The sequence below is a fragment of the Lutjanus erythropterus genome, chromosome 16 (genome assembly GCF_056507025.1).
Source record: "Lutjanus erythropterus isolate fLutEry1 chromosome 16, fLutEry1.hap2, whole genome shotgun sequence".
NCBI lineage: Eukaryota > Metazoa > Chordata > Actinopteri > Lutjaniformes > Lutjanidae > Lutjanus > Lutjanus erythropterus.
This window is the reverse complement of record NC_139332.1, coordinates 17,190,679-17,334,857: the sequence shown is the minus strand read 5'-3', so window position 1 is coordinate 17,334,857 and position 144,179 is coordinate 17,190,679. Positions and strand designations below refer to the sequence as shown.

At 40.1% G+C, this 144,179-nt stretch overlaps 5 protein-coding genes and 2 pseudogenes across 8 annotated transcripts in view; 5 read left to right on the top strand and 2 right to left on the bottom strand.

Moving 5' to 3' along the window:
• The window catches only part of LOC146312919 (lactose-binding lectin l-2 pseudogene), a 27,569-nt pseudogene extending 14,182 nt beyond the window's left edge, over positions 1–13,387 (top strand). The window contains exon 2 of the transcript XR_014772030.1: positions 12,703–13,387. The product of XR_014772030.1 is annotated as a lactose-binding lectin l-2 pseudogene (transcript). The remainder of the gene's footprint in view (positions 1–12,702) is intronic.
• Positions 1,613–2,418, top strand: LOC146312921 (C-type lectin domain family 19 member A-like). Its single transcript, XM_084739017.1, has one exon. It carries the CDS (start codon positions 1,670–1,672, stop codon positions 2,156–2,158), a length of 489 nt encoding a protein of 162 aa, XP_084595143.1. The 5' UTR covers positions 1,613–1,669; the 3' UTR covers positions 2,159–2,418.
• Positions 6,652–7,451, top strand: LOC146312920 (ladderlectin pseudogene; annotated as a pseudogene).
• Positions 13,388–15,162: 1,775 nt separating the features above from the next.
• cdca7b (cell division cycle associated 7b) lies at positions 15,163–24,295 on the top strand. Its single transcript, XM_084739803.1, has 10 exons — positions 15,163–15,414; positions 18,027–18,170; positions 18,266–18,366; positions 19,373–19,607; positions 19,732–19,794; positions 20,010–20,192; positions 20,857–21,012; positions 21,121–21,270; positions 21,880–22,016; positions 23,823–24,295. The coding sequence occupies exons 1-10, from the start codon at positions 15,397–15,399 to the stop codon at positions 23,842–23,844; spliced, it is 1,209 nt and encodes a 402-aa protein (XP_084595929.1). The 5' UTR covers positions 15,163–15,396; the 3' UTR covers positions 23,845–24,295.
• Positions 24,296–31,357: 7,062 nt separating this feature from the next.
• On the bottom strand, positions 31,358–42,640 carry sp4 (sp4 transcription factor). The gene is made up of 7 exons (XM_084739031.1): positions 41,687–42,640; positions 41,369–41,439; positions 40,065–40,418; positions 37,746–38,949; positions 37,039–37,237; positions 35,543–35,742; positions 31,358–33,085 (listed from the first exon to the last, which is right to left on the bottom strand). Exons 1-7 carry the CDS (start codon positions 41,691–41,693, stop codon positions 32,814–32,816), a joined length of 2,307 nt encoding a protein of 768 aa, XP_084595157.1. The 5' UTR covers positions 41,694–42,640; the 3' UTR covers positions 31,358–32,813.
• A 36,369-nt stretch (positions 42,641–79,009) lies between these two features.
• On the top strand, positions 79,010–82,714 carry LOC146312916 (transcription factor Sp8-like). The gene is made up of 3 exons (XM_084739862.1): positions 79,010–79,167; positions 79,720–80,361; positions 81,924–82,714. The coding sequence occupies exons 1-3, from the start codon at positions 79,147–79,149 to the stop codon at positions 82,512–82,514; spliced, it is 1,254 nt and encodes a 417-aa protein (XP_084595988.1). The 5' UTR covers positions 79,010–79,146; the 3' UTR covers positions 82,515–82,714.
• A 4,546-nt stretch (positions 82,715–87,260) lies between these two features.
• Positions 87,261–135,222, bottom strand: itgb8 (integrin, beta 8). Of its 3 annotated transcripts, none has more exons than XM_084739055.1 (17): positions 134,988–135,222; positions 122,243–122,298; positions 106,893–106,978; positions 104,336–104,507; positions 104,084–104,190; positions 103,127–103,266; positions 102,573–102,738; positions 101,077–101,235; positions 100,037–100,132; positions 99,323–99,415; positions 98,113–98,253; positions 94,247–94,667; positions 93,917–94,139; positions 93,702–93,805; positions 92,039–92,155; positions 89,729–89,892; positions 87,261–88,401 (listed from the first exon to the last, which is right to left on the bottom strand). In XM_084739055.1, exons 4-17 carry the CDS (start codon positions 104,433–104,435, stop codon positions 88,282–88,284), a joined length of 2,151 nt encoding a protein of 716 aa, XP_084595181.1. In that variant the 5' UTR covers positions 104,436–104,507; positions 106,893–106,978; positions 122,243–122,298; positions 134,988–135,222; the 3' UTR covers positions 87,261–88,281. The 3 variants fall into 3 exon arrangements, with proteins under 3 accessions (XP_084595181.1, XP_084595180.1, XP_084595179.1); XM_084739054.1 differs by lacking the exon at positions 134,988–135,222 and adding an exon at positions 128,275–128,396; XM_084739053.1 differs by lacking the exons at positions 122,243–122,298; positions 134,988–135,222 and adding an exon at positions 109,613–111,642.
• Positions 135,223–144,179: the final 8,957 nt, after the last annotated feature.

Here is a 144,179-nt window from a genome sequence, read left to right as displayed (position 1 = left end):
AACCCTACTAATGTACTTAAGCTGATTGTAATGCTATCAAGAAGTATTATGGAGGTTTTCCAATAAGGAGCTCAGTGCCAAAATGAAAAGAAACCGTCAACATCTTTATGGATCTATTGCAGCCTCTGGTAGAACATTGCCCTGTGATCTTTGTAACTCACTGCAAAGGGTGAAGGACATGTTAGTTTGGAAGGTTCCTGGCAAGAGATATCAGATATGCCTGTGCCATATACTCATTATTGATAGTGTATGAGTATTGAAATGAAAAGGTGCTACATGCCCACTTACAGGGGTTACTTCCACAAACAAATCAAGTGAAGCTGCAGTTTGGTGACTGTCCCGCAAGTACGTCTCCACACGTTTGACCTGGGCTGATGCAGAGCTCTACTGTGTGTCACAGGGCGCCAGCCTGGTGTCTATTCTCAATCTGGAGGAACAGAACTTCGTTAAACTGTCAACATCTTTATGGATCTATTGCAGCCTCTGTTAGAACATTGCCCTGTGATCTTTGTAACTCACTGCAAAGGGTGAAGGACATATTAGTTTGGAAGGTTCCTGGCATTAGATATCATATACGCCTGTGCCATATACTCATTATTGATAGTGTATAAGTATGACATAATTCCACAACTGTTAATGAATAGCGAACATTTGTTGCTTGTCCTTTATTTCGTGTTTGATGTTTGTCCAAGCACTGTCCAAAATAGGTGGGTCTAAATTAGTGGAAGAACAATTAACATTAGCCACCACCACAAGCTAGGACATACGGTTCACACCAGACCAAGCCCAGTTGGTAGAGCGTGCGTCCCATGGACTGAAGCTGAGTCCTCTGCAGCAATCTCTCATCACTGTGTTCAAAGAGCAGAATAATTGTGACATACTAGTTATTTATTGTAAATATATTGTTTTTTTTATGCATTTTTTAGGTGACAGAAGTTCATGTGCCACATTCATAGGTTAACAATGTGGAAGTTTTTGAGAATAAATTATGTTTGTGGTTTGAAGCTGCAGTGCTAGAATGTAAAAATACTTTGTTTTGTGGCCACTCAAGGGTAGCAGAAGAGGAAGTCAGTGTAGTGATGCTTTTCTTTTTCCTCTGGTATCAAATGCTGTAATGGACAGGAAACCTACAGGAAGGTGTATTTAGTGTTTTATCAGCCATTGTCATGACTGTGTAAAGTTGTTTTTTTAACCGAAGTTGTTTATCCTGTTTGCCTGTTAAAAACAGAAAGTTCCCAATATAAGAGAAGACACTTTGAAGGCTTTGTACTATTGTAATATAGCTGATGTGAAAATATATGCCCATGTTTGGAATGTTGTTATTTAGCAAATGAAAATAAAAAAAATTGTCAACCACAAAGCAATACACCTCTCCTCATGTCCCCTCGACCATCTGACAGCTGATACCTCTTCTAAAGCTGTGTTTTAACTGTTAAAATACATTGGAATTAATAAATTATAGGTTTGTTGTTCAGAAACACTGTAGTTGTTTACAGCTGAAAGTGTTTGCCAAGTGTATGGACCAATGACATCACAGCAGCCGCACAAACACCCTCTCTGAAGCATATAAAAGAAGGTGGCCTCTCAACTGTGTCTGCATGATTCTCCATAACATCCAACTGCACGGCTCACATACTCCAAAGACTGAGACAGAAACTCTGACACCAACATGCTCTTGTTCCTCTTCTTGTTTGGTCTGGCTCTGGGTGCTGCGTCTCCTCCAGCTGCCCGTCCAGTGAAGCTGCAGCGTGGAAACTGTCCCATGTTCTGGTACAGCTTCAACGGACGCTGCTACAAGTACATCTCCACACGTCTGACCTGGGCTGATGCAGAGCTCTACTGTGTGTCACAGAGAGCCAACCTGGTGTCTATCCACAGTCTGGAAGAGCAGATTTTTGTCAAAGACCTGATCCAGAACTTTGACCATGGTCAGGGACTTAACTGGATTGGACTCAGTGACATCCTGAAGGAAGGAGCATGGATGTGGTCTGATGGGTCTGCAGTTGGCTTTACCTACTGGAACACTGGAGAGCCAAATAATGCTGTGGGACTTGAACACTGTGCACAAGGATATAGTGGCAGCAACATGAGGTGGAATGACAATCACTGTTCTCAGGCATTCCCTTTTGTTTGTGCATCTCGTACAGTTTGTCCTTAACAACTATGAAGATTGAATCTGATTCACTTTTCAATCAGTTGCTGTTTAATAATGCATTACAATACGATACGTCTGTATGATAAAGATACAAGTGTGAAATTCTATGTGCAGAAATTGTTTCATTTACCCTCATTTTCATGAATGTTGAATCTTTTAAAGTTTTCATTTTTTCTTCATGATCCACGAAAAATGTAGAAATTTATAAGCAAACTAATTGAACTGTTGATAATATGTATAGAAAAGATGTTTTTCTTTTGCAACTGAATAAAACAGTTTGATGATAATATTGTTATGTCTTTTAAGTTCAAACTCACTAACTATAGCTCTTGTTGGACCTATTGAGATATTTAAAGTTAATTTCACATCAAACATAATATTGAAAAATATATGAAACGATGAGAAAAAGACCTTTGTAATATGGATAGATCAAACTTGCATTGTTTTTGAAGCAGTGGTGAATGTATTGCTCACCGGATAGCGCAATAGTTGTAACAGTCCTATATTCTGGGAGTTTCTCTAATGGAAAGTTTAATGCAAAAATAAAAGGAACTGACATAATCTTTATGTATCTGTGGCAGCCTCTGATAAATCACTTGCTGTGTGATCGTAGTGACTATAATAGATATCAGAAAATTTAACTTTGCAGCTGAAGGTTTTTCTTATCCAGAATTGGACTCCTTTTCTTATTCAAAAGTTTGAAATTACCATTAAATAATTCTGATTATTTTTTCTAAAGTGATCAGAACTAATAAAACAGAGCAATGGGATTTAAATTATTGTTAATTTACGTAAAAACCAGAATTTACCTTAAATCTCATCATTTGTACGATTAGTCTTGTGTGTTTTTCAGAGTTGTGACTAAAGGCTTGTGGGCTGTGGCAGTCTGTATTTGAGAATGGCTGCCCTAATAGATTTGTTGAATGTTTTAATGACTCCGGTTTATGTTGGGTGGTTCTTCACCTCCATGTTACGCCTTAATTGTTGTGCCTACTTAATTCATCATTGAAATGAAAAGGTGCTACATGCCCACTTAAAGGGGTTACTTCCACAAATAAAGCAAGTGAAGCTGCAGTTTGGTGACTGTCCCGCAAGTACGTCTCCACACGTTTGACCTGAGCTGATGCAGAGCTCTACTGTGTGTCACAGGGCGCCAGCCTGGTGTCTATTCTCAATCTGGAGGAACAGAATTTTGTCAAAGATCTGATGCAGAAATTTGAACATTCTCAGGGACCTACCTGGATCGGACTCAGTGAAACCTAGTAGGGATGAGGATGAATGTGGTCTGATGGTTGTGCAGTGACCTTTGTCTTTTGGCATGCAAGCACCAATATAATCAAGTACAGGATCCCAACAGGTACTGCAAAACCCATCAAAGAGAGGTATAGGCCTCTAACCCAAATCCTAAAGATATCTGCAGCTTTTTGCAAGATATGCTGAAGGGTGGGGTTATTAGGGAGAGCAGTAGTCCCTGAGGGGCCCCCATTGTGCTAGTCCAAAAAAAGTGTGGAACCTGGTGATTTTGGTAGATTACCGTAAACTCAATAATGTCACACACAAAGACGCTTCCCCCCTTCCCCGGCTTGAAGACTCCCTAACCAGCCTCACACAAGCTGAATGGTACTCTACCCTCGACTAAGCAAGTGGGTACTGGCAGATTGAGGTGGAGGACAGTGATATGGAGAAAACAGCATTTACCACCCCGTTCAGCTTGTTTGAGTTGGAGAGGATGCCATTTGGCCTTGGTAATTCCCCTGCAACCTTCCAGAGACTAATGCAGCAATGTTTTCAGCCCACCTGGACCATCTTGAAAAGGTTTTCCAGGCCCTTAGTCGTTACGGCCTCAAGCTTCACCCTGACAAGTGGAGCCTGTTCCAGAAACAAATGAAGTTTCTGGGGCACAAAGTCAGCAGCCAGGGAGCTGTGCCTGACCCAGAGACAGTAAATGCTGTCCAGAGCTGGGACACCGCCACCACAGTCAGACAGGTGAGATCCTTTTTCAGATTTATGGAATATTACTGTTTATGAAAGACTTTTCAAAAATTGCTAAACTTTTGAATGAACTCCTGAGGGGCATAAGCTGGAGCTGGGGAAGACATTCTCAGACCATCCAGTGGACTAAAGAGTGTGAGACGGCCTTCAAATAGCTGAAGCAAAACATAGTTCAAGCTCCCATTTTACCCTATACAGATTATACACAGCCTTTCATTGTTTACACAGACACATGTAACTGTGGCTTAGGAGCTATTTTGGCCCAAGAACAGGATGGTTTGGAACAAGTCATTGCATATGTTAGTAGAAACCTTCACCCATCTGAGCGTAATGATGCCAGTTACAGTTCCTTTAAACTTGAACTGCTAGCTATGAAATGGGCAGTTGTGGGCAAAATTTGAAAACTATCTGTGGGGTGCAAAACCCACCAGCCCATCTGCAAACTGTAAAGCTAGGAACTGTAGAGCAAAGGTGGGTTGCCCAACTTCCCAGTTTTGATTGTACCATCAAATATCGCCCCAGAAGGGACCACACTAATGCTGATGTTCTGCCCAGGCTCCCGCCTATCCCCGCAGATTCAACATCAGCCTACCAAAGAGCACAAGGAAGACCTGCCCGTGAGAACAGTGGAAGTCCCAGACACTGGAGGGGACTGGTACACCCCCTGGAGAGACCGTGACTGCTGGATGACCCCAGCTTCTGCAAATTCAAAGATATTTGGAGCAAGGTGGATTACCTGATTCTGCTCATAGACTGTTGCTTCCACAATCAGTAAAGAGACTGTGAAACCAATGGAGAAGATTGGAGCTCAGAGATGGGGTTGTGTGTAGAAAAATACAAGATTCACTGACTCTTGAAACTCTAAAGCAGGTAGTAGTCCCTGAATCTAAAATGGTGGGGGTTTTCCAATAAGGAGCTCAGTGCCAAAATGAAACGAAACTGTCAACATCTTTATGGATCTATTGCAGCCTCTGGTAGAACATTGCCCTGTGATCTTTGTAACTCACTGCAAAGGGTGAAGGACATATTAGTTTGGAAGGTTCCTGGCATTAGATATCATATATGCCTGTGCCATATACTCATTATTGATAGTGTATAAGTATGACAATTCAACAATTGTTAATGAATAGTGAACATTTATTGCTTGTCCTTTATTTCGTGGTTGATATTTATCTAAACACTGTCCAAAATAGGTGGGTCTAAATTAGTGGAAGAACAATTAACATTAGCCACCACTCCTTTTCTTATTCAAAAGTTTGAAATTACCATTAAATAATTCTGATTATTTTTTCTAAAGTGATCAGAACTAATAAAACAGAGCAATGGGATTTAAATTATTGTTCATTTACGTAAAAACCAGAATTTACCTGGTGGGGGTTTTCCAATAAAAAGCTCAGTGCCAAAATGAAACGAAACTGTCAACATCTTTATGGATCTATTGCAGCCTCTGGTAGAACATTGCCCTGTGATCTTTGTAACTCACTGCAAAGGGTGAAGGACATATTAGTTTGGAAGGTTCCTGGCATTAGATATCATATACGCCTGTGCCATATACTCATTATTGATAGTGTATAAGTATGACATAATTCCACAACTGTTAATGAATAGCGAACATTTGTTGCTTGTCCTTTATTTCGTGTTTGATGTTTGTCCAAGCACTGTCCAAAATAGGTGGGTCTAAATTAGTGGAAGAACAATTAACATTAGCCACCACCACGAGCTATGACGATCTCTCATCACTGTGTTCAAAGAGCAGAATAATTGTGACATACTAGTTATTTATTGCAAATATATTGTTTTTTTTATGCATTTTTTAGGTGACAGAAGTTCATGTGCCACATTCATAGGTTAACAATGTGGAAGTTTTTGAGAATAAATTATGTTTGTGGTTTGAAGCTGCAGTGCTAGAATGTAAAAATACTTTGTTTTGTGGCCACTCAAGGGTAGCAGAAGAGGAAGTCAGTGTGCTGATGCTATTCTTTTTCCTCTGGTATCAAATGCTGTAATGGACAGGAAACCTACAGGAAGGTGTATTTAGTGTTTTATCAGCCATTGTCATGACTGTGTAAAGTTGTTTTTTTAACCGAAGTTGTTTATCCTGTTTGCCTGTTAAAAACAGAAAGTTCCCAATATAAGAGAAGACACTTTGAAGGCTTTGTACTATTGTAATATAGCTGATGTGAAAATATATGCCCATGTTTGGAATGTTGTTATTTAGCAAATGAAAATAAAAAAAATTGTCAACCACAAAGCAATACACCTCTCCTCATGTCCCCTCGACCATCTGACAGCTGATACCTCTTCTAAAGCTGTGTTTTAACTGTTAAAATACATTGGAATTAATAAATTATAGGTTTGATGTTCAGAAGCACTGTAGTTGTTTACAGCTGAAAGTGTTTGCCAAGTGTATGGACCAATGACATCACAGCAGCCGCACAAACACCCTCTCTGAAGCATATAAAAGAAGGTGGCCTCTCAACTGTGTCTGCATGATTCTCCATAACATCCAACTGCACGGCTCACATACTCCAAAGACTGAGACAGAAACTCTGACACCAACATGCTCTTGTTCCTCTTCTTGTTTGGTCTGGCTCTGGGTGCTGCGTCTCCTCCAGCTGCCCATCCAGTGAAGCTGCAGCGTGGAAACTGTCCCATGTTCTGGTACAGCTTCAACGGACGCTGCTACAAGTACATCTCCACACATTTGACCTGGCCTGATGCAGAGCTCTACTGTGTGTCACAGAGAGCCAACCTGGTGTCTATCCACAGTCTGGAGGAGCAGACTTTTGTCAAAGACCTGATCCAGAACTTTGACCATGGTCAGGGACTTACCTGGATTGGACTCAGTGACATCCTGAAGGAAGGAGCATGGATGTGGTCTGATGGGTCTGCAGTTGGCTTTACCTACTGGAACGCTGGAGAGCCAAATAATGCTGTGGGACTTGAACACTGTGCACAAGGATATAGTGGCAGCAACATGAGGTGGAACGACAATCACTGTTATCGGGCATTCCCTTTTGTTTGTGCATCTCGTACAGTTTGTCCTTAACAACTATGAAGATTGAATCTGATTCACTTTTCAATCAGTTGCTGTTTAATAATGCATTATAATACGATACGTCTGTATGATAAAGATACAAGTGTGAAATTCTATGTGCAGAAATTGTTTCATTTACCCTCATTTTCATGATTGTTGAATCTTTCAAAGTTTTCATTTTTTCTTCATGATCCACGAAAAATGTAGAAATTTATAAGCAAACTAATTGAACTGTTGATAATATGTATAGAAAAGATGTTTTTCTTATGCAACTAAATAAAACAGTTTGATGATAATATTGTTATGTCTTTTAAGTTCAAACTCACTAACTATAGCTCTTGTTGGACCTATTGAGATATTTAAAGTTAATTTCACATCAAACATAATATCGAAAAATATATGAAACAATGAGAAAAAGACCTTTGTAATATGGATAGATCAAACTTGCATTGTTTTTGAAGCAGTGATGAATGTATTGCTCACCGGATAGCGCAATAGTTGTAACAGTCCTATATTCTGGGAGTTTCTCTAATGGAAAGTTTAATGCAAAAATAAAAGGAACTGACATAATCTTTATGTATCTGTGGCAGCCTCTGATAAATCACTTGCTGTGTGATCGTAGTGACTATAATAGATATCAGAACTAGAAATTGCTTTGTCATTGACGGGTAGACCAAAGACTTTTACCAAAATACAGGCAAAGGGCAGGGTCTCTGCAGACAGTCTTGCTGTCTTGACCCCTGTTGCAAGACAGCAAAGGTGGATTTTGACACACCTTGAATACATTAAAACCATTGTGCTTTGCGCTTTGAACTTTCGGTTTAGATCAGCATAACATAGGGCCCTAGATCTCATGTGAATGTGCCACAGTTCACCAACTGTTGATGAATAATTAACAGTTCCTGCTTGTCTTTTTATTTCCTTGCTTTCATTTTAGAGCCTTGTTTAATGTTTTTGCAAATAAATCCTCATGTAATTGACATTTCTGCTTTCCTTCCAACAGAAAACTTTTGAACAAATAAGGTGGCCTTATTTATTTAGTGTCATTAGAAGTTTGGTCTTGGGGAGAGTTTATTAACCTGATTAACTTGATAAATTATTAACCCATGGCCAGTGTACTAGTTAATGCATAAACAGATTTAGGGCAAAATCCTCCTTAATATTTATAACAGGTGCATCCTCCCTTTTAGCAAACTGCTACCATGCAACTCACAGGCAACAATGCTTTTGATAAAGTTGGTGGTGGCAGAATGCAACCTCAAAAGCAATGGTTGCAATCCGTCACAAAATAGTAAGAAGAAACATCTAAGCACAACTGATAACCATGGAGGGGAAAGGAGAAGGAAGAGGAGGAAAAGATCCAATATCATGATTTTTTGTCAAAAACTCTAAAAACACAAAACACAGTTGTGCAGAGCATTGATCTACCTTCAGAAGCACAAGAATAAAACAGTCAATATGGGACCTGTAAGAGTAATAATTTATGTTAAAGATATGATTTCTTGTGAATTTGACTGTCATAAATAATATGTAAAATTTAACTTTGGAGCTGAAGTCACTACAAAGGGTGAAGGACATATTAGTTTGGAAGGTTCCTGGCATTAGATATCAGATATGCCTGTGCCATATACTCATTATTGATAGTGTATAAGTATTGAAATAAAAAGGTGCTACATGCCCACTTAAAGGGGTTACTTCCACAAACAAATCAAGTGAAGCTGCAGTTTGGTGACTGTCCCGCAAGTACGTCTCCACACGTTTGACCTGGGCTGATGCAGAGCTCTACTGTGTGTCACAGGGCGCCAGGCTGGTGTCTATTCTCAATCTGGAGGAACAGAACTTTGTTAAAGTTTGTTAATTCTCAGAGACCTACTGGGATCGGATTCAGTGAAACCCAGAAGGAATGAGGATGGATGTGGTCTGATGGTTGTGTAGTGACCTTTGTCTTTTGGCATGCAAGCACCAATATAATCAAGTACAGGATCCCAACAGGTACTGCAAAACCCATCAAAGAGGTATAGGCCTGTAACCCAAATCCTAAAGATATCCGCAGCTTTTTGCAAGGTATGCTGAAGGGTGGGGTTATTAGGGAGAGCAGTAGTCCCTGAGTGGCCCCCATTGTGCTAGTCCAAAAAAAGTGTGGAACCTGGTGATTTTGGTAGACTACCGTAAACTCAATAATGCCACACACAAAGATGCTTCCCCCTTCCCCGGCTTGAAGACTCCCTAACCAGCCTCACACAAGCTGAATGGTACTCTACCCTCGACTAAGCAAGTGGGTACTGGCAGATTGAGGTGGAGGACAGTGATATGGAGAAAACAGCATTTATCACCCCTTTCAGCTTGTTTGAGTTGGAGAGGATGCCGTTTGTCCTTGGTAATGCCCCTGCAACCTTCCAGAGACTAATGCAGCAATGTTTTCAGCCCACCTGGACCATCTTGAAAAGGTTTTCCAGGCCCTTAGTCGTTACGGCCTCAAGCTTCACCCTGACAAGTGTCGCCTGTTCCAGAAACAAATGTATGTATGTAAGTATGCATGTAACTGTGGCTTAGGAGCTATTTTGGCCCAAGAACAGGATGGTTTGGAACAAGTCATTGCATATGTTAGTAGAAACCTTCACCCATCTGAGCGTAATGATGCCAGTTACAGTTCCTTTAAACTTGAACTGCTAGCTATGAAATGGGCAGTTGTGGGCAAAATTTGAAGACTATCTGTGGGGTGCAAAACCCACCAGTCCATCTGCAAACTGTAAAGCTAGGAACTGTAGAGCAAAGGTGGGTTGCCCAACTTCCCAGTTTTGATTGTACCATCAAATATCGCCCCAGAAGGGACCACACTAATGCTGATGTTCTGCCCAGGCTCCCGCCTACCCCCGCAGATTGGACATCAGCCTTCCAAAGAGCAGAAGGAAGACCTGCCCGTGAGAACAGTGGAAGTCCCAGACACTGGAGGGGACTGGTACACCAGCTGGAGAGACCGTGACTGCTGGATGACCCCAGCTTCTGCCAAATTCAAAGATATTTGGAGCAAGGTGGATTACCTGATTCTGCTCATAGACTGTTGCTTCCACAATCAGTAAAGAGACTGTGAAACCAATGGAGAAGATTGGAGCTCAGAGATGGGGTTGTGTGTAGAAAAATACAAGATTCACTGACTCTTGAAACTCTAAAGCAGGTAGTAGTCCCTGAATCTAAAATGGTGGGGGTTTTCCAATAAGGAGCTCAGTGCCAAAATGAAACGAAACTGTCAACATCTTTATGGATCTATTGCAGCCTCTGGTAGAACATTGCCCTGTGATCTTTGTAGGTAACTGCAAAGGGTGAAGGACATATTACTTTGGAAGGTTCCTGGCATTAGATGTCAGATATGCCTGTGCCATATACTCATTATTGATAGTGTATAAGTATGACATAATTCCACAACTGTTAATGAATAGTGAACATTTATTGCTTGTCTTTTATTTCGTGGTTGATGTTTGTCCAAGCACTGTCCAAAATAGGTGGGTCTAAATTAGTGGCAGAACAATTAACATTAGCCACCACCATGAGCTAGTTTCACACCAGACCAAGTGAGGCTTTAGGAGCAAAACTCCTAAATGTGTGTTGAATTGAGTACTTTGTGTTTTATTGGATTATAGTTCAGCTTTTCATTTGTAAGAGAAACCAAGTCAGTCATTCTTTGACTGCTGGAGCTGATAAATTAGAGATCTGTTCATATTCAAAGTGATCAGAAATCATGCTGGTAGCCCAGTTGGTGTCCCCTCACTCCATCTCCACCTTTCCTGTCCTAACTAAAATGTGTCCTATCAACTGAAGGCAACTTTGCCATGTTGAGCTTCAGATGGTTCTGCTCTCACCATGTGACAAAGTTGTCCACAGCAGCCCTGTACTCATCCTCATCACCCTTGCTGATGCATCCAGCTATGGCAGAATCATCAGAAAACGGTAGAAGGTCTCTGTGCAATAGCTGAGGTCTGTGGTGTAGGGGGTGAATGAGGAAGGGAGAGAGGACAGTCCCCTTTGGGGCCCTGGTGTTGCTGGCCACTCTGTCTGACACACACTGTTGCAGGCCTTTACCGGTTATTTATTGTCATATATTGTTTATTTATGCATTTTTGAGGTGACAGAAGTTTGTGTGCCACAATCAGAGGTTCAGCAATGTGGAAGTTTATTCTTGAGAAGAAAAGATGTTTTGCAGCCACTTGAGGGCAGCAGAAGAGCAAGTCAGTGTGATGATGCTTGTCTTTTTCCTCTGGAGTCCAATGCTGTAATGCAGTGTTTCCCTGACTTTTTTCTGGGGAGCCACTTGTTAAAAACGACAAACCATTGTGACCCAATTCAAAATGTTCTTGCTGCCATTTGCTCGTCACCTTATATTATCTTGACTTATGTTATTAAAATGATCAAATGATTAAAATGCTTCATGAATGAGAAACAAACTCATTTAGCCTGAGTTAAGAGAGCATCTCATTGTTTTCATTTCATCCCATCAAGAAGACAAAAAAGAACATTTTAATCTACTTCATAAATAAAATAAAATAAGTGTATTTAGGTGGAAAACATATATTGTTTATTCCCATCAAACAGTAAAACAATATACACGTGCTAAATGCTTTGTAAAAGATGTACTGCAGATAAAAATGTTGAATTTGTTGAATTTCTTCCATTGTCTTTTATTTTTTTGGCGACGCAAATAAAACCTATTTAGTGTTTTATTGGCCACTGTCATGACTGTTTAAATATTACTTTTTTTAAAGTATCGTTGTTTAAAACCTATTTGCATGCATACAAAAAACACAAAGTTCTCAGTGCGAGAGAGAACACACTGAAGACTTTGTACTATACTGTAACATGGGAATATGGGAACAACACAGGTGTCACATCTGTTTTGATCACAGGTACAAAATTCAGCCTTGACTACGCCTTTATAATAATGAAATGTTATAAGTTCAAACAGCATAAAGTTCAGATGTTTGTGACAGGGCCAGCAACCAAGACTGAAGCAGTAAACTCTCAAACAAGTATATGTGCACTTAAAAATATTTTCTCACTGAATCTGTGTGTGTGTGTGTGTGTGTGTGTGTGTGTGTGTGTGTGTGTGTGTGTGTGTGTGTGTATGTGTGTGTGTGTGTGTGTGTGTGTGTGTGTGTTTGGGGGGGTGGGGGGGTGAAGAAGAAGAAAGTAGAAATATTTGTCACACAAGTTTTTTGTCCACATTTGACCAATCTAAAAGCAAAATGAATTGAGGGGACTGGGGAGAACTCTGATTTCCCAAACTATACAAAACAAAGTCACAGTGAAAACTCACTTTAAAACAAAACTTTAGTGTTAGGAGCAGCTTAGTTCTTGTCTGTGTATTAAAAACTCATCTCACCAATGATTACATTTATAAATTATTTGACTAAATTTATGTGACTCCATGTGAGCTGGTGGTTTATTTTCATCATGTTCAGATACTGTATGTTTGTTCACAACAAGAAGTGCCACATGTGACTGACCAATAATATCACACTAACAGTGCAGACACCCTCTCTGAAGCATATAAAAGAAAGCAGCCTGTCACTCAACGGTGCAGATCACCTCCAACCAACACATCAGCCCCTCGTCCTCCACCTGTGACAGAGACTCTGACACCAACATGCTCTTGTTCCTGTTCTTGTTTGGTCTGGCTCTGGGTGCTGCGTCTCCTCCAGATGATCACCCAGTGAAACTGCAGCGTGGAAACTGTCCCATGTTCTGGTTCAGCTTCAACGGACGTTGCTACAAGTACGTCTCCACACGTCTGACCTGGGCTGATGCAGAGCTCTACTGTGTGTCAGAGGAAGCCAACCTGGTGTCTATCCACAGTCTGGAGGAGGAGAATTTCATCAAAGACCTGATCAAGAACTTTGATCACTCTGAGGGGCATACTTGGATTGGACTCAGTGATGTCCACAAAGAAGGCAGCTGGATGTGGTCTGATGGCTGCGCAGTCAACTTTGTCTTTTGGAGTGAGTCAGAACCAAACAACGGAGGCGGAAATGAAAACTGCGGACACAACAACAATGGCATAGATTTTAAATGGAATGACTTAGGATGTTCTTCAACTCTTTCCTCTGTTTGTGCAACACGTATAACTTGTCCTTAGCAACTGAGATAGTTCCATATGTCTGATTTAACCTGATCATGTTGCTCAGTGGATGTGCATTAAGCCTGCACAATAAAGAGACAAGTGCAAATTTTTACGTGTACAGAAATCATTTCACTAACCTTCATTTTCATGCATGCTGGACACTAACACAGCTAACTCCAGTGGTCGATCAAGGGAACATTTTGAACACTATTTTAAAATAATCTCAAAATGACCTCACTTCATTGTGCAAGTTAAACATGTACCACTAAGAAAATTATTGTAGAATTAAAGCAAAATACAGTAAACAAGATGGCATTTCCATCCACAGATGTCTACGTCCTGCACGTTTGTGTAGATTTACACTATTTTTGTGTGTGTTTCTGTTGTCGATCATTTAATGTGTGAGTGTGTGTGTTAAATTTGTAAGAAGTACTTTCTTTTCTCATAGAAAGAAAGTACTTCTTACATGCAACTGTTCACAGCAAGGTCTGTGGATTATCACGAGTGAGCGGGTCATGTTTTCTGGAACGAGACATTACTGTGGAGTTTTCAAATGTATTTTTTGGGTGCTTTGAGCATCACAAGTTGAGTGCCATCTAGTTACATCATATTTAAGGGAAGGCAGGCGTCTCTGTGGATGAGATCTCCGAAACTCTGCAGCTCACACCAGAACTATCTACATGGATAAATAGCACTACAGAATGAAAGATATGTATTTTTGATTTTGGGGGTGAACCGTCCCTTCAACACCCTGAACAAATAATGTGACAGGGTTACAGAGAGTGGCAGAAAGAGAGGAGAGCGTTTTATATAGAATATTTTTTTCAGTGCCTGAACAGCTGCCTCTGTCTCATCTCATCCGAGTCCAGCTGGCACGAATTGTAAGAAGTGGCAAGCCCTCCCTGCCATGTCCTGTGTGTGTGAGTGTGTGTGTGTGTGGAGGGGGTGGTCAGTAGTGGTTAAGACCCAGGGTGCAGCCCTATGGTTTCCTGATGCTGCTAACTCCTATCATTTTGCAGTCATCCTGGCAAGTCTTTAACCCAGCAGGCTTCTGACAACTAAACAACAGTGGAGGACGAAATGAGGGAAGTGAGATAAACAGAACACACAGGCTCGGTGTGGTGTGGCGTGGCGTGGCGTGGCGTGGCGAGGCGCAGGTGCTCCGTCATTGTCAGTCTGGCAGAGTGCACTTGGTAATTGTACAGAAATGGAGAGTCCATCAAAGTCTCCTGCAGATCTAGGAAGCCACTCCCTGTTTGGATCATAACACATTAAATTTCACTGCAGAAATTACTTTAAATCAGAGGTGCAGGTTTTTCATGTCCCCCCTCCCCCCGTAAAAAATAAATAATTAAAAAAATAAACAAGCAGATAAGCAAACAAAAAATCTAAATACATTTCTTTACTTTTATTAATGCAATAATAACATTTTAATGATACCTTTACTAAAAATTATATTTTATAATATGCATGATAATTATATATACATACATTTTGAAAAGTGCTTTATACATAAAGATGTTGCTGTTATTATTATTACAGTAGTAGTAGCAACAATGTTGTTGTTGTTATAATAATATTATGATTAGTATTAATATAGTCACATTAAATCACTGCTTCACCTCTGTTTATAATACACAAACATTTGTATCTAAACGGTCAAACAACAGACCTTAAAATTCACAACTGTAATACGCTAGGGGAAAGTGTAGGACGTCGCCTTTACAGAGGCAGGTTCTATCCGGGGCTGCCACGCCCACATACAATTTTCGCGCGAAAGGGCGGACTGCACCATTGTGAATATGTGGGGGTGTACTCAGGGGAAAGACTACTCGTAAACATACAAGGAAAACACTTTTGTCAAGAACTGCAAAGGAATGAAGGATTTATCTTGCAAACGTCATTAGCGGGATCTCAAAAGTACAAGTATAGGACTTCACTACAAACGTTGGTGTAAGGCGAGCAACACGAAAACCCCTGCTTTTGCGATCACCGGACTTCTCTAGCGGTTGATTTTTAAATCCACCTCTACCCATTGGTGTTCGTGTTAAAAGACAAAACTCTCTGTTGGACGGAAATTTGTCGCAAAACGGAGACAAAATGACCCTCACGTCAAAGGTAAGCGGTAGACGAGTCCGGGTAAACGTAGCTCTCTTTTCCACATTTTGGTTTGTGGTGAAGAAAAGTCCTAATGAGTCAAAATGAACACCATTGTCAGCAGCTAACTAGTGCTATTGGCTTGGCCTGAATGTATTCTACTGTAAAGTCGAACTGATATCTTTTTCTTCTGAATAAGTTAGCATTTCTTTGTATTTAGTTCATCCTATCGCAGTTTTATGTGTTGGGAATCTTTTGCAAAAGTTGCCTTTCGTCTTTATTTTGACCTGGATAACCAGCTAGCTGACATGTGATCGTTAAAATTTCTTGGCTGAATGCCCACACAGTAAGCTAATGCTCAAAGTAAAGGAGGGCAGGTTCAGTGTTTTGTCATGTAGCTAGCTAACTGAGTTCAATCTGTGCCGTCCTCCCCTGGAAGGTCAGGTCAACAACACCCGTTTTGCTGGAGGGGATGTTTAAGCAGATATCAGCAAGTGGTACCAAGGATATCAACTACAGGCAGGGCACAACATGAGTACCAGCCACCAGCCAAATGGTGGTAGAATTGGCAACTGGCTCCACTGTGATGTATGGATCAGAAACAACTTGACTCCTTGTTGAAGGGCCTAAAAATTAAGTCTTGTCTCTGCATAAAGGTGTACACTGTTGTCATACATGGTCATGAAAGAAAAACACGTTAACAACACTTTAAGTGAAAAGAAAATTCTGTCTTTATCTACTCACCCTCATGCAGTTGAAGCTTGGTTTAGGTTTTTAGTCCACAAAACATTGCTGGAGTTTGACAGGAAAACAGCGTTGCAGAATCTCCCAAACAATTGACGTGACTGGTGAAAAAAACAATGAATATACCCCCATACTGCTCATGTGGAGTAATGTTCTGTCAGCTGGAATACTTCATGACTTTTCTTGAATTAACAACTGTTCACAAGAATGATTCTGAACTGATGATGTGCTTACAAAAATGATAGATTAGGCTTTTTAGGGATGCACTTTTTTTTTTTTCAGCTGATATCGATAACTGATTATATCTGCTTCTCATAGCATATACTGATAATTGGCGCTGACTGAACCAAATTTAACTGACATCACTATTGCAATAAAAATAAATTAGTGCATAGTGCATTTTGCCTAATAATTCAAATTAAATGATTTGACCTAATCTGTTAAATCAGATATTATCATTGACAAAATATGGCATTGCCAAAACAGTGGCTCTTTATTTTGTCTGTCTCTGCAACCATGTGGCTAGTACCGCCTCCAAAGTGAAGACCCCACCCAAATCCTGAATAAATATGTATTAGGCCTAATATGTAGCCCACATATGATTTTCATCAGATGTGCATGCTTTAAGTGCACCAGCACGTCAGGGGAGAAGAAAACAATAAGTTGAAGCTACTAAAAAGAACTTTCATATTTTGTTAATTTTGGGGGCCCCTGTGGATATGCATCAAAAATAAAATTATCTAAAGAAAAATGTCCTGCCCCTTTGTAACTGGCTGATGTACTACTCACTAAAACATTTTCCTGGGAAAATGTAAACACAGGCTCATTTGACCTGGCAGACAAAGAACAACTCATTGTCTCATTAATTTATGCAGGCCACATAGAGGTATTGGCAATAAATTGAGACACTTTTAAAACCAGTTAAAACTTGTAGTATCCTTTATCAAAAATGTTTAAAATAATTTTTTTATTTATTCCACATACAGCACTGGGGTCTGTGGGACCCCAAACTATGAGGAAGTAAAGCCAATGAATCCAATGAAACACGAGGCTTAAGTGCCTGTTCCTTTTCCACTTCACTCTTTGTCATTGGTCTTGCCCTGCCATGGCTGAGACATTGCACAGGCCTGTAGTGATAAGGACAGCTGGCCTTATTACTGGTGATCCTGGCAAGCTGTGCAATGATAAAGCTGACACCAAATTCATTATTCCCATAGATTTCATGTAGTGACTAATGGTATTTACTGGTGGAATGGTGCTCCCTCTAGTGTAAAGTGTGAATATTGATCTAAGAAATTGTCCCTAGAATGTGCCCTATTGAGTTCTCCTGTACAGAAACTGAAGTTCTGCTGCATTTGTTGTGAGTCTCCACACTGCGTTCTGTGTATCCTAGTAGTCTAGCAAACATGTTGAGTTCATTTCCTTCCTCACAAAACATTTGCAAAGCTGTTTTTTTATCCCAAATTGCTTACAACCATGTTAACTTGCTTGCAGTCTTCCTCTTACAGGTCTCTGTTGGTGCATTACAGCACATCTAGGCATGTTACCGTCACCTGTTGATCAGTGGAATTGTGTCACAATATCGGTAGCGCTGTGTGTCAGCCAGATGCACGTGCATTGCACAATATAAACAAAATAGGGACCCCCTCATAACACTATTAGAGGTTAAAAAATCCTAAAAGTAGCTACCATCTGACAAGTGAATGAGACAAAAAAGGTCCGTCACTAATATCTTGCTGTAATTTACACATGCCCAGGAAAGTGTCATATTCACACAGTCTTGTGTACAGGAAGTGCACCATTGTCAAAGCCAGTAATATTTATAGTTGAAATCCAGACTTGTAGTTTTGAGTCTAGTTTAAAATGATGCTGGATATGTCTGCTTACAGGCTCCATGCTTCAAATCCAAGTTCATCACTGCGGAGCTGGCTCATCTGTTCAGCCAGTCGGACAGCGAGGAGGAGTTTGAAGGTTTCAGCGAGGATGAGGAAGAAGAGGACAGAGGATGTTTTAACAAACGGCTAAAGTCTAAGGTATTTTGACTGTGGCTGTGGTATTTGATGAAAATGTTTGTGTTGCCACTGCCAAAGCACCAGACTAAAGGCTTTTTCTCTCTGGTTTTCCCCAGATGGTAGATTCAGAGGAAGACAGTGATGTAGACACAGGCTTCTACTCTGATGGCGAGGAGGCCCCTGCATCAAAGAGGAAGAGTCTTTTGGTAGCCTTGAGGTGTGTGCTTGTGTTTCACAGTTAGTAAATAAGCAGAAATAGTTTCTGCTCCTTTTATTTAAAGCTAAAGAGATCAAATCTAATCAGCTGTATCTCTCTATCTTGGAACATCCAGATCTCTGTGCAGAAGTCTGCTCTGTCTGTAGCAATACAAATGCATCATGCACTAATAACATCTTTGAGCAGCAAATTTTGTCTACCATTTACGACTAATATCCTTTACTGCTACTAGTATAAGTAAAGCATCTGCTGTATTTACATGAGGGGTGGGCTTGGTGTCCTATCTACATATCTGTATAAAGTGGATTACAAAACTTTTATGTGCAGCATTAACCCACATGGTGTGTCTTGAACAGGCAAAAACTATGTGGGAATGACGTCTCTTATTGCTGGTACTACTGCAGCTACTCATGAGGTTCATTATTTGTGTCACATTTGATACTTTGGATCCTGATCAGACAGAAATTACGGCCCAAGAATAAAGGTTGCCTGGGGTATGTAAAATGCCATGTTCAGCAAGTAAATCTGGCAACTCACTTGCCATACTATTTCCACCCTCTCAGAATTGGAGATTTGGAGTTTTTGACTGGCAAGACATTTAAAGACATCACCTTGGGCATCAAGAAGTTAGGTTAGACAGTTTTCACTATTTGTAAAAATTGTTGCAACCTTGTTTATACATGACAGTTACCACTAGTCTTTGTTATTTAAAGCCATTAAAAAAATAATTTGTACAGGGGCAAGTAAAAATTGACTTTGGAGAAACACATTTCTGACACACTTGCCCAACCAGGCAAATGAAAAAAAAAACATTAACATTGAACTCTGGAAATACAAAGGTACTAATATTTGTAATTGGTCAAAAAAGTTAATTGGGCATTTATTCAGCTTGCTGTTATGTGCTGAATTCACCATATTACTCAGCCTTACAAGGGACTGTAGGAAACACATTTGTGTAGATTCTTAAGTGATTGAACAGTTGTCTTCTTTTAATCTTGCTTCTCAGGTTTCCAGTCAAAAGACTGTCGACCCCCAAACAGGAACTGCAAGAGAAAAATGTCAAAAAGCCTGTCAAAGAAACTCGTCCTTCACAGAGAGCCAGAGGAAGGCCGAGGAAGAAGAAGCAGCAGCAGTCAGAAGAGGAGGAGGAGAAGGAAGAGGAAGATGAAGATGACAAAGAGGAGGTCCTGTCTCAGAGCCTACGGAAACGAGACCATAACATCAAAGAAAACAAGGCCATGGTAAAGAACCCCTACAATCCCTAGTTTTCTCTATATTCTGACAGTGTGATCTGTGTACTACAATTATGAGTCCATCCTATATCAGATGTCCTTTTTGACTCTGGTCCTCTCTGTTGTCTTTCAGCTGGCTAAACTGTTTGCTGATCTGAGCACCATGGCTGACTTGACTCCGCCCACCACCCCTCAAGTGGGTATACGAGCCAGCAGTAGTTTTTCACAACCATGTAACATAAAGATGAACATGAAGTAAAACATCGATTTAAATATTATTGAACACCAGAAACATGATGTTACATTAATTTGTCTGTGAACATGGGTCAGATAATGATGCATGGTACAACATTTTTTCCTTTCTTTTTTGCTGGTCTGATTTGTAAAGACTCGTTTGTTTAATTTTTGCAGAAGAAGAAGCGGGCATCAGAGAAAGCAATGCCACGGAAACGCAAGTTTGAACCAGAGATGGGATCAGAGAGGAGGAACCCATCCCGTAAGGCTCGTCCTCCAGAGAACTTTGCGGTGGAGGAAAAGAGCGAGCCCCTCACCCACAGAACCCAGAGGACTGTAGACATCAGGAGACTAGTGGAGGTACAATGTGCAACACACACTTTACACTGTTTGCTGATGTCTAGTGTATACGAGTAGCAGAAATGTTTTACATGCCTGACAGCCAAACTTACTTGTACAAAATGGAGGATTTAGAACAATTATCAACTTTTGCTTAAGTAATGGACCTGAATGCTTCCATCTCTGGTTAGCACACCCACAGTCTTAACTGTATCTGTGTCACAGCAAAAAGCAATATGTAGCTGCTAACTAGATAGCTTTGAGCTCAGTGGAGCAGACAGTTCCACAGAGTTATGTAATTGCGACTTCATGAAGCACCAGCGGCAATAGATGTTCAGTTACGTGGCCAGTTTTAGGTGGCTGGCGGAACCTTGTTTGAAAACCAGACGGTCGCTTATTATTCTATTGCACAGTGTGTTTGGGAATCGAGCTGCCACACAGGGAAAGTGTTAATGTTGAGCTTGATGCAAGAGGTTATTATTTAGAATTTCATTCAGGGTTAAAACAGAATGTACTGTAGTAGCGTCGGGAAGTGCTTTGATTGTATATTAATTAGCTGGCAATCAAATACGGATGTTAAAGAACAATCATTATTTTATGTATAGAATTTCTTATTGGCTTCATAGCTATGACCTGTTTTCGACCTCTTGGTTTTAACTGCAAACTCTTGGTTGGGATTGGACAGGTGGACAAGGACTGTGCCAGTGAGGGACGGAAAAAGAGGAGGAGCCAAAGTTCCAGGAGGAGCCAGTATGACGTGAGGTCGGTCGAGGAGATCACTGAAGAGGATCTGGACAACATAGCGTATCGCAGCAAAGACAAAATCTGGGACAAGGAGAATGTGAGTCACATCAGGTCTTTACCCTGCTAGTTCTGTCGGTGCTGTGGTAAACTGTCAGTATTCCTGGGTTAGTGTGGTTCTTCACTGTGTGTGTGTGTTTCTCTTCAGGGTAGCTCGTGTCATCAGTGCAGACAGAAGACTCTGGACACCAAGACAGTGTGTCGCAGTGGTTTCTGTGTGGGGGCCAAAGGTCAGTTCTGTGGGCCATGCCTGAAGAATCGCTATGGAGAGGATGTCCGCACTGTGCTGCTTGACCCGGTCAGTGCAAATACACACCTGTTAAACATTTCATTTTACATTTTTTTGCACTTTGGATTTGGTAAACAAGAAGAAACAAAGATGTAATGTGAAAAAGTAATGCAGCTTTTATTTATTTATTTATTAATTTGTTGTTTGATCTTGTTATTTTATCAAAACAGTTGTTGCAAAAACCTACTAAAGTGACAATTAAAAGCTAGTGGATAGTTTTATTTTTTTTCTACCCTGCTCTCTATGCTCTCTATTAATTTTGATTTTACTTTTGATATAAGATTATATAATGAGTGTGGGTTGTTTTTGTTTTCCATGACTTTTCAAATCTTAAATTAACATTTTTTCCAGAGATAATTAGAGGGGCTTTGAGATTAATATTTATTCTGTTGTGCTGACTGATATTTAGCTAATGAAAACATTAATATATTCTTTTCAGACACCCATCATCTGGTCTGTCCTTGTCTTTTTGCAGTTGCTGACTTGTCTTTCTCATTTCCAGAAACAGCAAAGATTTGGAAATGCTTAAGGGAGTTAAAGAAACATAAAACATCAGCATGAATTCACTTGTGGTGTCGAGTCGGTCACCCACATTAAATTTGGACTTTTTCTTTGCAGACTTGGTCGTGTCCCATCTGCCGTGGGATGTGTAACTGCAGTCTGTGTCGTAAGAAGGAGGGTCGCTGTGCTACCGGCATCCTGGTGGGATTAGCCCGCTACAATGGCCACGACAACGTCCATGAGTATCTGGAGAGGTACATCACTTAATTTTCACTGTTCAGTCATAATGTGATGGAATTTAATTAAGAACAAATACAAAGCCATTGTAAAACCATTGTCAGAATATGTCTGTGCTACTGCACTGTGTATGTAATAACAATCCACCGGTATTATGGATTGATAGCATTTATTACACAAATTAATTGCACAATTTAACCTTTTTTGACCATTTGTGAATTGTTAAAATATGGTCAAAAAGTCCTCTAAAATTACACATTAAGACACAAAGACCTTGAGAAACACTTCAGAAAAATGTGATTTATGTAAGGCTAGCTTTACACATTGAAATTTTTCATGCAAGTAGTTACAGCTTGCAAATTTCCATTTAACTTGACAGCTGCGGGTAGAAATTCAAATATAGTATCATGCAGGAAGTTAATTTCACTAAAATTAACAACTGCTTTGTGTGTTCCTCTAACTAACGGCACCTCCATTACTGCAGTTGCACGTCGTGTCTGTCACTCTTGGTGTCTGCTGGTTGTGTCTAGAGGGGAACCGCAAATTTGTGACAGTCTCGTGAGGGTTTTCATGGTTTCGGTCAAAATGTTCACTCTCATGAGATCTCACAGTCAGGGGTTCCCTTCTAGTCACCCTGTCTGCTGTTGCCTGCTAATAGTGAAAGCACAGATAGTTGGACTGATGATGTTAAACAGTGGCCCTCAGTAAGTGATGAAGGAACCTTTTAGGATGGTGACATTAATGTTCTTAAAATTTTACATAGAGCCAGAAATGGATAATGGAGAGAAAGAGAAAAAACGGACCATCTCCGCCATATTTAAGCGATGAAATACTGTGTAACACATATTAAAAAATGTATATGAATTCGTATTTTAGATCGCAATAACAGTAGCAGATTTCAGATTAGCTAACAAAACAGACAACTAACTTTAGCAAAATGTTCAACCAGCTGTCATGGTAACACGAATCACCAGCTGGCTGCAGTGTACACAAGCTTTGCCCAGCTCACATTTGTTTGTTGACAGCAGTTGTGATAGTGTTACCAACCTTGCTTAAAGTCTGTGAGAATAATCTCCTTCTCAAGAATCCAAGAGATGATCTTTTGTTTAAGGCTATTATTGAAAACAGTTGAATTTAGTTGAAATGATACTGTGTCAACGGTACTTTGACATAATCGCTGACAGTGTTTTAATTGGCTGGTTCATGACACTAGTTTCACAAAGTTGAGAGTTTTGCAACTGTTGCAAGTTTCACCTTATAAAGCTAGTCTGAGGATTACATTTTTCAGCCATTGGATGTCGAGCACTTCTGTTCTGAGGATTGCTCATAGACCCCCCCCCCCTCGTTGTGAATATACCTAGGAAAGCCATCCGTCCTCTTAATGCCCCATGTCGCTAGTTTGTGGTTGTGAAGTTTCACGAGGCTCTGATTATTTTGGAGGTCACTACAGGTTGTGTTACACAGTGAGCTCAAGTTCAAAAAAATGAATGAAATGAAATGGTTACTATGGGGACTAACATCATCATGAATGAATGCCATTGAATCCAAAACAGTCTCAGTTTCACAGTCATAACCCAGTTTATGCAGTTTCAGTATTATTTAGGGACCCCAGCATGAGGAAATATTCAGATGTTTCTTTATGTTCTTGGAAATTGTAGTGAATATTTTTTCATACTTTTCATTTTAGACTGAATTGTTTGTTTGATGAGTTTGAAAAATTGCAGACAGATCAAGAATGACACTAATCAAAAGTTGCAGCCCTACCAATAAGTATAATACTGACAGCAGATGGAGCTCACGTCCCGTTTTGTCTCTCATCACAGCATTCAGAAGGAGCTGAAGTAAAGTCCAGAGAGGAGCACCAGCTCGTACAGCCGCTACCTGGAGCAGACTCGCATGCTGCACAGTACTGTAGAACTCATTTTAATGCACATGTTTAGATTTAGATCAGCCTTTTATCTAACTAGAGAAACAAAAGCAAAAAGATGTTGTTTGTTTTTAATTTCACCTTCACATAAGGCGCATACACTGTTAATATTTTTCATATATCCTGATATAAGGCTGCATAAGATGCAGGGATTTTTTTTAATTGTTTTTAAAGTCACTACTCAGTTTTGAGTTGTATATTTTAATTTTTTACTCTTGATGGTCACTAGAGCAAATGTAAGGTTTGGTTATTTTCTGTGTTACGGATGCAAAAGGAACCTTTTACACCAACTACTTTTATAAAAGTGAGTAACTTTGCAGCATTCTTGTCAGTCCACTGTAAATTTTAATAAAGAATATTAAAAAATTATCTAAATGATTTACAATGTTTTTTCATATATTTATGCAGATTCCATGTGCTTGTTCCAGCTCTCACAAATGTCAAAACTAGAGATGCCAGTACCAATAATCAATAATTACATGCTTCATGACTCATACTGCTAGTTAATAACTGCTAGTTTCATATTTTTGTATCTTAAATAGCTCATGTCAACTTTAGATTATGCACACCTGAGGGAAGATGGATGGTTTAATGTTCCAGAGCTCTGACTGAACCAATCAGTACAACAAAAAAAACTTCATATTTTGCCAAAGAATTCAAATTGCTTTGACATAATCTGTCAAGTCAGATATTTATATAGCTGATATGCATCAGCTAATATATGCCAATACTGATATAGCTGTGATAGGCAATATCAACTGGTAATTTATTGGACCCAATATTTATTGTGTATCCCCCACTCAAAACTACACCACAGTTCTGTGCTTTTTAAGGAGAAATGTGAAGTCTTACATTGGTGTACATGAAGGGCAATTCTGGAAGAAGTACTAAAATCCTTCAGTCAAATACACACAAATACAAATACAGTAACATGGAAATACTCCATTGCAAGAAGACATCCTGAATTCATGATCCTATTTAAGTAAAAGTACTTGAGTATAATCAGGACAGTATGAAAAGTACTGCCTCTACATTAAAATGTCTGTCCTGTGACTAATGTGTTCGAGCTGTCGTCATTTCAGATGTCCACTTCAAGATATCATGGCCAAAAGAATTCACAGTAATGACATGATCGCAATACATCTGTCGAATATTTTAATTGATCCATGCGTTTTGTCTCCTTCATGGCAAATTAATTACACTCAAAATACGAGAACAGGGAGATGGGGAATGAGTCTGCACGTATAACTGTACAAACATGATTCTGTGTGGCAGTGGGAACTATAAGGCTAGTTACTGTGTTAAGGCATCAGGTCAGTGTGTGATGGGGAGGAAGACAAAGTGAGAACAGAAAGAGGTGACGATGAAAAACGTCTTAACACCCCTATATTATATCTGACATTTTTAGATTGTCAATACTGCTGCATCAATGTGTAAGCAACATTTTACTGTTGTAGCCGCTTGAACCTCAAACAATTATTTTAATGAAATCTCAAGAAGTTTAGAATGGAAATGTCTCTGAAATGAGATGGGGAGTCCGGCAAGACACTGCTTTTACATATGGAGTCCCAGAGGTTGGACACCACTTGTTTAATCTTTTAACAACATGTTGTTTTATCAGCTGTTATGTTTCTTTCTAACCATCTGTCAGATAAACGTAGTGAGGTAAAAACAACAATATTTCCACTGAATTGTAGTGGAGTAGAAGTATTAAGTAGTAGAAAATGGAAATACTCAAGAAAAGTACAGATAGCACAAAACTGTACTTCAGGGGAGGTGCACACATCTAATATGCTGCACCAAAGTATCTGTGAAGTTGCTGCAGACGAGCCTGAATAGGATAATGTGTGTGTGTGTGTGTGTGTGTGATTGTAGTTGCTGTGTACCTGGTGTGATTTTCCCAGGTGAGTGGGGTCACATCCAGGTCAAGTCTTTGCTCAGGGAGCCAGTTGAAGCTCAGCTCATGTACCGTTGCTGCAGGGCAGGGGTCAACCGGAGGTCACTGGGTTTTCATGAGGCATCATGCAATGAGAGTCAGAAACAGAAATAGAAAGGCTTATTATAACTTTAGTCTCATCACTCATGTCTTAATTATCTGTCATCAGTGTTGGCCTTACAGTACACTTTTAATGAGATTCAGACTGGAAAAGGTTTTAACACCTGTATTCTTCCAGCTCGGTCCTTGTACCAATTCTGTAAGAGGCCTGTTCAGTTGCTTTTAGAAGGGCCAGATTTTAAAAAGTTAAGTGCCATCAGGCCAAATGTTTACATGTCTGGTCTCACCTGTAAGTGTCTGTCTGTCTGTCCATCTGTCCAAAGTGGGGCGTGGTAATGGGAGAGACCAGTAGCAAACTTCCAGATGGATTCGCAGACTCGTACAACATTTAGTGGAAAGGTTGGTCATCAGCCAAAGGACCGCTGATTAATTGTTCGTGTCAACTGAAAAAGGATGCGTGGCAGTGGGAGTGGCCTGTAACAAAAAGGTGCGTAACTTTTAAATGGTTTCACATAATTTGACCAAACCAATGACCCCTTAGCTGCAAACTTGTGTGGGAGGGATCATTGCACTCAGCAGTGTTGTGTGTTTTTCATTAGCGACCTATACCCTGCCTGCTATACTGTAGTCACACCTCGTTTCATCACTTGTATAGCCATTTGTCAGAGATATTTGTGGGAGGTATCACTGGTACTCTTTTACACAGCCTACACTTTAGTCATGACCCCTGTTATAACTCATGAATAGTTTGTCGTAGAGCCTTGAGACAGGTGTCATTGGACTTGGCAGAGAGTTCCTTTTTCCACTGATGTGACTTTATCCCACTCCTGGTGCTTAAACCATGGAAGTCGAGAGGTTGTGTGCTTGTGTATTAGATATACATGCATTGCAATAGTTGGTCACAGCTTTTGCAAATCTCCACTTCACTGGTTTTCAAAGTTGGAAAAGAAGCATTACGCACAAACGTACATGAAAAACAAAGCACCTTTGTCACTTTTGACTCTTAAATTCCTTCTGCATAAACAGTCTGAGTTAAAATAAAAGTATTTGTGCTTAACAAACAATGAATGAGCTAATTAGTCTATTAATAATAAGACAATATTCTAATAAACAATGTTAACACTCATAAACTTGGAATATGAGCAGGTTATTTAAATAAAATCACAATGATGTACAGTTTCAGCCCACGGGTCATAGATTGAATAGGCCTGCTATAGGAGTTCATTACAACAAACTCCCTTTTTTTAAAAAACCTTCCAGATGCTACAAAAACACTGGAGGGTGCAGAGAGAGGTTGTAGATTTAGGTGTTTTTGAAGTACTTCAAAGGAGTGACATGTCAGAGGTATGCGTGAGCTGCCGACTACGTGATGCTTTTTGTAAACTGAGTGACCTGCTTGTGAACTCGCACAAGTACCACTTTGATTGTAACTGAGTTACACTTTGGATGTTTTGTAGATCTTTTTTATCTGAAGCAGGCTGTTTATCCGCTCGTTGTGCGTCCACACAAACTAAAATAACTCAATCGGTTAAAGCAGCTGTGGGTTTTAGGTTGGTAACAGATCATCCTGTCATTGAATGGTCACAGGTTTGATCCTCGTAGCAGCAGCTGCAGGCGCCACAGCTGGCAGGGTTCATACATGCTGGTGATCAGTTTTAATGAAGTGTTTTCAGGGTTTGAAATATGCTTGGATTTTGTATCAAGTGTGTGAAATTGAAGTTGCATTACTTTCATATTCTCTGAATGAATAGTTCACTTTTTAGATAATGAAATAAGATAAGAGGGATATCATCTCATTCAAATTACATAGGATGCCAAGTCCACTAAGAGATGGGCGCAGGGGTGGATTTAGTCATTTTGTGGCCTAAGACAAAAACAGCGATGGGGCCTGCCTCATCCGTTGTTCTTCCCCCTTTTTAATCCTTCAATAATCAAGAGATACAAAAAAATAAGCATTAATCTATGGTGGAGTGCTGATGATGAATTGAGGAATCTCACAGAAGCCTCAAGAGGAAGCTGCTCTGTAGTCTGGTGGAAAGGCAGTGGATACTTCTGTATGTCTTGCCAAATGACAGCAGGGTGAACAGACTGTGACTGGAGTGGGTATTTACTTTTACTATCCTCCTGTTTCCTCTTTTTTTTCAGCACCGCTGGGGTAGCAAAGCTTCATTTTTCAACAGTCTACACCTCACCAACCATAAATTCTTCAGGCAATTTACGGGGCCCTTAGTACCTTGGAGCCTGAGGCAACTGGCAACCTTTGCCTAATAGTAAGCACCCCCCCCCCCCCCCCCTTGGACAGGTGACACGTTTTGAAGCATTTGTCACCCCTCTGTAGAATGATATCACAAAACGAATTTAGTTGTTTATAGAATAATAACATCTGATTTAATGTGATGAAGTGAAATATTAACTTTGAGTATGTGAAAACATGTAATCTTGTAATTTACTAGAGATGTTCCGATACCATTTTTCCTTCCTGATACCAATTCAAATCAAGGCAAACATATTTAAAACCAAAAAAAAAAAAAGGAGAAAGGCGTATGGGTTGCTGCAGTTTCAGTGTTAATTAATTATGTGGTAGTGATTGGAGCACAGATGCACGTACTCACTGATTCCAGTGAATATCGGAGACCGACACTGTTATCAGTAATAAAACAACCCTATAATTTACCCCAGCTGTAAGTTGCTGGAAATGCTTGAAAATGCACCTTGAAAATTCTTGAAAAATGCTTTTATTTGTGATCAGTAATGGTTCCCAAAGGCAGCACAGATACTCCACCATCACTTCTGTCACAACACAGCTGAGAGATTACCCAGTAATAAGGGGGCGGGAGGAGTTATACAAAATGTGTGTGTGTGTGTGTGTGTGTGTGTGTGTGTGTGTTGAGGTCAAAGTGTACCATCTTCTACTGGGTTCCATCTGATTGAATCACACAAATACCCGAGCATCAGAGGGGAATTTAAGACAGTTTTAATCACTTTATTGTCAAGTGTTATGCAGGCAAAGCATCTTTTCTGCTTGAAGTTTTTTTCCTTTTTTTTTTTTTATTGACATAACACGTTTGTACAAACCAGTTTTAAAAATATCAATAAACTGGAGCCTTTGAGGCTAACCTGGCAAAAAACCCATTATCAAATGTCATGGAGACGAACAAACATCTTTAGAAAAAGATTTACAAATGAGATGTCACTACAAAATATCAAAGAAAGAAAAGTTGGTTGTCACACAAAATATTACCAAAAACATCTAAATTTGTTTGGTATCAACCTTTTCAACTTTTAAACAAATAGTAACTTTTTTGCTCTCTTCTTCTTTTGTTATTTATTTTTCTCCAAAAACACGTTATGGCGCAAAGAGAAGAAGAAATGAACAGCAATGGTCAGACGTAGAAAAAGAAAAACCGAAGCACAAAGAGTAAAGAAGAGAGAAGCAGCACTACGGCAAAAACTGAAACATGCTGTACACAACCTCAGAATCAACGCACACAAATACAAGTCCAGCAAAAGGCAAATAGTACAAATCAAGGATAAATAATAAATTAGCCGTACACACTGGGGGTCCTGTGTGTTAACATACTGGGAGGGGACTTTTTTTAAAACAACTGATAAATTCTATAAAATAAAAGCATCTTTAATTTAAAAAGAATGTACGCACTGAACTAACACAGAGCAACACCACCAGAAAACATCTCATAATATCCACACAGTTAAATAGCCCGACCCACCCCCACCCACGGCTCTGATCACTCTGCCCCTTCGCCTCCCTGCGCTCTGGTCTGCCCTCCACGTATCCATCCGCCTAACTCTGTAGTTCCCGCCGTACAACAGCTTGTGTTAAGGCAATTGCGGTACATCGGTCATGTAACAGAGTTGGAGGTGGAGAGGGGACGTCACCAGAGCACAGGAGGCAAAAAGCAACTTGAGTGACGGTGCCGCCGTCTGACGAATCTACCAGGTACCATCTGATGGTAAATGACAGGGTGACCAGGTGTCTCACCTTAGATTAGAGCTACAACTAACAATTACTTTCGCTATCTGTTCATCTCTTGATCATTTTTTCAGTTAATCAATTAGTTGTTTGGTCCATAAAATGTCTAGAATTGAAAAAAAAAAAAAAAATGTTGATCAGTGTTTTCAAAAGCCCAAGATGATGATCTCAAAAGTCTACAACCTAAAGATATTCAGTTTACTGTCAAAAAGGAACAAAGAACACAGAAAATATTCACAGTTAAATCAGATAATTTGGGATTTTCTTTCACAAAAAAGACTGCAACAATTAATTAATTATTAATCGTTTACTATTTTGATAACTGATTAATCCAGGGGTTCCAATTTTCCGGCCCCCCAACCTCCAGTTATTATAAATAAACAACAGTTGGGGAAACAACTGATAAAAAGGATTCAAGTTGAATTTACGTGAAATAAAGATGAGCGTCATAGCATCAGCCAATTTTGTTTATTTCCCCTAAATGAATCAAATTAATTCAACTTTGTTTCACACCTGCAGTGGCTCTAACCACTGGATTTATCAGTTCAACTTCTTGAATGTAATTTTTTTTTCTTGCTTCTTTGCTTTACTTTAATTAAATATATCTTATTGGATTGTGGGCAAAACAGAAAGGCAAACACTGACATTTTTCACCATTTTAAAGCCCAAACAACTAATTCATTAAATGAGAAAACAGATTAATCAACAATCAAAATAACTGTTAGTTGCAACCTTCATTGAGACCATGTCCCACATTTTGATTGGCGCTAATTTTCAAAAGTCAAACTGCTGCAGGACACTTTTCTAAAACCTGGCTTTTATCCAGTGGCTGTGAAGACAGCAGGAAAGGCTGCTATCACATGGGTGTGTCTGATGTCAATCACACTGCACGCATGCGGCTCAAGTGCAGGTTAACCTGTCACCATCTTTGCTGCCCTGTGCCCGACAAGGACGATTACTAGTCACCATAAAGTCACGAGCTCTGCATATTAAGGCGGAATATGGATGGGAACGACTACAAAGAAAATGAAATGCAGCTGCAACAAAGACTGGAAAACCACATATTTATTGTTTTAAAGGAGCAATATGTAACACTTGCGCATCCAAAATGAGAACTACAGTCCAAACAGCGAGTTGGAACCATAGATCGTATATTAAATAGGTTGAAATCCTACTTAGTTGAAGCAAGTATCCAGCCGCCCCACAAGGCAGGCTGCAGGAACACTGCAGGAGCGCAAGATGAGCACATGTGTAAGCTGACCAGCGGTTTATATCTGTCGAATGGTCTGTCAATGTAAAGCTAAGCCCGGTGTCTTGAAATCAAAAGCCCTATGCTCTGAAAATACACACTCTGGAGTTGAGTTTAGTAACTGCCTGTCTCATTTCCTGCCAGACTCCATTAACATATTGCTCAATTTAACCATTACAAACATCTGCTCCTTCTGAAAAATGATTTCTTACGACTCATAAACAGACATAAACTTATAATTCAGCATAAATATGAACTCTAATTGGCATGAAACCGGCAAACAAAATTAGTTATTCTGGACCGGAGTAGAAATTTCAAAGGGCATCGCAACTATAGTATTGTTATCAGAGTAGCGAATATTTCAACTGAGCATGTTTCCTTAAACTCTGATAATATATCATGATCATTTTATGATTTATTACAGTAAATATAACACAGATATCTCCTTTAATGTGTCATAATGAGCTACTGATTCAACCAGAGGGCAAAGCATAGAGACGTTATGAGTTACGGGGCAAAATAGATTTTTTTTTTCTTTGTTTGTTTTTTTTAGATAAATATTTTAGACTACCTGTGTCACACACAAACAAAATATTTGTCCCACATCTGGTTTATTGGGATCTGGTCACCCTTGCAATCAATCATATAAAAATTTCACTCTGATCAGACGACGGCACTGCTTTCAGGCATTTTTCCCCTAATCTTGGAGCGAACTGGCTTGTTTTATTAACAGAGAAAACTTCCCCTGACAATGTAAACATGGTTTCACTAGGATTGTCATTATAGTATTGCTTTCACTACACAAACAAAGTTGTAGAAAGCTAGATTGTTTTTCTCTATAGAAACCTTTTTTTCTAATGGCCACTGCGCCTCAATAGGAATGCATTATTTATAAATCTTTTTATATGTGCTTTTTTCTAGTCTTTTTTTTTCTTTTTTTTAAGTCATCCCCTCTCTTCTTCAATAACAGTTTATCCGTTGACTGGTCTCGAAGGAAGCAACACCTGAATCTGATGTGAGGACTCAACCTGAACCATGAATAAAACTCAAATTAGGTAGATCCTCTCCATGACAGCATGGGAATACAAACACACGCTCATTCATACGGGTCACATGTACACACACACACCATCCCAAGACTGCCCCCTGCCCTATCGCTGCTCTGCAACAGTCCTGTACCATGATTGACCCTCAGCACTGTCTGACAGGTATGAAACAGGAACACATCTTTGTGCATAGAGTTAGATTCTGTTGCGATTAGGAAAATGTCTCGGATGGTTTTAGATTCAGCAGGTCCCCCTGTCTTGTGCTAATCTAGACACTACTTACATTCCTCTCCCCACCAGGCATGGAATTATTATAGATTCATTTATAAATGCCAAACTAATCTTTCATATGTTTAGACAAAATTCTTGTTATTACATCTGTTAGTTTTTTTTAGATTGCGGTGTTTATATTTTTCGGTTTCTGTTCATTGCATGATCCCCGTCTCTTTTGAGTCCCTTTTCATGAGAGAACAACATTTTTAAAACGATGTAAAATTAAAAGTTAAAAAAAACAGAAAAGGAAAAGTAGCCACCCTTACAGTCTCTGCAAAGACTCCCAAAAAAACAGGAAGTCAGCCTTCCGCAAAGAGACAGGAGTCAGTTGCCTATTCGAACTCCTCCTCTTCCTCCTCCTCTTCCTCCAGGTGATTGGAGGTGGTGGGCGTAGCGGGGTCAGAGTCACGCGTGAGTGTCGCCACAGCGACAATCTGGGGGGAGGCACCCAGGCCTTCAGGGGCGTCTTCCTCCATGTCATCAGTGGTGATGATTGCCACCGCAGCGCCGCCCTTCTTGTTCTGGTGGGTCTTGATGTGCTTGGAGAGGTGGTCGCTACGCATGAAGCGCTTAGAGCATTCAGGACACTCGAAACGTTTTTCTCCTAGAGGGGAGAAGACAAGAATTAGAGAAAAATAAATCAAGAATGGACCCCTGGGTTTCTACAGATATTTCTCAGCTGTGGGCATACTTTGAACTTAGAGAACAGCCTCGGTAATTATTGTTAGCTGTCAGCTGTTGGGCAAGAAATGAAATTATCTGAATGAAGTAGCAATGGTGCGCAAGTTATCAAAATTCAAACGTGAATAGATGATAATAAGGGATTTGAAAAGAGTTTTGATTTGAGCTGAAATAATTAATCCCTGCTGCTCCTTTGTGTCGAAAGCAGCCAGCCTCCTAGATGCCTCCCTTTGGAGGTTTTCCAGGCATGTCCCAGACAGTGTTGCTGGGAAGTGGGATGTCTGGAATACCCTGCTTAGCCTGCTGCCACCTCAGCCGCAGAAGAAAATGGATGGATGGACAAATATACCATGGAGTGAAAAATAATCATCAACTATTTTTAGCATTTTTCTGGAAGAAAAATTGAAAAAAATAGAGCTAGACAGATCCATCTCTATCTCTATTTGTGTTTTTGACAGAATATAATGCAGATTGATTTTATTTGTTTGTTTTATAGGCAGCAATTAAAATATATTTGATCCATATTCTTAAACATGCAATGTGTAAGTTCTGCCACTAGGGATCTCTCTCTCTCTCTCACATTAATTCTATATAATTTTAGGCTAGCGTGGGATCATGGGTGTTGTTATCACTTTTAAACAATCATAGCTGATGGGAATCTGACATTAGTCAGCCAGAACACATACACAGTTCACAGACAAGTTTACTTATTAGTTTTATTTACAGCATGTTTAGTCACATTCACTGACTTCCTTCCTCATTCTCTGGTATATCAGACATTTCCCTGGGAATTAAAACAAATAGCTAGCAACGGCTAGTAGGAAACGCACCATTAGCTTGAATATAATATGGATTTCTCTGCAACTGAAGATTGATGGAACCATTTGGGAAAATGTAAGTACACAACCAAACAAAATATATAGCATGTCTGGCATTTTTAGACATTTTAATATGTGAATGTTACATGGTATAGCTTTAATTCAAGTTCAATTATATATGTATAAGGGATAATACCTCCCCTGTATGTCAGATGGTTATGGTGTCCACGTCGTCTACTGGAAAGTATTGTGATTACTAATTGTAAGATAACTCGGCACTGACGTGTGCTAGTGACTTGCTTAAAAGATCCCAGAAGCTCTCCATTGCGCCATTTCAATGAGGGGTCTGGGTCAATTGTATCCCTTTACGAAGCTTTGTAATCCAGCCTCAAACTTCACTGTCTTTCTGAGTCTTTGTACAATAAATCCGTAATGATACTCAACATCTTTTGTGATTATTTATCAGTTTTTCTGTGCTGAAAACAGTCCTTGTTGTCCTTAGCTTTCCTATTAGTTCTGTCCTATCTAACCCATGATGCTTTGCAATGAGTCTATCAGCAATCAGAGTGGCTATATCAGGCTGTGTATGTGTGTCACATGCAGCTTTAGATCTCCAAACGCTGTGTGCAATGGAGTAACATCAAGCTCACCCTACCATCGCATCTACAGATCTGTACGACTGAACACTACACTACTGAAGCACCCAACACAGGAATACATCTCATCTTTTCACACATTGTATTTGCCCTCATGGACTGGAAGTGATGTCACACAAAAAGTTATCTGTGGTCAGATTTAGAGCATCACTTTGCCCAGACAGGAACTGCTTTGAGACACTGCACTCATAGCTTAGTTTATTAGTTTATTTGCACATTGAGTATATATAGCCAAGACTTGGCAGAATAATTTTCAAATGCTAAAAAAAGTCTATGAGATTCAATTTCTGCCTTTTATTGTCTTTATGGTCATACAACTATTTATACATTTATGAGGCATCACTGCAGCATACATATTCTGATAGCCCAGGTTGTCCTGAAAAAACAAACTATAACCTGATTGTGTATTACCAGGTTGAGGTTTTAAAACCATTTTTACACAAGCAGGGCAGGCGAACCAAAAATCAGAAAAAATGGCTTGGACACCAGTTAATTCCTGATAATGGACACATCAAAGGACATTACCCCGCTTATACCACGTTCAGTGGCCACAGAATTTTTTTTTTTTTTTACTACTGTTTTATATTTCCATGCCTTTTGCAATCAAAATGTTAAGTTTTTCACAAGTCTTATATACAGTTATAGCTATTTCTAAGTATTAAAAAATGTACAATGTGAATGTTTACTATTTCAGTGGCCTGATATCATTTTGGACAATAAAGTTTATTATTAATCTGTAAAATAATCCTCCTCTATAACATTTCTGGTCTAAGATTAATACACTACATTAATTCATGATGAAAATAACAGTTCTTTAAAGCACTTGTTTGAATTCAGTACCATACCATACCAATGTGACAGGAGTGACCCACATCTCCAGTCTACACCCCTGTTTGTGTTTCCTACCTGTGTGTGTTCTCCGGTGTCTCTGCAGCTCGTCGCTCCTGGTGAACCTCTTCCCACAGAAGATCCAGTTACAGACGAACGGCCTCTCGCCGGTGTGCCAGCGCAGGTGGGCTCTCAGATGGGACGTCTTGCCGTACACCTTCCCACAGCCCTCCATATGGCAGATGTGCTGTTTCTTCTTTGTGGGGTCCCCGCTGTTCCTGCAACACAAAAATTAACTCACTGATTATTCTAGCAAAGCTGAGTCCATTTGACTGTTCTCTGAATATTCTCAGTGGATGTTTGGGTGCCAGATCCTCATTACAATGTGAAGTTCTGGGCGGTGAGAGGTCGGATCTCTCACTTTAGGACACAAGCTGCACTGTGTTCTGACCATCTGTCAAACCAGTTGTCCCAACATGACACAACGGTCATCAATCATTTTGGAATAATCATAAACACATAACTGTAGATTCCTGACAGACAAACAATCAAATGTAAGAATATTTGTATTTTTGCATGAGATTTGGTGCTTAGTGCCACTTTTGTGAAAAATGTATTGTGTGTAAGATCTGACAAATAACTTGAAATAATTTACATTTAAAGAAAATAGCTGGTTTGATCACCCTATAAACACCACTTTAAAAAGGGAGACAAATGTAGTAATTCTCCACATGACTACAGGTTAAAAGGGATAATTCAGATCATTTTAAGTGGGGTTGTATGAGGCACTTACCCATAGTCAGTGAATTACCAACAGTAGATGTTGGTCAGCGCACTCCTAGCTATGAGAAGCAGAGGGGAGCAACAGCATGGAAGCTAAGCAATGAACTGCTGTGGACAGGATCAGCAGCAAAAAGTATTTCAGCCACTTAAGCTATATTTAGAATACTTTCACCGCTGCACTTTGCCATCAGATAGTCTTTTCTGACGGAAAACCACCATTATATAAGCCAAATATTGCTCTCTCCAAACCACCCCACTGGCGAAATCAGTGATTTTATCTCACAGAACACGAGTTGCTGGTCTATCACAACCTTCATCTGAACTATCCGTTTAAAACACTGAAGTCACAGAAAAATACAAACAAACAAACCGCTCGAGGCAGTGGTATATCAGCAACTTCAGCCAATTAAAATTACTGACTTCACCTATGGATTTTGTTTGTTGTGGAGAGAGTTGGATTATGTATCAGTAGATTCCTGACAGAAAAAGCTGTCTGATGACAAAGTAAAGCAGTGAAAACATTCTAAATCTGGTGTACACTTAAACCAACTGTTTTAGGACCTCTTTTGAATGGTTAAAATATCTTTTGATGCTGACCCTGTTGACAGCAGTTCATTGCTTAGCATCTGCACTGGTGCTCTTCTCTGCTTCACCAAACTTGGGGTGTGGCGACCAATATCTATTGTACTTAAATACACTGACTATTGATAAGTATCTCATACAACCCCACTTTAAATAATCCAAACTATCGCTTTAATGCATCATGCTCTGACTTTCTAATGTATTCATACCTTCCCTCTCCATCCCTGCAGTTTGGACAAGAGCAGGCGACCCGACGAAGCCTCTTGCTGGGTGGTCCCTCCTGGTCAGAAGAACTCTGTACAGAGCCCAGCTGGTCTGGACTCATTGATGAACCGGATGCCACGTTGCCAACAGTGACTGTTACAGGAGACGATTGAACTTTGACCCCATCCTGACCCTGTGGTTGACCTGAAATGTGATTGAGAATGGCAAAATGTGTAAACTCATTTATTAAAAACAAGCACTGCATTGTCTTTCAGGTAGTCAACAGTTATTATAGTTTTGTATTTTTCATTAGTATTTAATATTTTGTTTTTATTTTAGTTAAGTTTCAGTTAGTTTCCAGAGTTGGCTATGTTTCAGTATTAGTCTTAGTTATGTCTATTATTATACTATGGGTGCAAGAGTTAGGAAGTTCAGAATAGGTGTTACAATACAAACACAACATTTTATGAAGGCAGTTGACTCACAGTCATGAAGACATCCCAGTCCCTATTAATATATGTACCAAAGTCTCCTCATGCTTAAAAACCGAACATTTTTAAACAATAAAAACTGAACTGAAATGAGCAAACCCACTCTGGAAACTAACTGAAACTAAACAAAAATAAAAAATGTCATAAAAATAGTAACTAATGAAAAATACAGAACTACAATAACTCTGGTCACTGCACAGTTACCCACAGTGCCCCCTTACCCTGTAGACCAGTGATGGTGAGGGGGACTCCCTGCACCTGAACCCCAGCAGTGCCCAGCCCTGCGATGCTGACTGTCTGTACCCCAGACCCCGGGTTAATCTGGGCTGCGCTCAGTGTCAGGGGAGCTCCACTCAGGGACACCAGCCCTCCACTCCCCACTGTGGTCCCACCAGCCACCGGGGCCAATGTTAGCTGCTGTGGCACTGCTGCCCCAAGGCCGCCCTGCAGGGAGACTCCGCCAGGCAGCTGCAGTGTTTGCCAGGTGATCTGCCCGGACGGGGACAGGGTCGGGGTACGGATAAGGACCTGGGCTGGGTTCTGGAAGGCCTGGATGGGCTGCAGGGTTTGTCCCGGAGCCAGCTGGAGGGTCTGAATGTGCTGAGGTTGCTGCTGGCCCTGGGCCTGACCCTGACTCTGAGCCTGGGGCTGCAGCTGGATCTGCTGCACCAACTGGTGCCCCACCTGGCCCACGATCACCTGCTGGATGGTTCCTCCTGTATCTGTCTGGTTCTGCAGCCCGTTGGCCTGGTTCTGGCTCTGAGAGTCCGCCTCGCTGCTCTGCACTTGGGTGTCAGCTGGTACAGCCTCTGATGCAACAGGAACCATTTGTGTCCCATCAGACACACTGTCACCTTCGGCAACTGTTGTCGAGCCAGTTGATGCTGTAGCAGGAGTTGCCCCAGACACTGCTGTTGTCACCAGCTGGTTGCCATTAGCAACAGAGAATGTGCCATCTGCTGATTGGATAAGCTGCACAGCCCCACCCCCTCCAACATTATTTATCACAGGCAAAGCCAGGGTCATGCCACCCAGGTTTATGGGTACAGTGGTCATAACAGGAGTCTGGGAGCCCTGCAGAGTCTGCAGCTGCAGTGGGAAAGACTGCGCAGGGCGGATCTGCAGCGGGACTGTCTGATTGGCTGTACTCGTCAAGATGGCCTGCTGGTTGGCTGGCTGGAGTATAGTCTGGGTCTGGCTCGGGCTCTGTGTTTGGATGAGCTGGACCTGCTCTGGTAGAGCCCCGATGGAGGCTGGCTGAGCCGGGCTGATATGGATCTGCTGTCCATCTGCAGTCTGCAAGTGAGGGATGACCTGATACTGGACCCCACCCCCGGCGTTGGGCAGGTTTTGAACCTGGATGATCTGGAACTGCTGCTGTTGCTGATTGGCTGCAACACTATTAGTTCCACCTACTGGCTTCACCTGCCCAAAAGAAAATGAGCTGTTAAGCTACAGTTAAGAGCACAAATATTGATAGACTAAACACAAAAAACAATCAATCAAACTAGGGCTACAACTAAAAGCTCACTTATGCTCTACGTTAGAAACACATATGGATATGAATAGATCCTTCTGTCCATACTCTGCGTTCATTTTGTCCATACTTATGCACGTTTTCTGAAAGTTCATATATATGGACAAAACAGAGCAGCAACTTTGGTAGTCATAGGGGCAGTGCAGCAGTGTCGCCAACAGCTCAAATTAAACATGACCACAGGACACAACAGAGAAGTGTAAAAAAAAATATTACAGTACATTAGTATTACAGTTAGTGAAAAAATGAAAAGAATCATCCATTCACATGTCATGATATACTGAATGGCCGCATAGGCAATGCCACCTACAACGCTACCTTCACAGTCGTCTCTTTCTCAGGAGTTACACTACAACCTCCTCCAATGAAGTCATATAGCTGAAAAGTCCCAATAGTGAAGTTCTCATATTGTTGATCACTGATATAGAAAAAAGTATTGTCCAGGAAGCAGTATGAAAGCCAAGGTATTGGTACCAATACAGGTACCAAGAATTTTTGAACACCCAGCCAGACACATATCACTTCATCGCCCAGGTCTTGATCATCAAAATAGTTGGCAATTAAGTTTTCTTCCAACTATCTAATCAATTATGGGTGTCAAAATTTCAGAATTAAAGAGAAAATCAAAATGAGTTTTCAATTTCAATAATTTTACCAAAAGGCAGAGTCAGAAATTCTCCCAGTATTTTTGCTCTCCACCCTCACCTACTCATGTCACACTTAATAACATATAAACTATGTTTTGAAAGAAGAATTTGAAAATGTAAATGACAGTTGTAAGGGCACAAAACCAATGATCTGTTGATCTTTACAAATCAAGATTTGATATTCTACAGCAGTCAGTCCCCACAAATACATGTTTAAATTGAAAATCGAACTGAATTGTGACTTGAAAAAAGTCAAATCAAATGGTGGATTTGAAAAATCATGACACCCTTATGATCAATTAATTAACTAAATGTTGAAGCTCTAGCTCTAGCCACTGTGTGTCCACCTCCTTTACCTTGCGTCCTCCAGGTGAGCTGTCATTAGCCAAAGTGGTGGCCACCGTCACAGCGACAGGCTGGTTGCTGTTCTCCTTGGCCATGGTCGGCGCTGTTGTAATGATCTGCCAGCCGTTCCCCGTGAATTGAGCTGGGACCAGTTCCAGCTGCTGGGGTACAAGTGCCTGACCTCCAGCTGTGTCCACTACTATCTGACCCTGGAGCTGACCTGCCTGCAGCTGGATCTGACCAGTCTGGACCTGGATCTGCTGCTGGGCCCCTGCTTGGGCCTGGGCCCCCTCGGTTCCCCCCTGCCCTCCGATCTTACTGCAGGTGGCCGCTAGCAGAGCCAACGGAGAGGGCTGAGAGGAATCCTGGAGGAGAGAGGACGGGGGAGGGATGGAAGGGAGGGGCAGGGAGGGAAACGGTTAAACAGGAGTGACGAGGGAGGGTGGAGAAGACAGTCAACAGACACAGAGAGAGCTCATATACATACACAAACAAGAAAGTACAACATGTAAGAAAGAAGAGATGCCGGAAGGAATGGGCAGGTATCTTTCTGCACACTCACACAACGAACAATTTGAAGGAATGAAGAGAAAGAGTAAAAGAGCGAGAGGTTGTACAGAAAAAAGAAACACAAAAAGCTCAGAGAGAGAGACAGAGAGAGAGAGCTGTCAGTGGAAGTGGGCGGTATTACAGGAAGCGAGTGGGTGGGCGTGTGAGAACCACATTTCTCTTTTCTCAGAACACTGGAAGAAAATGCCGCCTTCTCTCTCTCCCTCCTCCCTTTGAAAGGAACTAGGTCGCAGGCAAATTTTTAATGCTATACACCTCTCAACAGTGCATGGAAAACAGCCTAGATTGTGCAACAAATACAATAGCAAGGAGTAGCGTAGAGACGATGCTTGCCATACAACAAAATATGCACTTAAGGATAGTTGCCTGGCTAGCATTAATGTCCAAGATATATACAACCTCTAAAAAAGCAGCTAAAAATAGAAGTCACATACCAATGCTGCAGATCTTCAAAATAAATCCATATGCAGAATTAAATCATTTTGAGCCTAATTCAAACAGACAATTCAAAAGTGCACTGGTTGAAATGTGACAGCCATATAAGCCTATTCAAGAAGCTCTGGGCTGGCTCTCAGCAGGGCTGCACAGAAGCAGGAAGTGGAATTCACCAGAGAAACGCCCCCAGAGGTGTCTGGCTGGGCTGGGAGGGAGGGAAGGGGGAGGGAGGGGAGTACATTTTTGGCCTACAGGCAAAGCAAAAAGTAATGAACTATAATAAACTCATTTCTTTTCTGTTTCTTTTTACCTGCGATCCAGAACTTTTCCCCTTTTTAGATGCTTTCCCTCCTTCAGTTCCAGATGATTCCTTCTTCGAGTCTGTGAAGAGAGAGGGGAAAATGTGAGAATATTTCCTGTTATAATATCATCACATGAGTATTTATGAGTGGCACTAAGTCCCAGCTGAAGGCACAGTCAATATTTATCAGTATGCAGATATAGCACAACAAAGGTGATCAATGAAGGTAGAGGAGAAACCAGTAACCTCATCATCAATATCAAAGGGGCTTCCTATCTGTCAGACAGAGAGAGAGGGGTGGAGACGGAGAGGGGGGAGGGTACCTACCACTCATAACGCATTAATATACCGAGAGGGAGAGGGTGTAGTTCACGGTAGAAGGCCGGCCGGGTACAGAGGCGGAGGACGGCCTATATGTTCGGCTCTGGCTGGGCCGTGGCGGATCTGCCCGTTTGACGAAACCACCCACCGGCCAGGAAGGGCGGTGCCAAGCGCAGGCACAATCAAGCAGCCCCGAATAACGGAGATAACGCACGACACGGTGACCGTCCCCGGCCCGTCGGCCCCCTCGCAGCCCCGTCGTGCGCCTCTTTTACCGGGTAGCCAGTCCATAAACGAGTAAAAGAGCGCTTGTCAGAGTGATATCCACAGAGAAGTTGGCAGTGTGTGACCGTAGAGGCCCACCCACTTCCATTTAAGCATCAGGACAACACCCTCTCCGCTGCTCCAACCTTTCTCTCGCCGCACGACGCGGGGACGCCTCGTCGCCGTCCGTCGTGCACCGCCAACGAACCGTCACCAGTGTTTGTATTTTACGCCTATTCCCTTTTTTTCCTGCACAATTGGTTTTATTTTAAGGGGGAGATACGGGGAGATAGCTGTGGCTTTTGTGGGCGGACGCGCTCCTCCCACATATTCAGATTGGACGACGGGGCTCGGCGTGCGAGGGTCGAGATGGGAGTTGTATTTTGGTGAGGCCTCGCCTTCTCGAACTGGATTGGGCGGCGGGGACTACAGCTCCCATGATGCTTCGGGCGCGGTGTTGGAGCGGCGGTGATGGTAGTCATGTTGGTGTGAGAGCGAGAGGGAAGGGCGGTGACTTCTGTGTTGTGGGGGGTTGGGCGAACGGGAAAGGGAGGCGTGTGTGTGTGTGTGTGTGTGTTTGTTTCCACTTTCTGTGCACTGTGGTGTCACAGGGTGACAGTCCTGATGGAAAAAAACATAAGATGAAGCAGTGAAACTGAAATTTCATTTTGTTTTAATTACCATGGAACACAGTTTTAATGTGTCCCAGTTTTGCCTCTATGCTCAAATAGATTTAGATTTAATATATTTTCTACATCCATCCACGTTCCACCTGTTCTCATAAGCATAATACACTTACAAAGACTAATTAAATTAGGCATAAACAAATATTTGTCATCTCTGAAGACAAGAAGCTGCAGGGTCTTTCTGATAATTTCACACAGGTGCTCTTTGGGTACTTCAGGTGTAGGGGAGACTGGGGGTAGTTGTAACAATTTTTTACATTTTCTTTATAAATCACAGACTGCTTGAAATACACTAGTTACCTTTTGATATAGGAAACATATATGTGTGCATTGTAATAATATAGTTGATATGTTTTTACCAATAAGGACAAAACTGTCATATTAAATTTGTTGCAAAAAAGTAAAACAATGTCATGTTGTCACACTGTATCTCAAATATAAGCACACCTCACAGTAATCACAATATTGCAGTATATGCCAAGAAGGTCACCAGTTCCAGCTTCTCAGTGTGAACATGTGCTGTTTTTTTTATTTTCTATGATATTACACTGAATGAAGCCTGACTGATATATTGGTCAACTGATATTATCTGCCTAATATTACAGCTATATCAGTCTGGTTTGGTATTGGCATGTATGTTGTTGGATCTGCGCCTCTATGAAAACTTTTTTAACAGAACATAATGCAAAATGTTTTTATTTGTAAGCCTATAGGCAGCATTTTATGTATATTTGGTCCTTTTTCTAAATTCAGGTGTAATACATACATACATTTTGCTCTATTTGTTTTTTGTTTTGATATGATTTTGGACAATAAAGTTTATTGTTAAACTTTAAAATATCCTGCCTCCATTACATATCTTTGTTATACGTGTTGACCACTTTTGACAGATAACTGCAAGAAAAGTGTACTTAGGTATATATTCTATATATGTTCTATATTTTGTATATATATCAGCCAATATATAGATATCATAATATTGGCATTGTCCCCAAAAGTGTCAGTGTTGGTTGGTAAAACTAAATATCTTTGCAGTTTTGGTCTTTAGTTTTTTTGTCTAAATGATTAATTGATTAAGAGAACAAATCAACATTTTGATCAAAGGTGAAAAAAAGACTTATTGGCAGTCCTTCACTTGTCCTTGGCAAATCCACCTGTTGTATTCTTCACAGGTGACTATGATTCTACTTAGACTCGTATTGTACAAGTAATCCAGTCTTTTTATGTAAAATTCAGATGTAGTCAATGTGTAGGGAATATAAAAAGTAGCCTTAGTAGTATTTGGCTATAAAAATTACTTCTACTACTGTTTAATAGGTGTTTTCGGAGGGGATTCAGGCCAACTGTTGAATCATGGGTATTTAGCAGGAGAGGAGCAGAACATAACTGAGAAAAGTCGTTTGTTGAGGAAGCAGCAATCACACAGAGAAGTTTCTTGTTTCTGTACCAGTCTGGAACAGAAGTCATCGCTCCCACCCACGCACTAAAACCTCTTTCAATCTCCCGGAGGGAAATTACGTGTTAAATTCAATGCTGACAAACAGAGCTACATGTTGACGTAGATTGCAGGCCTCTATACTCCCAGGCAGGGGTTTACTTACTCTTGCCCGGTTTGTCCTCTCCTTCAGAGGAACCCTCCCTGAGCGAGGAGTGACTTTAGCCAAGTGGAGTCACAGCCCTGGTTCACCGAGCAGAAAACATCATTAGCGGGCAGCCAACTGAGGATATGCCCCTGGCACACGAGGGAAATGTTTAGGCTTATAGGCTGTCAGCCAAAGCAATACTCTGTCTTACTAAGATGCACCCGGTCACCTTAACACAGAGTCCGGAGGAGATGGTTCGGTACGGATTTCAGGAATTTATTATCATGCTGAAACACTCCTTATCAAGGCTTCTCGAGTTTAAAATCCAACTTGAGGCCTACAGAAAAATAAGTACTCAACATGGTCATCATCACTTTATTTTACAGTACACAAATACGACATAGCAAGCAATATTTTGTTTCAAATTAGACAAAAACTATAGACAAGCTCTTTATTAGACAGTATTAGGCCTTTATAAGACCTGCATTAAACTTTATTAGAGGGTAATCAGTGACACATTACAACAGAATTGTACTGTAAACTAAAGTGCATTATTTCCCACTGTTAGACCCTTATTAGACTTTATTACATTCTAATTAGGGGCACGGTTCAACAGAACTGTACTGTAACTACAGTGTATTATTCCCCCTGTTAGACCTTTATTAAAGGGTAATTAGGGGCACATTACAACATAACTATAAAGTGGCATCACATATCAAGGGCAAAGGGTCTAATACTGTCTAATAAAGGACATACTATCCCTAGTTTTTCCTCTGATTTGATACAAAGTACATCTTGTCTCATCAGTGTACTGTAAACATGTACAACATGTCTACTCCTGTGGTTTCTATGTTTCTCTGAGCATGTTTCCACAGCAATACTACACACAGAAATACACACCTGGGGTGGCCCAGAAACGTACATTCATATAGGCCTACACACACGCGCGCGCACACACACACACACACGCACACACACACATACTGTAATTACTGCGGAAGCCAAGGCCTTGTTCCCGCCCCCTGGGCCACTCGGCAGGGCGTTGCTAGGCAACGGGGTCTGGTCTGAAGAAGGGTTGTTGTCTGTGTGTGAGTGTGAGCATGTATGGTGGTGGTGGGGGTGGTGGGGGTGATGGAAGGGGGTGTGGTAGACAGGATGCTATCGTCTGTTATAGATAACTGAGAGAGCCCATTTATTCAATGTTAAAATAATGTTTGCAGGGAGGAATTTATTCACAACTGCATTGATATCTTCACATATTACATTTAACCTTTAGTGACCAAACTGGTAATAAAAGTCCTGAAGGGGCTCTATAAATTTAAGATCAATTTAGGATCATTTAAACTCAATTATGAATGGCCAGTAAATAAATAACCCTGCAATGTGAGGAAAGTGAAAGTGGTTATCGTGTAGTTTTCCAGCTGCTGCCACTAGATGGCGCCATATACCAGATGGGGGCTTCACAGACTGTCTGTACACATACCTGCACCTTTCTCAGTGGTTTAAAAAGTATTAGGATCTGCAATGATGTAAAGGTAGAGCTACCACAAATTAAAAATACTCTAGAGTAGAAGTTCTGTGATGCAATTAGGAGCAACAAATGCACTTCAAATTTTAAAGTAAAACTCTTGCAGAATGGCTCTTTTATTAGGTGTTTTATATTATTATAAGTAATATATTAATACGTAAGCAGCATATTAGAGGTGTCATGATAAACCAGTATTGATGATAACTGTGATGTTTACAAAATGACATACTCATATCATCTTAATAATAATGTCATATAATGTAAATAATCCAACCCCCTCTTAAACATATTATATGCCATTGAATGATTTCCATTTCTTTCTGTTCTCACTTTGTCTCCCTCACCCAATTTACAGCAATGTATCATATTTGATAAGATCATCATATGTTTGCAGTATTTAAAAACTTACAGTGTATTATTCCAGAGAAATTGTGTATATCAAGATATATATTGCATATGACGGCATAACATAAAAAAACATCATCATATTATAGATAAGGCATATTGCCCAGCCCTAGGTCTTACTTCTTTCATTCAGTCATACTGTCTTTTATGGTACATGTGGTTTTTAATTAACCTAACACTGAATGACAGACATGCTCATAGCGCCTTCATGTTAATAGAAGCAGCATACATACTGTGTGCATAACTTTTGACAACACAAAACAACAACAACTTCGCGTTTAAACAAATCTGAAGACCAAACTCTGGGAATATACAAGAATAGACGAGCAGAGGAAAAAATGAAGCCAGAATTTGTACATTTTAGAGAGAGTGAAAACTTAAGTGACTAGACTTTAGCAGGCAGTAGGTTTTACTTGCTATCTTTAAAAGGCTGTGCTCTCAGCTTTGGCAGTTTGTATCTCTTACATGTGAACTCCAGCTGAGATCAGAGCAAACTTACTTGGATTTGACTGAAAGTTATGAGTCACTCTGATATATTAAGTGTACAAATTCAGCTGAAATGTAGTAAACTTTCAAACTGAACATCTAAATGAGCTAATCTGTGTTTTTGTGCTCGACATGAAGTTTAACCAATGCTGGACAGTTATTTTCATCATCAATTAATTTGCCAGTTATTTTCCTGATTAATTTATAAAATGTCAAAAATTGTGAAAAACACTGACAGTTTCCTAGAGCCCAATGTGACATCGTCAAATTCCTTATTTTGCCAAACCAACAAGCTCTACATTTACTATCATAAATTATCCCCAAAAAAGCAGCTAATAAACTTAACTGAAAAAGTGTTTATTGTCAGACTTACTGGCAGTAGTTATCCACTATATCAAAAAGATGTCTGCTAACATTAATGTTATGTTAATGTTGTCCAAATATGACCTCAAATGTCCATTCAATAACTAAACGTTAAGTTAACTTTGACCCTCGGCCTATATAGTCAGTTTAAGTGAATATACTATTCAATGTTATAAAATCAAATGTATAAAGCAACTATTTTGGTTTGTTTTTGGTTTATTAAATCAGATTCTAACTTTCTGACAAGCTAATAAGACAGCTATGTTAAGCTAACATCAGCTAGGTAATATTAGCTGTGACTTATTTATTTTAACATTACAGGACAAAGCCCAAAAATAATCTTAAAAAAATAAGTAACTAAATGTAAATAAATAAATAATGTACTCCCCACTGTGAATTTGCCTGTGAAAGGTAAACACAGGCTTGTTTTATCTAATCTCAAGGAGAATTTGACCAGGTGACAGACATTAGGATTATATTTAAAAAAAGCCAATCTTCATGGGATGGTTTTGTTTGCTTTTGTAGCCGAGGTCATGTAGAGGCATCAGTTTCATAACAAGTTAAAAAACTTCTAGCTTTACGATTCACCACTCACCAAATATTAATGATGATTATATTAATGAACAGAATAGACGATCTTCTCAACCTCTTTGAGTCTGAAGTGAACATTTCTTTGATATTAAAACTCACAATAAAGGAAAACATATCTCTCAAATCAAGGAAAACCTTTCATTTCAAGATGGAGGTTTGTGGTTGTTTTTGGCAATCAGTTAGTATTACTGTATTTAGATTCACAATAATATTTTCCCAGGATGCATCTGCAGTAACATACTGTACACAGCTTGTACAGTAAGAAACTGAGAACACAGTAATAATACAGTGAAAACAACAAAAAAACATTTACAGTATTCTTTGACAGCCCAACTCAAAGTGAAATTATAAAATGATTTGAGAGTAACTGTCCAGACGTGAACAGTGCACTTCAGACGTGATGCTGCCGCTCTAAGCGACAGAGCATCATTTCAAACTGCTCTGATGAATTTGATATGCAGCTTGGAGGTGACTGCATTGATTACGAAACATTAGGGTGTGTGTGTGTATGTGTGCACAGGAATGTAAGCTTGAAATAATGCGTGAGCTCGTTGGCATGTGTGAGTCAGTGCATGCTTGCGTGCGGTTAAGTTTTTTTCCTTTTTTTTGCGTGATATCCCCAACCTTTCTGCACACATGCACATGCATAGGCGTGTATTTGTCACACACTGCATCGGCGTCAAGATGTCTCGCTTTCCTAAAGGTTAAGTTGTAAAGACAGAGATTTATGAGTTTTACCATGAGTTAATGATTTGGCAGATGCCTGTGTTGTTCATACCATCACATGTGTGTGTATGTGTGTGTACCTGGAGAACTTGTTGACAAGTGATGACAAGAGACATGTGTCACATAACTTTCCTGTAACAAGCTGTGATTATAGATAGATAGATACAGTAGATAGTCATTCTTTGCTCATCCTTTAGTGCCAGTAAATGTGAATGAAAACAGCTGATGTCACTGCTTTGCTGTAGCTCATCATCATAACTTCCTACTGGGGCGAAACCCAATTCCAAAAAAGTCGGCACGCTGTGATAAAACAGAAAGAAAGGCAGAAGGAAATGATTTGCATATCATTTGCAACTTGTATTAGAATTACAAAGACAAGATATTTAATGTTTAAATGAAGGATGCTTCCAAAAAAGTTGGGAAATGGGCAGCAAACGAGTGGAAAAGTTGTTGAATGAGTTAAAAACACCTGTGTGGACCATCCCACAGGTAGGGTAATTGGTAACTGGTGATAGTATCATGACTGGATATGAAAGGGGCATCCTCAAAAGGCTCAGTTGTTCACAAGCAAGGATGGGGCAAAGTTCACCGCTTTGTGAAAAACTACATAGGCAAAATTTCCACATTTCTCAACACAAAACTGCAAAGAATTTAACGATTTCACCTTCTCCAATCCATAATATCATAAAAAGATTCAGAGAATCAACAACAAAACATAAGGGGCAAAGCTGAAAACCAACATTGAATACCTATGACCTGTGACCCTTCAGAATTGCATAAAAATGGAAATGGTTGTATAAATGATATTACTAAATGGGCTCGGGAACATTTAAGAAAACCTCCTGAAAACCTGTCAGTAAACATAGTTTTGCACCTACAAATGCAATTTAAAACTCTACCATGAAAAAAGAAAGCCATATATCAAGAACAGCTCATCTGAGATGGACTGAATGAAAGTGGAAAATTGTGCTGTAGCCTGGTGAGTCCACATTTCAAATTATTTTTGGAAATCATGGAGTTCAAAAGGCAGCATCTGTGACAGTATGGGGCTCTGTTGGTGCCCATGGCATCATGGCTAACGTTCGCAGCTGTAAAGGCGCCACTGATGCTGAAAGGAGCAGGTTTTGGAGCAACATGTGCTGCCATCCAGACGACGTCTTTTTCAGAGATGGCCCTGCTTGTTTCAGTAACACACTGCCAAGACACATTCTGCACCTTTTACAACAGTGTGGCTTCATGTAAAAGAGTTCTGGTACCAGACCGGCGCTTCCTGCAGTCCAGACCTGTCTCCCATTGAAAATATGTGGTGCATTATAAAACACAAAATACAGCAACTTTTTGGAATCAGGGTTTATATCACACTACAGAAGATGTACTTTTTAAATTTTTTTAATTTTATCATTTCTCCACTTTCAATCTATTAGGTATTAACAAAGTAAACTGAGGAGATGTATCCTGGCGTGATAAAGTTCTTTTTTAATTCTTGGAAACATGACACATCACATTACACTGAAGTGGATGTGCATGAAGCTCTGTGAAAGTTGGCAGCGCCTCACTTTAATGATGGCTGAATGATTGATGCTTCCTGGTGTCTGGCTCAAGTGGAAAACAACCGGCATGTCTCAGTGGGCATGGAGCCAGTTCAGGGTGTGGGTGGGACATGTGTCTAACCCACAAGGAGAAAACACCTTTGTCAAGGTGATATTTTTTCTCTCTGGCTGGATTTTCTTTTCACAGACATGCCACAGAATTATTTCAGTGTATTATCTGATTTTTTTTTTTGAAAAGCTAAGTGAAGAGTTCTGGCTTGTGACCCTTTGAATAAAAAGCCTCATCTTCTTAAAAGCACATTTTATTTTCAGTGCATTTCACATTAACTTGGGCTCCTACCTGCCCTCATAAACAAATAGGGAAGGTGTCAGTGTGTTGAAAATATTATACTACAAATCTGCTGAGTCCTTCTAAAACTATAATATATAACATTTCTACATTAAAATGTAAATGTAAAATGATTATATATGTCAATATGTAGGCCTCAGCATCTTTATATGTTTCATAGTCTGTGTAATGCTGACAGAGAATATCCTATATGATGCGATGGAATCAAAGCTTTAAAAAACACATTTGGTATTGTTTGGTATGAGCAAAGTCTTTACATTTTTGCAATTATGATTAAAAGATTAATTGATTGATACTATTAGCCTTGATTGATTATGGAAAGTATTTCCATTATTTCCACCAGTTTTCAAATGCAGCAGAATCTCTTAATTTATTCAAGGTAATCATGAGAACATCCTTAGTAGCTGCTAGTTGCTAGAACTTCCAGAAAAACACGAGATACTCCAGATACGTCGGAGAAAGGAAGTTGGATCACATGACTAAATATAATATGAGTAAAACATGTCTGCAGTGGAGGCTGTTTAATAATGAAGATAACTCCCATGATCCCACAGTACTTCAGATATCATGACATGAAAAATTTCATGTTATAACTTATATTATTGTAATCTGACCTAACAAAATAACCATGTTATAACAGTATAAGTTATCATGTTATAACAGGAAAAAATGTAATTAAAATACACTTTTTATGCTATAACATCGTAGTGATCTCCTTATTAAGCACATCATGAACATCACTAATGATGTTATTAATCTGAGAGAAGCTTACAGTTAAAGGACACTTTGCGACCAAAATTAACAATAAAAATAAACTAAATATGAAAAAAATAATAATGTGTTCCACAGGAGACAGGACAAAAAGTTTAACTAAAATAAGAATATTTTATGATACAAAAAGCTGCCTCAACTGAGATGTGTTAATGTTAAAAGAGCACCTTGTGCGGCTTTAACAAATGATATTTGATTGATTGTATTGCCTGTTGATGAGAAAGCAAGTCAGATCTATATTTATGTTAAAACAACAACGTATACGAATAAAAACAGGGTGGAAATATACAACACTGACCTGAGGATGACTAGTTATAGTTAATAAGTTATAACAGACATTTTCCAAATATAGAGAATTGTTTTGTGACATCAGGCTGTCACATCCTCCATAATTTTATGTCTCTGATGGAAGCATTAAAGACTCTTATAAGGCTGACAGGTGTGTGTGTAAAAGTAAACAACAATGTTTTATGTGAGAGTGTAAACGGGTTTGTCAAGAGGATGCAAATCTGTCAGTGCACATGACATTTGTCAAATATGATTTATTGTCTGAAACAATAATCATTTAATGTTTGAAAACAAATGTGTGTGTGTGTGTGTGTGTGTGTGTGTGTGTGTGTGTGTGTGTGTTTGCGGACGGCGTGCCAATCTAAACTCAGATGTGAACAGTTTTTGAAGAAATTCTTTCACAATTACCGGGAACACCAGCGTGCAGACAGGAATGCTAACCATGGTTGTCATGGTAGTAACAGAGAAACACCCAATCAGTGGCAGGATAGCACCTCATCACAGATTGCTGAGCATGAACTCTGACTTAAAATGACACCCTTGCCCTCCAAAATGAAAAACTTTCACCCATTCTGATCACTTCATTCACTTTAGTTCCAACAAATGTTACAACACGAACACTCAGAAAATCCCATTCAACAGATCAAAGTCGACACAGTGTCCCTCTGACAAACACCAAGGACAATCTGAAGTCATCTGTGCTGTTTGTCTTTCTTTGTGAACTGTGCAGTGTTTGTTTAGATAAGATGTCCCCTTGCTCTTTTTCTGACACTAAGTTTATAATGTTGGCCAGTGAAGTAATGAGTGAATCAGGGATCTCTGCAGGCGAGGATGGTTTTAATTGGAAAATGGTAATAAACAGTGCATGCTGAACTCAGCCCTTACCCGTGATCATGTTCACTGTATATAATCCCTTACCACTGCAATACATTAAACCTGAAACTTGTTTTTGTTTAATAGATATTTAATATCTTTGGGTTTAAAACTATTGGCCTAAAGAAACAATTTAAGGTCATGCTTTAGATTCTTCTTTTATTCTTCCCAATTGACAGTGAAATATTTTATACTAAGGGTGTACCAGTAACCTACAATACATACATATACAGTTAGTTAGAAGCAATTGTATACTATTGACTTCCAACATATAAAGTCTTTGAATGACATACACAGGTCACTTACAGTGCCTTGCAAAAGTATGCCCCTTGGCATTTTTTGTGTTTTGTTGCCTCACAAGCTGGAATTAAAATGGATTGTTTGAGGGTTTGCATCATTTCATTTACAGACCATGCCTACAACTTTGAAGACTTGTTATGATTCACCTTTTGCCACAATTATAGCTGCAAGTTGCTTTGGATAAGTCTCTTTTTTTTTTGTCCATTTCTCAAGGCAAAACTGCTCCAGCTCCTTCAAGTTGGATGGGTTCCGCTGGTGAACAGCAATCTTCAAGTCTGACCACAGATTCTCAATTGGATTAAGGTCTGTGCTTTGACTTTTAAATGTTTCCCCTTAAACCACTTGAGTGTTGCTTTAGCAGTATGCTTAGGGTGATTGTCCTGCTGGAAGGTGAACCTTAATCCCAGTCTCAAATCGCTGGCAGACTGAAACAGGTTTTGCTCAAGAATATCCCTGTATTTAGCACCATTCATCTTTCCCTCAATTCTGACCAGTCTCCCAGTCTCTGCTGCTGAAAAACATCCCCACAGCATGATGCTGCCACCACCATGTTTCACTGTGGGGATGGTGGTCTTGGGATGATAAGATGTGTTGGGTTTGCACCAGACATGGCATTTTCCTTGGTGGCCAAAAAGTTCTATTTTAGTCTCATCTGACCAGAGCACCTTCCGCCATACATTTGGGGAGACTCCCACATGCCTTTTGGCAAACTCAAAACGTTCTTTATCTTTAAGTAATGGCTTTTTTTCTGGCCACTCTTCCATTAAAGCCCAGCTCTATTGAATGTACGGCTTATTGTGGTCCTATGGACAGATACTCCAGTCTCTGCTGTAAATATATATATATATATATATATATATATATATATATATATAGTATTTTGTGCAGATCCATTACATAAAATTCAGATTAAAAAACATTTAATTTACAGGTTGTAATGTAACAAAATATGTAAAAAGCCAAGGGGGGGTGAATATTTTTGCAAGGCACTGTAGATGTTGAACCTCTGCTTTTCACTCGCGTGCATGCAGACACAAAGGACTTCCAATACTTACAGTGTTTACTGCTCTGTCAACATCTCTTTGTTCCAACAATGAGATCAAGAGCTGAGCGTAATTACAAGTCCTGCAACTCAGAAGACGCCCTTCAAAGACTTCGCCTGAATGACCAGAATGTGCAGAATGTATATGCTGGCAACGACTGCAGGTATTTACTACATGCTCTCAGACTACTGTAGGCTTGTCTCCATTTCTCTGTCCTGCGGTGTGCATGTGCATTATTATAAATTATTATGGTTTTTGCACGTATGTGTGGTCATACAGACAGTCCAGTACCTTCCCTCCTCTCTTCTATGCTCAGATGACACTGGAGACATTGCATATGTATAATGGTGGAGTGAAAAAGATAAGGGCACCAGCTGCATTCACTGCATTGCATTTTTGCCATTTTAACGGGATCCATTTGTGCACTTCATCACATTTTCTCCATTGAAGGGCACCTTATAAGACACTTTATCATGTTTTCTTTGCTTGAAGGGTAAACCTATATGGCCCGGCATTACATTTTCTCCACTGAAAGGGCACCTTATTGAACACATTATCCTGTTTTCTCTGCTGGAAGGGCACCCTTGGGGCTACTTAATCCCATTTCTCCAAGCAGGGTACCTTAAAGGGCCTTACATCACATTTTTGACACTAGAGGGCCCTGCTTGTGGGCACTTAATCACATTCAATCTACCTAAAGGGCACACTTGAGGACATTTCATCATGTTTTCTCCACTGGAAGGGCAACTTAGAGGGCATTTCATCACTTTTACTTGCACATGAGGTCACTTAGAGGTGATGTTATCATGAGTTATCTACCACAGGGCACGCTTTTTCTTTTTTTTTCAAACCTGGGGGCTCTAGGAAGGTGAGTCCAACAGAGAATTGTGCAACAAAGAAGAGAAAAGTCAATCTGCGGTCAGCCTCCAAAGGTATACGACCCCAGAGGTTCAAAGTTCATGTCAACCAGCTCCTGAGGACAGGAGATGAGATGCTCTAAGATGTAACATCATTATGGGAGCAAAACCTTGAACTGAGACTGAACTTTGAGCTGAACTGTGACACCATAAATCATGTCTTAATCTGAAGTGTTAAATGGCACCCTAGAGTGCATCAAGTTTTCTCCATTGGAAGGGCACACTTAAGGGCGATTTATTGTATTTTCTCCACTGGGAGGGCACTTAAGAGGGAAATCTTTCACATTTTCTCCACTGGAAGGGCACGCTAGACAGCACTTCATCACATTGCAAGTGAGTTGGTGAAAGCCAGGTCTTCATTTCCCCTTTGTTCTGTTTATTTTCTTCTTTCACAAACTTTTGGTGTTTGATTTTCTGTTTGAGCATGGACCAAACAACTGACACCTGTCCACGGATCTCTAATTAACTTTGTTGGCAAGTTGATTTACTTTACCTTTTGCTCTTTACTAAACTGAAACACTAAAACTTTCCCACAGATCCTAATTTGTTTTGGTGAAGAGGGTTTTACTGAACAAACTGAGTTCTGTGTGCTGATAATTGCTGAACCTGAAAAGTTGTTGTTTTTGCGTTTTTCTGTGTGCATGTTCATATATTCCTGAAATAACCAGGTGTGAAGGTTTCAGTGCCCTGTAATCAGAGCAGAGACGTAGGTGAGATATCTAGTTTGTTGTTGAGAGATCAGATAGTAAGCTGAGTGTGTTTGTGAGAAGACAGAGATGCCAGTTAGGCCCGGCCCTCTGGTCCATGTGTAGTATCAGCTGAGATGTTCTTCCAGCATCAGTTCTCTCTGCCATCTGCTCAGGACATGATGCCGAGCTCATTTTTACTGTTGCTGCTCTGCTGGGTCCAAGTCTGCCTCAGGAAGTGAGCACACCACTGAAGTGTTAGCTCCATCCTGAAGCAAAGGATCATGGGAAGGCCAGGGGACATGTGAGAAAAGGTAAGCAAACTTAGGAAGAGTTAAATTTATTGATGGTTGAGTGTCGGGAAAACTGTTGCTGAGACTGGTTTCTGTCTAGAAGCAGTGATATTCAAAGGAAGATTATGAGCAACTCTGACAAGAAACCGCTTTATTATTTTCACCACACAGAAACAATTTGACTGTTACTGAGAGCATTGCTCATCCACTTTAGTCACAAGCATCAATTTCCAGTGTTTTGCTGAGAGAACGTGGAGTCATCTGGCTGCTAATGTCAATATTTTCTTTATTTATTAACCACACATTTCTGAGGTCAGAAAGTAGAAGTAACGTGATTCATCAGTCAGAAGCATCAGTTTGACATCAGAAGTGCAGAAAAGCCTTGAATCTTTTGTAAAAAGAAAAAGAACTTGCAAGAACAGCTGAAAACAGAGAAAATAAATGAAATGTTGGCAGGTTTGAGAAAACAGCAGTCTGTATTTACTCATAGCTGTGATCGGTGATGCATCTGTGAAAGATAGCAACAATTTTGCTATGAAAGTGGCATCAGCATCAAAGTCACGAGGGTGAGTTTGCAAAGACATGCATGCTGAAGGCTGCAGAGATCATGTGCCTGACAAATGGATGGATCATTAATTGTGAACATATTTAGATTGTACTTGTACTTCTTTGCACCAGATGAAAGGGAACTATTTGCAATGGTAATGGTTTTACTGGTCCAGCCAAATTGAGATCTAATAAGGCTGTATGTGGCCCATTAGTCTATGTCTTGTGTTTGCAGAAGTGGATCTTTTGCAGCTGTTGGACATGCAGTCAGCCACTCATTACAATGTCTCAGCAACGGAAGATGAGCGAGGATGTCCAGCATATCAGATTGGACAATATGCCACATTGTCCCTACCAACAGCTACAGCATTCAGCCCTCTGTAAGTATTACTAATTAGGCTCAACACAAGATGTAATTTAACTACCTTCTGCCTTATCAGGTGAAACATCTACCACTAAATGTGCAATAGAGAGTATACTGGGGAAAAAAAGTTTATCTTTTGATTCATTTTTTACAGGTATATTAATGTTATCACCCCCTGTAGGTGAACAGTAGGAATTACAGCAATGTGTGGCACATTTTGCTTTCAAAGACTGATGTTCAACAGAGGAAGCAATGCCCATCCTCATTATAAGAAACAAGGAAATGCACAGTCCCTCACATAGTTCTTCACAATGTAAACTAGAACTCACAGGGCCAGTGGGAGAAACACTATTGTGCATATTCAGTGGGCTGCATACCCTGGGAGTAAGCTAGAAAACTTTTTTGGCATATGCACCAGGCGAGCAATCCTCAGTGGACCGAAAGACACCATTGCATCCAGTATCTGTGTTTAAGACATCAATGGGTTTTTGGCCATCAGGGAAGCACTTACTTCATGTTCATGTCAGACTGAAAACAGAATGGATGTCTCACTATCACCACCTGCAGTAGAAAGTGGTATTACGAGACAGGACAGGCCAGGGCTAGCTGGTTAGCATGCTTACCTCAGCAGGTATCTCTGCAACACAATACATAGACCACTTTAACATAATGTTAAAAAAAAATGGGACAACTTTTTTGCAGCCTGAGTGTTACTTTCAGCATCTCAGCCAATTCATCTTTTGATAGCACCACTTAGCAACTTAAAGGACTAGTGTGCCAGATTTAGTGGCATCTAGCCATAATGATTGGACACCAGCGGTTTAACTTCCCACCTTGCAGCAGTGTTGCAGGGTGTGTCAGTGCACCATTATATCATCGCTGCATGTGGTCACACAACTTTAAGTCAGAAAGGACACTACAATACTGCTTTTAGGCCTGGTGTACGTTCAGCAGAGACCCTGCAACAGTATCTGTGCTGTGCTGTATGTGACAATAAAATTCTCACAGCTCTGTCTGACAGGTTTCCGGCTGCTCCTCTGTGGGATGGACTGTGGCACAGCCTCTCACTGTCCGTCTCACTGTCCAGACTGGAGTCGTTTCTGGACTGTTGTCTACAGGAGAGCACCCCCTGGAGTCAGGGCCTGACGCTGCCTGAGCACTTCAGGCCTGACGCTGCTGGGAGGAGCTTCACGTCCTCACCACACACCCTTTACCGTAAGCCCCAACCTCACCTGACACAACCCTCCTCAGGCAGCAGACCCTCGCTCTTCTGATCCTCGTGTCGGAGGTAAAAAAAAGAGAAAAAGGGAGAACCAAACAAAATTCTAAGGCCCCCATTTTCACTCCTGAAACATTTTAAACTCTTTATATGCTGAGGAATTTTTCTTAAAGAAAAAAGTATATTGCAGCATAAACATGATGTGCTAAACAGGTAGATACCTGTGTACAGTGACATTATAAGTTAAGCAAACTACATTGATAACATCTGCATTCAGGTACACCAATGACATGGAAATACAGCAGAAAAACAGTTTACAGTACAGTCATTCTTACAGTACAGTCATTCTTTCCTAGCCTACAGGTGGGCTAATAAATCCCATAATCCATAATACTTTAAAGCAGTGGTGCCCAACCCTGGTCCTCAGGGACCCCTGTCCTGCATGTTTTAGATGTTTCCCTGCTCCAACACACCTGATTCAAATGATCAGGCTGTTGTCAGGCTTCTGCAGAGGCTTGATGATGAGCTAATGAGTAATGTCATTAGCCAAGTAGCTAGATAACCAGTTAATGAATGCAGTAGAACGGTAGGTACTGTAAACACACCCACAACAGCTCTTGACAACAAGTAAACACTGAATGGGAACATGCACTGAACACTGCAGCAGATACACACACTCATGTAAGGCCACCGTTATAAATCACAAGGTTGTGACCAGCTTACACCAAACAGTCGGGATGACAGGAGAGCGCCACAACTCACTGAACCAGTCTCTCGAATTATGGTAATATTTTGACGGTTACAGTAACTTAAGAGTTACACATGGCTGTCCACTCGCAGTAATATTACAGGTATTAAGGTTAGTAGCGTTAACAATAGCTATCTGTGACACCCGACAACATAATGATAAAATGACTTTATGTGACAGGCACTATTTCTAAAGAAAAAAGTGGGCATTACCAAAAAGCGAAAACTGTTGCTGTCTGCTGATTGAAGATGTTGTGTAGCAATAGTATGACAGTCGGCAACATAATGATAAAATGACTTTCTGAGATAGATAGAAATATAACTAGCATAACATGGCCAAATATTTGAGAAGAAAAAAAGCAGGCTATTAGTTAGTTAATATTAGTGATAACAGTAGCGTTAACGATGCTGTGGTTGCCGTATAACAGTAACGTGGCACGATACAATACGATATACTTTATTGTCCCCATAGGGAAATTTGTTTTGGACTCAAATGCTGCACACAACAAGCCTCCACAGTGTGAAAAACAAACTCGAACAAAATGATACAAAATACTTAATAATAATAATCCTGACCCTCAGTATGGGCTGCCAAAGATTCACAGAGGGTAACAAGGTCTTCTTGATTTTAAAAGGAAAACTTGCCATTGTCTTGTGAAGACAAATCAATTAATTTATCTTTAAAATTTAAAGTGCACTCTAAGATATAAACTTAGTGCAGACCTGAACATAAACTATATTCACAGAGCCTTCACACTCTGATTAACAGCCTCATCCTGCATCAGAACAGTAGAAAAGAAAGAAGAAAAAAAGAAAAAACTAAATTTGTCAAAAGAAAAGATACTAAAAATACTTAATAGGCCTATTAACCTAAGTTTTTAAGGCCTAAAAACAAAAACATAATGCATCTGTATTTTAGAATTGGAGAAAATGTTCCTAAAATATCAGGGAAGAAAAACATCTCTGATGCAATATTCACTGGAAAATATATGCTTGAATTTCAATAAAATCTCTCATTTTAAACTTCCTGCAGTGACTGTGTTTATTTTGGTTAATTGTAAAGTTAAACAGTTGTTCTGTCTGATTATTGTTATGTATTGAATATAATATGAAACATGCTTAAATAAGTCACTTAGTCGGGGACTGACAGTTTACTCAAAGACAGATGAAGGGGAAACGGTCAGGAAACACTGATTTAATATAGCAAGTACACTTTTAAAAGTCATTAAAAAATAAATATTTTTTAAAATGGATTTGTGACAAGATGGCTGCCATTCCGTAAAAGGAATTAGAACTGTTGTGTTCACTCTGACGGTGACATCACGTCAGGGTCAGTGACATCACTACGGAACCTTTTTCAAATAGAATTCAGAGAATTCTGGGCCTCATTCCCAAACCAACCTTTGATGAGGTAAGACCTGATTTCCTTTGCTCGTGTGTTTTGGTTTTATTGAACTGTATTCTGCTCAGAAAGGAGTAAATGTATTGTCTTTGCATCATTATGTGAAGTAAATACATTTTTATGAGTTGCTTTCCAAATAACATTGCAGCAAAATGTACATTTTTTTTGTCTGTAATCAGAGAAATGTAAGTGCAGTTTTTGTTTCACACAACACAACTTAAACTAGTAAACTTGTTTTATTTGCTGTCTGAAATGCAAAACGGACGGCATTTATAGTTTCTTCTTTATACTAGAGGAAATTTTATGTCGAGTAAAATTAATTGAAGAAAATTTAAGTAAATATTACTCCAAAATTCTTATTTTAAATCCCTGTTTGCAGTTTTTCAATGATTTTCATGTTTGATTAATTAAAAATTACAAATGCTGTTTATATTAGTGCTTCTTCCAGTGTCTGGCTCCACTTAGCTCACAGAATAGTCTGAAACTTGACAGACTAATATTAGCTGATAGTGTTTTGGCCTCCAATATTAACTGAGGAAGAAACGCAGCAGCTGGAAAAGAGAATGGCCATAAGATTGGCCACGATCCAGGAGCTCACCATAAAGGAGCTGATACGGAGAAGGCAGGAGGAAGAGGAGAGATGCAGACAGGAGCAGGACGAGAGGACAAGGCTGGCCTGGTCCTTTGTCCTGGACTGGGCCAGGAGGAGGAGGCCTGAGACACAGTCGTCAGACAGCCAGCTGAGGGATGACGGTCCAAGAGAGGAAACCCTAAAAGAATGGATGGCCAGAAAGAAAAAACAAATGAGAGAGGAGAAAGAGGCCTTCAAGCAGGAGGTGAAGGAGAAAAAAAGACAAGAGAAAGAGCAGAAAGAGGCACACAAGAGGGAGAAGAAAGAGAGAGAACGTCAAGAGAAAGAGACATACAAGAGGAGGAAGGAGGAGCTAAAAAGACAAGAGAAAGAGGCAAAAAAAGGCATACAAGAGGGAGAAGAGAGACAGAGAAACACAAGAAAAAGAGGAGAAAAAGGCACTGAAAAACGAGAGGAAGGACAGAGAAAAGCAGGCAAAAGAGGCAAAAAAGCAGCAGAGGTCCAAAGCTCCAAAGGGCGGCCTGCTGGCAAGACTCGCGTCTTGCTGCCGCACCGTGCTGACCAACCAAGTTTCCTTTGAGCCCAGCACAGTCTTTGAGACTGAGGCCTCCTGCACACCTGGTAAGAAAGTCAATTTTCATACTTCCAGTTAAAGTTCCATAGAAGTCTGCATTGTCTATTTTAATGTGGAGTAGGCTTGAATATTTGGCATTTGTTTTAAATTATCTAATTAATTTACGTTAGTTACATGGCTTGTATGAACTGTGAATATCTTAATATCTCTGGCCCATAACTTAAAGGAATAGGTCAACACTGGAGAAAATTCTAATGTCTGTGCATTAATGGTTAGATTCACTTAATTTTTTCAGTGGTTAGTCACTGCAGTTAACTCAGTTTTGGGGTATTTGTACTTTTATGAGTATTTTTTCTCACCTAAATGTACAACAAGGAGTTTTAAGCAGCTTATGAAACAGACAATTTAATACTGATGCTTCTATATGACCTATATAAGTAAACAAGACCGTTGTTAGTTGCAATTTTCTTCTAATTTAAAACAAAACAAATTATGGTTTTGATTTTGAACATCCTTATGGCATTCATCAATTACTTTTTGGCTCTTACACCATTTATGTAAATTATTTACCATATATGATGTTCTTTCTACACTATACAGGCGTTAAAAATTTGAATTGTGTGTGCAGGGATGCATGAAGCTCAGTGATGGATGTATATTTAAGTGCAAATTTGACCTACTTGCCCTTGTTTAGCATGTCTTCTGTAGCAACCTGCTACGAAACAAGAGAATCAAATTTGCTGTGCTTTGAGGGGTGCAGGTGTGCAACTGAACGCCAGACTTAATATTTCATACATTTTTAATTTCAGCTGACACAACTAACCAGGAGCAGGAGATCGAGCAATGGAGCTGGACGATTGTGAGGAGACAGTAAACACAGGACAGGAGGAGAGCAGGGATCTGGCACAGAGGTAGGCCTAAATTTTACCACTCCCAAATTTTACACGCCCGGTAGAAGAAATTAAGGCTAAAGCCAGCTACTGATCTGGCCAATGATAAGCAAGTGCTGAGAGGCTGGCAGTGGGAAATTAGAAGCCAGCTGTTCATTCGACTAATGCATTAAACCTAGCAACCCACTGGATCAGCTGCTGGCTTGACTGGTCTCTAGCTTCCCAGGATGGCAACTAGTACACTGAGGCTTGCAACCTGTTGGATCAGTGAATGGCTCAGCTGGTCATTATCTTCTGAGGATGGTCTCTTGCACGTCAGGACTAGACACCCGCTGAAGCAGCTAACAGCTCAGCTGGTCCTTAGCTTCCGAGGTCTTCAGTCTTCGCTTTTGTCGCCGGCCTCCAGAGGGTCTTTGCCTTTGTCACCGGCCTACAGAGGGTCTTCGCCTTCGTTGCTGGCCTCCAGAGGGGCTTCCCTGAAGGAGGCCAGCACTGAGACGATGGAGCATCCGACAGGAGACACAGTGATGCCATGACCTGGGTGACTGTGAATCTGCACAGACATGAGAGCAGGGAAGCGATGCCTGCTCTCATGAATACAAGAGAAGAAGGCAACCATTAGTGTCTAATCTGGTCAGCCTCGGCATGCCAGTAACTAGCCTTGGGAGCTAAGGGCCAGCCAAGCCAGTAGCTGTTTCACCATTGAGCCTCTGGCTTCCTCCTCCTCCTGTAAGTGTCTTAATGCCTCTCTTATAAAATGTTAACAATTTTTGCATCATTTTGAGAAATTATGGTTTTGGTTTAAGAAACTTCTTAAAGATTTGGCTGGCTTTCCTCCTCATACCCATTTTCTCTGCACAGACACAAGATACAGCTCCTCCACGAACACCTCAGCTGACCTTCTCTCACACTGGTATCCATCAACAAGCTCCTGTGAGCCTCTGGCCTCCTCCTGCTGCTGTAAGTATCTCAAAGTCTCTCATGTTAAATGTTAAAATTTTCTCCATCATTTTGATAAATTAAGATTTTGGGCCGTATGTCTCACTTTATCTTTTGTCCACTCTAATATTTAAGACACCTCCTTGAATCCCTCCCTCACCAAACCCGCTGCCTCAGAAAAGACAGCAGCTACAGCTCCTCAAAATATCTGACAGCTCCTCATCATCTGACACTGGCGTCCAGTGAGCCTTCAGCCTCCTCATCCTATGTAAGTATCTAAACACCTCTCCTGTGAAATGTTAGAATTTTCTGCATTGTTCTGAGAAATTCGGGTTTAAGAGAAACCTTAAGGACTGGACTGTATCTCTCACTTTATCTTTCTTCTTTGTATTCTACCATTTTTTAAGGTACCACCTTGAATTCCTCTCACTGTACTCAGCGCTGCAAACACAGTAGCTTGTTGCCACAACTGGCAACTGTGAGCTTTTGCCCTCTTCCTCTTCCTGTAAGTATTAATCGCCTCTCCTGTGAAATGTTAAAATTTTCTGCATCGTTTTGAGAAATAATGCTTTTGGTTCAAGAAAAAACTAGAAGGGTTGTGCTGTATGTTGATGCCACAACAGGCACCAATCATCATCATCATCACTGTCATCACCATCTTGCCAAGTCTTTGTGCTCCACTCCACTATTCCTCTTTGTAAGTATGCCAAACCCTCGCCTGTGAAATGTTAAGATTTTCTGCATCATTTTGAAAAATTATGGTTTTGGTTTGAGAAGTAGCCTGTATGTCTCACTTTCTCTTTTGTCCACTGTCTTTTTATTAAGGTGCCTCTGCTCAGCTCTCTGAGATCTGCCTCTTTTCTCTCTGAGCAGAACACGGAGAGAGCCAGTGTAAGTTTAATATGGACCTTTTACCTCTAGAATAATAATATTCTAATATATTAGATTCTTAAGTTTAATCCTGCATTCATTAAGAAGCAAAGATATGTGTCTGATATAAGTTAATTCATGATGTTGTGCCACCGCCACTGAAACGATGTGTGTCATTCTACAGGAACAATGCACAGCCTGATCAGAGATACAGAAGTGTTCGCTCCTGTACTCCCAGACTAAGGAGCAGCTTCTTCCCTCAGGCTGTGAGACTGCCTCAATCATCCTCAGCTCTCTGCCATGCAACATCTGACTACAACAAAACCTCGCTATACAACCCTGTGTTGTATAATTGTAAATAATTCTGCCTTGCCTTTTGTACCTCTTGTGTTGAATTTATTTGTCTGAAAAATGGGATTATGGAACTGAACTGAAAGTCTTTACTCAAGTAGAAGTACTGTTGCATTGCTAAAATATCACTCAGTTACAAGAAGAAGTACTGGTGTTAGAAAAATACTCAAGTAAAAGTACAAAGTATTTGTTGCAAAAACTACTCAAGAGTATTAGTTAGTTTTAACTGTTGGTGTCATGTCACCTCTTCAGACTAGGGTTGCAAATTTTGTGTTATCCTACAATTGATTAATCAATAATTTATGAGTCTTAAAACATGTTTATTTCCTGATACTGGCTGTGCACAGTCTCTGCAGTCCCAAACTGTCCACACTGTCCCAGGGACACTGGGATTTGTTGAGGTCAAACTGATGATGGTGATGGTGACGGTGCTGGATGGGAGCCGGGAGAAAAGAGAAATTACATATATGGTGTGATACAAAATGAGACATTCTATGAGAGGCATAACAATACAAATTATTCAAACACATTTTAAAAATTTCAATACAAAGTCATTTATCATATTAGATCAACTTTCATGTGTTTCATGTAATGGATAAGATAATAAAAAAACATAAGATAATAAAATTCCTCTTCAAGGGATAATAAAGTGAGGTGAAATGAAACCAGACTCTATGAGATTCACAGAATTTGGAAGAGATACACAACAGCATATCCTAGTTTTTCTTTAAGCATTGTAAATAACATCAGAAAATGGTTACCACATTCATAAGCCAATATATGGAATTGTACCTGAGGTTTCTGGAGAGGCTGAGGATAGGTTTGAGGGCAGCGCTCTGTAACTTAACAAACTGGGGAATGATAAAATATCACAAATTAAACAACCACTGAGATGTGTAGGTCAAAGCTAAATATATGTACTTAAAAAGTGGAATTTAATCATTGTGTAAGCTTCTGATATTGATTTTGATTTGATTTTTCAGAGAAGAGCAGTTTTAAGTGCCATTTGAAGGCTTAGTTTGGGTCCAAGGTGACTTGTGGTCAGCTTCTTAAATATGAGTATTTTCTGATTTCTTTACTCCTCTCTGACAGTAAACTTAATATCTTTGAGTTGTGGACAAAACAAGACATTTGAAGATGTCATCTTGGACTTTTGGAAACACTGATCAATATTTTTCACTATCATTCCCCATGGCGTGGTGCTGCTTGGGTTGGGGTCTGAGGCAATAGGAGGTGCTCCTCCAAAGACACAAAACTAATGTATAACATTAAATAACAAAATAAAATTACATAAAACTACCATAAATTAGTCATTTCTATTATTAAAATCTAATCTACAAACTGCTTATCAGGAAACATCTTATTATGAATACATTATAATGAAGTAGAGTCGTGCTGCAGAGATGCCCTGGCCTAAAAATCCTCGTACAGACCTCCAAAAATGTCACATCATCATGACTGAAACTTTTTTTGTGAAAATGAAAATTGTCATGCAAAAAAGATCAACACTGATGTGTTGTTTTGGGTCCTAAGAACACCCGTTACAGATGGGCTTAATGGCTATCAATTTCTTTCAAATAAAATTTTACATTTACTTATGTTGCCAAAGCAGTCTAGGAAATTAACATCAACAGATGATTAGATGTAAGTGCTGTATATGATAATACGGAAATCTCATTCAATATAATACAGGCATTGCGTACTAAGTTACTTGTCTCTCTGGCCCCTTAGGTCACTTCATCACATTTTATCTATAGGGGCATCCAAGAGGCACTGGACTGCACGTTCCCTGAGTTCACCAGTGCTGATGCACCAAGGCAAGTGAAAAGTCAACTCGCGGTCAGCCTTCAGAGGTATATGACCCCAGAGGTTCAAAGGTCAAAACAAACAGCTCCTGAAGACAGGAGATGAGATGCAGTAAGATGTCACATCATTATGGGAGACACAGGAGCAAAACCTTGAACTGAGACTGAACTGTGTTGTTGACCTGCGACACCATAAGCTTCAAGTTTTAAATGTAACTGAAATTTTATGATTTTGGTTTTGCTGTTGGCAAACAAGACTTAAAATGCGTATTTACACTTTGAAATTTTTCAAAATAGAGGTTACAAAGACTAATTCCATTGTTAGCTGTATTTTGCAAGAATAAAAAGATTAATTTTACAGTTCAAGACACTGAAACCTACCCTCTTTGTTTATGCGTGGCGGGTGTGCACACCAGTTTTTGAGAAACGCATTGAAAAGGAAATGTGCTTTCCATTATCTCAGTTGTTTCACCGTTACCATTTCACAACCCAAATGCAGCTGAACTCAAAGACGCAGAATTAAGCTGAACTGAAAGACTATTAAAGAGGACGGGACCCATGCTGTGCTTTCAGACAGTGAGCAAGCATGTGTTTAAACAGTCTCTTTGAAGCCAAATGTGAAATGATTAAGTCCGCTTAGAAGTCTGTGTGGCTCTCCAGTGCGTGTTTGTGTGTGCGTGAATGCAGCTCTTTGAAGATGGCACTCTCGCATGAGTTCAGGAAGACCTTTACAGCAGTGCTAAGTGGAGGGTGCAGCACACCATAAAGATCCAAGATAAGTGTGTAAATGTGTGTAGTTCAGTGCAGGACCTGACATGACTTGAGGGCCTGGTAGAACTGACGCCAGCCCCTTGTTTCTGACTGTCTGTGTATGTCCTGAATGACAGCCCAGAGGCAGTGCATGTGTGTGTGGTTAGGTGGGAAAAGAAGCGTTTCATGTTTGACGGGAACCATCAATAAAACAGCAACCATGAAATCACCTCAAAACCACCTGAACCTGGTCCGAGAAAGTGTGTAGGAATGTGTTTAAGAGTGTGTGTGTGTGAGAAAGAAGAGAGTAGAGGATGTGTACTGACCTGCATTCTTCTCTCTAATCTGTTTCGTGCCTCCGTCCACCCTATTCTGATTGATGACCACATATAGCAGGATTTTGTGTGTGAGAGAGTGTCACGCAAAGATGATGTGTTCGATTTAAGCTCACTTTATAAAGTGCAGACATTTTCAGCCAAATCTGGGGGTGTTTTGCATTTCCTTTGTGGAATAAATTAACAATTTGTTGCACGGCAATTAGCATGAAAAAGCAAGCAGCTTTTTTCCAGTCAATTTAACATCAAGCCATCTCTCAGCGCTTTTCTTAACCCCCTCTCTTCTTCTGCTCCCTCAGCCCCCGAATTTTATGGCAGGCATTGTGGCGAGGTGAAGCGCAATGAGTGGGAGGAGCACTAGTTAACCAGGAACATAGCATGAATAGTGTTTGTGTGTGTGTGTGTGGTTGTATGTATCTATCTGCATGCATATGTATGTGCATGGCTGGGTGTTATTGCATGGGTTTGTGCTAAAAAGTGCCTTGCTTCACGTAGAGTAAGTCATGGTAACCCTTTTCACAGATGCACATAAAAAAGTAAGCACACATAACTGAGTAGAAAACGTTAAATTAAAGGCCCTTTACCACTGAAAAATTGCACATGATGTCAGATGTATACACAGTATTCTATGTATATCTATATAAACTGTATGTTACTATATGGAGTACTATATGCACTGAACCACTAACCTCTATAAACAGATATCTACACATGAATGCAGAAACTGTAGGCAAGGGACAAGATTTTGGTATCAGAAGTGTTCTGGTTTCCATTTGTAGTCTGAGTAGTACTGACCTTGGCTCTAGTTGCACAGAGGTAAATATGTTGGAATCCATCAGCTGTTGTCTGATGACGATTTTATTTTTTTAATTCGCTTTTTTAAAAATGTAGCTGCGTTCATATGCAGGTATCTGTTTATAGACATTCTTGGGTCTCGGGTCTCACGATACTAATTGGACTGTAAACAATGGTTGGCACCAGTGGTAGTTATGATGGGCCCTTGTGCATGATAGTTATTATGAAGCACACACACACCCATTAGGCGTATATGTAATTTTCCAATAATGTATGGTATTTTACATGTTGCTGAGCTGTTGTATAGGAAAAGTACAGAGGTCAAAGAGAAATCTATCAGAACCATGGATCGCACTCTGATGGCCAAAGTCATCACATGATCAAATACTTGACTTGACACTGGACAACATCAGCATATATATGACCCAGCAATCATATTTTCACATCTGTGTGTGACAAAAATACCAAAGAAAATATTTTTTTCTATAGTTTGTTAGTTTATATTGAATAAGCATATAATTTTGTGATAGATTGCTACTGACTAGTTCACCTAAAAAAGACAGCCAAGAATGGTTTGCCAATGAGGATCAGCCAAATTAATCTGAAAAAACAGCTGCACACAACTCTAGAATAACGATGACACCATATAAAGTGGCATCATTATTTCAGGCCATGTGTTGTCTGCTTTCTTCTGTAATGCCGTGTTCATATGTCCAAGCACAGTAAACAAAAACAAACCGGTTTGCTGCTGCAGATTTTTTAACAATGGTGGAGACTTTTTTGTGGGCGGAGCTTGGTTGGACGCAAAACTATTCCCTAAATATATTAGCTAACACTAGCTAGCACGTTTTGTTGGCTTGTTTCCTAACGATGGCTGAAGAAAATTTGTGTTTCTCTGAATATGTCCAGTCACTCACTCTCCAGGACCACAAATGTTAGTTGAAAAAGTGACCAACCTGTACACAGTCACCCAATGGATGGGCGAGCTTTCTACAATTGAAATACGGTTGGGCGAATATATTATCTTTGTCACTTTATTTTGCTAATTTATTGGTCTGCACACTGACAGCTGCTGCTCCGCTTCAGGACACTTAGCACAGCAACACAGCAAGATGACATATTAGCTTTATTGTGTGACCTACTGTTCTGCATTTGCCTCCATTTTTTCCCTTGTTTTGTTTTTCCAGCTATGACATAATCATGACAAAAACAAAAATATGGAAACAAAGTCCTGGCTGGCAAATGGTTTCCCTATAAAATTACTTTTAGACACACAAACACACACTTAGAGCCACACACAGTTGAGTGCCATGGCTTGTTGTCTCGCTCGGGGTAGCAAGGGGAGAAGAGACCCCACAAACAGGCCCTCTGGTGGGGATGGGAGAGTCCACTCAATCACTACTCACCTCAGACAGACAGATGGACGGCTGGCCAGTAAGACACAGCTACACACACAGACACACTCACACACACAGACACACACCTCGAAGATGACCTAGACCCCCCACACTGAGGTAGCAGTGATCAGATGCATCAAGTCCATCCATCAGGACTGAAAGTGAAAAATGACGTCTGGAAGTGTATGATTATGCTCCCGGGCTTCTACGCATCAATCAATGGACACACACACATTCGGCCACACATTAAACACAGACAAGACGCAGAACTTGAAAAATGAACAAGAGTAAATTAATCTCCTTGTCTGAGCAGTGTGTGTGTTGGTGGTGAGCAGAAAGAGGGATGAACAGTGTTATTGGTGAAGAGAAGAAAGATCACAGTCAGAGGAGGATTTAATCAAGGAGGGAATGAGAGTAAGTTTGTGTATGTGAGAGTGAGAGGAGTGAGGTTTATCTGAGTGCTCTCCGCCGGTTGATGCTGAAGAGCAGCACCGGCTCCAGTCGAGGAAAAAAAAAACTTACAGGAGCTTTAAAAGAGATTAGAGAAATCAAAACATGTGTGACATGTGTGGAATCACCAGCCTCTCTGTTCTTATGTCTTCATCCCTCGCTCCTCATCTTCTTCTTCTCTGTGTCTCATCACCCTTCCTCCCTGGTGTGCCCAACACGGCGCTATCAGAGTGTGTGTAATTCAGAAATGGTGATGTGTGTGTGTGTTGGATGTGTCTGAATTTGTCTCAGAGCCAGCTGTGTCAAATAGACCATAATGAAAGACTTTAAATGCCACATCCGCTCCTATTTGTCATGTTAACCCCTACAACAGTCACCACATGTTATGTAAAACAGTGCTGCTGGTTGCTCTGTTCAAATGTGTTGTATATGGGGAACTAAAAGATTTTCAAAGAAAAAAAAACTGAAGTGAAAGTAAGATGTTCATTTTGAATAAGGGAAATGTATTGCCTCTTTGTATAACCATTCATTATCTATCAGTTATTGTTAATTTAGTCCGTGGCATCATTTTTCTCACCAGTAACCTTGGAAAGCTAACTAAGTGTGCTGAAATGTACCACATCAATGTTTAAAGCTATTCTTGCCAAGAGTTAAATGAGAAGATTGATACCACTTTCATATTTGTTTGTTAAATATAATCTGAGGCTCCAACTACCAGCTGGTTCACTTAGCTTAGCATAAAAAGTTAGTTGCTAGTCACATAACAACAGGTCTTACTCATTCTTTCTCTTCGCGGCTGATAAAAGGACCAGGAGTTGCTGGATAAAATACTTCAGGAAAGATAATATTACAAGGGACCGTGATGCTAAGAGTTGGTGACATACATTGTGCGACACTAGAGATGTAGTTCACTGGGCGTTTTCTCACAGAACTAAATTAAACTATAACAAATTTAACACAAACTGCAACTTTCTTGACTTGTAAAATTATCTTTTAAATTGACAAACATCATATGTATAACTCATGGTAAATGGGTACAAAAAAAATATATTTTTGTCTTGCTACAGAATACGGTTCATAGTTTTTCCAAAGTAAAACCCAAAGTGTTCCCATTCCAACTTGTCAAATCATCGTCATATAATATTACGTGCCTTACAAGATTTGATATTGTTAAGGTTTCAGACGGGACATGAACCCCGGTCTCTATCGAGAAAGTCCTGAGTTTGTTTGAGCCGTCCATCCACCACACCTCCACCTGTATGTGGACTTTGTCCCTCTTCATACTATGTCAGCAGCCGGGGTGGCTGGATTTACATTCAAGTCACTTTAAAAGCCTGGTGCGTCAGTTTTAGCTGCTAACGGTTACCATCTGTGTGTGTATGACCCGCTGAGGAGTGGTGACATATCGTTGGTATGTGATGAGTTGGGAGAGAAACCGGAAGGGGCCTCTATTTCTTCAGAGCAGTGACTTCCTGGTGTCTTTTCCGGTTGCTTGGCAACCTACCAGTGATCACAAGACTTGAGGAAGTCACATAAGACATCTTACCATATCACATATGATATGATGAGATGATGAGAGTTCATTATTTTGAGATAACAAAGCTTAATTTCTCAATAAAACCCTGATATGGCCTTTAAATGTGTTCCTGTCATGCAGGTCTGTTGCCATGGAAATGTCAGCTGTGTCAGAGCAGGTATCAGAAAACCGTGATGTCTAGCACACTAACTGGTCATCATGTAAAATATTAAATTATAGCAGGTAATAGAATGGACATCAAAGTGACAGGAGGTAAGTTTACTTTAAATGTCTGATGTTCTCTCATGTTCTCCCTGTCTGCTAGCATCTAATCCATGAAAAAAAGTAGTATATTCCTAACTGCAGGTGTAGTAAAAGAGAAGATAACACACTGTGTGTGAGACAACCACGGTAAGTCAACATGGTGCAGCATGAGTGGATAAAAGCTATTGATCTTCAATCAACACATATGCGCTCCTTTAGAACGTCTGAGGTAAAGCCACCTCACAAACATCAACAGCATTTGAAGAAATCAATGAGCACTCCTCTTTCAGATGCATCTCATTAATATCTTGGCGTGGAGAGGGGCAGCTTGGCATAAATCTGCAACTTTATTGTCAGTTGTTAAGAGTGACACGACAAAAGTTGATGGAGGAGCGGAGAAACTCATAACGCAAGCAGCTTCAGTAAAGACGCTTGTTAAAAAGATACCACTTTGCGCTGTGTGTGTGTGTGTGTGTGTGTGTGTGTGTGTGTGTGTGTGTGTGTGTGTGTGAGGGAGGGAGAGACAGAATTAGAGCTTTTCATCCACTCTAGTTACTAATCACAGTCTCATTCTCTCTCAGCCTGCATAATTCCCCCCCTCGCCTTTATAAATCTTTCCTCTCTCTCCACCTCTTCCTCTCTTTCTGAGGGCAGAGACAGCAGATGTGTTGGCAGGTTAAATGACCTCTGTGATGTATGACTTAACAAACCCCCGGCATCCATCAACCTTAACCTAAGTGTCTGTGTGTACGTGTGTGTGTGCGCGTCTGCGTGGAACAAAAGACAGAGATGCTACTCATAAAGTGCAATTTCAATTCACCTTCAGCCCAAACTTGTGCCTCTCCTCTCCTCGCCCATGAATCCATCCCCTCATTTCATGAATGACTGTATGTAGATGTGCTGTATACATGAATGTGAATGAAGTGCTTCAACAGTGTAATTACATTGGCCAGGATTCCCTCAGTCTGCTGCATAGATACACTGATGAGAGAGGTGCCCTCTCTGACCCCTGAATGTGTGAGAGAGAGACGAACAGATTGGTGAAATTGCTCCTGACTGGAAATTATGTATTTGTATGCCACAACCAAAGACCACCCATACTACTTTATTGTACTTCGTGTAACTGTTTCCTGTATAACAAAGTGCATTTAATCGAGTGATATACTTAAGCGATACTTGTACTTTACTTTAGTCTTTTTTTGTGCCACTTTTTACTTCTATTCCACTGCATTTCAGAGGGAAATATTGTACTTCTTACTCCATTACATTTATCTAACAGCTGTACTTACTATTTACTTTTACAAATTAAGATTTTTGCACAAACTACCTGACAATATATTTTGTGCAAGTACAGGTGAAATAAAACTGATAAGAAGGAAATTAATTTGTATAGTACCTTTCATACAGGAGATGCAGCTCCAAGTACTTTGAAAATCAGATGGACAACATAAAATAGAGAATTAAACCCAGTAAATCACTAGATGAGTGCTCTCAGTAGAGTGCAAATCTCCACCAGGCAATCAGAAAATAATATTTAGATATAATCCCTTTGTAATTACCAACATTTTGATCAGTAACTGTAATTTAACTACAATATGTCAGTAATCATAACAGATTATTATTAAATGTATTTTGTAATTTGATTACATGTAGCCAGTTACATGTAAGGAGTTACTTTCCAGGATATTCCTGCTAGTATCCTAGTAGACATATGTGTGACATTTTGTCATGATTAGCACATGAATTTTTGAGTTATGGCCAAAAATGTGTTTTGTGAGGTTGCAGCGAGCTTTGATCACCAAAATCATCAGTCCATCTTGAGTCCAAGTGGATATTTGTACCAAATTTGAAGAAATTCTCTCATAGTCCCTGATCTATATCGGTTGTGTGTTCCATTGCTAATTGTCAAAGGCTGCATTAACAATTAATTTGTAATTATTAAGAGGTTGTGAAGCCGTCACTTTGGGCTCTAAATGAGATGACGTCTCACTATTTTCAGATTTTTTTCAAACCAATTACAATTACATGATTAATGGAGAAAATAATCATATTCATCCATCTAAATCTTTAGTTTCGTCCTATGCAAAATAGTTAAAAATCCTATTATCGAACTCCACCTCAGCCAACAGTAAAATTCTGCTGTTATGTTAATGCATGAGTAATAATAATCTAATTCATATAATATGATAATATAACAGTGCCAGAGGAAATTTTTCTGCATTTTGTACTTTTACTTTTAATACTTAAAGTACATTTTCTCTATTATATTTACATAATTTTACTTGAGTAACATCAATACAAAACCTTTTTCTTTTACAGTGTGATATTAGTACTTTTACTTAAGTAAAGGATCTGAGTACTTCCTCCACTATTGTATTTAAGATGTTTGTGTTGGAACTTGCAAGACAGTGTGCACAAGATGCCTGTAGCAACAGAGATGCAGAGAAAGACAAAGAAAGTCAGTTTATATGATTGTTTGTTCTTTATTTGGATTCCCGTTAAGTGCTACAAGGCAACCGTTCTTCCCGGGTTCTATATTAAGAACATTATGTAAACATGTTTTCTCAGCCAGCTCTGTGGTATCTGAGGACAACCATCATGGACTGTCGGCTACTGCTTTGTACCATCTACTCCACCTATTTTATTGACTTACTGACTTTTATCTTTTTGATTTTTCATTGTTCTGCACTTTTTAAAAACACTTTTTATACTTAAGTTTGTACTTTACAATGCATATTGATGTACCCTGTTTGCACATTTTTGTAAGTATTAGCAGTATCTTTGTTTTATTTGTTTTTTCCTTATTTAATATCCTTTTTTCCTCTGTCTCTTTATACATCTGTTGCTATAAGACTGAAATTTCCTACCAGGGATAAATAAAAAGCTATAATTTACCTCACTTTCACATACATGCATACGACCCAATCCTAATCAAACCAGAATATATATTACCAAAAAACATCTACAATTTCAAGTCATATAAAACTTTATAGATTTATCACTATTTGTTTGCAAAGATTTTACTCTTTCATATGATTTTTAACTTCACTATTATGTTTTATAATTTCTTAAAATTAAAATTAAAAAAGAGAGAAAAAGAAGGTTTCATGCTTATTTTGCTGATTGTTTATTGCAAGTGCAGTTGAAAAAGGATCTTGTAAATTGGCTACATGTTAGTTTTCATTACAGCAACCCGAACACGTTTTCTCTGCTCTGCTGCCACAGTCGTCCATCAGCTCCATGCTGACAGACGGCGGACGTGCCCTCTCCATGCAGTAATTACAGGAAGCCAAGGAGGAGCTGCTCCAGGCACATCCTGGCACACGGCTCACCTGGATGACTTCTTCCCTCCCAATTTGTTTTAGTGAGTTTAAAGGGCATCAAAAGACAAATTCATGTCAGTCAGTCAGAGATACTTCTCTTTGGAAAGAGATGTATGGCCAAAAAAAAGACACGCCAAATGTTTTCCTCTGGTGCTTTTTATACTCAGGATATTTTATATGATATATTTTATGATGATCTTTTGTGTCAGTCAACAAAAGCAGTTTAATACTCTTACAGGAGGGAAAAATGTTTTTAGTTTGATAACTTGACGCTATTAAACTACTCTGACATGGATTTCTCCCTGCCATTCCTAAAAACAATCAACACTATTGGTCAACCTTTATGTCCATTTGTGGGTCTTACAAATATTTAATTAATGAAAAGTATTAAAATTAGCAACCAATGATATTTTTCATCTCCTGAAAAGTAACAGATTTGGACAAAATTTCTGAATTTAAAGGGAAAGTTTGGATTCGTTTTTTGAAGTGGGGTTGTGTGAGGTATATTTTCACTGCGTGGGGTCAGCAACAAAAGCCAGTTTAGTTGCTTAAAAATATGTCCACCCCCAAAAAATCAATATAATTTCAAGTGTACACTATATTTAGAATATTTTCACTGCTTTACCTTGCCGTCAGACAGCCTTGTTGGACAGGAAACCACTGTTCAACCACTGTTGTTTAAAACAAAACAAACTCCATAGGCGAAATCAGTAACTTTACCTGGCAGAACAAAGGAGTTGTTGAGCTACAGCTGCCTCAGTTTGTTAGTTATTGTATGACTTCTGTGTTTTAAAAGGTTAGTTCGGATTCACCAAAGTTACACAATAACACAAACAAACTAACAGATTGAGGCAGCAGTAGACCAGCAGCTCCCTTGTTCTACCAGGTAAAATGACTGATTTCGCCTATGGAGTTTGGTTAGTTTGGAGCGAGCGGTACTTGCTGTGTATAACAGTGTTCTGACAGCAAAGTAAAGCAGTAAAAATATTCTAAATATAGTGCTTAAACATCTACTACATAATCTACTTTAGCTAATACACTGACTATCACTAAGTACCTCACACAACCCTGCATCAATGATCTGAATTATCCTTTTAGGTTGACAACAACCTTATTGTGCAAATTAACAACATTTTACAGTCTTCTTTCAAATCTACAGTGGATTAACAACTCTCAAAATAGACTCTGAGATCACCAAAGTTTTAAGAAACCACAAATCAGAGAGGAAAAGATCATAGCTGAGGTTTCACAAAATCCATTAAATAATAGAATAAAAACTGAAAAAAGAAATAAGAAGTCAGTGAATCTACGAAAACAGAGGAAACGATTCAGTTCATTTTTGTAGTTTTAGCACTGATGAAATGAGGCTTGAATCTTCACACCAAGCAGCTACATCATTGTCACAAATGCACCACAGGACTGCTCAGAATCTGCAACCTATTTGCTTTTTTTCTCTTTCTTTTACACAAATTGATCGGCCTACCCCCTGGTTGTGATGAATATTTTTTGTGTCATGTTTAGCAGCTTGTCTTTTGACTCTCTGATTCTCCTGCTAATTGTCTCAGCAGGGCAGCTGACCAAGATGGCCGCCCTGCCCTCTGGATCACCGTGACTATACTCCACCAACAAAAGAGGAGTTGAGGAAAACACCAAGGAGAAATAAAATACTTCACCCATCCCTCTCCCTAAGAAGTGCCAGATCTTTATTTCACTCTTTTCTCTCCGCTTTTTCTGTCTCAGTGCCCACAAAGTGCATGGAAAGCACACGACAATCTTGTTTTGTTGACGTTCGATGGCGCGTGATAATGTGGTCATTATTATCGCCAAAGGAACAGGTTGGGGCTCAGACAGGGTTTCACTGGGAGGCCTTTAAACCACACACAAACACACACACAAGACACACACACAACACACTTTCAGTGTGGGAAAAGAATGCATCTAAAAGAGGGACAGCTGTTTGGGTGGCTCGTGAGGATGGCAAGATGGCCTACTGTAAACTCCACCTGTGCATGCGACCATGCCTCAGGCTGCGGGGGTAAAACAGGAGCAAGCAGTGTGGGACCCTGTGATTGTGTCCTGCTGGTGAGTACACATGTATTAGTGTGCCACCCAAATAGAATAATACTAGACCTCATTTTAATGTGATTCTGTCATAAGGAATTACCATAACTGACTTTTAAAACCTTTTCAAACTCTACTAACTCAAATTTACTGATAATGGGAGCAGTGGGCTCCACACAAAGCAGCAACTACAGCTGCAGAAGAGTTGAGTGAGACGTTTAATGTTTTGCAGCTGTCTGGAAACCGTTTGACAACTATAAAAGTTGTAATGCCTCATTTTTATACCTTTTTAGGTTGATTATTTTACCCCCAAAATCACTGCCATAAACTTATAGGATACACTGACACTACAAAATGCAGATATTGTGCTCTCTTCAGATTTTATGTAATATAATAATACAGAATGCAAGTGGAAAATGCGATATTTAAAAACAAAATACTCTTTCAGCTTGTTTCAGAAAATTAATTTTGTTATTCAAAGTCTTATAAAGTCATAATAAAGTAAAAGCACATGGTTGTCAGTTAGAAATGAGAAGCTGCTTTTGTTTACTTCTCTACTTCTAATCAAAGATCTCATGCTTCAACAATTACTTCCGATTTCAAAATTAAATCTGCCTCTGTTATCACTGTAAACCACATATGTAGTGCAAAAACGGAAAGTTTGACAGGCATAGCAACAGTAAGAAGGGAGAGCAGTGTTTAGTGGAGGGTCATCTGTGTGATTTAAAGGTAGTTTAATCAAATCAAATTGCTTGCATTCCACCAACATAAATAACTGCTCAGATTTGCTAAGCTAAAATTAGCCACTAAAAATAATGTGGAATAATATACATGACCTACTTACATTATACATTTTGAGAAATATCTGCCAAAATATTTTTAAAGAATATACGATGTGAAATGTGATCTCTCTGATGGAAAGAACAGTTTGTCTTTGCATAGCATCACCAAAATTAATCTTGTGCACTATCAATCACTCTGTGTAAATGTGTGTGTGTGTGTGTGTGTGTGTGTGTGTGTGTGTGTGTGTGTGTGTGTGTGTGTGTGTGTGGTGGGGGTGGATGAAGAATGTGATTAACTTTTCCGTCTTTGTGTGTCCAGCAGACTTCATTCAGGCTGATCAGAGAACAAGAGGGATGAGGAAAGGGCATAGGAAGCAGTTAATACCAAACAAATGAAGGAAATGGATTAAATCATGGTGTTTTATTAAATTTGAAATTCAAATGAAATGCTCCCTCTCTGGTTTAGCTCATATATTAAGAGGCTGAGGATCCGTCTGGATTGTTTCCAGGATGTGCGTCATCATACTGCTGATTTATGAATAAGGATCACCTGTTTACCTGTGAACATTCCTCACAGTGTATATAGTCTCACTCTGATGTATATTTAAATGAGCTATAAAGCTGAGAAAAGCAGAGGAAGAGGTGTTTTCTTGAAAGCCAACATTTGTTTTGTCTTGAATGAGATGAAATTGCGGAGGCAGTGGTGGTATCCTCCGCTCCCTCCCCCAGGGCTGACTGGAAACGCCCCAGGGACAGGATGGGACGGACCGGGCCAACCTCTCATTCATCAGCCTCTCCCCTGCGTGGCTTCACAACATCAGTAAAAACAACATCAGCTGACGCTGAAACAAAGCTGACACACTGGGGCAGGTGACTTTCAACAGTCAGGAGCCTGAAGTGTTTACCTTTGCTGACAAACACAGTAAAACTTTTTAAAGTGGCGACAAGGGGAGTTCTTCAAATGTTATCTTTTTAAAATTTATGTTATTAATGTATTACCACAGTGAGGTTATTTCTGGGATCCTTACATCATACCTACCTTACCTTACTTATAATGGAGCCTTGTGGAGTTTCAGCTCTGCAAAGACACACATAAATGGCGATAAAACCGCTACCTTACGTGAATAAAATAGGAAAGACGAGGGACAGCTGCAACATTTTTTTCACATTTCTCTCAGTTGTTCAGACTATTTGAACTAGACCAACCAAATCTTAATACATTAAACTGGCATTTGTCTGCTAATTACTGATCCTATTCAAAGATGATCACATATGCCCTATCATTCAATAATGATTTCAAAGGAAGTAATCAGATGTTTAAACTGACTCCAACCCTGGGGACGGTTGAAACATATCAAGTATACATATAACATTTTACTCATTACCTTTGTATTTTTGACAGTGTGATTATTGCTTATGAGCTTCTGGTGGCCAGGCCATGACCAAATAGCTCCACTGATTTTTTTTTAAAATTATTATTAATTTATTTATTGTGTGTGTGTGTGTGTGTGTGTGTGTGTGTGTGTGTGTGTGTTTTGATTTCTAACTTGCAGCATTTTGGAGCGCGCCTCTTCATAAGACGTCACTTCCAAAATTTATGACTTGCACAAATGTTGCTGCAGAGACGGTCTGAAGCTGCCTTCTGATTGGTCCTCAGGCTCTCAGCGGCACTTCAAAGCCATGAAGAAGCTACAACTACAAAAGCAGTCAGAGAAGAAACACGCACTCATCACGTCCAGTCACACACACACACAGACACACACAGTCAAGAGGATATATCACAGCACAGAGCATGGCTGCTACACTACTAGGGGTAAGTTTACATGTGTTGAAACATTTTTTTCCCAATAAGTTGTTAAATTATTGGTTTTAGTTGGTTGGAATCGGGAAGCAGGGTTAACTTCGTACTTTAAGTGTGATATTCATATGATAAGGTAACCATTTGTTATGAAAGTGATAGGAATATGCACAGCTGAAAATCTGAGAAATCCTCTCATCTTAATTTAATGACAGCAAAGTTTAATTGCATATTTTTGTTATTTATAATAAAACTTTAGTGTCAGTGCTGTTAGCTGACAAAACACCTGGATACGTTCCCGCATTGTCTCTGATTAATCCAGCTTAGTCTCAATAGTCTTTAGTGTCTGTTTATGCACTTTGCCTTGTCTGTATATCTATGTATGTATGTATGTATGTATGTATCTATCTATCTATCTATCTATCTATCTATCTATCTATCTATCTATCTATCTAAGGAAGTTTTGCGCACATCCTGTGACTGACACACTAGATCAATAATCTGCGCGTCTTTACGCACAACATGACTCTGAAATGACGGCTCTAAATGTCTGTGTGTTCCCCACAGGAGGAGCCCCGGCTCGGCAGCACACCGCTGGCCATGCTGGCCGCCACCTGCAGCAGAATCGGTGACCCCAGCCCGTCCTGCTCCCCTGTTCTGTCCGATGGGGCCCCGGGGGGACTCGTCAAGGGTTTCCACCCGTGGAAAGGAGGCACCCTCGGCACCAGCAACCTTGGTGCTTGCCTCACTTCACTCGGGGCTCCCTCTGGAGCCTCTAGGACTAGCGGGAGCGGTTTGACGGAAACCTCAAGCGCTTTCTCAGTGACCACTGGTCCCTTTGGAAATGATTATTCGATGTACCAGACCGCTGTGCCGTCAGACAACACTGTTCCCGACCCTGCGCACACACAGCGCTCTGTATTTCTGACCAAATTCCCCTCCTCGGTGGAAGGCATAGCAGGGATTTACCCGAGGATGCACCCTCATCCCTATGAGTCATGGTTCAAGCCCGTGGGAGATGTGACTAACGGGTCCCCCGCTTGGTGGGACATGGGAACCAGCTGGGTGGACACACAGAGTCCTGCCGGTTTACCCGCTCCTCTGAGCGGCTACAGCTCTGACTACAGCTCCGCATTCAGCCCCGGAGCTTCTCAACACCTGCTCCCCGCCACACAGCACCTGTTTGACGGCTTCAGGCCACCTGTCCAGGTAAAAAATTAGTATACTTTAATGCATTAGAAAAGTAATTTAAGAAATCAATCGTTATTGCAAGTCCTACGTGTACTTTTAAAAAGTGTACTTAAAAATAGATGTTATTAAGTTCGGTTTCGATTTACTAAAACATATACTGTATTCTAATTCTGCAATACTTTAAGAGGTATTTCAGTGTACTTTATTCTGAGTATATTGTAAATTGTACATTAGTGTACTTCGAAAAAGTAGCTATACTAAATTGCAAATACCTATAGTGGTAAATCAGTTTACTTTATAAACTTATTTACTTTATAAATTATAGGCAAATTAATTTCAAGTCTTTTGTAATACACATTACAATGCTTTATTAAAGTGTACTTAAATTCCACTTAATAAGAAGTGTATTTAAGTATGCTTAAAAAGTGCTCTTCAATACAAGTTTATTTAAAGCTGCACTAAAGTGTACAAAGTGTAGGTAGCACAAAAAATGTAAACATTAATTTCATTAATGAATCATTTCTATTAGTACATATACATTAAGCATAGATATACTGCTTTTGGCCCCTGTGGCCACCAGATGGCCCCCAAGAGAGAGACAGAGATATTATTGTCAATGGTAATCATACAAAAACACAATATTATGTTGATGGACTGGCTAATACTGCTGGTTTAATTAATTACAACTGCATCTATCAGATGATCAGAGCTGATGTCAAGTTCATGTGTAGACTGAAGGTCCATTTCTTTGAAAATTAAAGTGGAAATTAACACCAGACCAGTCTTGTGAATTTCATGCCTTTTAAGATTAAAAACCATAGAAGGATGAAGTATGATGTAAGAAAACAGCTACTAAAATCGAAAAAAAAGAGGAAAAGAAAAGAAAAAAATTGAAAAATCTCATTATTTCAAGGCAACGGCCTTCACTAAATCTTAAATTCTGATATAAACTAAATAAAGTTTTGCCAGTCTACAATCCTTTGTTGAGATGACTAACTTCTTGTTTTGTTTTTTGTTTTTTTGTTTGTTTTTTTTTTATTAACTTTGATCTTTGAGGTTTAGAAACCAAAATAATTTGTATTTCAAAAATTGTTCACAGTGAGCTGTGAATCCAATTTGTTATTATTTGTTTGCTAATTGCTTTATTTTAAATAGTGGCAATTGAAAATATTAAGTTATTAACCATTAGTTGCTTTCACTTCAGTTTTACTCAACAGTTTTTGAAATACACATTTTGTGGGGGTTCTAAAAGTCAAATATTAAAGTTTTTCTACAGTAGAAAAGTAAATATTATATTATATTATATTACATTATATTATAATATTAGTTGGTAACACTTTTTCAAAACGTTTGAGTTGATCTCAAAAATAAAAAATCTATTGAAGTAAGTTGGCAGCAATAGTCAATAGTACTGACAGCACTGAGGTGGTGGGGAGCCCCCAAATCAAATTCTGTGTGGGACCCATAAAAGCTAGGGCCGGCCCTGTTAAATCATTAACACACTTGAAATATACTGACTATTAGTCTGACTGCAAGTACAATCAAGTATGCTAAAATTTAATATATTTATTTTTCACTAGGGGGTCCCGGCTCCATACACAGAGTCTACGACGACACCTGCGCTGACAGGAAACCCCGTAGTTTCTCTGCCCGCGTCCTCCCGCTCCTCCTCACGGCGGTACTCCGGCAGAGCGACGTGCGACTGTCCGAACTGCCAGGAGGCGGAGAGCCTCGGCCAGGGGGGCACCAGCCCGCGGCGGAGGGGCCTGCACAGCTGCCACATCCCGGGCTGTGGTAAAGTTTACGGCAAGACGTCTCACCTGAAGGCTCACCTGCGCTGGCACACCGGGGAGAGGCCGTTCGTCTGCAACTGGCTGTTCTGCGGTAAACGATTTACGCGCTCCGACGAGCTGCAGCGGCACTTACGTACGCACACTGGAGAGAAGCGGTTCGAGTGCTCCGTCTGTCACAAGCGGTTCATGCGTTCCGACCACCTCAGCAAGCACGCAAGGACGCACAGCGCGGAGGGCTCGGAGGACGGCGGGGAACCGGGACTCACTAAAGGGAGCAGCGACACGGACAACAGCCTCTCCGGGAGCCCGGGGCACTCGCCCGGACTCCATGTGCGTGAGACTGTCCAACCCACCGAGGGACAGCTTGCAGGGGAATAATCACAAATATAAACACTGACAGAGCAACATGTGGACATTTGATGACACTAAACCAGGGTGTATGGAGTGTGTTTTCTTGGACATTTGTTTTTAATGGCACTTTATGATGAACTCCAGCTGTGGATGAACACTGTGTCCTTATACCTCATCTATATGTTATTTGTAGCCTTCTTTACATAAATAAATTTTTACCAACAGTTTATCAGTTTATCTTGTGTTGTTTTATATGTTGTATGCGCCTAATTGATTCTACAGACTCAGTTTTGTTTAGAATTAAATAGTAGCTTGTTATTATCATTAATATCAATCTGTGGGTTATTTGTTGAAACTCTCGAGCTAAATTTTAATATAAGATTACGCCATATTTGGTTGAAAGACTAAATGGCTAGGACACATCTCTACTTTTAAGTCATGATTACAAAAAATAGTAAATTAAAAAATACATTTTTGGGACATATTTTATTTCAGGCGTTTGATATCCTAATATGTCATCAAAGAGTTTTTTTTTTTCTGACAGTTACATGTAAGAAACGGTAAATAACTAAAATCCAATCTGTTTTCTATCTTGATTATTCTCAATATGAACTAAATACAGATCAACTACTAGAATTAATCACAGTCTTTTGTTAAGAAGGCACATTAAATATATCAATTCAGCACATTTTTAAAATCTACTCTGAGAATCTTTGGTGTAAGCCCAGCTGTAAATTAGAATAGTGGTTTTCAAACTCTGGTCTGGGGACCAACAGGGGTCTCAGGTGAGTGGGTATTAGCGTGTCTCCAGCAAAAGAAGGAATAGAATATTTGAATATTTATCACATTTTTTTGGAAGTTGGAACAAAAGGAAAGAAACAACTTTGGCCATTTTGATTGACTGACTGATTTTGATCATTCATTAACTGTGAAGACTTTTTAAAATATTGAAATGTAAAATTGTAAAAATGTAAAAAAAAAAAAATACTCAGAGGGGATTCATTAACACAAAATCTTCTCAAATTAGGATTCCATGGTCTAATGTGCATCAACTTTGGGAGTACTTGGCATGAAAACGTTGGTGAACCTTTGCTTTAGAACAGACATGCACCATTAAATAAAATGAATTACATATTTCAGTGAAGTTGGGTATAAATGAGACCTACACGCTGTGAAAGGTATTGAAATTATTTCAGCTCTGCCTGCGTTGCTGACTAAGAATGATGTCAGATAAATGATCTAAGGATGTATTCCACTCACTTTTGGTTCATATTTGGCTTTGCATACATCTCCACCTAGTGTTCAGTTTATATATAGTCACTACTTTTTTGGACCACAGGAGTTGGTCACACTTTGATCTCAATATGCAATGTATGGGCTGGAAAACAAACAAAGGCTGGCACACCTCCACAGCTCACCTGGGCTTCTGTGTCAGCTTGTAGAAATAAGGCATTTTCACTCGAAAGGCTGAACACATTCACTAAAATATTGAAGTGGCATTAGTGTGTGAATGGGTTCCTTGCTGGTCTGTCCTACAGGAAAGTGGGTTCTAATGTAGACAGACTGTATGAGGGGTGATTAGTGCCACTATATGCATAATCTCTATAATGGCTATAGTGGGGGAGGCTAGGGCTAATTTTCTTGCAAACGTCGAGCTGCTCTCATTGGGCTGCTGCAACCGGAAGAGCAAAACAGCCGAGGGTAGTGACCTGCAGTGACAGCCCCATCCACTACCCAGTCCTCCGCCTCCAAGCTGGCAGGGCAGGAGCTGTTGAATCGGGTGTAGTCTATGTTGGGTGCTTCAGAGGAGGCAAACACCTCACCTTTCTTGCTAATTAATTACTGGGAGCACTCAGGCATTGTAAATTGAAAAGCCAGCGGAGCGAGGCCAGGGGGCTTCCCGTTTTAATGATGAGGGTCTGGACAGTTGCATTCTATCCTCTACTGCCGCTTCCTATTTTAGGAACGGATACTCAGTCGGTTTGCTGAACTGTCTGAAGCCCATTGCTGCAATTAGCATGCATACATGGTCAGGTGAGGATTGGCTGTGGACCACCACCTCCTAGGGATCAGGCTTTGTCTCCCACCCAGTCTTTCTAGGAGAAGTTGAGCTGCTCAGACAGAAGTGCTAAAATCAATGATGGGATGGCCAAATGATGGGAGCAGGGAGGCTCCAACCTAGCTGCTCCCTGCTAAACTGATGAAGGGGCAAACCGTGGCAGCTGAAAGAGCCATGGCCTCCCATGGATGGTCAGGTGTTACCTCTGTCCTGGTCACAGCTACGAGGGGAATGCTGAGCCTGTCAGCTCATGTTGCCTGTTGTGCCATCTGCTATACGAGGCCAGATAACAGATAATAACATGCTCCAGAGGGCCCAAGACGCCTGCTGGTTTGCTGGGTAGATGTCAAGAATGGTCCAGCAGGACTGTGAACAGCGGATCTTGACTGCCCTAATGGCTGGGCCAGCCTAGTTGGTCTTTATGGCTTCAGGTGACCTAAGGGTCTGTTTGGAGGACAACTTAGCTTAACGTGGTCGGCAGAGGGGGCAGGCCAGGGGCCCTCAAAGTACATCCTCGGTCCTGACAGTTCTTGAGCTTCACTCTCTTGGCAAAGAGACCCCAGGAAGAGTAGCTGCTGTTACAATGGAGTAGCTAATAGGGATCGAATAAACAAACAGACAAACAAAAAGGTCCATTAGGGAGGTGAAGCACAGTGATCTACAGGCTGGGTCACTTCCTCATTTCTGAAAATATGGGAGACTCTCACCAGTTTTGGGTTTTGGATTTAAAGGGGCTCAACAAGTTTGTTTTTGAGACCTGAAACAGGATGACGGTCAAGGGTTCAACAGGCTCTTCTTCAAGATGACTGACTTGCTATGGTAGACCTGGAGGATGCTTTATTTACTGATCCCAACTAAAAGAGGGACACCAACGCTACAAAAACCCTTGTAAGGCACTGTATCAATTTAGCCAAATACTATGACTTAAACATGTCTGCTCTGTCATTAGGAGCCTAAATGGAGCTCACTATAAGATAACGCATTAAATAATTAATATTGCTCTCTCCAAAGCAGCCTGCCTCTATCGTCTAAATCAGTAGTTTTACCTCACAGAATATGGGAGTTGCTGGTCAACTGCAGCTTTGACCGGTTCATTTGTTTGTTATTGTGTGACTAGTGTGGATTCACTGGGAGCACAACAAAATACTAACTAACAGATCGAGTGAGGTATAGTACATCAACTCCTGTGTCCTGCAAGGTAAACATCTGTTTTTGCATACAGAGTCTGCTTGAGAGAGAGTGATATCTGGTTTATATAACAGTTGTTTCCTAAATCTGATAGCAAGGTAAAGAGGTACAAATATTCTAGATATAGCCTACACTGAAATGGAGACTGATTTTTGAGATGGGCCCTTTTTGGTGGCTAAAATACTTCACACTGCTTTGCTTGCTGTACCTCATATGACCCCACTTCAAATAATCTGAATGTGGTTTATATTAGAGTGGAGCACCTTGGTAACTGAATGCTACAGTGCATGCTGCATGCTTGCAATTGTGACTGCAGCTATAAAGACAATTAATATGTTTTTTTTTTTTGTTTTTTTTTTGGATTAATCGAAAATCAAAAATGTCCAACAGTCAAAGCCCAAGATGACTCTTCAAATGGCTTGTTTTGTCTACAACACAAAAGTATTTATTTTTCTATCGTAGTTGTCAAAGGACAATATTCACATTTAAGTATCTGGAATTGCTTTTGACTTTTTTTTCTTTAGAAATGACAATTAACAAACAATTAATATATTGCCAGAACAGTTGCATATTAATTTAATAGTTGACAACTAATTGATAAATTGTCGCAGCTCTATAAAATTGTTAATAAAATATCATATGTTATGTAAATGTCTTAGTGTTTTGGTGTATAACAAAAAAGCCAAAGAACTTAAGAAATGATTTTAAAAAAATCTTGAACATTTTATTGTGATGAAAATATTCATGCTACACAACTAGTCACATTAATTGACAGCAAAACTACACAGAAAAGTGCTGATGTTACCCCGAACTCATAGTGTTCGGTTAGATGAGATGATTATTGCTGAATTATTCTCATGATAAGAATAGAGAGCGCTCCTCATAAATTCAAATAGTACTCACCATCTGTAACTCAAGTAGCCTTATCATATAAATAAAAAGAAAAAATAATAAAACACAATAAATAATAATTAGTGTTCCTGACTTACAGTAAAATAGAGCAGGCATTGCTGTAAACAATATTGTGTTAAGTACAATTCACAAAGAGGAACAGGAATGGTCAAGCAAATGTCTCCCACAATGCCGTGCAACTGGCATTCCAGAGGATTTAGTGATCTAAGTACCGTCAGAGCTGATTTGTATCTTCGTACCAGAGTTTAAACATGTCATTTTCCACAGCGATGGCTCTGGGATGATCAGCAGATGTATGCAGAAACGGCTCTGGTTCTCTCTCTGTTATAGAGGCCAGATGTACAGGCATTTGATGATACAGTTACCAGTTAATCACTTTTTTAAACATGATTTTTCAGTCCATTGTTATTCCAGTGTTGTGGATTTGTTACATTAGCTTCAAATGCTCTTAAAGGGATAGTTCCGATTATTTGAACTGAGGTTGTGTGAGGTATTTATCCATAGTCAGTACATTACCTACAGTAGAATCTGGTTTCACACTGATTTTTCCTTTGGAGTTTGGTTTGTTTTTTGCTGACCCTGTCCACAGCAGTTCACCAACTGACAACTGTGTGCCAACTGACATCTACTGTAGGTAATAAACTGACTATTAATAGGTACCTCATACAACCCCACTTCAAATAATCCGAACCATGCCTTTAATGTGCAGACGCCTTCTAATGCCCATCACATAGCAAACCCACCCATACAGCTCTCCTGCCCACCACAGTTTTCAGTAGTATAATGCAAAACAATTGTTCTAGTGCAAGTCTAACTAGATTATCAACAACTGACAATCATATGAAACTATATAGTCACTTATCAGGACAGAAAAATGCCATAAAATAACATTAATTTGCAATGCAAAGTTGATCGGTTAACAAAACAAATGCAACAAAGAAATACTGAAAAATACTAGAAGACAACTTGAAAATCTAACTGAATAAAAAAAAAATTAAATAAGGCATTCAGAGTCATTGTGTTTCATAAATTAAATCCCAAGGAAATTCAGCTGAGGTCAGAAATGGAAAAAACATGTGATACCTCAAGCTGGCCACAAGGGGGCAGACTAAGACAGGGAGATAGCCCAGTTGGAGTGTCACACGATCACATATAAACCTAAAACATGTAGTGTTTCTTTTTACTATAAAATCATAAATAGAAAGCCAAGATAGAGCATAAATGCATCTACCTGCACCACACACGCTCTCTCTCTCTCTGACTCACATACACACACATCCATAAGTTAGAGCAGTAATTGCTGCATGGCTAAAAAGCGTAGAATGATCACCCTTTACCCTGTGGAAAAAGCAGCCTCCCTGCTCCTGCAGAGGAAGAAGAGATGGGGGACTTGTGCTCTTTGATTCATCTCGATCTCCAGGATACTGGCCACATTAGTCACACAGTCTATGAGAGTTTGTCAGTTCATTTTACAGATGTGATCCCATGGAGGTTTCATTGTTTAGTTTACCATCATCTGAGCATCCACATACAGCTGGCTGAAATTTTCTGAAGGTTAAGAAGAAGAAAAGAAGCCTTTAGTTTACTGTCTAAGTCTCTACTAACTTCCTTCTGGTCTTGACCTTTGACCCTGGCCTAGAACTGCCAGGGGTCACTGAGGGGCATCTTGGGAACCTGGATGTGCATCTCCACGGTTGGACGGTCCCTCCTGTAGGTCACTGTCTTCTCATTGGTTGTGGGGATGTAGGACAGGTCCTGAGAAGTGACAGAATCATACAGTTCATAATAACCATATGCACACACACATGCACACAGTCTTAAAGCTAGATTAAAATTACTGATAAAATATTGAAAATATGAAACTAGATAACCTAATGAATCCATTGATACCAACCATGCTACCATCATTAAAGCTACTCCAAGGAACCTTCATATTTTGTTGATTTTGGAGACCCCTTGGGACAAAAGCGGTTGTGTTTACACTGTAGTGACCACAAAAAAGAACGTCAAAAATCAAATTATATAAATAAAAATCTCTTCTTTTTAACTGACAAGCATATGACTCACTGTAGCTCTGCCTGGAAAAATGTAAACACAAACTTGTTTCATCTGATTTCAAGGAGAATTTGACCCGGTGACAGGCATTACTGTACTGAAAAACCTAATATTCTCTCAGATGCTATCATTATGTAGGCCTCAGCAATAAATTGAGACTGTTTCATAACCTGCCATGAGGCAGCAGATGCAGCGGTATCCACTGCTGCACCACCAGACTGAAGAGCAGCTTCTTCCCTGAAGCTGTGAGACTGCTTGATTCATTTTCAGCATTCCACCATGTAAAATAATTTGTTCCATATTTTTTGTTTTCATCTCTTCAGCCAATCTGATCAATCAATCAGTGAGGGAACTGTGTCAATACTTGCTTCACAGCCTTGTTGTAAATGATAAACAAAATCCCCTTGTATCGACTGAGTGCACTCTTCTAGTTACATTATGTAATCTTTGAGGAAATATGTACAGCTATACAACTCTTGGAAAATTCCCAGATAATATAAATATGTACTAGATTTCCCCTGAGAGGATGACATCTGCAGGAGACTGTACCCCATGTAAGAACTCTAATGTGACCCAAACAGATGCATCAGTTTCTAGTCTATAATCTGCACTGCAATGCCATTAAGATGATCTGCGGAGAATAATGAACAATAAACGAGGAGTTTCCAGACATTTATAAACAAACCAGATCGGTTGAGGCTCACATATCTCCAGAAAATCCCCACTCTTGAAATTTCCATTTCCTTCTTCTCGAAGGTGCTCTACATCATTGTAAGGTCACAAATTTGGACACTGTAGATGGTGATCTGGGAATTGAGAGGAAATGTAAAATACAGCTGTACCTCTAAGAGCACACTCAAATTCCTTACTCCTGGTTTCAGGGGACGGTACATATTAACAAATACATCCTAAAGAACTGAGGGGTCCCTTCATTTCTGAGGGCCCCAGGGACACACCAGCCTCCCCTCATTTAAAACCCTGCGGTCCAAATGATCGCCTCCAGCATACACGACTTCAGAGAGCTAACCTTTCCAGTGCAGTGATAGCCTCCGTCCTCAGCAGCACCCCCTGGTGACCTGCCTTTCTTCTGTAGCAGCAGCCGGGACAGGGTCACCACCACCAGGCCGCACAGCACTGTCAACGCGCACACACTCAGGAATGTTCCTACCAGTCGGCTGCTGCTGGCACACTCTGTGGACACAAACATACGGTTTCACTGATGTGAACTGGGCAGGCTGCCCTCCACTGTGACCAGCAGAAAAGTTTACAAAACAAAGTCCTGCAGTATTGAGAAATCATTACACATGTACACAAGAGGTGGGGATCTCTTTGCACCTCACAATTTCATTCGAATTCTGATTCAGACAACTATGATGCAATTATAATACGATTATCAGTACTTTTTTTAAAAAATATCTTTATTTAACTTTACTGAGTCCCATTGAGATTGTTTTTTTTTTTACAAGAGGGACCATTCCCAAGTAGCAGCCAATCACAACATATTAAAATGCAACAAATACAACATATTAACAGAAATACACAATAAAACAACAACTATTCAAACAAGTACATCATCATCACCTCATTCTTTATGATGCCCTTAAATTTATCAGTGAACGCAAGTGTAGCCAATTTTAGATCTGTTTGTTGATTAAACCCATGATACATTAAAAAGCAACCACTTGGAGGTGTGTAGCTGGTAACTGACACAGAGAAGACGTGGGCTGGAAGTTTACCCGGTGTTGCTTTATAGATGGAAATATACCAGTGCGGTTGTCTGCGAGTGATCAGTGACGTCCAACACATCAAACCATAAAGAATGCAGTGGTGAGTGAGGGACTTTACACTTGTAATGAAACATAGACATACATGGTCACTGAATCAAGACTCTGTAAAATAGAGGAAGCTGCACAATATCTCACTATACACAACAGAAAGGTGGCGTCTACATCTTGATACATCAAATGTTTCGATTTCTATCCCTGATGTATTTTTTCTCACAATGTGACTACTTTTAAAACAGAACATATTTGTAATGATCCATAATTAAAATACAAAGAGGAATGTAGTTTCATTATCTTCCAATAGTACTGTAGTAATACTACTACTTTCCAGGTAGGAGCGTGAAATATTTTTGATTGATTGACTTTTCTGCATCAAGACTATTATGATGCATCTAAGATTAAAGATTTTACACACTGATATATGCAACCAGAGAGGCATATAGTAACAGGTGCATAAAGTCTTCATGACCTAGCCCACACAAAACACTTCTATAATATCTATTTCTATAAGAGATTTCAAAGAGAATCTGACCCAGCTGCAGCCAGAATAACTATATAGAAATATAGTGTTTGAAGGTAAAGTAAAGTAAATATAATATTTGAAGGAGAGAATTTCATAATCTTTGCCTTGTCTTGTCTTGAGGCATGTAAAAGTAAAAGCACACATGGGCCATGCAGAAAATGGCCCCTGTGAGTGATATATTCTTAAACATTACACTATCAAGGTTGTTAATACAGATAAATCGACGCCTAAGTAGCATATGGCAACAATGATGTAGCTGGTCATTGTGGGTCTAGTTTTAACTACTTTATACACTGTAACCAGTACCTACAGCTGCCTAATGAATGTTGCGAAAGTAAAGTACGAATATCTCAAACTGTACTTGAGTAAATATACTTAATTACTTTCCACACAAGCATACTTTCAGGGCGGCCAGTGGCAGCTGTGCCAGTGGTGCTGTTCAGAATAGTCAGCTGGCTGTGTATCTGCTGGGGAGCATGTGTGGATGACGGGCTCATCGCTCAACACAAAGAGCCCAAAGAGTGCTCTGACATTTTGTAACAGGGTTACCATGGAGACCTGGCTCCTGCTGCACCCGGGAGGAGTGGGCGTGAGCAGGAAGAGAGTGTCCCGTTGGGTGGAGGGGTGGAGGGTGAGGGGAATAGGGGGAGACTGGGGGGGACGGGACACACAATGAGGAGTGCTGTTCCAAAAATCAGGAAGGCGGGGATGAACTGTAACACTTGGATGTGTGTTGTAATGTGTGTGTGTAACCCAGGGCATGAACCAGTGGGTTTTAAATTATGTATGCGCTTGTATGTGTGTGTGTATGTGTGTATGCATGTGTATGGCTGTGAAAATCAAGAAAGTGAGCTGGGAACTGAGGGGAAATGTAAAATACAGCTGTAACTCTGACAGCAGGCTTGCTGACTCAAATACACCAGGGTGCAGTAGTGCAGCAGTGGTAGCAACGGAAGTGACCTCGAATGAAGGCGTGTGTGTGTGTGTGTGTACGTGTGCGTGCATGTGTGTATGTGTGTTGACATTATACCTGGTCTTGTGCTGATGTGAAGCTGGGTCTGACCAGACTGTGAGCTTGTTTGAAACCGATATCGACAGCTGTCATTGCTGATGTACATACACTGGATCCACATCTCCCCTGCCTGGCCTGGAAATGGACAGAGAAAAAGAGACAGAGAGAGTTGAAGTGAAATGTCAGTCAGTCCAGACATGCTAAGCTCCAAACCCCAGAGAAAATCCTTCAGGATTTCTAAAAACAAAAGAATCAATGTGAGCAGCATTACAAACAGGGCTGAGACAGCTGCTGTGTTTTACCACTCTTCAGTTCTTACCTGAAAGCTCAACTAATCGATATTTTTATACTGCTGTAACAATGGGTCAAATTACTATGTCTAATGTGCTGCAGGCACAACATTATCACCCAAGTCTGCATTTCCCCTCAGTTCACCGGAGCAATTTTGTCTCTTTTAGCAAATTTTTATTGCTTTCTTATCAATCTGTTCTTAGCAAACGCAGGCAGCTGTTTTCAAAAAGAAAAAGCTCTGATAAACCCACTGTGCACTACCAGCACCAAACAGCAGTCAGACAAAGTTAGTGATTCGCTGGTGAACATAGTGGAGGATTTAGCTGCTAAAGAGACAGATATTTCCCTCAGGAGTTGGTGGAGACCAAATCAGAGGTAAAAGGTGAGTGCATGTTGGAGTTAACCAGTACCTACTGGACCAAATCACAAAGCAGATTATGGTACTTCATTTCAGTGCCACAGGCCTGAGCTGTCTATTGAAACTGCTGCCCTCTGGTGTGGACGCTCCGGCAGCAGGTAGGCTTCTGCTAGGTGGCAGCCAGGGCCTGTGCTTCACACAAAATGATTCCAACACCAGTTGAGATGTCCAACAAATGTTTGTGTGTAAATGGGAGAAACCTCTGGCAACACATGGGATGCAATTTCTTTCCCAGGATGGCAAAGATGAGATCTGCTAGACATAAATTTGCCATCCTAGGAAAATAACTTGTGCAGGGGACTTGCAAGTAGTGATGACCCTGGAAATGGGGGGCATAGATGTGAAACACTAAATGGGATGGGTCAGAATGACTTGTCTATGATAGGGAGATCACTGATGATGATGACAGAAGCCTTTCGTCAGGTCAGAAAATGTGGTAATATTCTCTAGTTTTTATTTATTTTGCTGTTATTGGCACTGTAACTGTTGTGTACTGTTAATCTCAACTGAAACACTGTCTCCGCTTCCTGGACTTAACACCAACCAAGACAACTGTGATTCGACTGGCTGTGCAAGACTACAGTAGCCCAGAACAGACAAACCAAACACTGGCTCTAGACATGGTCTTTGCAAGTTGCACTGCCGTAGGTTCTCCTACATGCTTGGAAGTGGAGAGTGAGATGAGGTGTTTGCAATCTGCAAGCTCAATAGATGTCACCCCCTCGAAAACGAGATGATACATCTCAAGGCGTTTATCCTAATCAATAAATTTTGATCTAAATTCTACACACTAGTCCTTTAAGTTCTTAATCAAACATCAAATGAGAAGCTGAATCTTTTTGATCAACAGGAAGCTCAAATGGAGCCCAGATATTCAAACCAAATCCCATCATAGTCCCTTTGTAAAATAAACAAAACTCCAACTAGTGCAAAGTCAACTAGAGCAGATTCTATTGGTTAAACTGGCAGTACCTGATACATCATCCATGTAGCCCACCAATGGTGCACAGGTGTTGTTGCAGTGTCCTGCCTCTTTTTGGGTGAGACCGTGAGACAGGTGGCAGTCCACACACTTCCTGAGAGAGAGAGACAGAGAGACAGAGTACATCAATGTCAACTTCAAGTACAAATCGTCCCCTAAGAGCTCCCATCATGCTTTGTGGTAGTGGACAGAAACTGACAAGTACCAGTATGATTGGCAGGTGCTCTGGCAGGCAGGACATCGCTCACAGAAGTCTCCAGAGTGTCGGGGGTCATCACACACACACTTCCCACACATGCATTTGCCACGTCCGCTGCAGAGCAAGCCGTTGGCTGACTGGCAGGTTGCTGTGGAGACTGGACAACCGCAGCTCTCGCCTGTCCAGCCATCCTCGCACACACACTCACCTGACACACACACACCCCGCCCTGACAAGGACAGACAGACACAGGAGGAAAGAGTGTCACAGAAGTCAACTAAACAATATTAATTCTTTTGATTTCTTGTGAATTCTTTTTTTAAGTGCCCCCCTCACCTCCACACACCAGTCCGCCTTCATACTGGCAGGAGAAGTCGTCTATCTCGCAGTATTTCCCATAAACTGTGCCAAGCCTGCTCTGCTCACATACACACCTCCCACACTCACACACTCCCCGACCACTGCAGTCCACATCAGACCCCTCTGCTCTGCAATTCCAGTTTGAATCTCTGTTCGAGTCCATCATTAGTCCGTGACCCTGTCTCTGCTCCTGACTGGTGCCGTCTTGTATCCCGCTGCATGGTGACTGGCTCTCGTCATTACAGCGCTTTGTTGGTCCACAACTGCAGCGACATTTAGAGTGGATCCTGACGACGGTGGATTCGTTGTAACCCACAGGGCGAACCAGCACTGTGACATCTTCATCTTCACCGTTGGTAGGACAAGAGCGCAGGCCAATGGTGATATTGAAGTAGACCTGCATGGAAAGAGAAGTAAGTTAATAAGTTAGCAATTATTTTAAATGCACAAAATGTGAGTTCTGCTACTGGAGGTGTCTCTCATATTAACAACAATACAAAACACATAATCTGATCAAGTCATGAAATGGCATTGATTCATCGTAGTTGTAATCCTCACCTTTAAACAACCATAGATGATGAAAATCTGACATATCTCAAGCAGAAATCATGTTCATGGTTGAGCTAATGTTAAAGTTTTGTTCATGTTTTGCTTAATATGCACCAACTTCCTTCCACATTCTCTGACTTATTCTACATAATCCATGTTTTCCTGAAGTTATAGCAACTAGCTAGCAACAGCTAACAGAAAACACATTATCTTGAATAAATTGTGTATTTTTCTGGGTTTAACATTGTTGGAAACATTTGGAATTATGTAAGTACACAAACAAAATTTGTTTACTGTTTTTGATGTTTTAATGTGGAAATGTTAGTTAGTCATGCCATGCCAGCAGTATGTTCAATGGATGGCAATGTAGGCCAACAACTATTAGATGGATTGACATTAAAGTTGGTGCTGACATTCATGATGAATCTGAATAATTTGAGTGACTTTCTCCATCTAGTGCCATCATGAAATAAAAATGTTGTCCGGTATTTTGGTTTATGACCAGATCTGCATTTCCATCAGCCTCAGCTGTACTTTGTGTTTAGTACTAATTAGCAAATGTTAACATTCTTACACGCTAAACCTGATGTCTTCAATGTTTTTCAGACCAAGGAGACCTAAAACTGATGGCGCAGGGACGTCCAACTACATATATTTACAGTTTTCTCTCTATTGGTCATACTGATAGCTGCTGACTCCACAGCGGTTGTAGCATGGCTAAGGTTAGGTTTGTTAGCCTCAACTGCTGCACTTTTGCTAGTGGTTTCTGAGGTAGAGGGTATGTTAATGTGTATTTTCAGAAATATTTAAATAAAAAAAGTTCAATTTTTTTTTTCAAACAATCGTTTAGAGGACCCCCTGCAGTAACTCTGAGGGCTGCCAAGGGGTCACAGACCCCCTGTTGAAGATCCATGTGGTAAAATAAGGTCTTGAACATGGTAAAGATTATATCGATTATACCTGCAAAATATCAGCATGTTAGCATTGTAAGAATATTAGCATGATGTAGCTAGCTATTAGCATGCCTGTAGTTTCTGAAGTCGTGTTGACACAGAAAGCAAAGCAATTTTTCATGCAAGTAGATTTCATACAAAGTTAACATAAAAAGGTAGTACAGTTCATGTCTGTGGCATATCTCAGGAGTTGAAAATATTTAACATGTATATAGTATATTTTTTTCATCCATGTTTTCTGCTAACTGGAGGAGAAATGCACTTTAACGTTAAATCATGATCGCACAGAAAGGAGGGGGAAGAAGAAGAGAGACTGGAGGGAAATAGCAAAAAGAACCTGGTATGTGCTGAGTTCAGTCAGAGGCTGAACTGAAGCTGTTAGCTAGTTGCTCATTAGCTTACGGCTGTATTCTGGCTGTTTGGACTGAATTAACACACTCGCGCAAGTAACAGAAACAACCACAAATGTTCCCAAAATGATCCCGTGGCCAAACTTGTGCAAGGAACGCAAGGGAAAAATTTGCTTCATTTTGTGTCAGAACACACCATTTGTCTTGTTAGTAGATAGATAGTAGATACAGTTCACAATTCTAGAGGTAAATATAAAACTACAATCACCCAGTCCTCACCGTGAAATTAAAACTGTAGATGAAAGAATACACAACAAAGCTTAAATCCTTCTCTTTCTTTCAAGAGTCTGCTGTTTCTTTAGAAACATACAGTTCCAGAGAAATGCAGCAGACTATAAAAATGTATTTTCTCCATGAAACTCCTACAGTAAATCTAGAAGGATTAACATAAAATGAGCCACCTCTCTCTCTAATAAGACTTAAATAGTTGGATACGTAACCATGAAGTGAGACTTAATTTAATGTGAATAATTATTCCATTCATGTGGTTGGAAAATTGTGCATGCCAAAGCTTTGACTCTATAGGAGGGCCTTTTGCTTGATTTTTATCACCGTTCTGGTAAGCGTGGGTACTTCCCGCAATTCAACATAATTCACTTTAATCTACCCCTGGATTAAAGGGCTCTGCGTCAATGGAGTAACAATAGAGCAGTGATTAGGCAACTTTGACAAAGTTAAGAGTCCTAAACGGTGACAGGGGAGGGAAGTCTCATCAGCAGTTTGGGGAATGAACAGAAAGGGAATATCCTGAAAATGCATAATTAGTACAAATAGGGAATCTCTTTGGGTGTAATAGTTGAACAGGTTTAGTATAATCACTTCTACTGCGGCAGAACAGCTCCTGTCCACAGTTGAGAAGTATCAAAAAGAGATCTCTGCAGTGGCGTGGACTATTTGAGGCTTTTCTTTTGGTGGATAAATGGAGCAGGTGTGAGTGGGCTATGGGTATATGTCCAATGACCTATTTCTAAATATAAATGTCCCATTTGTTTGCATAAAGGCTCTCATATTAGGCAAGGTAAGGATTTTTGGACTAAAAGGTCATGAATCACATGGAAATGTTTTCCTGTTAAACACAGCCTGTAATCCGCTCAATGCGGATTATTTACCAAATCTTTAGCTCTTAGTGGTGTGTGTATGTGAGTGTGCGGGTGCGCATGCGTGTGTGTGTGTATTTCAGGGAGAGTGAGTGTGTGTCAAAGTAATCCAATACAACCAATAAGTTCTGTGACATCTGCAGGGGCTTGAATTAAGTTTTCTGTATAAATACACGCAACACTTAGGTAAATTCTTGTACTGTTTTGAAGAGAGTTCACATTATTTGATGTGGGGTTGTGTAAGGTACTGATTGACAGTCAGGCTCCTACAATGGAGGCCAGTTGGCAGACTCCCGGTTTAGAGAAGCAGAGACGGGCAGCAGCACAAAAGCTCAGCAATCAACTGCAGCGGACAGGGTCAGCAACAAAAGGTATTTTAGCCACTTAAAATCAATTCACTGAAAAAAATCATTATCATTTTAAGTGTATGCTATATTTAGAGTATTTTCCCCGCTTTATTTTGCTGTCAGAAAGCCTCTTCTGATGGGAAACTGCCATTACATAAGCCAAATATGTAGGGTAAAATTACTGATTCTGCCTTTGGAGTTTCAAGAAACCAGTATTTGGCCTGTGTAACGGCAGTTTCCCATCAGAAAAGTCTGTCTGATGGCAAGGTAAAGCAGTAAAAATATTCTAAATATAGAGCACACTTAAACTGATATTGATTTTTTTAGATGGTCCTTTTTAAAGTGCCTAAAATATCTTTTGTTGCTGACCCTGTACATATATAATACACTGACTATCGCCAAGTATCTCATACAGCCCCACTAATACTACTTTATAAATGATCCTTTTAATATGATTTGATACTGAAGGTATGCTTGTGTGCTTACTGTCTGGTTGGGCTGCACGCCTGAGCAGCTCCGGTCTTTAGCAGTGGATCCATCAGGACAGAGAGGAGATACAGACACCCAGTACCTGCTGACTGCCTTGTCTTCCACTGACACTGATACCTCCACCTCCGACAGCAGCCTCTGGATGCAGCGAGGGCGGAAAGAGATTAAACAGCAACATTAAGTCCAAGAAATTCTTTAAAGCCAGAGTTATGCTGGGAAAGTAGGATAAGAGAAATGAGAGTGGGAAGGACAGTGACAGCTTAAAATTTTAATGGATCTAATCTGTGCGAGTGAAGAGTAATGAGGCAGGAGCGAGAAACAGAAAAAGAAAGTGTGGTTAATTAAAGTTGTCATATGCTCCCAGAAAGCCCCCATTGTCATCCGCTCTTTCGTTCTGATATACAGGGGGGTTTATGGGAACAAGGAGGTGGGGCCAAAAATAGCATCTTTGTATTCATCCGTGATTAGGACACATGGTTTCCGTGGGGATCTGATAGCTATTATAATGCCAGCTTCTGTTCGGGCTCAGCTGCTTGTGTGTGTGTGGTGTGTGTGTGTGTGTGTGTGTCTGCACGTATGCGTGGCTGTGCACCCGGATCTGTGGATTCGGCAGATTCTCGAAGCAAACAATGGAGCGCTGTGCCTGAGGCAAGATTATAGCAGAGACTGCTGCCAACTGAACGAACCTCTAGTCTCACACACATACATGTACACACACATATAAGGCCTTACCCCTCCATAACCTCCTGTTCTCATCTGTGTTTTTGTTTCATTAGGCCTCTAGCGACCAAAAACAACCCCGATCATCTGTTTCGCCAACTTTGCATTACAAGTATTAGGTCTGTCTGCACCCCGCACAGTCAAACATAAATTTTCTAGATAAATATAAGCAGTAAACACTTTGAGAAACATCCAGTAGCATCACTGGAATGTTCTATTAGTCAGCTTGCATGATTAAACACGGCTAACAGAAAACAGAGTTCATGTTGCCTCAGCGGATCAGCAGACTACTGCCTCAACACTTCTGAGCCGACGACTGCGTGGGCTCATGAATTCAGCTCCTGCTGTGCTGCTGCTCTCATCCCTCTAACCTCTCGCTTGTCCCTGTCCTTCTCTTCGTTTTCTACCCAGGGAGGACAACAGGATCTGAAACTGAGACAGAATTTATTCTTTAAAGTTTCAGAAGAAGTAGGTGAGTTCTTTGTACCTTGTATGCGTCCACCACCAGCTCGATTAGGTTTGGAGCCTGGAAGAGACCTAACTTTCCCAAGTGGGAGCCGGGCAGCAGACGTACCAACTCCTTGAGAAGGAAAGGGAGACAAGAGTAAAAGAAACGCTTTGGTGCTTTTACAATTATTCCCCCTTAAATAAAAAAAAACCTGAATGACTTCACTGAAACATCTGACAGCTTCAAGCTTTATAAACTTTACAGAAATGTGAACATTTGGCAGAAGGAGAAGAAGAGCCATATATATAAATTTCACATTTGTCAAGGAAAACAAGACGGTGTTAAGCAACAATCACCGGTAAAAACAACAAACTTGAAGTGAAATTTGCAGATGAATCATGCAAAGATAAACACTCTTAAATACTTTCATTTTCAAGCTAAAACTGTTTTATCAGCTAACCCAAGCTGGGGATGTTTTCACTAACTACAATACAATACGAACACAATACAACACAATAGAAGCTAAAATAAACCACCATTGCCCTGTCCTGATTATAGAAGTGAATGACACAAAGTGACTAATCTTACATCACAAATTGAAATTGACATGCTAAAGGTAATTAAGTGTAAAGTTTCATTGTCCAAATAAATGCAGTCAACTTAATGTTAGACAAATGACCGAACAATGGAGCAGACATGTACAGCACTTTAATGTTAATGTCTTGTTGTGTGTGCTTGTTTTGGAGAAATTACCTCATACCACTGGTACTGCTGCTTCTCCACAGCGAAGATGGAGTAGATATGATTTCCCAGCAGCTTATCAGACAACTGTCCCACAGTGGGATGGTCCTGAAAAAGAGACAACCAGCAGACTAAATACAAAAAAACCCCCCCTGTGATTTACGATATCAACTTTAAGTCTACTACTCTTAATCACCTGTTGCATGAATTTACTTAGATCAGAATCGGGGATTAATGCTTAGCACATGTTTTCATAGAAGAATTTGTTGTGGGGGTGTGTAAACACAGTGCGAGAAAAATATAAATAAAGATGAAAATGAAAGGCAATGTGCCTTTGGAATTTATCACTGTCAGTGTTGATAAACATTAGAGTCTACATGTCAGCTGCACCCTGTGTAACAGAGCACACACAGGCCATATTAGGATGCAAACTTGTTAGGTTTAAAGGAACATTTTGGGAAGGAGTGTATTTGTTTTGCTGACAAGAGTTAGATAAGAATACCATTTCTAATCTGGACGGTAAATATGAAACAACTACAAGCTTAGCACAAAAAGTGGAAACAGGGGGAAACAGCTGGCTTGGCTGCGTCCACAGGTAACAAAATCTGCCTACCAGCACCTCTAAAACTTATTTCTTGTTTGTTAAATCCATACATATACAGTCAAAGGTGTGGTCTTACAGGGAGTGTTTCTAATTTGGGCACTCTCTTCCTGGGATGTGACATTGAGCTTCTCATCTAACCCATGACTCAGCATGAAAACAAATAAGCGTAGGCCATTTCCCAAAAAACTCAGCGGAATTAGTAATTTAAGTATTTATTTACCAGTGATCTTAAAGAGATAGTTCCGATTAATTGAAGTGGCATTGAATGAGGTACGGTGGTCAGCAATTTTGGTCAATGTGTCAATCAGAAATTTTAGTGTTGCATTGTGAGATTCAAACTCTACAAGACTATTGTCACAGTCCATATTAATGTGAGATCACGGGAAATGTAAGATGCACTGAATGCCCTGGTAAAAACTTGAGCAAGTAGTATTTTTCCTCCTCTTACCATCCTAGTGCTCCCTGTGTAGACATTGTTTTCCAGGTGACACAGGCCATCGTGTGGCGTAACAATCCCCGCCAGCCGGCTGTCCAAGGCCAGGTGAGACGGCTGGTCAGTCATCAGAAGCAACAGACGCTTGGCCTCTGGTCGCCAGCCCACCGCTCTCTAAAAGACAAAGAGGCAGTCAGTGCATCTAAATTATGTCTGACATTATTTAAAAAAAACAAAAAAAACTAAATAACCCTGACAAATCCATGCACTAGAACCACATCTCATCAGAGATAAGTTACAAAATGTTTACTGCATTTTTATTGCCTCACATCACTAGTCAGCAACATTCACACAGAACCGATGTGGGAAATGTGTGCATGCTTCATATTTTAAAGGTTTACACATGTGGTAAGAAACTGCAAATTCAAATGTTTTACTCATCTGATTTACATTAGTTCCCATGGTGATCGGCTCTTTCTGTAATTCCCAATTAAAGGCAAAGCAGCAGAAATTCTGCCGCCAGTCACTGAGTCTCCATCTTGATGTCTGTGACTCGTCACAGAGTGTGTGAGAAATGGGTCAGTGTGAGTCTGTGTGTGTGTGTGTGCATATGTATATTTTAGGAAACCCAGCGAGCTTAAAAGGAGGCCTGACATAATGGAGAATCTATTTCTAGAGTCATGACCACCACCGCGGTGTTTCCCTGCAGACTGGTTACTCAGGGGCCCCCTGCATGCTGTGACTCACAGCCCTCCTGCAGCAATCATATAAGCAACTGTGTGTGTGTGTGTCTGCCATACCCCAGCAGTGGGATCATTGCTTAGTGGGATTCCAGTGGTAATATCCAATGCTGAGTCAGAGTGCCACCATTCTCCCAGAATAAATGCATCTTTCACCAGCTTGCAGACTTACTACCTAATTTGGGGCTGTGCCTCATTCTTCTGATCAGGACACTCAAGTGAACTGAAAAATTCTTGTATCAGCAAATTAAACAGACAAACAACTGAGCACTGTAGTTAAAAGAGCAGTAAGAGTAATGTAGCACTGAAGAACACAGTTTCCAACGTGTCAATAACACACAATGAAATAATCAAAAGTTTGCAGGATGATGATGTCTATCTGCTGAACAAAGAGAAGATCTAAGAAGGTTCCCTTCAAAAAAGGCACCTGGCATGGATTAAAAAAACTTTATTCGACATTTTGGACACAGATTAATGCACAGAGGTGCCAGGTTCTCCCACAAATAATGTTATGTAGCAATTATTAATATGATACCAAAACCAGATATTGAGATATTAACAGAGGCGCTAGACAAGGTCGCCCATTATCTCCCTTTTTATTTGAGCTAGCAATTGAAACTTTGGCACAGAAAATCCAACAGGGAAAGTGAGTGTCATTGATGTGGACAAAGAAAAACATAGATTGAGTTTATATGTTGATGATTTGATGTTGTATTTAATTAATATAAAAACGTCTCTGAGCCTGACTTCCCAGCATCTGTACATACACACCTGGCAGACAGCAGCTTGGAGCATAGCATCCAGTCCTCCCTCAGGTGTGTCCATGTTTCCAGAGATCCGCTGGCGTTTGATCACACGTGTGAACTCGCTCATATTTCCCGTCATGCTTAAGACATGGTGGAAGCCGTGGGCTGGACGACAGCGGATCTCATAGTCACTGATGAGAGACGGAGACAGCTCAGAAAGTTTTTAATTGCAACATTCAGGAGAGTAGAAAAAAAAACTGCCAGAACAAATGAACGTCAAGAGCCTGTTTGTTGTTCCTGTCTCCCAGCACAGCTCATCACCATAACAATCTTGCCTCCTAACCACTGACGAATCTCTGCCTGAGTCACCCAAAATTAGGAGCAACTAATGGGAGCAGCTTCTTTAGATGTATTTTTAAATAATCACTCAAATCACCACACGACTCTTCTCGTCTCATTAAAACAAGATCAAGTTAGCTGAGACTATAACAAGACAGACTTTGTAGGTGTTAAAGATCTATTTATGAGCTAACTACATCTTTCAGCAATCAATCATCAAACCAACAGATTCTGTCTTACCTGCAGGGGTTGTTGATCTTGGAGGGATGGGTGTTGATGTAAGGGGAGACAGGTTTGTCCACGAACGAGCCAAAACCCAGCCAAAGGTCTGAGGAGTGCTCCGTCATACGAAGAGACAGAGCCACACCCACTGTCTTCAGCTGCACCACAGGAGACATAAAGGTGGACACAGCATGGAGACATCCAGGGCCAGGATGGTATGCAGGAAGAGAAGATGAAAAAAGAGGAAGAAGTAGAAAAAGAAAAGGAAACATGTAGAGGTTGAGATAAAGAAGAAAGAAGAAGAAAACAGAGATTCTTATTAAGTACATTTTTTCTTTTTTTCAGTTTATTCCATGAAATGTAAAGACAGTTGCCATCTCATAAAAACTTTTTTTTTTCTAACCATGATAAAAACAACTTAAGAGATGGTAACTGTTTTCCCATGTTTTCATAACCGACTAATGGGGACAACAATTTTTGAAAGTGGTCCAGAACTGTGTGGAGGCTGCTGCAGCTGGCAGAAGGGAAATTGAGCTGCACACCCTCAAAGTAATTCCACTAAAAGTGCTTGTTTTTGCCAAAGATAGACTCAGACTGTTTTTGTAAGCGTCTGACAACGTTATGGAAAGAATCTTTTTAAAGTGTAAGATCCTTTTGTTTAACCCCTATTTCTAATATTAACCTCTATTTCACTCTGTTCAAAGCAAACAGACTCCATTGACAAAAACAGTCATTTTAATCTCTCTGGTCTACCATGGCTGGTCGGTCGCTCAGTCGGTTTTTAACCACAATAAGACATACAAACATAAACACTACAGTCCCAGAATAACACAAACAAACAAAAACACCAAAGTCACAAAATAACACAAACAAACTAACCAATCGAGGGTTAAAGTTGAAGTTACCCTTTAATACAGTATAAGTAAAGTACTTATGCACTGACTCAGTGAGAGGAACACTGACAGCTACACCTACATGATCAAGGTTTTCCTGCATAGATGCCGATACATCAACCAGGTAGTAAAGATCCACAGGATAACGCTCCAGCTGTTTCACAGCCACAATGATGCTGGCCTCTGAACCTGGACACACACACGCACACACACACAGAGACACGCACACAATATAATAATAAAATACTTAATTTTAAACTTTTTAACCCAATAAGACAAAGAAAAGAATGCAAATCCACCATCAAACTTGATTTAGTAGGTGCTCATCATCTACCTGGTCTGAGTGTAACACTGATGTCTTGCGGGGACACTTGTGTGCTGCTGATGGTGGTGTTGACCTCCACCTTGACCTCTGACTGCTCAATGAACTCCATGTCACAACCCCTCCTGAGCAGCTTCACTGGCAGGTCACAGCGCTGGCTCAGGCCCGCCCCATCTAGAAAGTCCTAGAGGCCATACCAGGACAAAAGAAAAATGAATTAATGAAAATTGCCCTTCCTTCCCTCTAATCTTCTTTTACTGTCATAGATTTTATTTTCACTTTTCAATCTTACAATAACAAAATCTAGAGAGAAAAAAACACCTCTAAACAAGACACAGAAGAAGAAGCTGCCAGACGGTGGTTAAAATAATACAACTAAGCCATCTTTTCAGATCTTATCACTATAATTGCATTTCAGGGATGAGAATAAGTGACACAAACAAGTGGGTGAAGTTGAATGCCACATTATCCTCTGTGAGCCAGTTGACAAAACACAATAATGCTGCCAACTATGTGACCATCATGAATGTATACTCAGGTCTCTCTATTTGTTGGGCTTATGGAGATGTAAGCTTTCCACTTGTGAAATAATGACCTCTGCTTGAGTACATGAAGATTTAAAGGTCAGATGAATACATTTCTGCCTTCCATGTGGTCTTTATTTATTCCCCTCTCCTGCTCTAATGTTGCCCAATACATCCATTCAACAAATGGAGTGTGTGCACACACACACACACACACACACACAAATCAGAGTGAAGAGCTTCTAATGCATGTTTTCTTTCGCCCACTTTATCCTGTAATCTTTGTTCCTGTTCAAAGAGCTTTGGTTCATTTCACCTGAGAACACATGGCAAACTGAAACTGGTTTCACAATTACTCACTTTGGTTTCATTTTCCCTTTCTGTTTCAGGTTCAAGATGAAATTACACTGACCTCAGAAACATTACCACCAATTACGTGAAATTACTCATTAATTTAGTATATGAGGAGCAAGTGTCCTGTATTTATTTACATATATGCATCGATCCTCTAAGTATCAGATCAGAAAGAAAATGAAAGTTTAGTCCTGATTATTAGAAAAGAGATCAGATGGTCCAGTTGGCTTTTTTCTTATTCGGGATATGATTTAATCATTACGTCACAGGTACATAAAAATGGAAGGAACGCTACTCTTTCTGTGTCCCCTAAAGTAAAGTAGTGTATATTACTGAGTAGTTTCTAAATACTTCATCATTACCTGTCCCTTTTTGTGTCCCTTCAAGAAAAGGTGTTCACATTACTCTGTAGTTACTGAATACATCATCTTTACCTCCATTAGTTAGTTTGTCTCTCATTCATTCCTCATTGTTCCCTCATAATTGCTGACATTTTTATGTATTTTATTGTAAACTGTCATCATGAATCTTGCTGTAAATAACCTCTAAGCCAGTTTCCCCAACAATGCAGTACAACAGTGTCATGCCTTGCAGCTTTGGAGTGGATTAGTGACCTTTGATACTCCAAGTCTGTGAGAAACACACTCACAAATACAGTGACTAGTATTGGAAACACACAACTATGACACAGCATATGATAGTCATCATTGGTACGAGTCCATTTACTGTAACGAGCCTCATGTGACCAACGAGATCACACAGATAGGGAATGAAATGGTGCAATTAATTTGGATTACTGCAACTTTTAAAACAGAAATAATACAAGAGCAAAGCAGCAAACAGTCTACAATAAAAAAAAACTGTAGCTGAATATGTAACCACAGCCTGAACCTGAACACTAGACTAGAGTTCAGTTTATTTATGGCTGTTCCCTGTGGCTATAATTTGTCCTCTAACAACTCTGAATACCACAAACTTTCACAGCAACTTCCCCGTACTTTCCTTCAACAGTTTGCCTCCTTGCCTGACACTGAATGTCAATGGCAAAATGTGTATATACAAACATTGTACCTGCTTCATTTCCAGTGCTTGTCCAAGCATGGCTCTGTGACTGTGTGTGTGTGTGTAGGAGGCTAGAAAAGTGCTGTTTGAATGCTTTCACACACCAGTGAGCCCAGCCCCACTTAATGATGTCAGTTAAGGTTAGGGTTCACATGGTGGGAAAGCACCTGAAGTCTGTAAACACACACATGTTGATAGTCTAGTCTAGCCGGTGCAGTCTGTGTGTGTGTGTATGTTGTGAAGAGCTTTATAGCTTCTCATGGCTGATTCGGGGTGGGCTCTTTACAAGACCGAATGACACCCAGAAAGGAAAGACAGACACAGACACACAAACACTTGGGCGGACGCACACTTTGAAAGAAATGCAGTGATATATATGAGCACCTAGACTAAACACATGGATAGAAAGTGTCTCTGTCTCCACTGCCACATGAGAAAGCATGCATGGAAACACACACATAGAGGTCAGAGGGCAGGCCACTAAGCTCATACATGCACATTATATTCACATCTGTGGGTGGCATCAAAGCTTTGGTGTGTGTCATCTGAGGAATGCTGCTGAACGTCTGCCACGTTCTCTCTTTTCTTCCTTTTCAGTTTGTCACACACTCTTTTATACACATTCCTACCTCCTTGAAGCACCAGGCACACTGTGGTCCACGGCTGAGACACTCTGTGCAAGAAGTGATACTAGGGGACCAACACACACTGTCACCTGCAGGAAGACAGATGAGGGAGGCAAAGAAAGAAAGAAAGAAAGAAAAAAAAAAGACAAGACAGACAGCCAAAGATGGAGAAGAAATGGAATGAAGAGAGGAATCTGTGATTAGCATATGAAAGAATGTGTGTGTCAACACTCATTAGCCATGCAGCCGAGCCCCTGTGGATATTTAAAGATTTCATGCACACTTTTGATGATGGAAGCACCACTTAGCATCTCATATGAAGCTATTCAGTGCATATCAGCCAGCCGTGTAGTAGAAAAACGGCTGGGAGTGTGGGAACAGGTGCTTGAGTTGTTGGAGTGGTGCAATGGATCATTTCCCACACCCACTCATACACACACGGACACACAAACGGGGGGGACATCTAATCATGAGTCAATCAGTGAATGCTAAATGCGCACAAATGCATTAATAGAGTGACACTGTGACAAATCTCTCTGGCGACTTTTATGCGGCGCTAGCAGAAAACTACGGCAGGGATGGAGACTGTGAAGATTTTTACGGGGTGACAAGAGGCACAAAATGGACCTGGGGGCTCACTGTAGTGGGATTAATGATTCATTGAAGTGATTTATCTGCTGAGATCCAATTTTCCAGAGCCATTTTAGTGAGCTACAGGGTTGGAATGTAGGACAGAGAAAGGCTGCAGGTCCTAGCATCTCTAACAGCTCACTAACAAGCCACTCTGACCCAATTAGCACTCGTCTGGCCTCCGGCAATCTCCTGAATAGGTGAAGCGTTTAACTTCTAATTATAACTGATCAATACAAGAGGTTAGTGTAGTGTGGGTCTCTTGATTGTGGGTTTTGAGGTTTACTTCAACAATTGTAGTAGAGCCTCTTTTTGAAGCTTACTGAAAGTAATATTTTTCATAATTCTTTTATGATGTATAATAATTTATATATATATATATATATATTCAGTGACAGATACTGTGATCTCAGTCCAGTTTACTTTCCCTCAAACACATGTAAACCTGGGAAAAGGCATCTTATTAAGAGTAAAAACTATAAACTCAAATGTAAGGGCTTTAGTGTGGTTTGCAGAGGTCCAGAGGTGTGAAATGTGATTGATAATACTAGAAAAATGCCATCACCTTAATCTGTTTTCAAAAAGAGCTTATAGCAGCAGTTGCTATTAAAATAACAGCTGGGAACTTCTGAACAAGTTACTCTACTCTGAAATACATTCAAGCTGTACTTTTATTTTCCACTTGCCATATTTCTCTTTGCATCTTAACTATATATTAAACAATGTTTAGACTGATGACAAAAATGTGACCATTAAGTATTTAGTTAGTCTTAGGCCATTTGGAGGTTATAACTGTTACTAAATACTACATGCACTTAAAAAAGAAAATCTGGATGAAGTGGTTGTTGACATATTTTAAATATAATTTGTCTGGGCCCCCATTTTCAAGCTCCAGATATCTTATGAGAGTGCTCCATTTTGCATGTCTTCAGTATGTCTTACATGATTGTACTTGGACAAACCATGAAAAAGTGCCCTCTAAGTTGCCTTTCCAGTGGATACTACATGATGAAGTGCCCTGTGGAGTGGACTTCTGGTGGAAAAAAACATCAATAATGTGCCATCTAGGGTGTCTTTCAGTGGGAACAACATGGTAAAGTGTCCTCTAGGGCAGTCTTTCCCAGAGACTTGGTTGTGTCTCATAGGTCAACAGAGATTTTATTTGGGTCCCTAAATAGAAAAAAGACTTGTATTTGTAAATTCAGTCTACATGCACTCATTTTGTCTCATTTGTAAAGAAACTAAAATATGCTGTTTAGATTTCCTGATGAGAAGAAATACAAACAAAGAGATGACCTGGTAACTCAGCTAAATGCACTTACTTCTCATTGATAAAGTATTTTACATGTATATGTTTTCAATAACATGTGTCAAGATAATATAAGGAGATGCCGAAATGGCAGTAAAAATCATCATCGTCTTTTTATTGGTAATGCATATTATGAATTGGGTTGCGATGGTTTGACATTTTTTGAAAGGGGGGTCTCCAGAAAAAAGTTTGGGAAACACTGGGTACTTTTCCAGTGAGTAAAACAGAAGGTGCCCTCTAGGATGCCCTTCCAATGCAGAAAACTTGATGCAGTGATATGCAGGATGCCCCACATGCCAGAAAATTAGCTGACCTCTAGGTGCTTCTGAATGGTTAAAGAGTTAATAGTTTGCTTTGTGTTTTTATTACAGAGTTGTTAGCTTTAATTTAAGTCCCATAAAAAACAATCTTAAACTAAACCATGTATTGTAACGATCATTGCATCCACTACATACAGATGGTGCCCTTAATTTTTCGCCCCTGCCCCTCAGACACCCTGAGCCCACCTCAACTATGAATAAACTGTAATTAATCTCACAAAAAAACATATGACAATGACAGGGAATATAATCTTTTTTAGTAGAAACATCATTATAAAAAGATCTAATGGGGGTCCTTTAGGCTACATAAAACACTTGGGAAAGCAGTGGACCCCCTGCAGTGAAGACAGATGGGCGGGACGGGAGCTGATGTTGCGCAGTGATGTCTTGACAAGACACAAGGTAAGGGCTAATTGCTGGGATATGATGATGTAACTGGCTCTAATGAGCCTCTGCTCACTCACCAGCACCGGAGGCTTCAGCGCAGACAGCGACCACCGAGAGCAGGAGACACAGAGGGACGCTGCCGTGTGTGCGGAGCCAGGAAGTCATGTTATCCTATCCACACCGGGAGGGCGACCAGAGCGAAGCGGCGGCGGCGATGAGGAGGCGCAGAGGTGCAGCTACTGGAGACGAACCGCGGGGCATTGTCGTTCACCCAATAACCTTTCTAATCCCGGAGAGGTATTCACATCCCCCGGGTTAAATCAGCTTACAAGCGCGCTCCCCCGTGGACCACGAGAGGAGGTGAAGCAATCGGGTGAGCGCGGCGGCGACGGCGCACGTCTGTCCCTCCATCGATTTCCATCCAGCCCCAGGTGTGCAGCGACGTGTCCCGGCGTGCTTTTCTTCCAGCGATGGAACTCGTTGTCTCACAGTTGACGGTGAAGTCTCATCCCGGGACAGAGCGGAGCTGAGTTACACACACAGAGACACGCACACACACACACACCAAGCCGAGCCAGCGCTGCGTTCAGCCGGTGCGCACCAACAAGCTGACTGAACATCCCACACTAAAGCCAGGAGAGTGACCGTGTTTTAACCGCTGTACTGAGTCACAGGCGGTGCCATGGCAACGACGCGCTGTGCTCTGTATCAGAGAGGAGGAGAGAGAAAGAGGGAGGGAGGAGGGACAAATAAGGAGAGAGGGAGACATAAAGTGCTTACTACAAGGAGTTGTGGTGGGGTGCATTCCAAGTGAACCATGGCCTTGAATTGAACACTGATGTTTATATTGCTTCTTCAGGGAGCCGTTTAACTAACAGCATGGAGGGCTCCTGTGTGTGTGTGTGTGGGGACCCAAACTGTGCGTGGATGGATGTTGAGGGGAAGGAGGGGGTCAGTAAAATCAGACATCTTGCAGAGGGGTTCACAAGCTGGTGCTAAGGAGCAGGAGGAGGGGGGAGTTGGGTCCATTGTGCACAGATTCCAATGACATGGAGTAACCTCGCCTCGCCGGCTGCTTCGCTGAGCAGGAGCCAAAGACTTACTAAACAACTCAACGTTTTAAGCTGGAGGAAAACATAGCCACGCAGGGTACAAAAGACACAATAGTCTACCATCTTTGGCATGATCCCACGCTTGTCTCTGGTAGAGGTCTATACCAGATAAAGTAGACATGTTTTGCTTGGCGAGCAGCCCAAACAGTGATTGTGAGCGTGCCAACTGTCCTACCAATGCACAGCAGTAAGCTCACCAAGAACACTCACACAAGTCCCTTATCTACTCTGTTTGACCCCATCTGTCGGTCAGGAGCCTGGAGCCACGCCAGCTCCGCCTCTCCTCTCATTCATTCACATAATTTGTCAAATGGGAGTTTTGGAGGGGGAGTACCAACAACTCCCCGTCCGTGCCCTCTCAGCAGTCACTCTCAATTATGGTAATGATGCAAACACACACCACCCCTCTTGTCTAAGTGTGTGAATCATCTCCAAAATCCAGATTCCAAGCCCCTCCACTCACAAACCCTTCTCTACCAAGACCGAGTCTCTTCTTCTGGGCTCAGGTGGCAGGGAGGACTAGAGGACAAAAAATGGATCAGGAGCCACATAGAAAACAGAAACACAAACACCTTAACTTGTAGACTCCTGTCTAAGTCAATGTTCTTATCCTAATTTAACATAGAAAATATGTATTACACAAGCATCCTAACTTTGATCTTTGATAAACTCTCCTAGCTTTGAAATATCTGTTTAGCTGTCCTAAATTTCACTTTTCTTCCTGTAGAATTACCTTACCTACTGTCTAACAATAGCTAACGGTAGTGATCCTGTCTTACCTTTTTGGTAATTATAGTAATTAGGGTCAAGACCTGATTTTGGACAGATCAATAGGAAATGTACACATTTCCTTCAGGAAATGTATAGATGAACAGTTCCTAAGTCAGTGTTACTATCCTAAATTAAGATAAAAAGTTTGCTTTACACTCCTAACTTGCTAAAATCTTAACCTCTCCTCAATTAAGAATAATGGTTAAGCTATCCTAAGTTTAAATTTTCCACCTGTAATAGTAGCTATCTAGCTAATGGTAGCTAGTGATAATGATCGTGTCAGCTAACGGTACAGTAGCTAACGATAGTGTTAGCAAAAGTGTTTAATCCGTATAGCTGGTCTTTCATTGCTTTAATGGATGCTGGATATGACAGAGACTGTTTTAGCTTCTGCAGTGTTAGCCCACTCTCTTCCTTTTATTTTCAAAGTTAGCACTGATGTAAATTTCATTTAAAAAAAAAACTTATTTCTCTACAGATGTTAATAGCCTCTAACTCATCTATCTAGAAATTAAGTGCCTGTCATAGTTTTTGCTGCATTTTTTTTCAACGTATTTCAACGTATGTTTCAGTGATGAAAAACCCAACGGTCCTGTCACACAGTTGTTTTAGTTGTAAAAGTCAGTTGCTAGGTAACAGATATGATATCACTTGATAGGCAATTTTGGATTAATCATTTAGGATAACCTGAGATAAGACAGTATGAATTAAGATAAAACAGGATTCCTAAAGTTAGTTAGGATCAAATTGGAGAAAAATCCTATCTAAAATATTCCTAAAGACTTAAGACTTAAGTTTTTCTCTAATACAGCCCCTGTCCTCTGCTGATAAACTTGATAATGGAGTCTAATGTAAACACTCCCTCAGCCCTGTCAATACTGCTCAACATCAGCATCTTAATGACAGCTGTCATTGCTGTAAACCTGACACAAAACACTCTTCATCTCTGTTGTTCCTCCCCAACCTTTTTAACCTCTCTGCCCTCCCCCCTCTCTACTCTCCTCTCTCTCTCCCCGGTGTGTTTGTGTTAGCAGTCGGCTGGGCTTTCCATCACGCTGGTCTGGTCTCATCATTCTCCAACCACACACACACACAAACACACACCCTTGTTCATGCCCAATTATGAACCTCCGCTCCCCCTCTAACACCTGCCAAACTTTCTTTCCGAATCGCCCTTTAGAAGTCAACTCATCTCACAGATTTTCTCTCCCACACTCTCCTCCCTGCCACACATTCTTTTGTTAAATCGACATGAGGACAAAGTAGGGGTCAAAGGTGACAAATGGGGATTCCCATGCAGAGACACAAACCAGCTACCACAAGTGCACAAAGAGTCAGTGAAAAAGCACATTTGGAGAGTTTTGGTATGATGGTGAATATTTGGTTTGTGTGTCAAAATGTTTGTGTCATTGTCATTATCTGTCCATGGAAACTTACTAATCGCACAATTGTAAATTATTTAGCTTTTTGTCATGATTCTGTTAAAACCAATCTGAATTCCCCTGTCATTGTATATGTCAAGATCTGCATTTAGAGAACCAAATTTCCCCTAATCAGAGTATTATCACCATCCTACACCTACATGAGCAAAGTTACAGTACATTTACATACGCACACGCACTGATAGGTCTTGTTTGCTTTCAGATCAAGTGGAGTTAAACTTAAATTTCCGCTTTGGTCAAAACTGCACATCACAACTCAAGAATGAGGTAATCAAGATTTAAATTTAGCTACTGATATTATTCAGACTCTGCCCACACACACAGACAGACGCATTTCACTTTGTGACAATGAAAGTCCTGAAATAGCACAGGGGGAACCTGTTTGTTCCTGTTTTTTTTTTCACATATGTGCATTCAAGTATTTTTACTGATTCAGTTAAAGAGTCTTCTCCATGGAAACTTGTACGTAGAACTGAAATTTGTGAGGTGATAGTAGACCAATTGTTGGTACAGACAGTCACATTGTTTGGTCAGAGTCCTCGTGTTTCTAACCACTTCACTATTTGAATGTCATGCACAACGACAACAATCTTCAAGTTGTTTTGTGAACTGGATCCCATTTTCTTGACCACAGGAATTTCCAGTGAAGTGATAATCTGTTTGTGATCCTTATTCTCAAAATAATGTAATAGTTGAATGTGTATTATGCTGTATGTTTACAGATATGATCTAATTTGCCACAAGCTAATCTTGGAACCATCGACTTATTGTCTGCTGACAACTTAGCCCCATGTTTCAGGTCTTCCTGTGGATAGCCAGTGGATATCCAGGCCAAGACCTCTGTGTGCCGATCACATTTAACAGTCTGATTAGCATCTTGAGACATGAAAATGGAGTTGAGGGTTAGTCTCTGTGAACAGATATCTGCATATTAATGCAGAAATATATATAAAAAAACATATTAAAAAGATAAATTGTAGTCAGGTGGTCGCCAATGGGCTCTAAGACTGCCTTTTGGCCAGTGCTGCCTCTTTTTATGTCCACATTATCTGTTTACCTGCATGCATCCAAAGCTTGTTCAAGTGTTATTGGTCAATACTACTCTGGCTAGAAACGGAAACTAGAGGCACATTCAATCTGAAAACAGTGTGCACCATTTTGCTACAGTGTCCAGATTAATGCGTTCTTATCCAAACTCATCATATACTGAAATGTCTCCGCTCCTCAGCATCTGATACTGAGGCATACGGTACTGTTTGGCTGCTGTATCTGACAGACAGCAGTTTTTAACACTTGTTCAAAGCTGTGAAAGGGTTGTGGTTTGGTTAGGGTTTAGGCACACAATCAGCATGGAGAGGTTAAGGATAAGACCAGGTTTGGGTTTACTATTGCTATGAAAGTCATGTGACAAAAGTCACGTGTCACCTCACGTGTCACTCCATGCTCGCAACACTAAAGTCATGTGACTTGACTGCACTGCATTTCAGTCAGAAAACGCACGTTTTAGAATGTTTGTTGCAGCAGCAGAACTTAGTTAGAGATTAGCGTCTAGGCTAAGACCTCATCACTCCCCACAGATTATGTAGAGATATTGAGGAGTGATAAATAAATATCTTGAACCACCTGTTGGAGCTTGCAAGTGGATGCTGGGGTGTTCGTGGGGCTGACAGAACAGGCAGCAACACTGATGCAAGGCAGCAATGGCATTGACAGGCAGAGGGAGAGATGGGAGATTTTGGCAGTTTGAACAGACCGCCAGATGAGAAGGGTGTGTTTGGTATGTAACTGCCTGATGAACTAGCTCGCAGGCTTCACTACAGTTAGCTCACTGTAGTTTTTAGCTAACATTAGATGTGGCTCATTGATGTCTTTTTTTTCTTCTGGACAACAAAGAAGATTGCCCAAAGGAATAAGATCAGAATTTGGACCAGAAAGACAAAACTTGTTTGTAGGATTCATTCACAGTTGGTTTTGGACATTTTATTTGAGTTGATTCAATCCTTCAACTTTTCTTCCATTCACATCTCTTCAACCATCCACAACCCTCACAGTGCAGGTCGAAACTTACATTCAGCTGTGGATTTTTGTGGAGGGAGAGATCAATAGTGATAGCTGATAGCAACAGTGGAGATTCCCTTCATTTGATGTAAAAATTGGTGCCCCTTATTTAAAATACATGCAGCGCAGCTGCACCGTTTGTTTGTCCATTGGGAGATAAATGTGCATCTGTTCTTCATGAATAATGCATTTGCTGACCTTCAGTGCAGAATGATGAGATTACAGAGGAACATAAACAAGGCAAGAAAAAGTACAAAATACAGCAAGGAACAGCTTCAGCAAAGAGAGGTTGAAAACAAAAGTATGTTTTGTAATAAAGTATGAAAGTGACCTGTAACACATTTATGTTCAGGTTTTTATTCACCTTAGAATGTGACAGCGTCACTCACTGTGAACACCTGTTCACTCACTCAGCATAAATTTAATGGTCAATAGCTTGCACACAAAACTTTTGCCATGCGCAGTAAATAACTTTGAGTTGAGTGAACTTAGGTCAGAGTTAAGTTAAATTAACTAAAGAAAACATGTTCAGTAAGCTTAAGACATTAAGGTGAGCCAACAACTGCTCAGTGACATTGACAAACATTACAAATAAATTAGATTTTCTTTTACATTTTGTCAATTTGAAGAGGCAGTTTTAATTCTGCTACTTTGTTCCAGCATTGGCACAAATACAGCTGCTACCAGTGTTAAGTATGAGACGGTTGGAACTGAATTCAGTATTAACCTTAGTCATGGTTTGCAGTCTTTCCATTATTGTGAAAACAAACAACCATCACTTATCTTAAAATATTTTAGAGACACTCAGCAAGTTTCCATTATATGTTTTCTTAAAACTACAGTATACAAAGAAGGATCTCAAGAGAGTTTTAACTCTCACGCAATGCATGAAGGGGAAGGCTTCTAATATGCTGCGCCTGCAGTTTTATGTTAAGGAAGCAAAACATTTTTGTGTTCAGCATGACACTGCAATTCTTGTTGTAATAATGTGTTAATGTTATGTTAAATCAGATGAAACAAGCCTCTGTTTACATTTACCATGGAAACACTACCACTTTTGTCCACAGGGACCCCCAAAATCAACAAAATATGAAAGTTTGTTGTTGTAGCTTTAAGAACTTGACTACATGTTATAGAAACATATAATAATTGAGTATGTATTTTACTATTTTATTATGACCTTCATTCAACTAATAAAATATATGTTAAGTGCACAATGCATTTGTTGTCAATTAGGCTATATTGGCTTTCTAAACTTAAGTAAAATAAACAATATATCAGAAAGAAAAAACAATCTGCTTTCATGTCGTTTTGACAGTCCTGAACATTTGCGTAAACTCTAAGTGTCGTGTATTGATCAGTGTTCACAGTGTTGTGAGACGTACACCATATAACTCAATAAGTCAATCTTCACTGTCAGTCATTCCAAAAAGGATGCAAAAAAGAAGATAAGTACTGTTAAAATAATCAATTTGATCAAACTCCTTGAAGATGATACCAAAAGTTTTTATGCCTTCTAAAAAAAACCAAAAAACATTATCATTATCAAACAATCAATCATTTTTGCGGCAGTGGTGACAGTGAGAGCAATGGAACAACAACAAATATTCCCCTACGGTACGATGCAACCTCTTTTTCAATATAATCTCTAAACATCAACACAAACTGCCAGAGATAATCATAATAAAAAAAATCCCCCACCTTCTCATACGAGTGGTGTTGTTTTCACAAGTGTTTTTCCACATTGAGACCACAATACCCATATACTCTGATGCTTACAGCTGCAAAAACGTTCTTCCTCCTCCATTTTGTACTATACTAAGGACTACAAACAAATCAGAGTTGATGTTTTACATAGAAATTTAAATGCTCAACTGCCTACCATCACATGGAACTTATGTAGAAACTTTAAGCTCTGCCTTCGAAAAAAACATCATTTTGTATACATGTTATATAAGCTGTAAGATGTTTGATTTGAGATGTATATCTCAGAGTGGGAACAAACAGGATCAGATATTTCCTCTGCGGTCTCATGCTTGAAATGATAGCACACACTTGAACTTCAGAAAACATCCGTTTCTGCCTCCTGGACATGACCAAGGAAACCCCGTGGTTCTCACCATGTCAATGCTGACATTTACATTGACCATTAGTGGTCTTGTGGTCAAAATGCATTCACGCACAGACGCATGCAGACACCAACGCTTCACTCACCACCAGAATGACTGTCAGTACATAGCAGACCACAATGACCTGTGTTTTTTGTTTTTACTGGCTTATATTTCAGAGGAAATTCAATGTCAGTAAGCGATTACAAATCTACATCTCCCAACAACAATCCCAAATGACTCAGATCTGAGAAAACTTAGTATCAAAGCCTCGGTCCCTGCTGTTTTTGCACACGTCAGGTATGAAACTCTTAAATTTTCACAAAGCATGGTCAATGCAAACAAAACCTTAATTTGAAAGTTCATTCTTAAAGGAAGAGTTCGAAAAGTTTTGAAAGTATGCTTATTCATTTTCTAGCTGAGAGTTAGCTGAGAAGAGAGATACCACTCTCATGTCTAAATATTAACTTAGTTAAGCAAAAAGACCAGAAACAGGGGGAAACAGCTGGTCTGGTTCAGTCCAAAGGGCTAGAAACAAAATTCACCTACCAACACCTGTAAAACCCACTTTATTAAAGGGAACAGTTTACCCCCAAATCAAAAATACATATTTTTCATCTGGCCTGTAGTGTTATGTATACATCTAGATAGTTCTGGTGTGGGTTGCTCGCTCTAGGCTTTATTGTGAGCAGTTTCACGCAGGAACAATTTTCTTTCTATTGAACTACATCACATCTCTGCACAGATGTTGTGCATCTACTGTTGGATGCTTGTGACAATGATGTCCTCCTCGGCTGAGCTGTAATCTCTCATCCATGAAATGCACATTTCCTCCTGCACATGCATGTAGTTTTCTTAGTCTGGACCACTTGCCAGGCCCCTTGCAAACTGCAGGAAGTTACTGGTCCTTGGTATCTTGGAAATCCCTCATGAAGTCATCAAGTGATCTAAGTCAGTCATGTGTGACTTGTTTATCTGAACTTTCAGAACATCTTGCCAGATAGTCTTTAAGCAGCTTGAATATACCACAAACCATTTGATACTGAAAGATCACTGTGACAACCCCCTCCTATTCACGTGAGACAGTTGTGGGGACCGGGCAACACTACACTGGTGACACGGCACAGACCCTGCATAGGCATAGGCTGAATGAACACTGGAAATACACAGCATCGGTTGTTTCTGAACACCAGAACAAAATTGGTTAAGGCATCAACTGAGAAGGGGTTAAAGGTCATTGACCAGAAATCAGTGGACATCCAGAAAAGATCAAGGAGAATATTCACATCCAACACCGAGCACCATCTTTGTGCTGGACAGTGTGGGACACATCACTAATGCTGAGAAGTAGTTTAAAATTAAACATTTCTATTCTGCCCCTTAGTTTACAGCATCTTTCTGCTTTGCCCTCTGGTTGATTCTGGTTAATAGTAAACAAAAGACAACAGATATGTCTTTGTTGCAGCTGCATTTCCCTGACTTGTGTGATAGACATCAGTCACAGCCTCGTGATGACAGCCTTCCCTACTTTCATCAAAGCTATTGGATAAAAGCCAGATTTTAGGAAAGCATCTGCCCCGCAGTGGTTTGGCTTCTGAAATCTAGAGCCAATGAAAATGTGGGACATGGTCTCAATATGTGGGACAGGGGCTAAAAATGCTATGCAGTCCCACATAAAGTTGGACACCTGGTCCTGGTCTACTGAAGTCCCACTTACATGTGATAACAACTGAGCAAACTGATGGAGACCTTGAGTAATGCTTTCGAAAATTCTGAAAAAAGGTAAGTGGACCTTCAGTTGAAGGACACTCCAACAATTTAGTGTTCAGCTTCTATAAAGAGGGACAATCTACATAAATACTAGATCCTATATTTCCCATAAGGCACCTCTATGACCTCTTTTGTTAGACTCTGCAGTAGAGTTGAACATGAAATTTGCATGAAAGCAACACAAACAAACATGGAGGAGAGTGAACATCACACTGAACAGGGTAGCTGACCCTTTGCTAAGTCCCACCCCCAAACAGCAGCTGTCCAATCATAGCTTGGCAACTGTAACTAGGGCTGTCAAGCTTTCCAATTCTCTTCATGTTGAAGGGGTGTACAGGAGGCTCTGAGAAGAGCAATATTCAGCATCTCATGAGTCTGGACAGTGGCGTGTTTTCTGTAGTTTCCCAAAAACATGAAACACAAAAGCACATGTGTGAGGAATGGATTAAACCCTGTATGTCTGGCTAACTAATGCTACCTTACTAGCTGAAGTAACCAGCCAAACTTGTTAGATACCTCTGCATCTGAATTTGTTCTGTCAGGGGTTTGAGGAGGAGAATGTGGACAGGTCAAAGTGAAAGTGGGCCGACGATGATGCATCTTACTCTGGTTTGCTGTCTCAAGTCTAAGCCAGGTTAGCCTGGCTCCTTACCGCAATCATGGTCCAGCTGGTCTGGCTAGGTGACCCATCTCAAGGTCCGCTGCACTAATCGAGTCCCTGTGCTTCCTTTTCCCACATTAATGAGTATATTTCTATCATCTATCATGTAGATATACCTGTAATACTTGACTATCCAACCAATGTTTGCTGAATTGCAAGCTAGTTTTAACCTCAATACTTTAGCATTAGCATTATATCATGTACGCAGCTGCTCAATAACTTCACATTTACACTTAAACAGTGTTCTTGTTTTAAAATGTGTGAGATGAAAACATTAAAATGTCAGCTAGAGACGGACTTTTCAGCTGACCCTGTTCAAATTAGCAGAAGTTTACATTAGTCAGCTACACTTATGAAATCTGCCAGTAAGTGTCATCATTTTAACTGACAAAATCATCAGCTAGAAATGAGAAGCTGCTTTTATTTATGTCGTCAACCATGTTTCAACAATTACTCCCAATTACAATGTCGAATCTGTCACTGTCATCACCATAAAGTGCATAAATGCAGTGTGAGAACTGAAAGCTTGACAGGTGAAGCAACAGTAACTAAGGAGGACAGTTTTCAGTGAACGGTCAATTATAAACAGGAGAAGGATTCTGAGCAGCCGAGACAAAATGAGGAGCTTGAACTTCATGGACATGGTTCGGGACTGAAAAGTGTAACACAGATCAGAAAAGTTACTATTAATGAAAAATGTTTTCTCTTTACCTTTTTATATTTTATACATTAATAGTTTAGATTTTGTTCTAAAAGGTTCTAAATAAAAGGAGACAAATAATAAAATCTGAATAAGTACTTTTTACTTGTCAAATATATTTATTCATTGAATTTACAAAAAAAAAATTAAAAACGTGAAAAATGAAATTTTGGTCACATCACACAGAGCCACTCTCCGACCATCAGTTTGTAATACATACTTTAAATGTGCATTCCTAAAGCTTTTCTGAAGCCACAGAAGACATACAATTGTTTTCAGTGGCTGAGCAGTACTCCTCGTGATGGGTAAACACAAGTTCATGTGTAAAAGTGGTGGAGTGCAACTTGAAAAGATATTTGTCTATTGTTTTGTCTGGCTTTGTAGTTCCAAAACCTGACTTTATTACCATTTCAACAAAAGTTATTACAGTACTATTTTGGTCAGCTTGTAGTGAAAACAAGACAAACTTAAAGAGATCTGATGAATAAATGCATACACTGAAGTCGACTGAATTTGAAAAGGCAAGTTGACTCAAATAAACTTGATTTTAAGTCAGTTGTACATGGGAAACATGTTCAATGAGCATAAGATGTTAAGTTGAACCAACAACTTCAGTCACACTGCTGAGCATCTCTAACATTTAACATTTATTATAATGTATTACCTTTTATTAACCAATTAATATTATTGTGAAAATAGGGAACAGTACATTCATTCTACACATTGGAATCATACTGAAGTGTTCTGAAAATAGATTGAAACTTCAAGTTTAATAAACTCTTTACATCAAGTTCATGAGGAAAGATTAGTTGCTTCCACTAAATTCATGACTGTTTTTTTTTTTTTTTTTACAGTTTACAAATGTTAACAATACTCAAGATACTAACAGGATATAGAGAGGTAAATACAGTAAAGTGTGAAATCTCCCTTTAAACACTTTGATTCTGTGTTCCTTCCACTGAAACCATGCGGGATGGCCACCTGTCGTCTGCGTGGCACAGTTCAGAGACACGCACTTATTTTTCCTTGACATGTGAAAGTGAAATGAGAGACTAGACAGTGTGGCGAGCCTGGTTATCTTTTCTCCTCAAAGCGCTCTTTTCCGCTCACCAGGGAGTCTTGGAGAGTCCCTGATTTTCTCACCCACATCCTGGGTACCAGCTGCAGTGCACTTTGTAACTGTAATTCTATCAAGGCCACCAGAGCTGTACTCCGGCTCGGTGCCAGCCTCACCATGAGAAAGAGGGAGGGAGAGAGGCAGGGAGGTCACTGGCCTGAAGGACTTTCAGCCACAGTGTCTATATTCAGGGGAATAACACATTCTGGACTGCAGGGCTGCAGCAGGGAGGAGTAACAATGATATACCATCCTGTGGTTCAGTTTGCGGTGCACACATACACACCCACTGGCTCCACAGAATCTCCACCCAGGTTATATTTCCCTGACACAACTGTGCTGTGGTGTGATGTGAAGTGAGCCAGCACTCGTGTTGAAATCAGCTCCGATTTCCAGGTAATACACCCACCCTCTGTGCTGATAAACTACTACTTCTACTGTAGATGACTAATGTGGCCTCAGTTAAGCTATTGTGGCCATTTCCAACTCAGAGTTGTGGAGTAACAGGTTGTGTTCCCTGAAGGCAACATAATTACACTTTGCACCTGCAGAAATGTGTGGTTTCAGCGTGTATTACAGTCATTTGGATACAAACAAAGTCAATCCTGTCCGGTTCAGATGCACATTATTGTCTTTGACCTCAGGTAAAGTGGTACATTTTGGACTTGTCATAAAGACGTCCAAGAAATTATTCATGATACTGTTACAAAAGCATTTGGCAGTGTAATAAAACTTAAAGACTTCAAATAATGTCAACTTTGCATTAAGAATTACACAATTAACTGAATAACACTTTATGACAACAGTCATAAAAATTCATAAAAAATCCCTCATAGTTCTGACAGGTGTAATGACATGGTTATGACTGTGTAATGTGTGTTATCCAAAGGGCCACAAGAAGAGCTTTGTAGCTATAGCTTCTACCCCACATGTCCTCAGGCAACGACCAGGGCAAAATAGTCTTCTTACCATATTGTGGGCAGCAGGGAGTATGGAAGACCACGTCCTAGCTCACAGGCAGCAGTCTGATTTACAAAAACAGAGACAAAGACAAACACTTAGAGAGCAGCAATGGCAGAAGAGGAAGATTAAGATATTTGTGGTCTTGTTAAAGATTAAAAAAAAATTGGGGAAAAATCCATCAATTTATCACATGCAGGCGGTAAACAGTAACCTGAGAATTGAGAAAGATGATGATTTCATACATTGTTAGCAAAGTATAAACACATTAGTTTTTAATTGGTAATTCAGTAGCATTGGTTATCTGTGTGATTGGCTGATTAATAAATGTCAGGCCTGACTGCATAATTCATGAAGTAGAAGTGACTCAAAACAACAGGAACAGCCTTATCATGAATGAAGTTTCCAGCTTCCTTTAACTGACTCTAACTTTGTCAAAGAAACTTTACGGTGGTCCTGAGTTCCAATCACTTTGCCCCATTAAAATACAAATAATTAGACTAAATTGTCCTAATCATTAGAATAATTTAAGAATTTGAGGAACATCAACAACCATTACAATTTACTAGATGTAATAAATATATAATGAATCTTTAATGTTTTTTTAATTTGAGATATCTTCTTAAAAATGAAGAACACTATTAGGACCCATTGGTAAAAAAAGCAATTATCTCTTAACTGGGTGTTTATCATGAGAGCTCACAGAGTTTGGACGTCTAATGGTTAAAATGACTGATTACAGCAGTTCTAGTAGCAACATAATCCAGCCCCTTCTAGTTTTAACTTTGAGAAGTTATCATAAAGATACACAGACAAAACAACTAGATGATTCTCCATGCTTTGGCACAGCTTTCAACTTTGAAACTTGGTCTGATTTCACAGTAAAAATGGAGTGCAGAACAAACCAGGTGGAGGTGAAGTGAAAACTGTTTCTGCCGAAGTTGTGATAAAAGAGCAAAGGTTAATCATTGCTCTCCTGAACTGGTGAACCATACAAGTTTTCACAGCATCCAGAAAAGTCATTTTATGCGCGTGACATCATTACAATTTAAAGTCTCTATGAGAAATTGTGATGTCTGCAGGTGCAGGTGGCAGGTGGTAGAAAGAGCCAAGAAGTGAGAAAGAAGAAGAAGCAAGAAGAAAAATTCCATCCATCATTTTTCAGTAAAGAGAAAGAAAGAAATATTTGATCTGAGAAGTGTAACAGACAATGTGCCTTTCACTGTGAAATGTGTCTTTCACTGATGCATGGCACAAATGGAGATACAATACAATAGATACAAAAACATCAAATTCACCAAAAATAACAAGATATTACATGTAAAAACATTTCAAAAAGTAAAATGGTATAAACTAATAGCAGTAGCTGAACGTTAAGTTAAGGAGTTGACCTGAGATAGTTAAAAAATAAATAGTAAATACTTAATATAAAGTGCTGTATGCTGGCTCAGATCAGGAAGTCCATCCATTATAAAACATTGTTATTCAAACAGGCAGGTCAGACAGAGAGAGGTGGATCTGATTACACACAGTACTGGGCGTATAATGTGAGTACTGGGAGTGGTGTAAATAGAGTTGTGTTGCTTTTGTTGCTCTGTATCCACTGTATGTACTGTCCTACAGTTGGCTGAAGTTATTCACTCTGGAAAACAGCAGCTCCAGGAAGCTATTACATCACCTCTACAACTGTGTGTGGGTGTTATGTGTCCATGCGTAAATTTATTTGTCCAGAAAGGGTTGATGGTGTGTGTGTGTGTGTCTGTCCCCTCCCTTTGCACCAGTCATGCATATGTCATCGTTCAACAGAATTGCTCATCTTTAGTCTGTGTTTCAGCAGTTCTCTGATGTCTTTCATACTGGCAGCAGACCTGCGACTACTAAAGAAGTCTGAATCTGCTGTGAGACGGGAAGAGAAGAGGGATTGTTTTTATTAAAGCGAACTGCTGCGAGTATCAGTATGAAACACAGCCTTTGATGCTCTACAGTACACTTGAGGGAGTCAGCTAATGTGTGTCTATTGACATAGTCCCCCTTTTCCGTTTCTCTCGAAAACACGTGCACACAAACACACAGCTGCAGTAGTGGACTTTGGACTGACGTCCTCTGGGAAAGCAGGGAGTTTCCTTCCTGGGTGAACTAGTTTCTGTGTCATTCAGTGGGCCGCCCCCTCCTGTGGTCAGGGCTCGGCCAGGAGAGAGGAGGAGAACGAAAACATCAAACTTTTCACCTTCAGAGTGGACGCACACACTCATGACTTTGACCAAAATCAGCCTCCCATCTGCTGCATACGTACAAATGTAATCCTTGTTCTTCCTTATTGGTTTACTTTGCACTATTCAGCCCTAAAAAGCTTCTAAAGCTTGGACATCAAACTGAGAGAGTAAATCAAACAACCAGATTAAGATCGCTCTGAAATGGAAACACTGTCATTGGTATCATTAATTACAAAATCGCCAAAAATAAACAACAACATAAAACCACTCTGTTACAAGTCCTGCATTCACAAAGTACATGAGTATTAGATTGTTGATACTGATGCTTCAGTGTGAGCGGCAGCGTGTTGAAGCTGGTCGAGGCGGAGATAGTTTTAACTAAACTTTAAATGTTTGGTCCAGTGGTTCCCAACCTCGGCCTCGGGTGCTCTTGAAAGAGTCACAAGACAAATCTGAGGGGTCCTGAGATAATAAATAGGCCTAAGTGCTTTTGTTGGACAATATATTCTCCCAGAAATTATGCAATAATTCATATGGTCATATGGGCTTGTTCATGTTAAAAGGTTCACCACACAACAGGCAATATAGAACAGCAAAATGCTCAAAAAGTCATGTTCATATATCGTACAATGAGTAGATACCGTAATTATCTTTACAAGCCAAATGATTAATGTTGCGGGCGAGAAAAAACAACTAACTTCTGCTGGACAAATTTTCATTAATTGTTTTGCTTCTTTTGTGGAATCTTGGATAATTTGACCTGTCTGGGCCTTTAACAGTCATTTAAACACACAACATGTAAATTCTGCCACCATGGGTCTGTCTCAAACAATAACAAAAGACGCAATTTGATGATGCAGTGTGGGACCATGGGAGTTGTTGTCTTCACTTTTACACAACCACCACTGCTGATGAAAATCTACCTGACACGACTCGGGTAGAAATCATGCAGGTAATATTAAAGTTTTATTAATGTTACATTTAGTCACGTTCAGCGACTTCCACGTTCACTTTCCGACATATTTGACATATCTTATGTTTTCCTAACAGTTATAGCAACTAGCAACTAGCTGGCAACAGCTAGTAGGAAACACAGTTACCTTGAATAAATTATGGATTTCTCTGCGATGGAACATTGTCAGAAACACTGGATAATGCAAGTACACAACTCAACAAAATATATGTCGTAAAGTATTTTTAGATGTTTTAATGTGGATATGTTACATATAACCTTAAACAGAATCAGCTGAGATGAGGGCAAATCACAGGGGCTGGAGACACTGCTGTTTTGTTTGCAAGCAACAGGCAAGACCACTTGTTTAATCTTTAACAACGTGCTGTGTATTATAAGCTCATATGTATGTATGTATGTAACTAATAACTACAGCTGTCATATACATTTAGTGGAGTAAAAAGTATAATATTTGCCTCAGAAATGTAGTACAGAATTGGCCGAAAACGGAAATACTCAAGTAATTACAAGCTCAAAACTTTTGTACAGTAATTGGGTATAAATCACTTTACACGGACTGTACTTTTTTCCTCCTTGCTTGCAGCTACTTAATCTTACTGTGTTGTATATTTTCTGTGTGAGACAGTAACTGTGAAAGCAAGCAATGAAATTAAATGCCCTCCAGTAAAATTAATCATTATAGTTATTTAATCAAGCTAAAAATACAATACTTTCTCAAGTTTCAGCTACTCAAATGGGAGGATTTACAGCTTTTCTGTGTTGAATTATAATTATAAACTGAATATATCTGGGTTTTGCACTATTGGACTGATGAAACTCTTTCTTTTCTTACACATCATAGACTAAATCAATCGATCAATACAAAACAATTTGAATATAGAATAATGAATGAACATATAATATAATTGCTAGTTGCAGCTTTAAGGCACAAGCCAATCATTCCAATTTAGCTTGATGACACTTTGATGAACTGATTCTGTAATCTAAATGTACAGTAATTGACTTAAAGTAAGTCAACCTTTGACTACACTGTTATCTCTAACTTATTTCCTGTGGAGGTGCTGTTGATTAACATGCTTGTTGTACACACTGACAGACTCTGACTGTGTGACAGGGCCCTCTTGTGGTGCCACGCTGAAAACAGAAATCATGAACTGGTGAAAAGGAAAGAGACAGAAATATCCTTTGTGTTCTCATGTGCTCTTTGCATTTTCATGCTGACTTTAAAAAAAAAGCGGTTTCAGAGGAAAACACAAACAGGAAGTGGTGGGTTTTTGCCTTTGATGATAATGTGATATAGATATAAGGACTTTACAGATGTAGGTCAAAGGTCAAGGCATAGCTTGTAGAGACTGAATGAACATGTGTCCTTAATTCAGCTAAAGGATGGTTTCTGTAAGCGCACACATGACATCTGTACATTACACACTAGAGAGACTGTGTTTCAAGGTCTCAGCTGTCTGTAGTGGAGCTGAATCAGGTTGGCTCGCACTCTGCTTACTAAGTCATTCGTCTGTCCGTCCATTAGAGGCCAAGAGGGACGTTGTGGACCGGCTGGTGTTTAAGTGTACAACCTCCTATCGGGGGGACGGAGAGAGAGAAAGATCCAATTTCACTGTGACTGGGGGAAAAAAGAGGCCACTGACACTCCGCACTGGGACCCACTCTTCCAACTTGCCTTTGTGCATCTTTGTGTTAATATGTGTGTGTGTGCGTGTTTGTGTGTGTGTGTGTGTTTTGCGGTCCCTGCTGTGAAGTGTTTAATACTTAATAAGAGACTTGTTTACTTGGCAAAGCTGCTGCCCACACAGCAGACGCTTCTCAAATGCTGAGAGGCACAACTTAGGAAATACAGGAAATAGATACAAAACAGTCAAACATACGGCATCCAGCACACATTGCTTTGGGGGTTTAGAACAATTTAGAGAATATTCTCATTGTTTTTAGAAAGGGGGAATTAGTTAGAAAGGTTGCTCAATCGTGTTTCCGAGAAATCAAATTTCAAAATGATAATTAAAAAAAAGTGTTGTGGTGGCAAACGGAATTCCTATCTTGATTATCATCACAGACAATTTTTCTTTAAAACAATACATAAATATTTGCAAAGAGGCAATTGGGGTGGATGGCGGCATACAAAGTACAGGCCTTTAAAGGTATAGTTCACCCAAAAATGAAAATTCAGTCATTATCTACTCACACTCATGTTGATTGAAGGTAGGCGTTTAACAAACCAGTTTCCAAACCAAGATTAAAAAAAACAAACAACTGGAAAAACCCCATAAAATACCTCCATATTGCTCATCTGGTGTAATCCTAGTCTCCTACGCCAAACTGACTTGAAAGACGTCATTAGCACCATGTTTTTGGCCTGAATCTTCACTGTAGATCCTTAGCTTGGAGCCACGTTCACATGCATGTGCGAGCCATCTGAGCTGGGCGTCTCTGGTGTGATGGTGTGCGTGGACGGCATGATGGGGCTTTAGGAAACTTGGATTACACCAGACAAGCTATATGAATGCATTTTATGTTTTGAGTGTGGTTTTTGTTGTTGTTGTTGTTGTTGTTTTTTTTTTTTGATTGTTTTTTCTGTTTGCTGTTGAAAAGTTGGCTGTCTGGCTTAACATTTACTGTCATCACACACACACACACACACACACACACACACACACACACACACACACACACACACACACACACATGTTGTCTGAAATTTTCTATGGCCCGTAAAGGCTGCCTGCAAATCAGACTGGCATGTGTGTGACGTAATACATAAAATAAAGGTACATATCTCTGAGCTATTTTTGGGACATCTGAATCATAGACTGTATGAACTGAACCAGTATGGTATTACTTACATCTTTCTGAAGCACCTATGCGCTGTGATTGGCTGCAACAGGATTATACCCACGTCTCACCTGCCCTCTGCTTTGTCAGGCCTCTTCGCCGTGGGCTGTTGGGTCGCAGAGAACATCTTGTTAACAACAAGCTTCAAAATGACTCACTATTATTTGTATAGTGTATTTCAGCAAGTGCTTTACATAAAAAAGACAAAGACGAAAAGAGAAAGCATAAAAGGAACATGAAGCAATATAAAAAAGAGATTTCAGCACAATTAAAAGAGTTAAATAGAAAATTAAAAAGTCAGATTAAACAGGAAAGTAAAGTTGTAGGGCAGTTTTGAGACATGTAAAAGCCGCAGATTTGGTTTAATGAAAGGCAAAGGCAAACAGAAAATTCTTAAGCTTCAATTTATGTAGACCTGCAGTTTTCTTGGAGACACCATTACAGTAGACGGAAGATAAATGCCTGAACTAGTTTTCCCAAATCCTGTTGAGACATAAGCACTTAAATTCCTGAAATACTCTTCAGGTGATAGGACGCTGACTTGGTAATTATCTTAATGTGGCTGCTGAGATTCACGTCTGAGTCCACGACCACACCAAGATTTATGGTGTTTGTGGTTTTTATCATTACCAACTGAAGCTGAGCGCTGACTTTTAATCTTTCTTTCTTGGCTTCAAAACTTACTTCGGTTTTGTCAATTGATGATTTGTTCAGTGCATCTACTGAACATTTGTATGGGATTATAATCCCCTGGTGACATAGTTATTTAAAACTGTATGTCATCTGCATAGTTATGGTAACATATTTAGTGGTTTTACGTAACCTGAGCTGGGGGGAACATGTAGATGTTGAACAGAATGGAACCTCAGAGAACTCAACAGGTCATTTTTGTCCGCTCAGGTCTGTAATTAGCTATTGACACAAAATAACCCTCGCCCTTTAAGTATGATGCAAAACAGTTTAGTACTGTGCCCGAAAGTCCCACCTAGTTTTCCAGTTGGTCTAATAATATGTTGTGGTCGGCTGTCAGATGCAGCTCTGAAATCCAATAATACTATGAACAGACATGTTTTATTCTGCCAGCTGCAACAAGTGTAAATCAGCGTGTTTGTTTTGCAACAAATGCATTGCTGTGATGAAATAATACAGCATGAAGAGTCACTGCAAGTCAAATCATCAGGGCTCCGAGGAATGAAAATATCTATTAACATTATACTGTAAGAGTTATTTGTGGCCAATATTTGACAAAGTATTCTGTTTCCCACAGCCTACAACTTTTTAACCATTAATATAATCTAATTTTGACATATATTCATTATTTTGTAGCAGCTTATTTATTTTTTATAGCTTAGAATCCAAAATAAAGATCAGTTCGATAATAAAAGCCTTAAAGGCACTGCTGTGATCATTTAAGGCCAAGGTGAGAGACACAGCCCTGTGGCACCCTCTGTGTTTGTTTTGCATGTGTTTTATAGAGATGGAAATTTACGGGTGACAGTGTAACCGGGACAAAACAATCTTACTCACATATCCGGGGGGGTAGAGAGAGATATGATAGATAATACACAAATAACACGAAGACCAAAAGCACACAGACAGACAAAGACAGACAGGATGTGTGCTCTAGGTAGGCAGTGTGTGTAATGCAGTCATAAACAGTATATTATTGCATTATTTTGGGGAATCCTGCTCTTGATTTTTAGCCAAAGTACGTGACTAAAGGTGCTTTATTTATTATTCTGCTGTTTGTCAAGGAAAGCTCTCTCTCATTATAATATCTGTTAAAGAGTAATGATAACTATGTTGTTATTATTGATGTTGTGTTTGTCTTGTGCATAAAAGAAAACATAATTTTTCATGTGCTACTGTTTAAAAGGGTTAATTTTTTATTGCATCCTTGTTGAACTGTATATCTGACAGCTGCTGTAAAAAAAAAAAAAAAAAAAAGGTCTACAGCCAACTGAGAGCTGATGAGTTTCCACTGCTGCTGTTGATATTTCTCTCTACAGCTGGACTAAAACACAGACCTTCCCATAAATAAATAATGTCACTGCTGTTTACATTTCTTGCAGAGATATTTTCTTGGTGGCAGCAAAATCATTTAAAGATATCTACATTGATGAGATAGATTTGAGATTTCATTAGACTACCACACACTGATTGTTAGGATTTCTTAAATATAAATGTGATATGATGTGTGAAATATTTTCACCTTTATTTATATATAAGTATGTTAAATATTTTCCTCATTAAAACGTCTAAAAGTGCTAAACAGCTGTTTCATCTCAAATGTTTCCAACAACCTTCAAAAACAGATAAATCTGTAATTCATTCAAAGTTACTGTGTGTTTCCCATCAGCACTTGCTAGCTAGATGCTAGTTGCTATAATACCGATACAGATACGGAGAGATACAGAGAGTGAGGAACAAAGTCAGCAGTTGTGACTAAACATAACATGAATAAAACTTTTGCATCATCCATGAGCAGGATTCTGCCTGAATCAAGTCAGATATATTTTCATCAGCTTTGGTGGTCATATACAACTTAAGAAATCAACTGTCATGATGTACTCTAATGCTTAATCACTAAAAAACAGAGTTTGGTGCTGAACACACATTAGCAATCACTTGATAATTACTTGTTAGATTGAGCTATGACAAGGCTTAGATATGAAGAGTATTCCACTGATTTGGCATCGTACTCCTATAATACCAGACTCATGATGGACTTTTTTTAAAGGATGGTAATTGATGTAGCAGAATGAGATTTATTGTCTTTTTTTACTCCACACATTTTTCAGCTACCTACAGATAACAGCAGGCAGTGATTAGCCCACTTTAGAAACAACTAAAAAAGCTAACCACTATCTGTCCATCAGGTACCATTTTACCTAGGGCCAAGAAAAATATTCATGACATGCTTATAATGGTCTCATGACAGTCAGTGTTAAAACCAACCACATATGACACTTCAGTGTCATGTTAAAGTTTCTTTGAGTTTGATAATATCCAGTCGTCATGACAAAGAAATTGACAGGTTATTTTGTCTTGGTTAATGTCAAGTTGTCATTAAAAAAAAGACGGTATTGTATTGATTAATGCCAAGTGTATTTAAAATGTCATAACTGACCACATGACACCTAATAACATTAGTCATAAAGTCTTATAAAGACTCCAAGACTTCATGACAGTGTGAATTAAAGCATTATCTTTTTCTTCCTTGTTAAAAGCTTCCACTTAAATTACCCACAGTGCAATTAGACCACAAACAGTTTGGTCAGATATTTGGGTGTATTATGCTAGTAGTGGTTACTGTAGCCTCAAGCTGCCTCAAGATTTCAGTCATGTTACTGTATACTTTTTTCTATAGCATTTAAAGTATGTAGTCTGATTACTTGGTTTGGTACGTCTTTACTCTATAGCCTCTTCATTTTTGTCAGTAACCCTCCATACTGCACTGTCCGAACTGAAACATTGAATGCTGTAAGCTGTAAGCTATTAACCACCGCAGTGGGACAGAACGCCCATGTGCTGCAGCATCATTAGGCACCACCTTTGACTTTTTAACACACATTTGACTGCTAACAAGCACCTGTTATCTCTGACTTATGACCTTAATAAGTGAGACAATACAGCGATGAAAGGCACCGCATTGATTTCTGCTATAATGATGTATATGCATACCTCTGTGTATTGTTAGCTGTTCAAGCGTGTCTCAGTGTGTCCACGGGGAGAAAAGATGTTATTGTTCAAGATTTCAGTGGTCTGTGAGACAATACACACACAGACAAACACGCAGCCTAGATTAAAAAAAACATATCAATTAAACACAAATCATTTTAGTCTGTGTGCTGCGTTAATTGTACAAACAGCACAAAAATTATTTCACTATTTCACAGCACAAATCCCCACTAACTCTGCTGTGAGGCTTACAGTAATCACCAGATAACATTAAATATTACAGAAACTTCATTTAAAGGTTTTGACAATAACAAAGGAAGTACTGCACAAATTAATTGATGGATTTTGACTGGCATTAAGGAGCTTACTCCCTCTCTTTTGTTCAGACTGGTTTTTGGGAGACTAGGAGTGATGCCAGCCTGCACATGGTGTGTTTTGGTGTGGGTCTGTGTGTTGTTTTTGTCCTGGGTTCAAGGGCATTCTTCCACCAGTTCCCTGGCACTGACCACAGCAACATGCCCAGCAGTCGGAAGAAATGTACATTTTCATGCTGCATGCTCATCACTTAGAGCCAGCACGCACACACACACACACACACACACAGAGTAAGACAGTGCTTTGCTTGTGTGATGAAGTACAGAAATGATTGCACTGCTTCATGCTTCCTGACAGATGTGACAGGTGATTAAAAGCTCACATCACATTGCATTCAAGGTGCAGGGATGAAACGCCTCTCCAGCTTCTAGCTCGCTAACAGACACACACAAGCACTAATTAGTCATACGGGGGGGGGTGCATCATCTTTTCTTACAAGCGAATATGTCCTTTTTGTTCACCTTTCTCACCACAAAGGCATTAATTAAGCGCGCAAGTCATGCGACCTCTGACTTTCCATGACCAGCACCGTCTCACCGCGTGCTTAGCAAGTTTGGCGTCCTGTCAAGAGCTGACAGAGGGAGCGCTGGCACCAGCTCCGAGTCAGGAGGTGAAACAAGATTGAAGCTGAAGTGTGCGCTGCTACTGTACATGGTTTAAAGAAGAAGGCAGTGAAAAAGAGTGTGAGGAAGAGTAGAACAGTGAAGGAGAGAGGGACTCTTTGCAGTGAGCCCCAGAGAGTGAATTGATTTTAGAATTGGTTGTCTTTGTCAGAGCTCACACAGTAAGAAGCTATTGATTGATTGCATAATCTCTCTTCGTCTCTTCCTCCTCCTCCTCCTCTTCCTCTCCCTCGTCTTTCATCCCTCAGCTCCTCTCTCCTTCACCCCTCTGCTCTACCCATGTCCTGCCCATCCTTCCATACACTCTTAGAAATAAAAGTGCTACGTGGAACCATATAGTGTTCTTCTGCTTGCTAAGAGAACACTTCTCAGTGTACCACTTTGAACCCTTTCAGACGGTTCTACCTAGAACCCAACATAAAGGTTTATAACTTGAACCCTCTGTGAAAGGTTTCACGCAGAACCCACTATGAGAGGTTCTACAGAGGACTCTTCTATGGTAAAATAGCTCCACCCAGACCCCTGTATGGCAGTTTAAGCCAGAACATTTCCACCTTCTAAGAATGCTAAAAACATCTTCTCTATTGAGAACCTTTTGATATTACAAGAGTTTCATTCATAACCCACCCAGGGTTCTACTGTTTATTTCCAAGGGTTTCACCTTGAACCAACCAATTGTTGTTCTATCAAGAACCCTTATATATTCCAAGGGTTTCATCTAACACACCCAGACTGATCTAAAAATATATCACCTAGGTTTCACCTATAGCATTTTTTTCTTTAGAGGGTTCTGTGAAGAACCATACTGTGTTCTACGGATGAATCTTGAGAAAACATGTTTTAACACCTGTGCTTTAAACAATCCTTGAAGATCTCTTCCCTCTCAAAAGGTTCTTTGAATTAAAAGGGTTTTCAGTGGAACTGCTAGTCTTACAAAGAACCCTCGACGAACCCTTTTGGAACCCATATGTCCAAGAGTCTTCTGGGGTCTCTACCTTTCTACTCTCCCCTCCCTTCTCTCCCTTTGTTCCTGTAAACCCAACCTTATTCCACACACACACACACACACACACACACACACACACACACACACACACACACACACACACACACACACAAAATTATACACACCATCCTCTCAGGTTCAGGCACTTTCCCTCAGTCATCAGTAGGAGGTGAAATACAACCTCTTCTATCTTACTCTCCTTCCTTGACTGAAGGAAGGAGGCTTTTTAAAAAAAAATGCAACAGGAAATAAGCAATGAATCCACACTCTTGTTTGACAGGAAAGCAGTTATAGAGTGTGTGTGTGTGTGTACGGAAACATCTGGAGCTCAAGATTGCAACGGATGACCAGCTCGCCATATGCCCTCCAACTATTTTCAGTGGAACAGAAAGAGGTGTGGCTACACGCCATCTGGAGCCTTCGGAAGGACAGCAGTGGGCACTGGACAGACAGAGTGTGTGTATGTGTGTGTGTGTGTGTGTGTTTTAGTGATGCACTAATAAGGCAACCTACATACACAGTTAATAATGCTTGAAAGTCGCTCAGTGTAACTGTGAGTGAGTGTGTATGTGTTTGATTCTGTAAATTAATGATGTGTGTGTAACAGGGTCCTCTCACATGACTGACTGAAGTGGTGGACTGCTGTCTAAGCTATATTTTGTGTCCTAAAACAGTGTGTGTTAAAATGTTAAAATGTGCATCAGTCCATTAAATCTCCACATTTTTGAAAGTTATGTGCTGTATTAGGTGTCCTAAAATGATATCATATGTTTCAGGGTGCTCTGCAATAACGATATTCTTAATGATATGACAAAATACTGAAAAATATTTTTGGTTTAGAAATGGCAACAGCTGCTGCGCTCTCCTTGTTGTATTTTCGACTTTCTCATACTCAACCCTGTGCTTCTGCTTTAAGTGATTAAATCAGTTTGTCGTATTTCCCCTTTTGTTGTTACAGTGATCTGCATTTCTTACAGCCAAACCACTTCCTCATACTGAAGAACTAACTCTTCCACTGTAAAGCCTGTAGTAGTGTTACCTCTTTTTCAGCCTCCAGCTTGGCCTGTCCTCCAGTCTCTCCCTTCCTCTGTCCTTCTTCGGCCCAATCCCAGTACAGTTCCATTCCTCCCAGTCAACAGGGCATGATGGTGACAATACAAGCAAGAAAACAAGTGATAACTGAGGACATCTGTTTTCTGTTTTTATTTTACTAGAGTACATATTCTTATACAGGAAGGACGACAAGGGAAGACCATTTATCATTGAGCCACTGTCATGTTCAAACAAAAATAATAATAATAATAATCTTTCTAAGGCCTCACAACACACACCTGTTTGAGGGTGATGTGATGAGACGTCACCGCAGCCCGCTTGGAGGCTGACTAAAGAATCTAAAATTGTCAGAGAATTAAATTCAAGAACTGATTAAAATGTCCTTCCAAAAAGAAAAAAAAAAAAAGTATCTCCGGAGACACTATGAGCTCCAGATGCAGGGCTGATCATTATCGGAAACACATCACTGTGAAAGAGACAGTATTGTGGGCGTACAGTTGGTGTTTGGTCTCTGTCCCTCTGGTGCACAACAAGTAAAATTGGTGCAATCTACTAATGATTCAACATCAGAAAACATGGTGTCCAAGCACTTGAGTTATTCCTAGCCTGCATGAGTGTATCACAACAGTTCCTGAAGCCTTTAGGAGACAATATAACAGCAGAGTCACTGTCTAACTTGATCCTGTCACAGCTACACTGAAGCATTAGAGACACAAAGGCAATCTCCAAGAGGCCCGCGGCGACTTCGATCTCCCTCACTCCTCTTGTCTCCCGGGAGTGATGACAGATTGACGTTTGCCCAGTGCTACACTCATTATGGGCCGGCAGCCATATATCTTCTAATGATTCAGAGCCACACCGAGAGTGGATGGCACCACTGAGAAGCTTATAATGGGCCTCTGGGGACACCGTAGTTCCAGGCACCTCCTGATATCCCTCCTCTTTATCCACTTAGCTGGGTATAAGTTTATCCTATATATCTTGTAGATCTTCTTCGCTCTGCTGCTGCCTTAGGCTAACACAACAGATACGTGAGGAAGGGCAGGGGTGGTATATGTCAATCTTTCCCAGGAGTTTCAGCTTTCTTCATTGTAATATACAATATGGTAAACAGATCTCATTACAACTGAAAAAAAAAATCATCCCTGTACTTATCCATTGGGACCAACCCGGGAGCAGAAGGGTTGGACAAAAAGGATCTTACTCTAACAAAAAGATCTATCTCTGTAGGGATTCTTTTCATAATGTTGTCAGACGTTTAGAATAACCATCCGAGCCTGTTGGTGGCAAAAACAAGCACTTGCCTGCAGTCGTCCACAGGGATTTAGTTGCAGCCATTTCAGCCCATTGCACGGCTGCCAGCTGAGGTAATGTACTGGACCAATTCCAAAACATTAAATCATTTAGACACCCAAAAAATGTAGAAAATAGAGCCCAGGTTTCCTAAAGCCGGAATTACCCTGAAAGGTATCAGGATGAAGTAAACCTTCAACTTCATTTCACAAAACCCCACTCAGCTTTGTATATATGACGGTTCAGACCACTGAGCAAGATACATGGGGGAATATTTTCTGTGTGAATTATTTTGAAATTAGAGACATTTTCTATTAAATATATACTGAGTATGCACCATACTGACTAAATAATAAATTATTAAATTAAATAATTAACTTAAATACACTTGAATCTACTAAATATAAAAATATGCATATCACTCTGGGACAAAAAATATATCTATATATCTACTTTATATCTGCATTATATAGACAGTATTGTCATTTAGATAATATAATTATACATTTCATTACTGGAACGTTGTTATAAGTTTCCACTATATTTATTTGAGTACAGATTTGTATTTTGTACTTCTTGCAGTCGTCCAGCAGATTGTGCTGTTTGTCTTATGAGGCCATCATAGGCTATGCTCCGCCTTGTTACTGACCACGTATGTCATTTATAGCAAGACGGATGAAACAAGGATGCTGAACTAGCTAGCAAGCTATTTTATTAGCATGCTACGTCAAGCAGCTAATCAGCAATATATTTGGAGAATTCATAACTTCTCTGGAGATTTGCTGCTATGATGCAAATGTTAGTGTAAATGCTTTTCTTCCTCTTCTGTTATATTTCCTGTAGATTAGATAAAATGATAAAAAAAAACACACATAACAAACACCATAAAGGCCATCACATTTTTTTGGAGGGGACTGGAGGAATATGGGTTGGAGGAGTAGTGGGACAGAAACGCAGAAACACACATCTATCCATCCATCCATCCATCCATCCATTAAATCAACAAGTCCTTTGGTGTGGCTGTGGCTCAGGATGTAAGACGGGTCCTTGGGCAAGGTACTGAACCCCAAGTTGCCCCCCCCCCCCCAAAAAAAAAGAACATAATCAATTGTGTGTGATTGTATGACCAAATGTGTGACTGTGACTAGTAGTTGTAAAAGTGCTTTGAGCATTCGATAGACTAGAAAAGCACTATATAAAAGCAGGTCCATTTACCTTCATTGTTGAACTGCTCCTTTAATGTACACTGACATTACCACTTCTATTTTTAACTCAGAAGGCTACAGCCCTGCCACAGTGGCAATGACATAAAATCAACAAACAATCCTGTTTATTGTTAAAACAGTAGAAACAGGCAGATGTTGGAGACAGAGGAGGTGAATGGGTGGTGCCTGTTGGTTTGAAAGGCAGAGAGAGAAAACGGAGAGAAATCTGTGCGTCATCAAGTCTTCCATTGATTAGAAGCTACTGCACAGTTTGGGCAACAGGCCAAAGACTGCATCTTATCCAGACTAATGAAAGTCTGTGGGGCAAAGCAAACAGCAACTCTCTGTTGAAGCTGCTGCTATAAAACATCCTTATGTAACCAAGTGTTCCAGGAACATGATAGAGAGCCAATCGCCTGACGCCACATCCGGGCTGGCCAGAAGTGACTTCATGCAAATTCTCATTGAAGTTTTCTAGCAGTGTGAAACATGTCCCCAGGGTTTGTTATCCGATCCAGCTCTTGTTATTTGCTCTTGAACTTTTCATGAATCAAATAACAATCTTGGCCTTAGTAGACTGAAAGCTCCACAATAGCTACTAAACATGTTGAAATGATTTTGGCAACTTTTTATTAGGATTAAAAACGACAGCTTCCAATAAGATTTACCAATGCAGCAGTAGGTGGTTTCTTCCTTATCGATTACATCCACCGAAACTTACTTCTAATGTCGTCTTTCCAAGTTTTTAGGTGTCATTTAATAGTTTTGGATCCTAACAAAAATTATTCTCTGTGCGTTCAGAACCCTTATACAGCTTATTCCTCTGTGCTGCTACAGAGCTCTATTGTCCACAAACACTGTCCCACTGCTGGAAATACTCACAAACACATACAGCCAAGAGTAGTCCCCCACAGATATGCATTATTTACTCCTGTTTTTGTAATGTTTGCAAAAAAAATACAGTGCCCAGCTGGTTTAGGAAAGTACTTACCCTCTTTTAAGAATATATTTAGAAATTATATATTTAAATAATATGTTTTTAAAGATTTAACGCTTCAGTGGGAGCAAATGTGCTTGGGGCTAAGGGCTACAGTAAGGGTAGGGAGGTCAGAGTATTGAGAGACAGACTAAAACATTAGTTTAGGTCTTTTCATGGGATGTGTTGAGAGTAATGTCGGCTGTATCCTTTGACATTAGATTTATCAGGTTGGGACATCGTCCTAATGTGCCCTTAGACACACGTAGCAGGCATTAGGAGACTGTCAGCGTCAGACATGTTGGAAATACTCTGTATGCTTCAGGTCTTCCATAATAATGACTGTTCTTGCTTTGGCAGGCCTCGTCTCAAAATTAACAAATAGTGATGGAAGAGGGGAAGCGTGATAGAGATCAGCCGATTCCAGTGTGCCTGCTCGGAAGGAGAGATGCTTGTTGTGCACTGACTACAGGATGCACACTTTACTGTTATTATTATAATTTAATGTTTTAACATCACAGATGATGAAGAAAGGCTAAAAATATCAGACTCGTGTAGGCTGATACTGGTCCACAGAAAATCTGTATGAAAAACAAAACAGTCAATGACAGAGTGGTTATACAGGCAGGCAGCTGCACACCATGCAATGTCATCAAGAGTTAGCAATGTGTGTGAAAAGCTCCTCTATTTACACATGCAGTTCACCTGGACTTATGACTAGGAAGTTGGCTAGTGTCTGGATCATTGTAGAGTTGCTGTGCATGTGTTACAGTAAACAACAATGTATTTGTCAGCATTAAAAAATACAGCTTTCAGCTTCTTTTCAGCTTTAAACTGAAATCATAAATATTAAATATGCAACAGTAAAAATGTCCTATTCCTGTTCAGACAAATGGAGTGAACTGTAAGGACTCTATTTATTTTGCCCAAGGAGTTATTTTTCCTCTCCCTGCATTGTATATTATGTGTGCAAAATAAAACTAAACAAAGAACTTAACTATTTTAGTCCTGAACAGGTGCATACATGGACAGCTGTGGACACCACTGATGCCTATTAGTTCTATATAAGCCAGTTTGTGGAGAGGATGTGTACTACACATGCACAGTACGTCAGCATCTAAAGTGGCTGCATAAACAGATTGATAGACATGAGTCTGTGCAGTCGCAACACAGAGCCTGTGTCTACACCCTGTGATGGTTAAATTTACATCACAAAGACCCCAGCAGGCCCATCAACACTCATGGACATGAAAAGCATAATACCAGCTTAAGACAAACTGTTGAGCAAGTAAGGTCTCAAGACTGGATATTTAAAATTATTGTAAATGTCAGTGTCATTTTGAATTATGTTTTCTTACTTATTGATCCAAAGTCCCAGTTGCTGCTCCTACATATCCATGCACATCTGTGATGGCCCAGTCTGACATAAAATCCTTCACATCTATCACCCTCATCTTCTCACCTGTTTCTCTAACTCACTATCGACACCTTGTTGTGTCATTACCTGAACAACATGCCAATCGAGGCATCAAGGGATTTGAATTATGGATCGTCTGCTTAGATATTGACAGCCATCATTCAGCATGAATCAATGAGAGAGATGTCCTTTATCTGTCCACAGCTGTCTGCGTGACCTTTTTTTTTCATTCAATAGAAACAGAGGCAAAGTACCTTGCTGACAGATTTTAACAGTCATCATGCTAATCTGTCTTAAAACGGCTGTCATTACACAGTCTATAAAGGATACATATGTAAACAGCTCAACAAAGAACATGCTGTCCACCCACAGCATCAGTGGCACACACACACACACACCTCACACACCTAATATTTACACATCAACCCTCGCCTGCATCCAGTGAGACCTTTTACATACCTAGTCTAGGAAATTAAATTCAATATGTCAAGGCATTTCACATACAGTGATACACTCAGTCAGCAGTCTATTATGTATATCTATTTAAAACTGAAGCAGTGTATCTACAGTATGTGTATGTAAAAAAAATCCAAAAACAGGAGGAAGAGAATGTGGGCTCTGTCATGACAAGGGAAAAGAGACCAAGCCAATTTTGCAAAAGGGAGCTTTGTATATACTAAAATAGCATATGCAAACATATTTTTGTGCATTCCTATTTGTTGGTTAGTAAACGTAGATTGTAGCAGCAGACACAGCGTGAGATGGTTATCCTAAATTTCTGACAAACATCTCTGGTTGTAAGACTGTGAAAACGGACATCTTTGAATCTCTCTCACAGTGTGACTATCATTGTGGAGCCATAACCGAAGATATCGCTGCGTGAGACTACCAGCAAGTCACGTAATACATGTAACGTCATGTTACTTAAAACTATAAATAACTGACTTTTCTGTGGGCCCTTCAGGTTTGTGTGTTTCAACACCAAATAGCAACCTGGTCTAATAATCAGTATTTGTACCAGCATACAATACACATAATAAAATCCATAAAACATGCATTAACAAATGTATTTAAATAAACTTAATTGATTAATTAATCACTTCTTTTCTTCAGTAGCCGAAAGGTTTCAGCTGATTTAAGTATCCTGGAAGTCTTGCTGAGAGCATGATCACTGAATGTAAACACAGTCCTGTAGCAGTAAAGCTTACAGCAACACACAGATCAATGTTTTGGGTTTTTTTTATTCTGTTTCAGTCTGCACTCGATTGATCATTGATCAGTTAAAAACCACTATATGCACACTAACACACACTGGATTGTATGTGCTACAGGCTCAGTTCAAACGGTTTGATTTTATTTAACAAGGATGAGAGGAACCTACCATATGTGGGATTATTGAATTTTTAGCTTTTAGAGAAAGCTGGGAAATTCATATGTGACCAGGGAGAGGGGACGTCTGACCCAAACCCCCGACTACATGGACCTGACAACGCCACTCTGGGAATTTCACCCAGAGAATATACACTCAATAGGTTCACACATGAGTTCTTAGATAAAAGAGGACGAGCAGAGACGTGCATTTCAAATTCAATCAAGAACAATTTATTAAAAATCAAAGGCAAAATTAGACTCTATAATTCTAAAATAGTTGCAGGGTTGTATTACCAGTACAGGGGGGGAAGGGTGCCAACCCACAGGTTGAGGTAAGTGAGGAGAGGGTCAGGGTGCTTCACCACCACCACCAGTGTGTGTCATGCAACCGCTCCCATTTAACACTGCAAGACAGAGGCACACAGGGTTAACATGGCACAACAAAATGGCATGCAGCATAAATACCAATACTCACTCACTATTTAAAAAATGGCACACAGATTTGAGACACAGAGGTACATGCAAAGAGGAAGGAACTGGTGGAAAAGGTGAACTCTCCACCCAATCACCCACCACCAGTGGGCCTAGCCGCCCGACCAGCCTGCTACCAGCAAGACACCCAGCAACACAAAGCTTTCAGACAGTTGGTTTAGCACAGAGAAAAAAAAAAGCCCCTGTTCACCACCAGTAAAGCAGGCCAGGGTTCAGGCCTTAATCTCATTCACAACCAGATAAATTTACAAACAATAAAATAAAAGAAAAACCTAAATAACGAACAATAAACAAAATCAAGTACAAAATACAGAAAAGTCACTGATAACCCTCAAAAAATTATACAATAAATAACTACAGGACAAAAACAGCAGTGGCAATAAGGCTCCTCCTAATAAAAGCAAAAAACCACAACATTAACTACAGATTGATACAGTGGGCAAAATAGACTCTTGGGAGCTATATTACCTTGGGCAAACAGAATGGAGTTAAATCATCTGGAAGTCGTCACCAGGTTACCTCATTCCTACTATAAGAAGTACACATCAGTACTTGTAATATGAATATGAGTTATAGTTTATATATGAAAATACCTTCAAGCTCCAAGTTACATGTGATCAACTGGGCACGATAGCACGCCACACTTGTCGGCCTACACGTGCGCGGTACAAACACGTTGAGAGAAGCTAACGCTAACACCAGCAAGCTCGGGTATATCCGCAAACAGCACCTGCTGTTTGCGGATATACCCGAGCCTGGGAGGCCAATGAAACCCTGTTCAGTAAACATGCAGATACATCAATACAGGAACCACGTAAGAAGAATACCTCAGTCTGATGTTTACTCTTCAACAGTGGTAACAAAGTCAGGAAATGGCAAGACAGCCCTCAAACAGCTGATGTCTGTGTACTTCCTGTCTACGACAGGACAAACAGGGGAAGCTCTACTCACTACACATAGAAAAGCTTGTTGCAGGCAACTGGAGAACCAAGTCAAGTTGGGAAAGTTATGTTGTCAAAAGGGAACCTGATCTAAAATGTCTCCATATAGACAGAAAAAACTATGTTTACTGTACTGTATTCAAACTGACCAGCTGGCATCTGAGTAATTTAATTTCTTACTACTAGAGGACTCCAAATGAAAAAGAGATAGCATGTGGAAATGTAAAGGGAACAGATCAGGGCCCATTATTTATCAACCCCTAACAATTACACTTAAGAAGTGGTTTTCAAAGTGAAAGAGTTATTAGGGGAACAACAACAACAAGAATAAAACACATTTATCAAGCAACCTACAGCAAAGAATGACCTTTAGGAGTGACCTTTAAGAGCAACTATAGCCCAGGGCTTGCTGGCCCTGCTCCGGAGCAGAATTAGCCCAAAGTTTGCAGGGTTATCCCCTGAAACGCAGGACTGAAATGTATGAGTGTGAAAAAGGGCTGTTAAAGAGGAGCCATGGATCATTCAAGAATACTACTGTTAGTCACTGTTCAAATTGATATTTATCCCAGGGCTAGTATAAGGGCAGTGTGAGTTGTATAGCCCAAAGCTTTGATTAAACCTGTGTTAGCAATGTGTCCGTAACAAGGCCCATAGGCATGAGATGTCTCCGATGTCTTGTGGAGCAGCTGGTTTCTGGAACGATGAAGATTCACAGGATCCCTCTTCTCTGACGGCTCAGCCTTGTCCAGCGGGATTCCAGAGCAGTGCCTTTGTTAGATGACTATGACGCCACACTGCTGCTGTTCAGCGTGTTGCTCTTTGTGTGGGTTATGAAACAACCCACACAGAGCAGAGAAATGCTGCTGAAAGATCCCTGCACTTTTTGTTTGAAGGTTGTTAAACATGTTGCTTAAAGGCAGTCTGTCAAAGCAGTAATAGTTATAGTAAAGTAATAAAATTATAATAATTAATAAAAGTTCACAGTACACAAAAACAAGCAAACATTCTAAATTTTGACGCTAAAATTTTCATTTTTACTACAAATTATCAGTTCTTGATTACTAATAATTGGTATCAGCATAATAAAATAAATAATTTTTCAGCTGAGAGCAAGTAGGATTAGAAGCAGGGAAATATGTTCGGATTGACTAAAAATGGGGACAGGGGAGGACTTAATAGCTGCAAGGAATATTCTTCTAAACATGGTCCAGGGTTACTTCTTACCCTGGTGGTGATGAGGACATTGTAGGGACCACTGGGACTGTACAGATGAATCTGTTCATTGTATGCTATAAAATGAACTTTTATTATGAAATGTAGTTGTAAAAATGGTATTCACACCCATGTATGAACTCTGCCCATGAATGCAGCTTTCAGTTACAACCTATAGGCCTACTTCCTCTCCCAGTGAACAAAACACATCTCTTCTATTTGTTCTCTCTCCTTCCTCTTGGACAGCCCCCACCTCAGCAAACACAAGAAG

Excerpts from the sequence above, each read along its gene's own strand:
- itgb8 (XM_084739053.1), bottom strand. The coding sequence starts at position 109,700 with ATGACTTCCTGGCTCCGCACACACGGCAGCGTCCCTCTGTGTCTCCTG. Across the intron at positions 104,508-106,892 it reads GTGCCTGGTGCTTCAAGGAG|GACTTTCTAGATGGGGCGGG; the intron begins GTAGGAATGTGT and ends TATGGCCTCTAG. Across the intron at positions 89,893-92,038 it reads TCACATCAGCACAAGACCAG|AGTGTGCCAGCAGCAGCCGA; the intron begins GTATAATGTCAA and ends TTGTGTCCACAG.
- sp4 (XM_084739031.1), bottom strand. Across the intron at positions 38,950-40,064 it reads GCTCACCTGGAGGACGCAAG|GTGAAGCCAGTAGGTGGAAC; the intron begins GTAAAGGAGGTG and ends TCTTTTGGGCAG. Across the intron at positions 35,743-37,038 it reads TGCAGGGATGGAGAGGGAAG|GAACAGCGGGGACCCCACAA; the intron begins GTATGAATACAT and ends TTTGTGTTGCAG.
- cdca7b (XM_084739803.1), top strand. Across the intron at positions 21,271-21,879 it reads GCACTGTGCTGCTTGACCCG|ACTTGGTCGTGTCCCATCTG; the intron begins GTCAGTGCAAAT and ends TTTTCTTTGCAG. Across the intron at positions 22,017-23,822 it reads GTCCATGAGTATCTGGAGAG|CATTCAGAAGGAGCTGAAGT; the intron begins GTACATCACTTA and ends CTCTCATCACAG.
- LOC146312916 (XM_084739862.1), top strand. The coding sequence starts at position 79,147 with ATGGCTGCTACACTACTAGGG. Across the intron at positions 79,168-79,719 it reads TGGCTGCTACACTACTAGGG|GAGGAGCCCCGGCTCGGCAG; the intron begins GTAAGTTTACAT and ends TGTTCCCCACAG. Across the intron at positions 80,362-81,923 it reads GCTTCAGGCCACCTGTCCAG|GGGGTCCCGGCTCCATACAC; the intron begins GTAAAAAATTAG and ends ATTTTTCACTAG.
- LOC146312921 (XM_084739017.1), top strand. The coding sequence starts at position 1,670 with ATGCTCTTGTTCCTCTTCTTGTTTGGTCTGGCTCTGGGTGCTGCGTCT.